The 130,672-nt window shown below is 44.4% G+C and overlaps 6 protein-coding genes across 6 annotated transcripts in view; 3 read left to right on the top strand and 3 right to left on the bottom strand.

Annotated features, from left to right (window-relative positions):
- Positions 1-9,258: 9,258 nt before the first annotated feature.
- On the bottom strand, positions 9,259-40,599 carry ARPC5L (actin related protein 2/3 complex subunit 5 like). The gene is made up of 4 exons (XM_075260218.1): positions 40,253-40,599; positions 16,880-16,952; positions 14,590-14,766; positions 9,259-10,678 (listed from the first exon to the last, which is right to left on the bottom strand). The coding sequence occupies exons 1-4, from the start codon at positions 40,396-40,398 to the stop codon at positions 10,616-10,618; spliced, it is 459 nt and encodes a 152-aa protein (XP_075116319.1). The 5' UTR covers positions 40,399-40,599; the 3' UTR covers positions 9,259-10,615.
- A 14,548-nt stretch (positions 40,600-55,147) lies between these two features.
- On the top strand, positions 55,148-68,696 carry LOC142184695 (ficolin-2-like). Its single transcript, XM_075259746.1, has 8 exons — positions 55,148-55,427; positions 61,264-61,377; positions 61,778-61,828; positions 64,088-64,123; positions 66,668-66,792; positions 66,882-67,011; positions 67,516-67,650; positions 68,452-68,696. The coding sequence occupies exons 1-8, from the start codon at positions 55,148-55,150 to the stop codon at positions 68,694-68,696; spliced, it is 1,116 nt and encodes a 371-aa protein (XP_075115847.1).
- Positions 68,697-77,057: 8,361 nt separating this feature from the next.
- On the bottom strand, positions 77,058-81,570 carry LOC142184693 (uncharacterized; the record flags this gene model as incomplete). Its single annotated transcript, XM_075259745.1, has 3 exons — positions 81,425-81,570; positions 77,826-78,003; positions 77,058-77,465 (listed from the first exon to the last, which is right to left on the bottom strand). Coding segments are annotated over exons 1-3 (732 nt in total), but the record flags the coding sequence as incomplete, so codon positions are not given.
- Positions 81,571-84,493: 2,923 nt separating this feature from the next.
- FBXO4 (F-box protein 4) lies at positions 84,494-98,358 on the bottom strand. The gene is made up of 7 exons (XM_075260203.1): positions 98,135-98,358; positions 94,937-95,172; positions 94,545-94,765; positions 91,471-91,546; positions 89,283-89,458; positions 87,829-88,004; positions 84,494-84,618 (listed from the first exon to the last, which is right to left on the bottom strand). Exons 1-7 carry the CDS (start codon positions 98,309-98,311, stop codon positions 84,535-84,537), a joined length of 1,146 nt encoding a protein of 381 aa, XP_075116304.1. The 5' UTR covers positions 98,312-98,358; the 3' UTR covers positions 84,494-84,534.
- A 16,205-nt stretch (positions 98,359-114,563) lies between these two features.
- ZBTB26 (zinc finger and BTB domain containing 26) lies at positions 114,564-117,444 on the top strand. The gene is made up of 2 exons (XM_075260399.1): positions 114,564-114,627; positions 115,779-117,444. Exon 2 carries the CDS (start codon positions 115,843-115,845, stop codon positions 117,091-117,093), a length of 1,251 nt encoding a protein of 416 aa, XP_075116500.1. The 5' UTR covers positions 114,564-114,627; positions 115,779-115,842; the 3' UTR covers positions 117,094-117,444.
- Positions 117,445-129,225: 11,781 nt separating this feature from the next.
- ZBTB6 (zinc finger and BTB domain containing 6) overlaps positions 129,226-130,672 on the top strand; it is a 5,394-nt gene continuing 3,947 nt past the window's right edge. Inside the window, exon 1 of the mRNA XM_075260840.1 lies at positions 129,226-129,289. Coding sequence (XP_075116941.1) covers positions 129,267-129,289 — 23 coding nt within the window. The 5' untranslated portion in view covers positions 129,226-129,266. The remainder of the gene's footprint in view (positions 129,290-130,672) is intronic.

Here is a 130,672-nt window from a genome sequence, read left to right as displayed (position 1 = left end):
ACTGTAGTGATGTGTGAAATTCAGACGTGATCTTGACACACATTGGATGGAATTGTTCCTAATGGGGACGGAGTGATTTGTCTGGTTGTGACAGCGACAGTCAGGATATCTCGCTGCATGGACGGAAGAGTTTACAAAAACCCTGGACAGATTCATTTACCCAATAGTTAATATCTAGTAAACATGGTGCAGTAATGGACGGAAAAGAAGAGCCCAAAAATACAACTTCCTGTTAGCATTCCATTGTCTGTTTGGTGCTCACCATTATCGGCTGGGATTTTTTTTTAGGCAGATTTTTGGGGTGTGTGGTGTACAGGGAGATCCTGCAAAAAGAGCCTGTAAAGTCTAATTTACCTGTCCACACATAGGGGGAGCCTGTGAGTCCTGCTTCCCCTGCCCACACATACTGTGATTGACAGTGCTAAGTTTTTATACATGATATAAAAACAGTGTGTGCGCAGGGGAAGTAGGACTCTGAGGCTCCCCCTATGTGTGGGCGGGGGAAGTAGGACTCTGAGGCTCCTCCTATGTGTGGGCAGGGGAAGTAGGACTCTGAGGCTCCCCCTATGTGTGGGCAGGGGAAGTAGGACTCTGAGGCTCCTCCTATGTGTGCGCGGGGGAAGTAGGACTCTGAGGCTCCCCCTATGTGTGGGCTGGGGAAGTAGGACTCTGAGGCTCCCCCTATGTGTGGGCGGGGGAAGTAGGACTCTGAGGCTCCCCCTATGTGTGGGCAGGGGAAGTAGGACTCTGAGGCTCCTCCTATGTGTGCGCGGGGGAAGTAGGACTCTGAGGCTCCCCCTATGTGTGGGCGGGGGAAGTAGGACTCTCCGGCGTGCACTGTATAGGTAGGTGTAGCATTAGCAGTACTCACAAGCTTGATCTAAAAAGCTTGGCAACTTCATACATGAAAATACTAAATCAGATGATAGAAAACATTGTATTTCCAGGCTCAGTGTCTCCCCCTATGGTCCATGCTGCCATCAGAACCACTAATATTCTCATTGTGATAACACTAAACTTCTTCGCTTTGCTGATGTACCTACATTGCACCTTACTGGAGAATTATAGAAGGTTTTCCTTCTCGCTGTCACTATGGTTGATGCAAATTTGTACCTAAAAAAAGAAAAAGAGGAAAGTGCTGAAATATAAGACAGTTTACTTATACAGTAGATGTGGTGTAAGGTATTTGTTATGTAATAAGTCTAGAAGATAAAAAAAAAAAAAAAAATACTCCTGCTGGGAACACGGGCCTTGGCTGCGGCCATGGAGCTCTTAAAGGCAACCAACCCTTATTCACAGGATATGGGCCAAGTGTCCGATCACTGGAGGGGTCCAATAAGCCAGGACTGTAATATCTGGCAGTTCTATGGCCGTGAATGAAACATTTGTAACACAAGTGCAATGGGGAGGATTCGGGGGAACTTTGTCTCCCATTCTCTTGATACCCAGGGAGTCCCAGTGATATCTTGTGGATAGGGAATAAGTGTCCTTAAATGCACAACACCTTTAATTGGTCCTCCCCCCCCCCCCTTTTTTTTGTTTTGTTAACCCATTACTCACCTTTCAGTTATTAACGGTCATACTGGAAAATCACAGCACAAACAAGGTGAAGATAGAAGCCGCCATACTGACTGACTCCAGGGTTAATAGGTAGAGATTTTAGGCCGCCACTTGTTACTCAGTGGCACAATTTTAGCTGTAACAGAAAGCAAACTAGATTTATGCACCCGTATTATACTAGACTTTATTTTTGTGTGCCCTGTAAATCTGCATCTGAACATGGCCAAAGTGTCACAGGTGTGTCCTTAGACTGGAAACGCCATTTGTTCCAGGGGGAGTAGTTGTTAGCCTGCTGCAATACTATCTGTATGTGATGTAAGTCCACCGAGGCCTGACATCACATTCATCCTTATTACAGAGGCAACAAAGTCATTATACAGAATAGGAAGATCTGACATAGCATTCAGGCCTCATGCACATGATAGTGACAAGCGGCCAGTTTTGGGACAAATTTTGATATGTGAATAGTCCCACTGAATTATTATTTTTTTTTTTTTTTAATTGACCTTTTTAACAGATCAGCAATAGACTTAAGTCTATGAGGGGATCTGTGAGAGCAGAGACTCCACACTGTTCATGTGTATGAGGCCTTAGAGAGAACAGGTCACATCTCCTGCCGTATCGGTGTAAGTAAATACTTGTATCTTCCCCTATGACAACACTTATGGGGCAGATTCCTAGAATGCTACATTGCAGAGTAACATAGGAAGAATATGCAAATCTGACTTCCATGATGTAATTAGGAAGCCAGTGCCTTGGGCATGCACACCAATAGAGGGCGCTCACTGAGAATGTGCAAGTCTATCTTCCATGATGTAATTAAGAAGACAGAGTCTCAGTCAAGCAAAACCAATAGAGGGCGCTCCCGTTAACATCATGCCGACCTTCTCAGACGCCTTTGTTTGCAATGATGTCCCTCAGGACTACCTGGTATAATCCCAACATCATTGCAAACAAAGGCCTCTGAGAAGGTCGGCATGATGTTAAAGGGAGCGCCCTCTATTGGTTTGCTTGACTGAGACTCTGTCTTCCTAATTACATCATGGAAGATAGACTTGCATATTCTCAGTGAGCGCCCTCTATTGGTGTGCATCCTTGAGGCACTGGCATCCTAATTACATCATGGAAGTCAGATTTGCATATTCTTCCCATGTTCCTTTGCAGTGAAGCGCTCATGGCTTAATAAGACTCCACACACCTAAATGGTGGTCTCTCCCTATGGAGTGACGATATCCGAGTGACACTGACTATAGCTTACACTCACTGTAGGGGGCAGCATATTTAGTAAAGTCAGCAGAAAAGAAATCTCTAAAGCTGCAATGTAACCAGTTTATGAACTCCAGATTATTCAGTATTTAATGGGCCAGTACCAGTGACCAGTTTTGCTTACTGGTGGTGTCAGACATTCATATCTATAGTCAGTGATTCTGACTGCTCCTCCTCCTCTCCCTTACCTTGTATATACTTGTCCTATACTATGGCATTTCTAAACTGTATATATTAAAAAGAAAAAACTGAGGCGGACATGATGCACTATAAATTCTGTACTTTCCTGCATTTTTTTAATGGCCGGTCCCCTCTGTATATAGGCGGTGAATGATGTACATAGTCTATTAGTTGCTTATTTAATTTGCAGTGCAATATTGAATAAAATGATACGACTGCCCATCTGGCTCCAGATGTGTTTATTTGTCATGTGTAACGCTGCAACGCTTCAGATTGTGTCACCAAAGTGGTGTGTGAATGTGGTAATGATGGCTTACTGATTCTGACACCTCCACCCATGAAATGATATGAGTGATCGAGGGTGGGAACAGAAACTGAGCACAAGTAAGTGGTTATACAGCTAAAGCTCTGAGTCACAGCAGGGAGGCGATACTCAGCAGCCTATAAGTTACCCTCCACTCCGTGTCTGTATACTGTGTATACTATTACTGGAGCTCCAGCACTGCTGCCTACAGACCCATGGCAGCCATTCATTTCACTTCATTTAGAGAACATTATATTCTGACTGGTTGTCAGCGACTACTGCTGCACTTCTACATTGGGCTGGATTTGCATGCATCTTTCCCATTATATATTCTTCTTCCACAAAGCAAACCCCTTAATGCTATGTCTGAGGTAGTTTCTGACTGTGCTGTATAGGGTACAGAGGTGGCTGCCAGAACATATCTGGAGTGATGGCCATGTACGGTGCAAAACCAATAAATCAAAGTTTAATGGCCCTGGCACAAGTGTCTAGGAGTTGACCCCCATGGGCTTTCTGTACTGAACACTTTCCAGACCCTCTCCTCTAAAAGATGGCTCTAGCTGTCTCCTTATTGGGCAATGAGCAGTCACTTGGAGCCTCTGCACATGAACATACCAAGGGGGCATTAAATATGGATTCCATGGCCATCACTCCAAGAATGTTTACCCTGATCTCATCCACTATATAATGCTCTTTGTGCCCCAAATATCCAAAGATGTAAGATATGCTTTATGTTGTACTCTTCCTTTATTTATGCTCAGTTGAGTCTCCATGTGCAACATAGCAATGGGGTAGGGGGCACAGTACAGAGCCTTGCAGTGCTTTACTGCTGCCCACAAGGTGTTGCTGGGTACACGTTGTACACATTATAACCATGTCAGATTCATTTCCATTGTCTGGTGAGATAAGTTGAGCTGGTTTTGGAACAGTATAATGGACGGTTCCACCCTGATATGACACGGAAGCCAGCAGATTGCATTATAATTCATGAATTTTATCAGCCACTGTCTGACCCCACCTTGGCTATATAGTCTAGCTCTGCATTACAGGTGTACTGGGTATAAGTAGTAGATTTATCTCGGAGATATGCAGAATAGCTGTAAGAACCTACAAGGTATATACACAGAATGTAAGGACCTGCCAATATGTTTTCACTGCTCACTAAGGTAGAGTTACTTTAAGCTTGAGGCCACACTGTGCAGAAACAATGCATTTTTTGTTGCAGTATTTTGAGCCACAGCCAGGATAGATTTAGCAGAAGGGAGAAGTATAAGGGCTTCTTTTACATTTCCCATTTCTCTTGAGGCCACTCTTGGCTTTGGCTCAAAGAGGAGAAAAAAAAACAAAACCACACAGCTTTTCTGTAACGTGTGGCCTCAGCCTAAAGTGGTTTTCCCATTACCAGTACGTCGCCCATCTACAGGATAAGTGCCTGCTGGGATCAGCAATCCCAAGCAAGGGGTGTAACCAATGGTAGTAGGCAATGCATGACCACCACTCCATTCACTTTCATTAGAGCTCTGTACTTTGTCATGTCACGAGACCTACTGCGCCATTCACTCAAGACACTTAGGGAACCAGTCCCAAACGTCAGACTTGATCACATGACCACGGACTGATTCTTATCCACTGGAACTTAGCAGAATATATGACAGCAAGCAGACATCTAGAAAACTGAGGAACTGATGCAGAAAGTAGATTGGAAAATTGTACAACTTTTCATTAAAAAAAAAAAAAAGTGTTGGGCACTGCCAAAGCCCCTTCATTCTCAGAGTGGGTGGGATTCCCAGTCATTATGAGCTGTGGATATGCTGTTATTTTGAGCTAATATCTCTTTATAGCCCCACCCCCACCAGATACAACTCATGGGCAGGAGTGGCGTTATGGCTTTAATCTTTATTTTTAAGGCCGTTTTCCAAAACCATTGCAACCATTGGCCAGTATCTGTTTGGTTGTAGTGAATCAGTCAAAGCTGCAATACCATGCACAGGCTGTGTACAGACAGGGTGCTGTTTTTGAAAGACTGTAGCCATGTTTTTTGTCACCCTAGACCACCACCTGCATAACACTAAATAATATATTACATATGCAGTAGAAGTATTGGAAATAATTCAAGAGCTTTTCTTACCTGCTGTAAATGTTCCTGGACACGTTGGTTCGCCAGTTTTACTTGGTGACTGTGAAGAGGTTCCTGAAAGGTGAAGTGCACTGTGGATCGACATCACTCCTGGACTTACCTCGAGAAGCTGTAACTATGCCATATTAGTGTCGGTCATGTACCAATATATACATCAGCATCTCCTCATTGCTATAAGCAGGTGACAGATGTCTAAAAAATTAACCCTTACTTTCATACTTGACAGTACCAAAAACAAAATTGATTTCTAGGACCAATGAGCAAAAAAGTTGCAGGTAAAGCTACATTCACAGCTGCTATTTTAGCATCCCGCCTCTCAGTTTGTTCTTGTTCTCCAACAAACTAGAAAAACGTTGAGGCAACTGTAGTGTAAATCTAGCGTAAATACCATAGGGAGACATCAATATATCTATATATAATGCCACTCTTGGTTCACTCTTTGGTGTGGTTAAATTTTACAATAAATCTTAATAGTTTCAGATCCAAATCCATTTTATATCTATAGAGGTAAAAGGAACAAATTGTGGCTGCCTGCAGTCACCACTAGGAGGAGCGCACTGCAGACAGACAAACTTGTCAATTAAATTAGTGAAATGATCTACAGAGAAATAGTGAGAAGGGAAATGTGGCAAGAATTACACTGTGGTGAAAGCAATTCATCTCTAAGAAATATAGTCCAAGATTTTACATTTGGCAAAGAATAGTGAGAAGTATTATAGGGGATGGGCTGTGACTTGTCCCGTATCCCAGCTGAACCGCTGGGGGTCTCACAGCTGGACCCCACTTATCATGAGAATGTGTAAATCACTAAAACAGAAACATTAACAGAGAGTCGGTGACCACATAGAATAATTCTAGTCACTGCAATATATTCCATCTTAAAGTGTATATAAAGTTTTTCAACGCCTCTAAAACAGGGATAGGCAACGTTTGGCACTCCAGCTGTTGTAAAACTACAACTCCCAGCATGCATACTTGCTCTGCTGTTGTTGGAATTCCCATGGAAGTGAATGGAGCATGCTGGGAGTTGTAGTTTCACAGCATTTGGAGTGCAGAAGGTTACTGACCCCTGCTCTAAAATAAGCAACTTTGCAAATATCCTTCATTAAAATCTCCTATGTATACAGTTCTTATACAGACCTATGTGTCTCCATGGTTACAGACTACAAACATTCCATCTGTGGTCTGATCCTAAAGTTGTCTCCTCTTCTTGCTAACCTACAGAGGACTGTAATGGCCGCAGGAACGGACTACACATAGGATGTGTTTGTAACCTGTCGCACTATGAGCTGTATACACAACAGGAAGATACTAATGAAGACAATATGCAATATAGAAATATTTTTTTTTTATTGGAGCAATATTATAAGAATGTAGCCAATAAAAAAAAAATTGCAGCTTTAGATATTTTGTGGGCACATGCTGAAGTCTATGATAAAACAGTACTTATAAGTCTTGGGCTGGAAACACACATGCAATTTTTGATGCAGTTTTCTGAGCCAAACCAGTAGTGGATTCATAAGAAATGTGAAATCTAAAAGTAAGGACTTCTACTTCATGCTGGATGCACTTCTGGTCTTAGCCCAGCAAAACCGATGTAGGTTCTCCATGCTCCCAGGTAGTTAACCCTTTCTATGCCATCTCTGAGCTGAACATCCAGGTCACCGCAGACAGACCTCTTGCTGGGATCTCTATAGAGATATAGCTTTTTTGCAATGTTCCTAGATACTGCAGGGTAGTTCAGCTTAGGGGAGTGATAATCACAACTTAACAGGTGTCCTCTTGCTGGGGACACATGTACTTCCTAATTCCCAGTCTGTCTGATGTTACTTAGATGTTCAGCTCAAAGCAGTACTAAGGCTATGTTCATACTGCAATCAGGTACAGTGTTGGGTATTTAGTTAAAGGGGTTGTCCCATCTCAAGGATCCTATCTATACTGGTAGCATATTTAAACTGAAGCATTTTCCTAAATATATTGTTTTGTTTGCCTGCTATGTGACCTTATTCCGCTCATTGTTTACACAGCGTTGCTATAACTTACTCACTGCTCTTGCTGGCAGGACAATCCATTCAGATAATTGCACTATGCTGATAAAGCCTGGTCTATTATCTCTCTATGAAAACACACAAATAACACGGAGTCCATTCTGTACAAGCATCTGCATATTATCTGAGCTACAGAAGTGTTCTGTGTCTGGTTCAGGAGGGGGGGGAGGGAGAGAAATACAGGAAGTGAGCAGAAGACACTGTAGGCTAAGTGCTGAGATGGGAAAACCCGTTTAAGGGTGCATGCACACTGAGTAACGCCGGGCGTGTATGAGAGCCGTACACGCCGGCATTACAGCAGACTGCCGAACACTTCCCATTCACTTCAATGGGAGCGCTCGTAACAGCGGCGTTTACGAGCGCTCCCATTGAAGTGAATGGGAAGTGTTCGGCAGCCCTGCTGTAACGCCGGCGTGTACGGCTCTCATACACGCCCGGCGTTACGTAGTGTGCATGCACCCTAAGACTATGTTCACATCTGCATTGGGAGATCCGGCGCAGAGTCAGTCTATAGTTAACTATGAAAAAGTCCTGCAAGCATGACTGTCACCTGGCAATGTCAGGAAGATAACAATGGACTCCATTACAGTCAATGCTAGCCCTCAGGATTGTCTATTGAATCAGTTCTTCTGTTCGTACGGATTAAACAATGCAGAACATACATGTAACATGCCCATAGATCTCTATTAGCCTTATGTGTGACAACATATCCTAAGTCCTAATTCACTTTAGCAGGCAGAACACATTGCAGGGAGGATTCTCATCATTGGGTAATAACATATCTGGCATGTAAACAGTAGAGGTGCCAGTCTCCTTATCCCTGCATCAGCAGAGGGTGCACCTCACCTACAGGGAGTCACCGCCTCATAAATCAAGTGCAACCACTGCCAGGCCATACGCCCGCACTGAAATCTGGATTATATAAGCAGTAATCTCACCCACACTAGGAAAGTAACAAGGAGGGCACAGAAGTGGAGAAGTTGCACAAGAGTTTGAGACTTTTTGATGCCTTGTAAACCAATGTTCTATTAGGATCTTAAAGTAATTTATGATCTATCTCCACAGGATAGGTTATCAGTGCCAGATCAGTTGGGCTCAGACACCCAGACCCCAAACTAATCCAGTGTTTTGGCAACCGGAATCCATGTATATAGCTGGAAAAAAACATGGTCCTAATGCAAGTGCAGTTCCAGGGGTCAACCACTACAGTACAGGGGGCACTGTACACTATATACTGTTTCCAGTCCATACAATGTAACTGCATCACCTGGAACTTCAACTTGACTAAGGCTGCTTTTGGCCATATACCCAGGATATGGCTTCTGGCAGCCGAAACACCTGATCAGGACAGGGTCTGGGTTTTCTGACCCCAACCAATCTGATACCAATTAGCTATCAACAGGCTCTCATAAATATCAATTACCTTCAGGTCCTGGACAACCCCTTTAAGAGCCTTTTTATAGGCTGATGATCGGCCATACTGTAGTTCATTCCCGATCATTGCCCCACAATTTGTCGATAATCTATCACGTTTCGGCAGCACAGTCTATATGTAGGAGATGAGGGGCTGGAACGACTGTGTGCAAGAGAGCAATCCTTCAAACCTCTAAAATAAAAGCAAGCCATCACCTGTGGCAATGGGCGCCTGTTCCTGGTAGCTCACCATGGATTATGAGAACATGCATATGCAGATGATAACACTCAGTGATAAAAGATGGCGGCAGATAAGACCTTCATTCTGACCAGAAACCAAACCATTTGCAATCAGTGATCCAAGAGATTTATTGATGTAGCAGGCACTTTACAGATAATCCTTCTCCGGACAACAAACCCACATTCAGTATTGTAGAAAGCAGGTCTGTCCAATGGATGGTGTTGGCCCCAATGCAGCCTGTGGCCCCCAGTAGTCACTGGTGCACACACCACATATTAGACAACACTGCTCTTCAGGAATATCCCAAAGTCTAAACCCCTGCTACTGTAAGAGCAACATTGCATGTTCTATGGGAAGGGTTGTTGGATGTAGGTGAAATGGCTCAGAACAACCTACCAGATGAGCCGCCGCCGCCTCCTCCACCTGTCGCCTCCTTTGCTGGCTCCCAAGCACAGCACATTGACTCCAGCAGGACAATCCTGCCCAGGCCAATGGATGTTATTAGGTAAAACTAAATAAATATTCAGTGTTCAAGGGTGAACCATGCAATGTTGCTACTAAAGGCAAAAAACAAAAAAAATTACAAAGTATCAACCAATTAACACAAAGATAAAACAAAATTATTCCATCACTTCACTCATGGAAGCTGTAAAGTTTAATAAAGTTTACAGGTATCAGTAGAGCAGTGGGCACTGCAGGAGAGTGGTCGTCTTTCTCCAAAACACTCACTGTCGGGACAAAGAATACCAAACCGCCCCCAGCGATACTGCAGGTTTAACTTAGAAACATCACAAACACATATCGTATTTCCCCCAATCACTACAAGGCTCGAACCCTTTCTGTGCCACAGAGGCTGGCACCTCCCATGGAAGAACGACGCCGTGCTGCCGGCCTTTGTGGCAGAGGAAAGGGTTAAAGCCGTTATTTCAAGTAAGACCAAAACTCATGGAACTCCTAAAATCCTGTATGTACAAGTTAACATAAAAAGCCACCAGTCCTGGGCCCCGTCATCGGGGTTGTTCTTGATGCTAATCTTGCTGGCATTTTTTTTGTGTGTGGGCATTCTAGTTGGCATATAGGGCACATAGAAATTTCTACTTTGAGAATTTGGGACCTGGCGCAGCCTCGCTACATCAGCTGCACCTCTTGGCCGGATTGAGAGGTGTTTCTTGGCGTGTTTTAGTCAATTTCGCTGCTTGCCCGTCTTAAAGATTCCTCATCTTTTGTCAGTTTACATTGCTTTTGCCTTGCTAAGGAGGACTGGTGCTTGGAACAAAATATACCCCATTAAACAAACATACATTCATGTCTCGTCCACAGTCAGTAATAAGAAGCATTCCCAATTGAATTTTCCAAAACAGTTTAATATATAGCACTCTGCAGACAGATGGGCCTCTGCTTCCACTCTTCCTTCACTGCGCTGGAGCCCCGGAACATAAACTTCTCCATTCAGCTAATACAGTCTTTTACACAGATTTCCGTGAGGTCAGAACTCGGACTATGGAGCCAAGGCCTCCTATTACTAATGCCTGTGCGGGGAGACAAGAGAGAGACAATGTTAGAATAGTCGCCTGGAGCATAATACCAGTCAGACGCTGATGAACAAGGAGCCGGGTTCTCAACTCAGTGAACAAGGAGCCTTCTTCACTGCAACCTGTTGTGAAACTACAACTCCCAGCATGCCTAACGCCTGTTCTGTTCTCCTACAGAAGTGAATGGAGCATGCTGGGAGTTATAGTTTCACTACAGCAGGAATACCGAATGTTGCTGACTCCTGTGGAACAGCATTGACCCCTGAGCAGAAACAGTATGAGCTGCATGATCCTGTAATGGTTCAGAATAGGTAGTGTTGGAGTATGTTCACATGTGTCAGATTCTATGCAGATTTGAAATGGATTCTCTACCTACGACAGTGTACATGTAGTCGGGCTGTGATTGAAGAGCTCATGAAAGACATCCAAGTGCGGCCTGTTCCTCCGAGGTCCCATTCACTAAGCCCCAAAATGGCCATTTATAGGACTTGCCCTGAGTTCAGCCCCAGACTCTTCTACACATAAAGGTCTGTGATAATACACGGGAGTGCAAATGCCATCATAGGGCTAATGGGGCAGATTTTGCTGCAGTTTTTTTTTTTTTGAGCCAAAGTCAAGAGGATTCACAATGAATGGGAATTATATAGGAAGCTTTTATATGTCTCCCTTCTGCTCAATCCACTCCTCGCTTAGGCTAAAAAAACAAGCTTATCCACAATGTAGCCCTTAGCCTGATGGGGTCTCCCAGCTAAATATATTGATCAGCTACCCTTGGTATAGGTCAGCAATAGCAGATTTGTTGGACACCTGGCACCCCCACTGATCAGCTGTGCATGGAAATCACCAGAACATGCACAGAGAATGGAGCAGCACGCAGATAAATGAAAGCTGATCTTCAGTACCCCATTCTGGCCACAATAGAGAATGGCGCAGGAAGCGGACAGCTCTGTTCTCTATGTATGTTCTGACAGCGGCTGTAAATTGGGTGCCGGTTGTCGGAGGGGACATCATGATCTGCCCATCCTCTGTATACAGAAACACTCACTCTGCTGGCCATTACAGGATCATATGGGTTACAATACTCTGCTACATATGTGGGAAAAAAGGGAAAAGTATACACATCTCATCCCCTAAAATCATACCCAAGGGATGGGGGGTATAATCCCCTTCATCCAAGCAGCATGATGACAAACCCATACAAGAATACATGAAAAGTAGCGCCAAACTTTTCCATGTAATTCTTTTTTTTACGCTCTTGTAGTTACGTCCTATTGCCCTTGCTTCCTAATCAAAAACTATTACAGACAAGGGATGTAAAAAACAAAAGCCGATTAATCCCAGAGCTTTCACTAATGGTAAGCGAGCCTCCGAGCCGCGAGCTAAGCCCCCGTGGTCTGTGATCATACCACAACAAGATAAATGTTACAGGATGGGAGTTCTGCTAGCCAAGACATCATTCACACAAGTGGGGGCAGGGAGAGCGCGGTATATAGAGGTTGTGATCCATGAGATCAGTCTGGAGAACACCTCAATAGGTTATCAGAGTGATGTGTTTGGTGGGGAGCCCCTTTAACCACATTTATATGTCTGATCACCGAGGGTCTGACTAGTGGGATTCCCAGTGATAACATGAATGGGGGGTGACAAGTGTCCTATGTGTACAGAGCAGTGGTGCCATGTTCTAATGCCGCTCCAGTCACATCTATATGGCGGTCAGAGATGGATATCCCAGAGGTCTGACAGCAGTGAATGGAGTAATGGCGGCTCCATGACATGAGTTACTCTAAGGGCAACATGTGAATTTGTGGGCCCTCATTGTCCTGATCGCTAGGAATGTGGCATGTAAGTATATGGGGAAGTGGGAAGAAATATCTGTCAGCTAAGAAGAAGCTTTACAAAGTGAAGTCTTCCAAAATCAAATTCATGAGTGTGAACATACCCTAAGGGCCTGTACAGACAATGGAAAGTGAACAGGAATTTTCCAGTCTTCTTGACGAAATGGGCTTCTGTTTTTCAGCGTCCTGCTGTGATCTTACAGTCCTATGAAAAAGTTTGGGCACCCCTATTAATCTTAATCATTTTTAGTTCTAAATATTTTGGTGTTTATAACAGCCATTTCATTTTGATATATCTAATAACTGATGGACACAGTAATATTTCAGGATTGAAATGAGGTTTATTGTACTAACAGAAAATGTGCAATATGCATTAAACCAAAATTTGACCGATGCAAAAGTATGGGCACCTCAACAGAAAAGTGACATTAATATTTAGTAGATCCTCCTTTTGCAAAGATAACAGCCTCTAGTCGCTTCCTGTAGCTTTTAATCAGTTCCTGGATCCTGGATGAAGGGATTTTGGACAAACAATTCAAGTTCAGTTAAGTTAGATGGTCGCCGAGCATGGACAGCCCGCTTCAAATCATCCCACAGATGTTCAATGATATTCAGGTCTGGGGACTGGGATGGCCATTCCAGAACATTGTAATTGTTCCTCTGCATGAATGCCTGAGGATTTGGAGCGGTGTTTTGGATCATTGTCTTGCTGAAATATCCATCCCCGGCGTAACTTCAACTTCGTCACTGATTCTTGAACATTATTCTCAAGAATCTGCTGATACTGAGTGGAATCCATGCGACCCTCAACTTTAACAAGATTCCCGGTGCCGGCATTGGCCACACAGCCCCAAAGCATGATGGAACCTCCACCAAATTTTACAGTGGGTAGCAAGTGTTTTTCTTGGAATGCTGTTTCTTTTTGGACGCCATGCATAACGCCTTTTTTTTATAACCAAACAACTCAATCTTTGTTTCCAAAATGAAGTTGACTTCTCCAAATGTGCTTTTGCATACCTCAGGCAACTCTATTTGTGGCGTACGTGCAGAAACGGCTTCTTTCTCATCACTCTCCCATACAGCTTCTCCTTGTGCAAAGTGCGCTGTATTGCTGACTGATGCACAGTGACACCATCTGCAGCAAGATGATGCTGCAGCTCTTTGGAGGTGGTCTGTGGATTGTCCTTGACTGTTCTCACCATTCTTCTTCTCTGCCTTTCTGATATTTTTCTTGGCCTGCCACTTCTGGGCTTAACAAGAACTGTCCCTGTGGTCTTCCATTTCCTTACTATGTTCCTCACAGTGGAAACTGACAGGTTAAATCTCTGAGACAACGTTTTGTATCCTTCCCCTGAACAACTATGTTGAACAATCTTTGTTTTCAGATCATTTGAGAGCGGGCTGTCCATGTTCGGCGACCATCTAACTTAACTGAACTTGAATTGTTTTGTAGAAAGAAATGGTCCAAAATACCTTCATCCAGGATCCAGGAACTGATTATAAGCTACAGGAAGCGACTAGAGGCTGTTATCTTTGCAAAAGGAGGATCTACTAAATATTAATGTCACTTTTCTGTTGAGGTGCCCATATTTTTGCACCGGTCAAATTTTGGTTTAATGCATATTGCGCATTTTCTGTTAGTACAATAAACCTCATTTCAATCCTGAAATATTACTGTGTCCATCAGTTATTAGATATATCAAACTGAAATGGCTGTTGCAAACACCAAAATATTTAGAACTAAAAATGATTAAGATTAATAGGGGTGCCCAAACTTTTTCGTAGGACTGTATATCCAGTGTAAAATTTGACACTGATTTTGAAGCAGAATCTGCCACCAAAATCAGCACCAAATTCTGATATTTGAGCCAAAGTCTCAAAACAAGACAACACCTTCTAGGATTTTACCAAGACTATATTTTGTGGCCACTTAGTGATGTCGCACATTACAGTTTCCCAAGTAAAAACACAATTGGACATTGCAGTTTGCAGCACGTGACAGATACACTGGATGGCGCTGTCTGGGATCTGCTATACGCCCTGCATGTAGCTGGTTACGTATTCCTCTCGTACCTTTTCGTGCCACTGTAGCAATATAGCGCTGCTGTTCTCTGTGGGCTTCTCGAACCCCTTGTAGATATATTTCATTAGCAGGTCGATCCCACTTCGATCCAGTGTTTTTACCGCTTGCTCAATCTCGTTGCTTTTAAAACATAAGAGGACCTTCAGTACAATGGCCTGCGTACGTTCCTGTGGTCAGAAGAGAAAGGTAACAGCATTACATCAATGCATTTCTATATGGACAACCTGCACATTTTACCATATACTGCATTGTGCTGTTCCTCTGTTATTCTTCATGGAAATGATTCACCTTCAACCCCTTCCCGCCGATGGCATTTTTTGATTTTCGTTTTTCGTTTTTGACTCCCCTCCTTCTAAACCCCATAACTTTTTTATTTCTCCGCTCCCAGAGCCATATGAGGTCTTAATTTTTGCGGGACAATTTTTTCTTCATGATGCCACCATTAATTATTCTATATAATGTACTGGGAAGCAGGAAAAAAATTCAGAATGGGGTGGATTTGAAGAAAAAATGCATTTCTGCGACTTTCTTACGGGCTTTGGTTTTACGGCGTTCACTGTGCAGCCAAAATGACCTGTCCCCTGTATTCTGTGTTTCGGTACGGTTCCAGGGATACCAAATTTATATGGTTTTATTTACATTTTGACCCCTAAAAAAAATTCCAAAACGGTGTTAAAAATTTTTTTTTCTAAAAGTCGCCATATTCCGACGGCCGTAACTTTTTTATACATAGGTGTACGGGGATGCATAGGGCGTCTTTTTTTGCGGGGCCGGGTGTACTTTTTAGTTCTACCATTTTCGGGAAATGTTATTGCTTTGATCACTTTTTATTCAAATTTTTATCAGAATTAAAACAGTGAAAAAATGGCGGTTTGGTACTTTTGACTATTTTTCCTGCTACGGCGTTTACCGAACAGGAAAAATATTTGTATAGATTTGTAGAGCGGGCGATTCCGGACGCGGGGATACCTAACATGTATATGTTTCACAGTTTTTAACTACTTTTATATTTGTTCTAGGGAAAGGGGGGTGATTTGAACTTTTAATACTTTTTATATTTTTTTATATTTTTTTTTACTTTTTTTTTTGCATTTATTAGACCCCCTAGGGGTGTTGAACCCCAGGGAGTCTGATCACTAATGCAATGCATTACAATGCTAATGCATTGCAATGCATTGCAAAAAATCATCATCTCTTTTGCAGGCTGTATACACCAGCCTGCAAAAGAGAGAATTTGCAGACCGGCTGGGAGCCTTTAACAAGGCTCCCGGCTGTCATGGCAACGGGGGGTCGGCCCTGGAGCATGCTCCAGGAGCCGGCGATCCTTGCCAAAATGGCGGCGCCCATGCGCCGACGGGAAAATGGCGCCTCCGGCGCCTTTGACAGCAGCGCCGGAGGGGTTAATGCCTCCGATCGGTCCGGGGACCGATCGGAGGCATCAGAGCCGGTTGTCTACTGCTTAAAGCAGTAGACACCCGGCGGCTATGAAGGCCGCCCGGCTCCCGGGCGGTCGCCATAGTTACAGACCCGACACGCGCCGTACTATTACGGCGCATGTCGGGAAGGGGTTAAAAGTAAACTATGTTCATACATGCAGAAGTCCAACGCCGCTCAGTCAATGCAGATAGTGACAGACTGTGTAGTCCTGCCTTACTGATAAGGGAATTGTAACATTTCCAGGAGGAATAACTCATAGATCTCTGCTTGCTGTGAACAGAATCCTAGTATTGCAGTTTTTTTTTTTTAAAGGGTTCTGAATGTCCCTTTAATCAGTACTTGTACCATGCGGGGCAGCAGAAATTTACTCCTGTGGTCACAATATAACAAAGCAATGGAGAGATCACCATCTTTTTTATGGATATGCAAATTAGACTGCAATTGCACAAGGGGCGGGGCCTGATTTTCCAAATTTGCCTACAGACACATGCAAGGGCTAAAACTTCCCTTCATTTGCCTGGGAATGACATTTTCAGCCTTTACCTGCATCATGGCTGCCTGCCGTCGAATCAGGCCCCGCCCCTGGTGCACTTGCAGGTCGATTTCCATAAAAAGAGGATTCTCTCTACATTGCTTTATGACTATAAATTTATATTTTGGCTCCATTAAAGGCCCCCATACATGGTAGTATAATTGTTTTTGGGAGGCGTAAAGCAGAGTGACCTCACCCGCCATGGCAATCATAATGGATGCCAGATTTCTCAAATATACTACCACCTAGGTAAACACAAATGAATGTCTGGATCTTGGTTGGAGCTGCAGACATGGGGTGGGGTGACTTACCTTTACTATTTGGTTTTTGGAGTTAACAGGAGAGTTCCGGAAGGCAGCATGGAAGGCTCGGAGCAGGTCCCCTGTACACATGGCTGTTAAGGACAATATAGGGAAGAGACGGAAGCTACTAATGACATGGCAGGGATGACAGCGCACTGCACCCACACAGCGCCCATGGCAGGGACTCCGGACAAGCGGTACTTTGTATTCAGGAATGATTCCGACGTCTACAAAGTCACCTTCTCAGGAGATGAAGGCAAACAGGGCAACGTGTCCTGTATACGTCAATGACATTGCATACTTGTACTCCAGTGCATGGTGTACTCAGAACATCACTTATTTAGATTGAACAATAAGGGAGCATTCACATGGTCAAAAACTGCATTAAAGAGTAACTAAACGTTAAGAGAACTTCTGATTTTCGGCAGTATTTGTGTCAGTAATACATAACGGAATATACTTTATGAAGATATTTGGGCTCCTTTCTGTGAAATCCTGCAGGTCTTTACTCCTTCCCTTTATTCTGTATTGAGACCTATTCCTGCCTGTGTATGGAGTAGGGTCTATGTAATATGCAGAGAAATGAGGGCCCCAAATACATTCACTTGAATGAGAAGCCGACGTGTGACCGCCACGCCATTAAAGTGGAAGGAACTGGGACCACCATTCTCACCATCAGGGTGGTCTCTGCAGTCAGACCCCACTAATACTGTCTGTCAATAGATGGGGACACTTATCAAGTATTTTAGATAACTTTATCAAGGTTTGTTCATCCAACAATGTGTATGACCACCTAGACAATAAAATGATTAATGACATGATACAATTATTAATGCCGGATGTGGTGAGTGATCAGTACGGCACTGCCGAGCACGGGATCCAAGGGCACTACCACCAAACAGGACATTCCTCCCTTATCTATGGCAGCACAAAGGTCAGTACTACAGTATGTGACTCCTGCACCAGCCCCACCAGGTACTACAGGTGACAGATACTGACAATACACAGCTAATGTTAATGTAGATCTCAACCATTAAGGGCAATGCTACTAACAGATCTAAAGATCTATTAAAGGGATCTTCTGCAACTATGATATCAATGACTGATCCTTAGGGAAAGCCATGATTATTAGACTTGTACACTGACACTAAGGGTCCCCACTTCCTCTTTTCAGGCAGTGACATCACCCCCATTGGTTACACAACCATGATACAGCTCAGTCTCATTCCAAGGAATGGGGCTGAACTACAATACCAAGTCAATATACTCTGGACAAACCCTTTTAATCACACAACTACTTAAAGGGGTTGTCCCATCACAAGGATCCTATCTATACTGCTTGTTAATGTCAATGTAAGACTTTTCCTAAATACACTGCTTCAGCAGAACTGCTTTGTTTGTCCACTATCTTACTTTATTCAATTCTTTGTGGCCACAGCCCTGACTTATCTGCTCAAAAGTCAAGTGATGTATCTGCTGCTCTCAGGGGGGAGGGAGGAGGGACTAAGTGCACGGGAGCGAGCCTGTGTATCTAGCTATTCCTGTGTCTACACCACCTGACCTAGCTTCCTTCTATCAGATAGAGGAGAGGAGCTGCTTTCATTTCTTCTGTTCTCCCAGTTATCAGGCTAGCTAATTCAATTGTGTTCATTATGGCAGAGACAGGCAGTCTCTGTATGTAACACAGAATGGAGTTGCTGCTGCCTGTACTTCATAGTCCGATATGGGTGGGCGGAGCTACACACGAATTTGGGGCGGAGCTAAACAGCAGGTTGCATGTGAAACCCCGCCCACCAAATGATGCAAGAAACCAGGAAGAAAGAAGATTTTACAGCAGTAAAGACTGATGAGTATGCGAGGTGGGAATACCCCTTTAAGGAATGGTGATACATATGGCCGTTCTCTCTGCCACTGGGATACACTTCAGTTATATACTGGTGGCGTGCCACTTCATGGAGCCAAGCTGCATTACCAGAATCAGCCCAGAGACAAGAGTGGCGCGGTTTCTATAATCTCATACGACCACTTTTGTGATATTTCTATGACTTATCTAGAGCCCAGTCTTACAGATCAGCGACAGACAGATGTTCCTTATGAAGATACAGAAAGTTCCCTTGTGGCTAAAAATTATCCAGAAAAGGGAAACAATGAGAATGATTTAATGGAAAAAGAAGGAATTTTTGCCTTGGCGCGGTTTCTAATTCTTGCTCTGCCAGTTTCCATGACCAGATATGTCTGCCGAGACGCCAATAGCCACAGCTTGTACGCACTTGCTGAAAATAGACCACAAGCTAAGTGGAAACCAGCGCACGGTCACTGCGGGCGACATATAACCATGTCCAAGGATCAGGCTGGAACCAGCAGAATATACAGAATGGATTAGAGGGAGGATGCTTTATGTAACGGCGTATAATAGGCTTATATCAGGCTGCCAATGTTACTAAATCTTGGACTGAAAACTGCAGGTCTGACCCACAAGATGCAGGTGCTTCATTTCTGGACATTAAAGAGTCCGGTCACTGTAGTAAAACAATCTATACTAGATATGGGGGAATCCTTAAAGGAAACCTGGCAGGTGGTTTGGGACCAATAAAACGCCAGCATACAGTTATGCAGGTGGGTTTTGGGTCCCTCCCCTCAAGGTTATAACACTTCCAGGGGTCTGGACACTGGGGGGAGATTTATCATGTCTTGTACCCAAAGTTTTCTGGTGTATAAGGCATGAAAGAGTTGATTCGCATAAATCTGTTTTTTGCACAATTTGCAACTCTTCATGTTCCATTTTCCTGGAAGGTGGTGATGTGGGCAGGACCACTGGTGCCCGCCAGGGTTATGATCATTTATGCCAATTTGATGTGAATGATCCCTAATATCTATGCCAGATACTAGGCGACATAGATTTCAGTGCAGGCCCATGGCTCTGCGTAGGAAGTACCTGATCTATCATTTATGTACATCTACTCATAAATTAGGCATATTCTCCAACGGGGCACAGGATATGAAGCCTGGCACTGGATACTACATAAATATGACACTCTGTGCCCAGTAAAGATCAGTACTCCTCACTTCCATGTCCTACACAATGGGGATTGAACTAGACAACTGGGCAAACCTTTGCTTTCTCCACAAGCATCATTGCCACTTAGGTGCCCATGACCTAGTCGGCAACATTGCTTGGACCACTTTTGGACTGTACTGACCATACCCCACAAGACCTGTAGTTTTAGAGACTCCCTGACCCAGTCATCTTACAAACATGTCTCGCACTTCTAGGACCTCCCAGGGAATAAACTGACCTGGAAACACATCCTTGGTTGTATCTTCCCCTGGCATGGATACATTGGGAAACTGCCGCTCATATTGGAAGTTCTTATAGAACCGGAATAACTTGTCCATTGTGTTTAAAGCAACATAAACAACCACGCTGCGCCCATGTAAATATACTATAGTATAGTGTCAGAGCAGCATAAGCAGTGTACAATACTGCAACCTATGCCACTATGGCGTGGAGATGCAAAGGGTTCTTCCTTAGGATCAGAAAACAAGAAATAACCCCCTAGCCAAAGGATAGAAGGTAAGTTGCATAGTGGAATACCCCTTTAAGGAAGTCCAAAGTGCAAAATAAAAGAAAAATAGAAATCTGACAGATGTTCCTGAGCGCTACCGCACATGCCCAGGCGCCATTTTCTTCTAAACAATGGAAGAAAGCGCACAAGAAAATGACACCGAAAATGGGCAGAAGGGAGCGTTACTGAGCATGCCGAGCGCAGGGATCGAGGCTACAGAGAATGGAGGCGGTTACACCTACAAAGGAGGAGGAGGAGGACATCTTGGAGAATAAGCAAAGGAGCGGGCGTTACCAAGGTATGACACAGGGGGTACACGATGGCTTGGGGAGCGCCCAGGGTGCATGGAGAGGTTCATTTACATATCGGTTTTACCAATATGTAAAAGAAAAATGGTGGGGTCTTTTCAAAACCTGCTACAGCACCTGAATAGCCTTTTTAACCGCTTCACGACGGCTGACTGTATATAAACGTCAGCGCGGCTTGGGCTCTGTGCCGCGCCGACGTTTATAAACTGACCCTTTTGAAATGGGGATCGGGTCTCCCCGAGGGTCCGGAGCTCCGTGGACCTAGCGCTAATAGCTGCTGGGGTCCACGGAGACATGATCAGGACCTGATAGATTCAGGTCCTGATCATGTAGCAGCCATGTCAGGGAAAGTTTGTTGCAGTAACAAACTTTCCCTGACATGAGATGCCGCCCGCAGGTAAATGGTCCTGCGGGCGGCATCGTGAGCAGGTGTTAGCTATATGTTATAGCTAACACTGTGCCCGATGTACTCCGATTGGAGCTGGTGTCCGATCGGAGTTTAACCCCTTCAGTTCCGTGATCAAACATGATCACGGCACTGAAGCGGTTCTGCGATGTTATCGGCACCCCCCGCAGGGAGATCGGAGGGTGCCGATATGTAAAACATGCACCCTGGGGTCTAACCAGTGACCCCAGAGTGCATGAGCCCCCGTTACCTGGTTGACCCTGCCAGGTACTAAGAAAGCCAAGCGATGCGTCTACATCGCTTGGCTTCCTGTTACAGACTGGAGACACGTGCAGCCTGTGTCTCCAGCCTGATTGATTCAGCAATGAAATCATTGCAGAATCAAGTGTCCTAAAGGAGACACATAAAAAAAAAGTGAAAAAAAAAGTGAAAAATAATAAAGTGTTTGAAAAAAATTTATAAAGTTATAAAGCCCCAAAAATTCATTTTTATTCAATAGAAAATGAATTATATAAAAAACCTAAAAATTAATAAAAACAATGCATATCTGGTACCGCCGCGTCCGTAACAATCTGTACAATAAAACTGAAATAATATTTAATGTACATGGTGAACGGCGGAAAAAAAAAATGGAAAAAACCCGTCGGAAGTAGTGATTTTTCGCCATCTCACCTAAAAAAAAAAATGCTATAAAAATGCTATAAAAAGTGACTTTTCTGGTACCTTACAGGCTCTACAAACATGACATGACGTCCAGATACCAAACATCTGAATCTGTACTCCAAAAGCCGCATCGCGCTCCTTCCCTTCTGAGCCCTGCTGTGTGCCCAAACTGCAGTTTATGCCACATGTATGACACTGGTGTACCCGGGATACCGTACGCAATGCCATATGTGGGTATAAACTGATATAGGGGCACAGCCGGACACAGAAGGGTTGTTTGGTTTTTGGAGCACGGGTGGTTTTGGATGCCACGACACTTTTGCAGAGCTGAAATGCCCGTAAAGTGGAATCCCCTGATATGAGACCTTATTTTGGAAACTACACCCCTGAAGGATTTATCCAGGGGTACAGACAGCATTTTTAACCCCCAAGTATTGCTATAACTTATTATCCATAAATGAATACGAAGCTGATTGTGAAAGGTAAAAATAATTTTTTCCAGGAATACGTCATTTCAGTGCCTAATAATTTGTGCCAGACTTGTATCAGAGATGAACGCTCTAAAAGCTGTTGTGCCCGGGATAAATCCCATCAGTGGGGTAGTGTCCAAAATGCGGTGGCATGTCTGTGGATTCCACTTTATTGGCAATTCAGGGGCTTTGCAAAGGTGGCATGGTGTCCTAAGACCAAACTGTGCTCCAAAAACCAAAATAGCGCTCCTTCCCGGCTGTGCCCAAACAGCCGATTCTACCCACATATGGCATTACGTACGTTATCCGGGGTACACCAGTGTCATACATGTGGGCATAAACCGCCATTTGGGTACACAGCAGGGCACAGATGTGAAGGAGCGATATGTACATTTGGAGTGCAGATTTAGATTGTTGGTGTTTGGACACCATATCGTATTTGCAGAGACCCTAAAAATGCCCTTACAAAATGGGGTCACTTCTTGGGCAATTCCAGTTTACTGTTGCCTCCAGGGCTCTACAAAAACAACATGGCGCCCAGAGGGTTCCTCTAAATCTGCACCCCAAAAGCTAAAAAGCGCAGTGCTCCTTCCCTTCTGAGCCCTGCTCTGTGCCCAAGTAGCAGTTTACACCCACATATATAATTTTTTGCCCCTCAGAATGGCTCCTTAATAGTTTTAGGAGTGCAGGTCTCTGACAACACAAAGTGGGTGCAATGTATTGGGCGCCGAAATGGCTGATTTCTTTAAAAATTTCAATTTTCATTTTGTACATTAATTTTTGGGAAGAATTTTTAGGCTCAAAATGATAATACGCCTTGATACATTCTTTGATGGGTGTAGTTTTTAAAATGGGGTCACTTTTGAGGGGTTTCTATTGTATTGATACTTTAGGGGCTCAGCAAATGCGACATGGCACCTGAAAACTATTCCAGCAAAACCTGCTCTCAAAAACCCAAATAGCACTCTTTCCATTCTGAGCCCCACCATGTACCCATACAGCTGATTATGGCCACATATGGAGTATTGCCGTGTTCAGGAGAAATTGTGTAACAAACTGTGGGGGGCTTTTTCTCTTTTAACCCCTTGTGAAAATAAAAACTTTGGAGATAAAGGGACATTTTAGTCATTTTTAACCTACACATCCCAAGGTTAGTAAAATCTGTGAAACGGCTATAGGGTCAAAATACTCATTGTACCCCTCAATGAATACCTTAAGGGGTCTAGTTTATAAAATGGGGTCATTTATGGGGGGTTTCAATTGTTTTGGTAACTCAAATCTTGTTTGAATGCGCAATGGGCCTGAAATATTTAGAAGCAAAAATTATGTCTTTGAAATCCAGTTGGTGCTCCCTTCTTTTTGGGCCCTAACGTGCGTCCGTACATAGGATTAAGGCCACAAAGTGTACATTTTTGAACACAGGAGAAATGGGGTAATCTATTTTGGGGTGTTTCTATTCATTTTCATGCATTATGGGGAAAAAAACTGCCTTTAAAATGACACTTTTGTGTAAAAAATATGAATTTTTTTTGTTTGACGAAAATTTTTTCAAAACCTATGGAGTCAAAATATTCATTATACCCCTTAATGAATAACTAACGGGGTCTAGTTTCTAAAATGGGGTCACAATTTGGAGGTTTCTACTATTTGGGCACCTTGAGGGCACTGCAAATGGGACATGGTGCTTGATCATGATTCCAGCAAAATCTGGCCTCCAAAACCCAATTAGCGCTCTTTCCGTTCTGAGTGCTGCCATGTGTCCGTATATCAGTATACCAGAACATATGGGGTATTGTTGCATTCAGTAGAAATTGTGTAGCAAAATGTGGGTTGCAATTTCTCCTTTACCCCCTTTTGAAGATGGAAAATTGGGGGCTAAAGTGACATTATATCAGAAAAAAAATAGTTTTAAATTTTCATGTCTCAATGGTAAAAAAAAAATCTGTTAAACACCCATAGGGTCAAAGTGCTCACTATACCCCTGGATACATTTCTTGAGGGGTCTAGTTTTCAAAATGGTGTCATTTTGGGGGGGGTTCCACTGTTCTGGCACTTCAGGGGCTCTGCAAATGCGACATGGTGCCTGAAACAGATTCCAGCAAAATCTGCCCTCCAAAATCCCAATAGCGCTCCTTCTGTTCTGGACCCTACAGTGTGCCCATACATCATTTAACTTTCTCACATGGGACGGTTTCATGCTTGGGGGAAATTGCTTAATAGAATTTAGAATGCGTTTTCTCCTTTAACATGTTGTGAATGTGTAAATTCTAGGGTTAAATGAATATATTAGTGAAAAAAAATTTAAATTGTAAATTTGACCTCTATTTTGTTTTAATTGCCGTGAAATGCTGAAAGGGTTAAGAAACTTCCTAAATGCAGTTATGAATTCTTCCAGGAGTGTAGTTTTTAGAATGGGGTGATTTATGGGGGTTTATATTAGAGAGGCCTTTCAAGACCCCTTCAGAACTGAACTGGTCCCTTGAAAAATGTGTGTTGGAAAGATTCTTACAAATTTGGAAAATTACTGCTTGACTTTTAAGCCTTATAACATCTGAAAAAAATGAAAGGGCAATTAACGTTTGATGCCAATATAAAGCAGAGATATGGTAAATTAAATTTATAAAGTAGTTTGGGTAGTATGACATTCTACATGAAAGGCATGCAATTTCAAAGTTTGAAAACTGCAATTTTTTCAAAATTTTCACCAAATTTCCTATTTTTTCATAATAAAAGACAAAACATATTGACCAAAATGTACCACTGACACGATGTACAATGTGTCACGAGAAAACAATCTCAGAATCACCATGATAAGTTAATGCATCTCAAAGTTATTACCACATAAAGTGACACATGTCAGATTTGAAAAATGAGGCCTGGTCATTTAGGTACTTTTAGGCTCTGTCTTGAAGAGGTTAAAGTACATTCAGGCATATCACTATATAAAACACGATTTCCAAATGATAGCGCCCCTTTAAGTGACTAAAGCTACGCAAAGGACCTTGAAGAATACTGGATTATAATAAGTCCCCCACAATTCCTAACCAGTTGGTTACCATGAACCTTCTCCATGGACGCCTACAGTCTTATTATGTATTGCTTCCAGCAGCTCCATAGTTAATGCTGTGTAGGAAGGAGAAAGAATAAAACTCACAATACTTTCGGTATGGGAAATTTGGGTTGGAGAAGATTCTGCAGCTTTTGATAATAAGAATTAAAAGCAGAACTGCCATTTTTCTGCCGAGAACCCAAAGCTATGTCTGACCTAGTAAAAATATTAAGAGGTTTATGAGATTAGAAGGAAGGAGCTGCTATTCTTCAGACGCAGTGCTACTCCTGGGTATAGGTCGTGTCTGGTACTGCAGCCTTCCAAGTGTATGGGATGGGGGCGCAATACCAGACATTCATCAAATAGATCGGCTACCTGTACTCACCTACAGAATGAATGGAGCAACACTGTGCACACTCAGCCCGTCTCTCCATCAGGGAAGGAGAATGAGACTGCCATTCTCAGGATCACTGGGGCCCGCAGCAATATATCCACCAATCCAGAAGTTATTCCCTTATCCCATCGATAAGGGATAACTTTACATCTTGGTAAACCCCTTTAAGACTGGGCTCCCATGGGACGTGCTCATAGTGGCTGATCTGCTGCCAAGTACAATACCAAAGTGGGTGAAATTTGACCAAATGTCATCCATGCAGAGGCATAAACCCCTAAGGGTAAGACAAAAAGGACAGGAGTACAAGGTGGACTACCACCTCAAATCCCTCGGAAATTTGCGGTTCTTCGGCTTTCCGATGCAGCACTCACTCGCTGATCAGTCTCACATCACCAGAAATCCACGGGACGATCGAGTAGGAAGCTTATTTTTTAATCTCCTATTAAGTGCAATGGGAAAAAGATTCAGGACAGAATTTGGTGCTGATTTTGAAACAGAATCAGTCTCAAAATCAGTGACAAAAGCCTCCTTGTGAAGCCCGATTCACATCTGCGTTTGGCAAATCCCTTCAAAATCAGTATTTGACATTTTCAAAAACTGATTTCAAACTTGTCCGGATTAAAACCTAGTGATTTCAATGGGTTTTAAAAGTAAGCCCTGGTTCACATCTGCGTTCAGTATTACTTTTGGGGAGTCCGCTTGGGGATCCCCCCCCCTCCCCCAAACGGAATACCATACGCATTGACAAGCAATGAAAGCACACGGACCCCATAGACTATAATAGGGACCGTGTGTTTTCTGCACGAGTCATGCGGAGAGGAAGTTTGTTCATGAAGTACTTTTCTCTCTGCTTGACTCGTGCGGGAAACACACGGTCCCCATTATAGTCTATGGGGTGCGTGTACTATCATAAGCTAAATGCTTGTCAATGCGTTTGGTATTCCGTTCCAGGGGTCCCCATGCGGACTCACCAAAAGTAATGCCGAACTCAGATGTGAACCAGGCCGGACACATTTTTAATCTGGACTGTTTGAAATCAGTTTTTGAAGACGTCCCATTCACTAAGATTTGCCAGGACCCACCTGAAGTTCACACAGGATATTTTGTTTGCCTGTCAGCAGAAAATGAAGGTTCTTCCTCCCATTAAAATTAATTGAAAGTGTAACCTTGCAGCAGATTCGGTCACAAAAATGTTGCTATGTGAACTTACAGTCAATCTATGCTGCGGGTCTTCCCCAAGGCTTTCAACCTTAAAGGGGTATTCCCATCTACATAATTATTTTTTTAATTTGTAGATGATTAAAAGTTAAACATTTTTGCAAATGTAAGTAATTAAAAATTCTGCAGAGTTATAAAGATTTTCTCTAAGTTTCTTAGTGGTGACAGTCTGTTGTCTTGATCGGTTGCCAGTGGATACGACCACTAATGTAGAAACTTTCTAAGGCCGGGATATCTTCTGATACATGTAGTGTCCCGGCCTGATAACCCGGCTACAATAAGACAATCATAGCTGGGTTCCTGACAAGTCCCAGACCATAGAAAGTTTCTGCATTAGTGGTCATATCCACTGGCAACCGATCAAGATAAAAGACTGTCACCACTAAGAAACTTAGAGAAAATCTTTAAAACTTTGCAGAATTTTTAATTCCTTATATTTGCAAAAATGTTTGACTTTTAATTATCTACAAATATAGATATGATTATGTACATGGGAATTTAACAAGGCAAATGGTGGAAGCTGTGGGATATCGCAACGATTGTAGAAAGAATTCTGCTGCAACAAACACTCCATATTGGACAAGGTTTTGCAGCAGTGATATTTAGGAGCTGTCCTGTATAAATATGGCCGAGTTACCTACACCACTTCAAATGACATGCAAGTCAGAAATAATAGGCAAATATGCAAGACTGGGTCACATCTGCCTCTGCTTTACCCCTGTTGTTGTGCCTGTAGCCAAACCTCTGAAGTTCGCAGATGCGTCCCTGCTCCCCTTTACTTCAGGTAACACAGAAGTGAGTAGAAGGGTTGCGTCTACGTCCACCAAGGGTTCTTGGGATCAGTGAGGTCTCAGCAGTCAGATCCCCTCTGATCGGCAATTTATCCTCCATCCAATGGGAGAATCTTAAACACCCCATGAACATGACTTTCTTCATCTACTATGTCTTCTGTTCTGCCCCGTTTTTGCGCCATCAGAAGCCACGCCCACTGCGCAGATAGAGAAGCAGGTGACAGGCCACATCTTCCATTGTCCGATGACTAGTCACATGCTCCTCCACCTGCAGATACGGTGGCCGAGAAATGAACTCCACTTCTGAAAATAGTGCAGAACTTAATATACTGCAGAACTTGTGACTAAGTTTATTAAAGTCGCATTTTCAAAGCAAGTCTTAAAATTTTCCTAGAGCCGCCAAAGCCGTCAAGCTCAGCTCATGTGCACAGTTTATGGATTCTGTCACACGGCTGGTTACGTCTCATCTGAACGCGGAGGGATCCCTCGCCTGAGCAATGTGCCATGCTCCAGTGTTAGAGACAAATGCATAGTCACTTTCCAAATAAGATGACAAAACCTCTGACTCCCATTCATGTCACTGTAGAGCGTCTGTAGCAATAATTCCTTAAAGAGGACCTTTCATCAGATCGGGCACAGGTAGTTTTAGCGCTTTACAGTCAGAAGGGCGTTTCTGACACTTAGCCAGAGACGCCCTTCTGCCCAGCAGCGCCTATCGCGCTGTATTGTGGAGCGGGGAGGAACTCCCCCCTCCCCTCCTGATAATACTCGTCTATGGACAAGCACTGTGAGCAGAGGGAGGGGGCGTTCCTCCCCGCTCACACTGTACAGCGCGATAGGCGCTGCTGGGCAGAAGGGCATACCTGGCTAAGTGTCAGAAACGCCCTTCTGACTGTAAAGCGCTACGGTACCGGGACCAATAGCGCTTTACCCGGGGCACAGATCGGGAAAGCCGACACTGCGCTGAATTCAGTGCACTGTCAGCTTTCCAGCAGTATATAAAACTGCATGTGCCCGATCTGATGAAAGGTCCTCTTTAAGACGGAACAGTTTATGGCCTTGTACTCATTATACAGGTCTGCCATGACAGGCTTGATATAGGGATGGGATAAAGTACAAGCCAAACAATTCTGAACTATTTTGTCCTCCTAGACATGGACGTCATTGCACAAATACTATAGTGTATATACATTTTGGGACACGGCATTAATACTGTATAAGGATACACTGGCACATTATATATGCCCTGTATTTACCAGTCAACATAAACCTACAGCTCAGATATATATTTCTATATATGGTGCCTGGCGTCTCTATCACAGTCATATACCGCAAGTAAGACATACAGGAGCCCGTACGCTGCGCCATATACAATATACAGCTATGTAACTGTATACATAATGAAAAGAAAAAAAAGGTGCTACATGAAAACAGCTTCACCATTGTGACGTACAAAGGCGAGGGGGAAATTCCAACCACCGATTAACCACAAGGCTTCATTCACACAAGCCATTCTCTTGCTGAAAGTAAAAATAAGAGCACGCCTGTAGAGAGTTAATACAGAGGCAACGGCTGTTTATAGAAGGTTAGCTGACATAGAAACTCCCCTCTCCACCTTCTGAGCCTCGCTACAGGGGACGATGGCGGCAAAAGTGACCATGTCATATCATAAGATCCGGTCATAAACATATAACACACACTATAGTCACAATGCTAAACCTGCAGTGACTGGAAATGCTGCGCTCCTGGACATAAAAAGTAAACGTATCACTAAATGATCCCCTTCTAAAGCGGGGACGAAATATCCTTAATGCTATAAGACCACTCCAATATCCAGAGGAGCAAAGAGGTTTCAAAAGTTTACAAAAGGAGCCCCTGCAATGGTTAAAACGGCCGCTTAAAAATAAGCTGATAGGGGCCCAAAAGGGGGGGATACTCTCAGTGATGCCTAATACGGCTGTCATGTGTCCATCCAATCGATGAAGGGACAGCTTGTAGGAACCATCAACATTAACAACTAAACTCGGGGGCAGCGAGCCTGCACAGGTTGGCTAATGCTTGGCAGAAAGAGACTGGTATTTTGGCCCGATATCTCCAAAATAGCCATCAGCCCGCCACATATGACCGCAACATCTACAGTACATGCCAGATCACAGGCCATTCATTGATTGAAATGCCCATTTTGGCTGAATAAAATCTAATCTATATGGCCAACTCCAGTGCTCCATTTCTTTGTAGCGCCATCAAAGGGGCATTAAGCATTACACAGTGTCCATTTATACCATTGGTTGTTTGTGTATTACAGGACAGGTCCTCCACAGCTAGAGGCGCTCTTTGTAATGCTCTCCACTCTAGGTCCCGAAAAGAGGACCCCCCCACTCTATTAACTGGTCCGTTGTGGAAATACCTTAAATTTTCATGGAAATTTCACATATATTGTAATAAGTTAAAAATATATATATATATATATATATATATATATATATATATATATGGCACGGAGCTATCTGCACTGTATAATACACAGGTCAGAAGCACAGCCAGCTGTCAGCCGCCCACAGATCAGATATTTGTGGCCTTCTCTTAAAGATAGGCTATAAATATATTAAAATAATAAATAAATAGTCATGGACAACCTCTTTAACACAAATCCTGCACAATTTCACCATGACAACAATACAACTGCAAGAAATCAACACGGTCATGCTGTCCTCAGGATTTGTCAGTAGTGCAGCCTCAGGCTTTAGCGCTTACTCAGCAGTCACTTCTGAGTTATGGCCATTGGTGCAAACAATTCTGTCATCATGTAAACTGGAGCAGAATGTCACGTATGTGCCATGTAAAGCCCAAGAAGCCATTCTCACAAGCTTGCGTCATAAATTCCTGTCACACTTGCTGTAGCAGGATCACACCAATCCCACAAGAATAGGGGCGCGCTGGGGCCACACGGGGGCTCAGTGGTTAGCAATGCAGCCTTGCAGCGCTGTAGTCCTCGGTTCGAATCCTGCCAAGGGCAAAAAAAAAATCTGCAAGGAGTTTGTATGTTCTCCCCGTGTTTGTGTGGATTTCCATCCCATACTCCAAAGACATACTGATAGGGAAAAATGAACATTGTGAGCCCTATGTGGGGTTCACAATCTACATAAAGTAAAAAAAAAAAATATATGAGCGCGCTAACATGATGGGAGCTGAAGTGTGAAGGGGTTAAACATATGCAAAGACCTCCCAGGAAACTGCTAGCCACCCATGTGTGCCACATATAGCAGGCGGCACCCAACACATCAAAAGCAGCTATAGATATATCAAGGCTTAAAAGTGCAACATACTGTATGTCAGATACAATATAACATAACTCCGGGGACATGGACTGATCCATCACCAGAAACCTCAGAACCACAAGGGCCAGATAATGATCTCCTATAAGCAGGACACGTGGTGGATATGGGTTTCACAAGGTGGCCAGATACTTTAGATACTTTTTCAGCCAACAGTCATTCCACCGATCTTCCCCATATAAAAACAAGCTCAGCTGGACCGAGTGTGCATGTGTTATCAATGTGGAGAGGGACATACATTGCAGCCAGACACCTTCAATGTGATCAAAAGGTAAAGACATAATGAAATTCAACATGCCAAACTCTGCCTACCCCAACATCTGCGGCCAGGGAAGTCAGGACACAGCAATACACTTGGACGACCAATCCTACTGAAACCAACCCAACATACATTTAATGTGTACGGCCACGTCTAGGTCTCACCCACACAACCATAATATGAAGGTCTTAACTGGACGACTCCAATTTCATGACACTTGGCCATTATTTTACAATATTCTCCTTCTCCAGCATTACATAAGGGGACAATAACTGTGGCACATGGAGAACCACACAGGTAAGCGGAGAGCCTCCATACTGGACCATACTGCCTAATGTCTCCCTCTGTATACCCTCCAGGCACACGGCCTTCTCATCCAAGCAAAGGAAAACTTCAGGCTGGACCCTCTTCTATTATAATACAGACATATATAAGGCAGCAGGCTCTGTTCACACCTGCATTGCTTATTTTCACCACGTCACTATGTCATAGTAGCAGAAAAGCAAAAATAACAGAAATTCGGCAGCTGACTTGACAGATTTCACCATCACCCAACAACCCATTGACTGTAAGGTGGTCAGTCTGGTTTCTGTCATCGGGTCGAGTATTTTACCAGACAAAACAATAGCCTGCTGTACTTTTCTAGCCGCCATTTTTTATGGTATTTGCAATGGGGGTCCCCAACCACCTTGGTAGCCTATATGAATGTGTTATTTAGAGTCTGACGTCTTGGGTAACCCCTAAAACGCCCTACTGAGTCAGTACCATGGTCGTGGTCCTCTGTTCTGTACCTTTCCTTCTTACCAATCACCTGTAAGGTGATGCCCGCACACTGTGGCAACTAAACATATCTGAAACCCTGCTCCAAGGGTACACAAGTTTGAGCAATACCTCGTTTCACCTACAAATTTGTATGTGGCCCCAGCTATGCCGCAATGTGCAGTTGTACCCTAAATAGGGGCCCCTAACTCTGGAAAGCCCAGGGTATGGGTGTAATACAAAACCCAGGGTATGGGTGTAATACATCACTAGGTTTCATTTTTACCATTCACTTTCCCCATTACTTAAAGCTGATGTTCCCGATAGTGGGGTACGTAAAATAACACATGAATACGGGGTTATAGAAAACACTGCCGGTCCAAGTCTTCAGTCCCCATGTACCTCGGCCTGCATTGCTGGAGCCATCAGAATCTGTAGCATGCTCAGGCTAATACTTCTCCCAGCAATACAGATGTCGCTTCAAACCCAACGCCCAGTCACAATCCTATATTTAGTGCTGAAGCCTGTGCATTTCTAAAATAGGGAATCTGGAACAAAAGTTGGACTTGACAGCGCAGCAGGTATGTATAAACCAGAGGCTGGCGGGAGCGAACGTAATGATTCACTACACAAGCACCTAATAGAAGGAATGAGGGCGAGCCGGACTGTGGGACAGAAGGCAGAGCTATGAAAACTGACAGCGCAAAGTCAACTGTATGTCTAACATCAGACGGCTGTCTACACAGCACATCAGCTCCACTTACTATCACACAGTGATCACACTGCACGCTATATATCCTATCATCTATGGATATGGCAACACTGGCCTCCGGCTACACTCCCAAAAATCACATCAAGTAAATCCCCTACCAAGCTGATTGAGGCCGGTCCTGGTTCAGGAAATGATCACCGTTAGGGAGTGTTCACACGTAGAAATTTGACACAGATTTGGGGAAGGATTTCAGAATCCATCCATATTATGTCTCTCCTAACAGGAGGCAGAGATCGAAGAAGGATACTATAAAAATAAGCGCTCTGCTTGATGTAGTCACGGATCCCGACACTGATTTACATGCGGCGTCCATGGCCCAAGACTCCACACTGGTTAGGGCCATTCATCTAGGCCTAATCAGCAGCTAAGAGGGAGTGACTGGCCCCTTAAAGGGATTTTCCTATCCATAGCATAGGTCATCAATTTAAGATCAGCAGTGGAACCTTGGAGCCTCCATCAATCACTCCCTGGGTGCTACTTCTGCTTAACAGGCGCGTAACGTCACCTATATCAAGTGCATGGCCTGACGTGCCATACCAAGAACAGCCACTATACAAAGGTATGGCACTGTGCTCAGTGAAGAGGCCACACCGCGGACCCAAATGCCATGGGCTCTTCAAACACTATTGGTGGGGTCTTGGTTGTCAGACCCCCACCAATCTTCAATTGATGACCTATATACCCCCAACCTCTAATCCTTGTAAATAAAAGACTGATGAACACACTGGATGTGCAAATAAATCGGCTTCCTGTGTCCAGAGTTTATTTCAGGGCTCCTACTAACCAAGCAGCACAAGTGGGATTTTTTTTGTGCCATTTTCACTACTAGCAGTATGGACCTATATATACTATATACTGCCCTTACATAAAGCTGCATATTTAGCTCACAGATCTCCTTTAAAAAGGACCATTCACCACCTCTTAGCATCCCTTAATAGGTGCAGCTCCACTGATTCCAACACAGTTAGGATTTTTTCTCTAGTCCCCACCACTCCTGAGCAACAAGTGCAGTTAGCTTTGGTGCTTGATGTGCTATTTAAGCTCTGTAATGTCGGCAGGGCGGAGTCAGGCAGGGGGTGTGATTCAGAGCCGCAGAGACAGCCAGTGTCAGAGCTCAGAATCACATCTCATGTCTGCTCCTGCCTGACACCGCCCTCCTGACAGTACAGAATCTAAATAGCATATCAGGCACCAAAACTAATATGACTACGACTAAGGGACGTTGCCCCGAAACGCGTCAGCGGCTCAATATGCTGTGTTAAAAATCTCGTCAAGTCTGCTACGTTTCTGGGACTTTATTTTCATGCTTAATGTCGTGTTGTGAACGGATTTTTATGGACTATATATTTCTGCAATAAAAGTTACGTTTTAGAGATTTTAACTACATCGTGCTGGATACATTTTTTCTATTTGATTCTCTACCAAAACTAATAGTATTGGTTGCTCAGGAACGGTGGGGGCTAGAGAAAAAAAATCCAACTGTGCCAACAGTGAAGCAGTATTTACTAATTGATATAAAGAGCTGGAGCTGGACTTGTTAGAGGTGGTGAAAGGTCATCTTTAAAGTAACACTACCTTTATTTTTCCAATGTAATCCACTGTAGTGTCTTGGACAGGAAAATCCTGCTCCACTTCTCACCACGTGCTGACTGCTACCAATCTAGACAAGAGCTTACGTACACAACGATGTGTGTGAAAAGTGACTGAGCAAAGATACAATGTCATAGGCCACATGCACAAGCTGCTACATGAACAAACACACAGCACAGGGACAATGAAAGCAACAATAAATCTAAAGCACAGACTGCTGGAATATCATGGCTGGCAAAGTCTATGGAGGCAATGACATGAAGTAATGCTCATGGGGGCAGATACTTTCCTATTACTCATCTCATTGGAGAAGTCTGTCATATTCTTTTTGGCTTAAAAAGATCAATGATGATCAAAAGTGCCAAAGTTGTGCGGTCTTATCAGGAGGTAAGGGCAAGTTCACACGGCGGAATTTCTGGAGCAGAAACTGCAGCAAAAATTCCACCTCCTATTCATTTCTAGGGGAGGCAGACACTTCATTATCTGCTAGAAGGAGAAAAAGAAAAAAAAAGAAGCGTCCTCTCCGATCTTTAGGCCTCACATAGGAGGCTGCAGCAAAAAAGTGCTGCGGGAAAAACAGAGGCAATGCGTCGCCGTTTTTCCTGCAGCGCTTTTCACAGAAAGTCTATCTGCGTTGATTATACCTAATGGGAAACTGTCAGCATTTCCGTAGGTATAATGGACATGCTGAAATTTCCAAAATCACAATGGTTTTGGACATCACAGTGTGTCCGCTACGCATATTTTCCCGCACTGTGGGGTTGGGATTCACTAGAATCCCAACCACTGTACAGTAACTGTAAAACACCGTGCAGGATATAGAAGACTTTTTCTGCCCCTGGAACTTGCCCAAAGACCACTCAGGTCAGCGCGGACATGGCCAAAAAGTGATAGTAAAAGGGTTGCAAAATTTTGCTGCTGAAACAGTTGTGATCTGACAAAAACGTGGCCATTTGGCAATCTGAACACAGCAGTAGCCTCATGTCTCTGTGGTTTTTGAGCTAGCAGACAAACAATATGGCTGCAACCACACGGAGAGAAAGAAGAAAAGAAAAGAAAATCACTCAGCTATCATGGTGCTCTGAACGGCACAAATACTCAACTATGCAGCAATATGTGAGCAGAGGATATATCATTATACGGGAAACCCATCTGTATGAACTTACTGGGAACTGTAGGGGTTAATATACACATTGGGGCACATATACAAAGCTAAATGCGCCAGTATTGTGGCTTAAAGGGATTGTCCACTGCGTTTTATATTATCTACTTCCTGGGTTTTTTTCATGCTGGATCTGGAGGTTCTGGGCTGGTTCCAACCCCAGGTCACATGATCAGAACCAGCACAGGGACCCCAGGTTGCTCAGTCTCCTCGCTTCTCTCCCATTTTTTTTCTCCCGTAACCACCTATGGAAATGGAAGAGAAAGTGGGGCAACCCAGAGGTGGGTGCTGGTTCTGATCATATGACCCTGGATCAGAACCAGCCCACAACCTTCAGGACCAGTATGAAAAAACAAACAAACAGGAGGAGGTAAAATAAAACTCCAAGGATGTTATTTACTTTAGTCATTTTTTCGCCCCTTGTCTGACAAGGGGGTGGGGACTAAGTAGAATGGCGTATGGTCTATGATGCGCTCCAAAATCTACACCAAAAAGTGCTACTTTTCTGTTGTGTACGCCCTAAGCCTTAAACGTGCCAATCGGTGGGGGTCCGTCTGTTCGGACCTCCACCTATAAGGAGAATGGGGCTCTGAATGGAGTGGTGGTCATGGTACACTGCTCCATCCAGGACAGGGGACAAATATCAGTGAGTGTGGATTCACATCTGCGCTTTCAGGTTTCCATCTTCTGCCCGAGAAACTGGACAGGAGATGGAAACCGGCATTTGAATGGGTTAGCAAAGTGTCCACCCGTGAGTGTCTTCTGGTCTCGCGATGAAACCGTTTTTTTCTTAACCAGACTCAAAGTCAGACATGCAGGACTTTGTGTCCGGTTAAAAAAAAAAACTGTTTCGTCACGGAGATCTCAAAACGCTCACAGACGCTCACTGTCTGCTGGGTTTCAGTCTCCTGTCAGCAGAAGACAGAAACCCACAAAGCGGAGACTGGGCACAGGTGTGAACCCAGCCTTATATCAGTTGCACTGATCAGTGGCAACATGAGGGCACAGAACCCACCGATCTGCAAGTTACCCCCTATCCAAATGCCCAGATAGATAAACCTCTATAAAACTGTATAACTGTATAAAAATGAAGACCGGATTAGTAAATGCAGCCCATGTTGCAGATTTTGTCTGTGCAGATACCGATTTGTGGTCAGCACATCAATGTACTTCATGGCCTGTATACGGCAATGTGAAGCAGGACTAAGAAATGACTGAATAGAATTCTAGTGAAGACGACATCTCAAGGTCTTCATTTATGATGGCGATGTCTACAAATCATCATTGGAGACTCTCAGTGGGTGTCAGTCATCCTCGGACTGATTCTACTTCACAGGCTATAAAGCTGAGCGACCTGTTTGACTAAGAAGCCATTGGCGGCGTCTCCGCCAGGTTGTGGTGAGGAATGTAGCGCTCATTACTAAACAAGACAGGCTTTTACAACCCATTCAAGGCAAACATAATCAGGGTGTGGTGGGTGAGAGCCCGTCATTACTGAAGTCACTCCCATGCCAGTGGGTTACAAAGACGTCCATTCACTGGCGCAGCCATATAACGCCTGTACCTTTAAGACATGAAGCAGCTTGTTAAAGGTGCAGTACCTGGACACTTTCTCTTATTGTGCTACAAGAGCTGCATCTTGAGATGTGACCGGACTAAAAGTGCATTTACGCTTAACATTACCAGATAATATAACGTCCCTTCATGAGTGTCAGGTCATCAGAAATTCCATTTACAGGGGTTGTTCAGTGTTATGCTTTTTATGGCGTGTCCTCAGAACAGGCCATAAATACCTGATCATGGGGGAAGGGGGGTCGATGGCCGGCCCACATACTGATCAGCTGTAAGGTCAATGGGAGCTCAGCTGCAGTGATGGTGCCCGGCTACTATACAGGGAATGGCACTTTCTGCTCCCAGTCCCATATAAGTCAGGATGTACAGGTAATCGATCAGTGGCGGCGGTCTGCAACCCAGCAATCAAATAGGGGGTTACCTGAGGCCATAAAACCCCTTAACTCCAGACAACCCCTTTAAGGCCCTATGCAAATAACCATAGTGGTGTGGGGAAAGGGGGAGTCTATAGAAAACCAAGCTGCAAAACGCACAAGGATAGGGTCTGCTCCTTATTTTTAATCTTGGTCATGTGTATAAAGTCTTAGGGAAAAGTTGTGGCCAGTAAAGGTGTTATTAGGCTATAGCCACACACATTGTACATAGGGAATTCTTCTGTAAAATCCCTGCAGTAAAAAACACCATAATCAGGCGCTTTTTACTAGGGCTCACCCATAGAGCTCTCTGCAGCCCCTGTGACTTTTAACCTTTGTATAGCTAAGGCAGAAATCCATAGGTAAACCCCGCAGAAATGATTGACATTCTAAAGGTCGTTTTGTTTTTTGTTTTGTTTTTTTATAGCATCGGTAAGGGATTTGTCTATCTGCATGCTAGCCACCAGTGGATTTGCAACAGGCAAAACTGCGGTGATTTGACCAGTATGTCCCCAACATTACTCGACTTTTGCAATCTTCTGTATTGCAAACCTGGCTACTTATACTATAATATAGATGCATGTACCTGAATTATTCTATTACGCTATTCACATCTGTATTGGAGGCTGTTACAGATTGTAACATATTTGCCTGAAAAAAATTATACAGCATGCAGCACTCCATTTTTCTGGTAAAATAATGGCCACTACAATGGAAGCAGCACCTAAAGGCACTGTAGGTGTGCATCACATGACGGATGTCACTTCTTATTTTCTGCTCCTCATCCTTAAGGTGAACACAGCCTAAAGGATCATGTACACATTACCTTGTGCACAAAGCCTGTACAGTAGCACATGGGACTATAGTACGGCATATGCCGCTATATGGGGTCTGTTATGCCCTTTATTTCCCCCTAGAACCACTGATTCTTATTTCCATGGCACAGCATGCCACCATTTTTTGGATTTCTCTATAAAAAGCCTTGCTATGTATAACACTGGACTGGCACTGAACATTTCCCTGCAGGGTAAAAACCTACAGTGCAAAACCTACACTAACAGGTATGTATGTATATATATATATATATATATATATATATATGCAAAGCAGGTTTCATCCTCTACATCAAAAAATGAAAACCTGCAATGTAAACTGAAGAAATTTCACGGCATATCTGCTATGTGTGAACATACCCTTAAACCCAAACAGTGCCAGCAGCCGCATTGTGGTGATACTTGCCAGTCTTTGCGTACTGCATGTGGCTCAGACGTGCTATAACATGCACATATGACCACTGCTGCCTATCCCAGTCCTCACCAGCAATGCTTGGCACATCATCACTGCAGGAAGTAAGCAGAGACCAGAGGTGAGCACTGACGGTAACCAGGGGGGATACAAGAGGGGTACACACATTTATTTTTATCCTATTATCCCATTCCCTACTCATGTATAAAGGTTTGGAAATCCTGGACAACCCCAGAGTCTGGAGCGGAAGCCAGTGTTTCGGAGAAAGCTGGGTGACAACCAATTGTACAGAGGTAATAAACACAATGGTAGGCATCCAAAATAAAAATTAAAAAAAAAAAAATCGCAAAAGCTAAAAGACGAGTTTCTATCTGCTGTTTTCTAATGATTGGGAAATGATTTTATATCAAAATAAACCAATGCAGAAAATATTTACCAACATGTAACAGAAGCGACAACAACCAAACACTACACAATGTATCAGCATACAGCACAGGCATAGAGGAGCCGATGTCGCACCTTGCTGGGATATGTAGTTCCACACCAGGCAACAATCTTGTCAGGGGAGGAAGTGAGTCACAAGAGAATGTCTATGGCAGTGATACAGCAGTACAATCCCCGCCAGATCCTACTGCCATATAATACACTGCTCATGTGTCATACGTGTGTATCTTTATAGATAAGACTGTCGGTGACTGAGCTCATTGGAGCACGAGACCCCCACACACTAAATGGCATTAGCACCAGAACAACGGGGGTCTGTTGTTAACTTTATATGTTAATCAGGCAGCGCCATGTTTTGCAGAAGTGATAGAAAATTGTATTTCCAGTTTTTGACAGCCCCCTCCCTGTCAGACATCTATAGGGCATATTAGGCTTGGCTTCTGATTATAGCCCTATGGGCCTCAGATATAGATATCAGTAGTCACCAGCTTAGGGGTATGTTCACACATACACAGAAAATCTTTTATGCCAGTACTTTACAACATGGTGGATTAGTCACTGACTACTTTGCAATGGAGAACCCACTAGTTGTATATGAAGAGGACATCACCTGTACTGGTGACAAGAGGACACCGGTGACATCCCCAGGCTCTGCGGAGTGGTCACCCCTTTGGCACAGCTTAGAGATTTCCCTTATTATATATGGATGCATTTCCAATACTCTGCCATTCAGATGAATGAACGTTTGCTCAGGATGTTACATCAGGCGCCGGTGACTGAAGTCTCTGAGCAGTGTCCAAGGTGCTGTCATAGAATAACTGGTGGGGGTCAGTAGTGTAACACCCCCATGTACACAAGCCCTGGGTCTGGCCATGCATGGCTGGTGCACCCCGTCTTCTGCCTCCCCCCAATATTGCAGCCCCCACCCCCAAACCTGAGCCGATGAATGGCCGTGCAGAAGGATATTGCCTGATGAGCCCGTCCACCTCGCCCTCGTCCGGCCCTTGGGGCTCCGCCGGCTCTTCTTGCAGTTGATCGTCCACAAACTTATTCTCGTCGTACTCATCGATGTCCACCTTGCGGAAACGCGACGACTGTGTGTTCTTGGCCATGGCGTGGAGCCCGGACACCGAGGGGGTGTGACACAGGACGGGGGTGACAGCGCGGGAGTCCGGGCAGTCTGGGGCGGCCGGGGGGACTGCACACAGTGGTAACGGGGTGGCGGCTCTGCTACTGTCACGGGCTTTCCGTTCCTTTCCGCCCGGCTCCCTCCGCTTCCGGTGGCTCCGGCGGGCGGAGAGTGTAAAGGAACCGGAAACGCATCAGCGACCCCACGGAGGGAGAAGCAACATGGCGCCGGCTTGTTGCTTAGCAACTGCGGCCGGGTAACCAGAGGGGTCAGAGACGCAGGACAGGCGCTTCATGTGTGACAGTATCAGCCATATCGTAAAATAAAGGCCTTAGTTCTGAATGCTGCCTGAAAAATTATTCTTATTTACACGGGAAGGTTTTTTCTTGCAGGTTAAGCCTGTACCTGTAGGCTGAGGCCACACTTTGCAGAAACACTGCGTTTTTTTGTTGTTTTTAGCACCAGTAACGTGATTGAGATTTTGGTTAATCATGTTGCAGAAAAGCTGTGTTTTTGGAAAGTGTAGCATGCCAATCTCATCTGGACATGATGGACCTTCAAAATATGGCTGACGCTTTATCTTTTCCACTCTCCTATATACACTTAGACTGCGTTCACATCTGCACTTGGTGACTGTTCGGCGACGCCATCCCCCATTTCGCTTGAGAAATGCGCACATCTCTGTATGTTCTGGGCAGTAACCTGGCAGGCCCCATGATAGTCTATAGGGGTCTGCGGGTTTCCACAGGTAACTGTTTTTTTAAGCGTATTGCGTTTCCATTTTTTGGTTCCCCTAAAATCCCAACGCAGGTGTGAACCTAGTGTCAAATGTATGGAGGATTTGTGAGGACGGTACCTCTTTGGTGTACAACAGCCATGTGTAATGGATATTTTTCTTGGCCGTTTTGCACCCCGGTTGTGTTACTGTACTTAGCTTTAGGCTGACGTCACACATTGCGGAAATGCATTTTGGTCATTGCAAAAACACAAAATTAAAAAAATCTGCATTTCAGGAGATTTGAGGCAGACTTTCCCCTCGGATTCCTCTCCTCTTTATGGCAGACTGTTAGCTTTCTGCCATGGGTTTTCTTGCAGATTAGTCTCAGACACAACGGGGTTAATCAGCGGAGTTTCTCACACCTCACGAAATCCATGGCACGCCTGAGCAGGACGCTTTTTATCCCCTGTGTCCTGTAAATGGGACAGATGCAGCTGGAATTTGGTGCTGATTTGGAGGCGGAATCCACTGCAGAATAGACTGTGGAATTCAGTTGTGTGAACAAACCCTTAGCGTCAGTTCACACTGAGTTTTCTGGCGAGGATTTTGATGCTGGGGAAGTAGGTTTGGTATCTTGACAGTACAAAGGTTAAAGAGCGCGGTTAAACTCAAAGCAGTAAAAGACATTGTGTGTGTTCAAAGCCTCTAGTGCAAAATATTATGGGGGGGTCTGTAGATCGTATATGGGAATTGTGTAAATCCCACCACAGTGCTATTATACATTACAGCGGGTTAGCCATCTGTGAATCTTCTGTGGCCAAGCCAAACTTGCCACCTGTGTCCTGGCCTTATACTTCAGGAACCACCTAGATCTGAATGTGACCACCATTAAAGGGGTTGTGCCATTATAGAAGCTCATCCCCTATTCACAGGACAAAGGAGAAGTGTCTGAGGGCCTGGGGTCCTGACCATCAGATAATGGCCTATTTAAAAAAAAAATTAAAAAAAAGCAGGGTCCACAAGGCCCCCTAAGATCGCAGGCTCCGTAGCAACCAGTGCGATTGTATGAACCTGGCCTTAACCGCAAGAAGATAAAATAAATGTGAGCTAGCGCTCCATGGTGACTTATCATCGGGAATGGAATGGTGCACAAGGTCACATACCGTAACACAAAATCTCCATCAACTAATAAAAGTTTTATCAAATTTTTGGGGGACACAACTGAAGACATCTGAAATTTTCAGGGATACATTTGGATGGGAATATGAATAATGTGGTCCAGATTTCTCAACTCTAACCACCCCACCATAAATAGATCACACCTGTATACCTCCCAACCGTCCCAATTTCCGCGGGACATGTCACCGGAATTGGTCCCGGTTGGTGGGAGGTATGTCCCGATTTCAACTCAGATCTGCGTCCAGAGGACGCAGATCTGAGTTGAACACATACGCGGCTGAAGCAAGGAGCTGACACAGGTCAGCTCCTTGTTTCGCCGCTGCCGCCGGCTTACTGGCTTGTAGACGCGATGTGATGATGTCAGATCACGTCTACAACTGTGCGCCAGAGAGAGAGAGGCGCGCAGAGAGCTGCGAAGGAGAAGGTAAGTGTAATGTGGAACGTGAATCTGGGGGCAGATGAAGGAGAGGACGGCATGACACTGGGGGCAGAGATGTAGGGGTCATGAATATGGGGGCAGAGATGTGGAGAGATGAATCTGGGGGCAGAGATGGGGGGACATGAATCTGGGGGCAGAGATGGAGAGGACATGAATCTGGGGCAAAGATAGAGGAGACATGAATCTGGGGGCAGAGATGGAGGGGACATGAATCTGGGGGCAGAGATGGAGGGGACATGAATCTGGGGGCAGGGATGGAGGGGACATGAATCTGGGGGCAGAGATGGAGGGGACATGAATCTGGGGGCAGAGATGGAGGGGACATGAATCTGGGGGCAGAGATGGAGGGACATGAATCTGGGGACAGAGATGGAGGGGACATGAATCTGGGGGCAGAGATGGAGGGGACATGAATCTGGGGGCAGAGATGGAGGGGACATGAATCTGGGGGCAGAGATGTACGGGTCATGAATATGGGGGCAGAGATGTGGAGAGATGAATCTGGGGCAGAGATGGGGGGGACATGAATCTGGGGGCAGAGATGGAGGGGACATGGGGGCAGAGATGGAGGGGACATGAATCTGGGGGGCAGAGATGGAGGGGACATAAATCTGGGGGCATAGATGGAGGGGACATGAATCTGGGGGCAGAGATGGAGGGGACATGAATCTGGGGGCAGAGATGGAGGGACATGAATCTGGGGACAGAGATGGAGGGACATGAATCTGGGGACAGAGATGGAGGGGACATGAATCTGGGGGCAGAGATGGAGGGGACATGAATCTGGGGGCAGAGATGGAGGGGACATGAATCTGGGGGCAGAGATGGAGAGGGGACATGAATCTGGGGGCAGAGATGGAGGGGACATGAATCTGGGGGCAGAGATGGAGAGGGGACATGAATCTGGGGGCAGAGATGGAGGGGACATGAATCTGGGGGCAGAGATAGAGGGGACATGAATCTGGGGGCAGAGATGGAGGGAGACATGAATCTGGGGGCAGAGATGGAGGGGACATGAATCTGGGGGCAGAGATGGAGAGGGGACATGAATCTGGGGGCAGAGATGGAGGGGACATGAATCTGGGGGCAGAGATGGAGAGGGGACATGAATCCGGGGGCAGAGATGGAGGGGACATGAATCTGGGGGCAGAGATGGAGAGGGGACATGAATCTGTGGGCAGAGATGGAGGGGACATGAATCTGGGGGCAGAGATGGAGGGACATGAAACTGGGGGCAGAGATGGAGGGGGGGACATGAATCTGGGGGCAGAGATGGAGGGGACATGAATCTGGGGGCAGAGATGGAGGGGACATGAATCTGGGGGCAGAGATGGAGGGGACATGAATCTGGGGGCAGAGATGGAGGGGACATGAATCTGGGGGCAGAGATGGAGGGGACATGAATCTGGCGGCAGAGATGGAGGGGACATGAATCTGGCGGCAGAGATGGAGGGGGGACATGAATCTGGGGGCAGAGATGGAGGGGACATGAATCTGGGGGCAGAGATGGAGAGGGGACATGAATCTGGGGGCAGAGATGTGGGGACATGAATCTGGGGGCAGAGATGCAGGGACATGAAACTGGGGGCAGAGATGGAGGGACATGAATCTGGGGGCAGAGATGGAGGGGGGGACATGAATCTGGGGGGCAGAGATGGAGGGGGACATGAATCTGGGGTCAGAGATGGAGGGGACATGAATCTGGGGGCAGAGATGGAGGGGACATGAATCTGGGGGCAGAGATGGAGGGACATGAAACTGGGGGCAGAGATGGAGGGACATGAAACTGGGGGCAGAGATGGAGGGGACATGAAACTGGGGGCAGAGATGGGGGGACATGAATCTGGGGCAGAGATGGGGGGACAGGAATCTGGGGGCAGAGATGGGAGGGACAAGAAACTGGAGGCAGAGATGGGGGGACAGGAAACTGAGGGCAGAGATGGGGGACATGAATCTGGGGGCAGAGATAGGGGACATGAAACTGGAGGCAGAGATGGAGGGGGGGACATGAAACTGGGGGCAGATGAAGGGTGTATATGAAACTGGGGGAGAGATTTTATCCCTCTTTCTTTAGCCGCACATTTTATCCCTCTTTCGGTTCTTCAAAAGTTGGCACCTGTATACTGAGGAAAATAACAAACACCTTGCCTCCTCTGTCCTGAGCAACTGTGCGGCGTTTGGTGGTCCCTCAGCGCCCTTTTCAGACATCTTCCAGCATTGTGATGTTGACGCACCCCACTTGACCATTGAGGCCCAATCACAGGCCACTGCTGTGAACCCCAGGACATGTGACATCAGTCAGAGACTTGACGAGGACGGCCAGAAACTCATGAGAGGTGAGGCAAAGTGTGTATGAATATTTTGATTTTCCCTCACCTCTTCTAGGCCTCCACCTATTGTACTTTGGAGTCTGTGGCGAACCCCAAAAGTTTTGGGTTCAGGTGAATCTGAAACTTTTGGAAACTTCAGGTATAATCCAGTTCTAAATGAATTGGTTTGCCCATCCCTACTCAAGTTGGGTTCACACCAGCGCTTGAACTCTATTTGGGGTTTCCATCCCCGAACACGCTTTTCGGACAGAATCCCGGTGGACTTCTTTAAGCTGATTATGTTTCTGTTTTGGGGGGTACCCAAATGGACGCCTGAACGGAATTTGAAATGCAGGTGTGAAACTAAGCGTCAGCCAAAAGAGAATTTGTGATATCAGACTGTCCTAGCTTATACCAAAGTCTGTCAAGTTCTCCGGCCAAGTTCCTCCAGCCATGTCTTTATGGCCCCTACTTTGTACATTGGGGTTTGCCATCGTTTTTGTGCCACTGCTAATGCCAGAGGAGGTTTGGACTCTGCAGTTAGTGATTCCAGCGTTAGTTAAGCCCTGAACTCCAGGGTTTATGGTCTAGAAAGTTCATAGAGGGCTTGAGAACTTTTCAGCTTATTTGCTCAAAAGTATGTGAAAAATTTCAACCTTGAGAAGTGGATGGTAAAGTGGGCATGGTGAGCCTGTCTAGTTGTCTGTACATCAGATTTATCAAATGTGACATTTTAAGAAGTTGCAAAAATTGTTGCAATCCCACTCCAGTAAGGAGGTAGAGAAAGTGGAGTAATATCTCAGGACAGAAGAAGCATGTCAGGTAGAGGCGTAGACTTATAGAGTGGCCCCATTGATCAAACAGTGTGGAATATTTTATATATTTGGTGCATATTACACCAATTCAGCCACCCACAAAAACCTCCACTCATGATAAATCTCTCCCTATGCATCTCATTACTTGGCGGCGCTCGCTTACTGTAACTTTACATGTTCTTCCTGCATTTCATGGCTATGGTTCCTAAGAGGTGACCCCTATTACAGGACCATATCAGAGAAGAAGCCTGCAGCATGGATAGGGGCTTGCTTTCATACCCTGGGGGCAATGAGACTAAATGGAATCCAATGATACTGTTGTCCAAGTAGTATATAGTAATAGGGTTCCTATTTTAGGCCATGTACCCCATTCTTAAAATTCTTCTATAAATCTAATATACCTAGCTATCCTATAGATATAGAAGCCACCACTAGAATTATATTTGGGACACAAGCTCCTATATATTTATTGTATTATTATATGTGCTGCTGCCACCTAGTGTCTGAATATGGAAATGCAGGCCAATTTATTTTCTAAACTTCCTCTTTAGGTTGGTGGATGCAAAGAAATGCTGCTGCACACACTTGTCTGGAAGAAGTTCAATAATTTATTAAGGAAAAACACAAAAAAGTGTAACAATTGCTACGCCATGGACATAGGGAAAATTGGTATATGTGAAAAAAACTAGATCAGAGAATAAAGTTTCGGTCATACGACCTTCATCAGAAACGATCTAGTGTAGAGTAAGCCGGTATATGCTGTCCATGCATGTTGTCTGCTTTTTCATTTCTCCACTCTCAGAGCCATATGAGGTCTTAATGTTTGCGGGACAAATTGTTCTTCATAATGCTACCATTATTTATTCTGTACAATGTACAGGGAAGCTGGAAAAAAAAATTAGAATGGGGGGGGGTTGAAGAAAAAGTGCATTTGTGTGATTTTCTTACAGGATTCGTTTTTACGGCGTTCACGGTGAAACCAAAATGACAAGTGACCTGTATTCCATGTTTCGGTACGATTCTGGTGATACCAAATTTCTATGGTTTTATTTACATTTTCACCCCTTAACAAAAATCCAAGACTGTACCAATTATTTTTTTCTAAAAGTCGCCATATTATGACACCCCTAACTTTTTTATACTTCCATGTACTGAGATGTATAGGGTGTATTTTTTTTGCGGGGTCGGGTGTACTTTTTAGTTCTACGATTTTGGGGAATTGGTATTGCTTTGATCATTTTTTATTCAAATTTTTATCAGAGGCAAAACAGTGAAAAAAATGGCGGTTTAGCACTTTTGACTTTTTTTCCCGCTAGGGCGTTTACCGTACAGGAAAAATATTTTTATACATTTGAAGAGCGGGCGATTTCAGACACAGGGATACCTAATGTGTATATGTTTCACAGTATTTAACTACTTTTATATGTATTCTAGGGAAAGGGGGGTGATTTGAACTTTTAATTCTTTTTAAATTTTTAGAGATCCTATCATACAAATCCTTTTTGTTGTAAGTAACACGTCGGAATAGCCTTAAGAAAGGCTATTCTTCTCACAGGCCACGAGAAAATGGCTGCTTACAATACTAATACACATTTTCTCGTGGCCTGTGGGCATGCGCAGTCTGCTCTGCCCGAGGCCCAAGGCCTAGAAGTTACAAGCCACCGCCAGAAGAAGATGCTGAAGAGGACGCTGTCCTCGCTCTATCTGAAACTAAATCTCTCTAAGACTGAACTACTACTGTTTCCACCAACTAATAGATCTGTCCCTGATATATCCATTGCAGTCTCAGGCCTTACTATAACTCCTAGGCAGCAGGCCCACTGCCTCGGGGTTATGTTTGACGCAGACCTTTCCTTCACCCCTCATATTGAATCACTTGCACGTTCATGTCACCTCCACCTCAAAAACATCTCCAGAATACGCCCTTTCCTTACCAGAGATACACTAAAGACACTTATTGTCTCTCTGATTCATTCTCGCCTTGACTACTGTAACTCCTTACTAATCGGTCTTCCCATCACTAAACTCTCCCCTCTACAATCTATTCTGAATGCAGCGGCCAGGCTCATCTACCAGGCTAGACGCTACAGCGATGCCTCCGGTCTGTGCCAGTCATTACATTGGCTGCCTATTCATTATGGAATAAAATATAAAGTTATCACCCTCATCCACAAGGCTCTCCATAATGCCGCACCTCCATACATTTCCTCCCTCATCTCTGTCTATCGCCCAACCCGTGTTCTCTGCTCACTCAATGACCTAACACTTACATCCTCTATTATCAGAACCTCCCACGCTCGTATACAAGACTTCTCCCGAGCTGCACCACTTCTCTGGAATGCTCTACCCCGGACAATCAGATTAACTCCCAATTTCTACAGCTTTAAGCGCAAACTAAAGACACATCTCTTCAGACAGGCCTATCACAATTCCTAATGTCAACCCTTCCGTACTACAATTAGAATCCCTAAATTTTAACCCTCCTCTGTCCCCGCTCCCACATTACCCGACATGATATGATGTCTTTTCAGCCTAACTTATCTGTTCAAGCTCCATCCACATGTTAAAGGTCACCACTAGTGACGGCTCATACAGTATTATTTGTGTAATGACAGTCACCTCTATTACAAAAGTGTCTGACCCCTGTATAAGCAATGCCACCCCTGCTACCTCTTGTGTCACCCCCTCTACCTCATAGATTGTAAGCTTTTGCGAGCAGGGCCCTCAGTCCCATTGTGTGAAATGAAGTTCTTTGTTATGTATCTGTCTGTATCTGAACCCTACAAATTGTACAGCGCTGCGGAATATGTTGACGCTATATAAATAAAATGTATTATTATTATTATTATTCAGATGGAGGCGGCATAGAGCAACCTGCAAAAGAAAAGCACTGCAGACAGGCCGGGGAGCCTTGTACAAGGCTCCCGGCTGTCATGCCAACGGGACGTCGGTCCTGCAGCTTTCTCCAGGCACTGGCGATCACCGGCAAAATGGCGGCACCCATGCCCCGCCGGGAAAATGTTGCCTCGGTCAGCTTTGACCAAGACGCCAGGAGGGTTAATTCCCATGATCACTGTGTTCACTGACTGTGGGCATTACCGCATGTTGTCTGCTGTATGATACAGCAGGCGGCTATGGCGGCTGGGCCAATCCCGTAAGACTCCCGGGCAGCCATCATAGTTAAACACCTGGCGTCCGCCGTACTAGTACAGCAGATGTCGGGAAAAGGTTAATAGATAAGTTCCTAGGAGCAGGGCCAGTTTTAGACAAAGTGTGGCCCTGGGCAAAATAAAAAACGGGGCCCCATATTGTATCATATTCGGTCATTTCAGAAGTCAGGGCTGCACTTCCAGCTGCATTGATATAGTCTCAAAAGATTAGGAATACAAAAATAAAATTGTAAAGCTATATACAGTTGTGAAATGTGTATGTAATTATTACCACTATACAGACAATTACCAAACAATACCCATCATGTATAGACCAAGAATACCTCTATATAAGGCCCAGACAGTACACGACCTCCACACTGTGACTACCGCCATTACATTGTATAGTGAATCAAAGACAATAGCCGAGCACTAGACAGACTTCTAGCCTAATAAACGTCACATCAATTAAAGGGTTTTCAGGCCCCAAAATGATTCTTTTATACTAATAACTTATCCTAGGTCATCGGTATGTCAGTATGTGATCTGTCAGGGTTCCACACCCGAACCCCACACAGATCAGCTGTTCTAGCAGCTTCTGGGTACTGGGGCAGGACAAGAAGCAGCACCACTACTATTCAAGTAATAGGAGCAGCGCTGCAATTACCCAGAACCACCACTATACAGTGGATGGCGTTGCTGTGCCAGTCCTATTACTTGAATAGTAGCGCTGTTACATCCTGTCCACTAGCAGCTTCTAGGTCGGACCCCAACAGATCACATAAAGATGTCCTATCCTGTGGACAAATCATCAGTATCAGAAATCAGTTTTTGTGGCTAGAAAATTTCTTTTAAAATAGTGTGATGTAATAGTGTGATGTAATAATACTCTTTTCTGCGCCTAGTAATAACAACCCCCTTTTTTGCCCAAACACAATACAAATCACCACCTTTTGTATTGCCTTATGAATTATTATAGCGTCCCCAATAGTCCCTGCTTATGAATAATAGTTCCACCTTACTAATAATAGTTTGTTCTTATAAGTAATACTCCCCTCCATCAGGAATCGTTTCCCCCTCTGAGTAAGGGGATGCCGCTTTGCCACGTCACCGTCCGCATCTTCATCCAAAAGCGCCAACTGCACATGTCCGTCGGCCATTTTCCTTTGGCCTCTTATGGCCCTTGCCATTTGACCAGAAATTTCATTTATACCGTGGGAACCAACACCAATACTTGAGCACCTGGACTAATGGTTCTAAGTTTAGCTGTTCTGTTATAAACACGGTTCTGGACCATTTGGACCTGCTCCATATATTCCTTCACAATAGGCATTACTGCTGCAATTCTGTCCTGCATCAGGGTAATATGTTCAATTACACTCCTGTAAGGAGTTTGCTTTAATTCCCAGGTTTCCTTAGCTATGTCTAGGAGACCATGTGGATGTCTACCATACACCAACTCAAATGGGGAAAAACCTGTGGAGGACTGGGGAACCTCCTGGATTGCAAAGATTAAATAGGGCAGTAGGCAATCCCAATCTTTGCCATCCTTGCTAACCACCCTCTTTAACATGTCCTTAAAGCCGGGTTCACACAGAGTTTACGGGTAGCTGCAACTGGATGCTGGTACAGTGCACCGGCATCCAGTCACACACTCCGCTCCGGATTAGGCCCAAATGAATGGGCCTAGTCGATAGTGTCTTCAGGCGGACTCGCGAGGAGAATGAGCATGTCCGTTCTTTTTTCCGGGATCGGCTCCTATTGATTTCAATGGGAGCCGTCTTTTTGGTGAGGATTATGAGGTGGATACGGTCTCAAAATCCTGACCAAAAAACTCTGTGTGAACTCAGCCTTAAGGTTTTATTGAACCTCTCCACTAGGCCATCAGTCTGGTTGTGATATACAGAGGTTCGCAGGTGTTTATTTGTCAAGAGCTTACACATCTATTTCATTACTTTGGACATAAAAGGAGTCCCTTGGTCAGTCAGGATCTGCGTTCTAATCTCTCCTGCAGCTTTCACCCAGGACATAGGAGAGGGAGAAAAATTGGACTGTTCAAATTGGGTTTGCCTGCATATGCAGCACCATATATGGGGGAAGTAGTTCGGTAGCAGCACAGGTGCGGACCTAAACAGTCAAAGATAGGTTTCAGAGCGGTCCTCTCCTGCGCTAATTTAGAAAAAAAAAAAAGTAAAAGAAAAATCTAATTGCTGCGGCTGCCACCCCCTCCAGAGTGCCGCCTGAGGCCACCGCCTCACCTCGCCTCATTAGAGGTTTGGCCCTGAAGCTCAGTGCATAGTAATTTATACAGCCACCATTAGGGGGAGTTCAGTATATAGTAATTTATACAACCACCATTAGGGGGAGCTCAGTGTATAGTAATTTATATAGCCACCATTAGGGGGAGCTCAGTGTATAGTAATTTATACAGCCACCATTAGGGGGAGCTCAGTGTATAGTAATTTATACAGCCACCATTAGGGGGAGCTCAGTGTATAGTAATTTATATAGCCACCATTAGGGGGAGCTCAGTGTATAGTAATTTATACAGCCACCATTAGGGGGAGCTCAGTGTATAGTAATTTATACAGCCACCATTAGGGGGAGCTCAGTGTATAGTAATTTATACAGCCACCATTAGGGGGAGCTCAGTGTATAGTAATTTATATAGCCACCATTAGGGGGAGCTCAGTGTATAGTAATTTATACAGCCACCATTAGGGGGAGCTCAGTGTATAGTAATTTATACAGCCACCATTAGGGGGAGCTCAGTGTATAGTAATTTATACAGCCACCATTAGGGGGAGCTCAGTGTATAGTAATTTATACAGCCACCATTAGGGGGAGCTCAGTGTATAGTAATTTATACAGCCACCATTAGGGGGAGCTCAGTGTATAGTAATTTATACAGCCACCATTAGGGGGAGCTCAGTGTATAGTAATTCATACAGCCACCATTAGGGGGAGCTCAGTGTATAGTAATTTATAGAGTCACCATTAGGGGGAGCTCTGTGTATAGTAATTTATACAATCACCATTAGGGGGAGCTCAGTGTATAGTAATTTATAGAGTCACCATTAGGGGGAGCTCTGTGTATAGTAATTCATACAGCCACCATTAGGGGGAGCTCTGTGTATAGTAATTTATACAATCACCATTAGGGGGAGCTCAGTGTATAGTAATTTATAGAGTCACCATTAGGGGGAGCTCTGTGTATAGTAATTCATACAGCCACCATTAGGGGGAGCTCTGTGTATAGTAATTCATACAGCCACCATTAGGGAGAGCTCAGTGCATAATGATTGCAATGTTTAGTACATTAAAAAGATTGTTTAGTTTAGAAGTTTTTTTTGTTTTTTTGTTTTTTTTTTAAACTAAAACATAACACAACTATTAGATATACAAAACCTTTTTTTCTTATTTAACATATTGAGAAATCTAAAACATGAAAAATCAAATTAATGTGCCAACAGTGCGGTGCTGCTGCAAAAAAGGCTAATAAAATTCTGGGATGTATTAAGACAAGCATTGAATCTAGATCAAGAGAGGTCATTATTCCGCTGTACTCTTCCCTGGTCAGACCACACCTGGAATACTGTGTACAGTTCTGGGCGCCTCAATTCAAGAAAGACATCGATATATTGGAGCAAGTCCAGAGAAGAGCAACCAAAATGGTGGAAGGTCTGCAAACCATGTCCTATGAGGAGCGGCTAAAAGAATTGGGATTGTTTAGTTTGCAGAAGAGAAGGCTGAGGGGAGATTTAATAGCAGTCTACAAATATCTGAAAGGTAGTCACAGTGCAGAGGGATCTACCCTATTCTCATTAGCACAAGGAAGTACAAGAAGCAATGGGATGAAACTAAAGGGAAAGAGATACAGATTAGACATTAGGAAAAACTTTCTGACAGTGAGGGTAGTGAGAGAGTGGAATAGGCTGCCACGGGAGGTGGTGGGCGCTCCATCAATGGAAATCTTCAAGCGGAATCTGGATAAACATATAGCTGGGATGATTTAGGAAAACCTGCACTCGCAGGGGGTTGGACCCGATGGCCCTTGAGGTCCCTTCCAACTCTACCAAAAGTAAAGTAAAGAATTTTTAAATTCATGTAATAGGTACCACTGCATGCAGACATGTCTGAACTATTAAAATATCAAAAGTTTTTTTCATCTGAATAGCAAAAAAAAAAAAAATCACTGTACTAGAAAAGCTGTTTTTGGTTGCCTCACTTTTCTAAAGAATTTAAAAAAATATTCAGAAAGTTGTAGGTACCCCATATTGGTAGCAATAAGCACAGGAGGAGAATAAAGTAATAGGTCTTTTTAATTGTTAAAAGTAGTAAAACATAAGAAAAGTATAGAAATTAGAAATTAGAGATGAGCAAACACTGTTGGATCGAATAGATATTCACTTGAATATCAAGTCGTACGAGATATTCGATTCCAATCGAATACCATGAGGCAAACGCACTAAAAATTTATATTCCCTCCCACCTTCCCTGGCGCGTTTTTTGCACCAATAACTGTGCAGGGGAGGTGGGACAGGAACTACGTCAACGGAGGCATCGAACAAAAATCGGAAAAAGTAATTGGCTGGCTAAATCAGGTGACTTCCAATTTATACGAATGGTGGATTTAACATTCGGTTAATTTTAGACTGTGAACTATGTGACTATGAGACAGGAATAGATGTACAGGCAGGGTTATCTAGGGATTACCTTTATTTAGGTGGGAATGTCACTTGCCCAGCTCTTTGGGGCTCTATCTGGTCGGGATCCCTGTCAGCTTGCGATATGCGCAAGGTGACTTTTTCCCATAGGAATGCATTGGCCAGCGTTGATTGGCCAAATGCCATACAGAGTACAGCATTCGGCCAATCAACGCTGGTTCTGCCGGAGGAGGCGGAGTCTAAGATCAGTCCACAGCAGTTTCCATTGTAGTCCGATCTCAGATGTAGCAGTGCTGACACAGCAGAGCTTAGCACACACTCCAGAAATGCAGCAGAGCTGAGTGTGCGCTGAACCCTGCTGCATCTCAGATGTGGCAGAGCTGAGTGTGCAGCAGGGTTCAGTGCACACTCAGCTCTGCTACATCTCTGATGCAGCACAGCTGAGTATGCAGCAGGGTTCAGCGCACACTCAGCTCTGCTACATCTCTGATGCAGCAGAGCTGAGTGTGCAGCAGGGTTTAGCGCACACTCAGCTCTGCTACATCTCTGATGCAGCAGAGCTGAGTGTGCAGCAGGGTTCAGTACACACTCAGCTTTGCTACATCTCGGGTGTAGCAGAGCTCAGAGCACACTCAGCTCTGCTGCATCTCGGGTGTAGCAGAGCTCAGCGCACACTCAGATCTGCTACATCTCGGGTGTAGCAGAGCTCAGCGCACACTCAGCTCTGCTACATCTCTGATGTAGCCGAGCTGAGTGCACACCCAGCTCTGCTTCATCTCCGGTGTAGCAGTGCTGGCCGTGCGCTGAGTTTGGCTGCATCTCCGGTGTTGCCGAGCTGAGCACATGGCCAGCTCTGCTTCATCTCCGGTGTAGTAGTGCTGGCCATGTGTAGAGCTCGGCATGGCATTCGGCCAATCAACGCTGGTCAATGCATTTCTATGGTAAAAAGTCACCTCCTGCATATCGCAAGCTGACAGGGATCCCGACGTAATACAGTGACTTGGGCATGTTAGATGCCCCCAGGCATGCTTCCCCTGCTGTCCCAGTTGCATTCCAGGGTGTTGTCCTCATTTCCTGGGGTGTCACAGTGGACTTGGTTACTCTCCTGAGTCGAAGAGTGGGATCTCCTGAAACAAGCATTTTTTCCCCATAAACTATAATGGGGTTCGATATTCGTTCGAATAGTCGAATATTGAGGGGCTAAACAAATATTGAATATTTTACTGTTCGCTCATCTCTAATAGAAATCCCACAAAAAAACCCACAAGTGCTATACGGCTAAGTCAAATTAATGCTAAAAAGTTATGGTTCTTACAACGCAGACATAAAAAGGGAAATGATAACTGGCTGGAACAGAAAGGTTTAGTAGATGACATGATGTGTGGTAACTGTGTCTTCTTCTCTCTGCCTTGTTTCTTCCATGTCACAGATGTTTGTACTACTAGGGCTAGAGTACATGAGCTGCGGAGACTTCCACCAACTCCTGCAGCTGAAGGAGTGTTTTGACATCTCCAGCACCAGATTCTACGCTGCCGAGCTCGTCTGTGGCATCCAGTTCCTCCACCAGAACGACGTCAACCACAGAGACCTCAATCCCGAGTACATCTTAGTGGCTGTGTTGGGCCATTTGAAGATCACAGATTTCAGTCTTGCTATCGAGAACATGCTGGAAGACTGCACAGCCACCGAATATGCTGGAACCAAAGGTTTTGTCGCTCCTGAGGTGGATTTATCCAGTGAATATACACACACTATTTACTTAAAATGTATTCCTTCACTTCCAGGGGGAGTAATAGAGGAACAACAAAATGCACAGTTCTAACAAAAAAAAAATACAAGTATTGTATGGGAACAGCTCTTTACTAAACCAAACAGGTCAGGAAAGTCCAATTACATTTATTTATGGTCTGAAATCGGTTTTCTAAATGAAGAAATAAATAAATGCAGGGGCATAGCTATAGGGGTGCATGGGGTAGAAGAGGTTACTATGGGGCCCTAGAGCCTGAGAGGGCCCAAAGGCCTTATTCATACAACAATGCCTTTTTTCATAGCCTAACTTCAATGAAAAATGTCTGTTACTCCATTTAAATGGCTTATCCACATAACATTGAATAATAACCATGCGATCCGTTTTCCATGAATGCATACAGGTCTATTATCATGGCTTCCGAGCATGTCAGTTTTTTGATGCCTGTGAAAAAAGGTCCATCAAATAAAAAATGACATATGAATAGAGCCATAGACAATCGTGATTTTAGGAAATTTTTTCACTGTGGTGCCAATAAGTCCTTATACATAGCACATAGTACATGCGGACTCCATTACAGATCTTGTATTAGGGTCCAGGAACTTATGCATCTAAATCAGGGGTCTCAAACTCGCGGCCCGCGGACCGCATGTGGCCCCCCGAACAATTTTGTGCGGCCCGCACAAGCCTAGGGACGCCGGATCCAAGTTGAATCCGGACGTTTCACCATTTTGCCCACAGGCAGTTTTATATACTGCCGGAAAGCTGACAGTGCGCTGAGTTCAGCACACTGTCGGCTTTCCCGATGTGGGCCCAGTGTGAAGAGCTTACGGTCCGGTACCGTAGCTCTTCTATGGTCAGAAGGGCATTTCTGACACTCAGTCAGAGACGTCCTTCTTCACAGCACAGCCAATCGCGCTGTGCTGTGAGAGCCGGGAGGAACGCCCCCTCCCTCTGCTTGCAGTACTCGTCCATAGACGAACATTATCAGGGAGGGAGGGGGTCGTTCCTCCCGGCTCTCACAGCACAGCGCGATTGGCTGTGCTGTGAAGAAGGACGTCTCTGACTGAGTGTCAGAAACGCCCTTCTGACCATAGCAGAGCTACGGTGCCGGACCGTAAGCTCTTCACACTGGGCCCACATCGGGAAAGCCGACAGTGTGCTGAACTCAGTGCACTGTCAGCTTTCCGGCAGTATATAGAACTGCCTATGGGCAAAATGGTGGAAGGTCCTCTTTAAACATTGAGGTGGAATGAAGGGGCTCATGACACTGGGGGCAGACGAAGGGAGGGGGGAGAACGGCATGACACTGGGGCAGAAATGGAGGGACATGAATCTGGGGGCAGAGATGGGGGGACATGAATCTGGGGCAGAGATGGGGGGACATGAATCTGGGGGCAGAGATGGGGGGACATGAATCTGGGGGCAGAGATGGGGGGACATGAATCTGGGGGCAGAGATGGGGGGACATGAATCTGAGGGAAGAGATGGGGGGACATGAATCTGGGGACAGATGAAGGGTGTATATGTAACTGGGGGAAAGATGGAGGGGGGACATATAGTTTACGGGTGACTGTAGGAGGATTATACAGTGTGGGGGCACATGAAAAATGAATGGCCGGAGTCAACATAAAAGTGGGTGGAGCTAAATTTGCCGCGGTGCGGCCCGCCGACTGGCTGGGATCTTGCTCTGCGGCCCACATGCTGAGTTGAGTTTGAGACCCCTGATCTAAATATATGTGGAGGAGCCACTGTGCAATATTCTGTTGACAGGGGTCGCTATTAGAGATGAGCAAATAGTATTCGAAACTAGAGTTTCGAATACCTCACTCCCAGAGGAATGCATAGGAGCGGGCGTACAGCAAGGAGTTGAGCGACGGCCGGCGGCACCGGCTGCTCCCATGCATTCCTATGGAGAGAGGTATTCGAATCTAGTATTCAAATCATCTCTAGTGGCTATGTGACCTTATACTGTATAGTGGCGCTGCTATGGAACATTATGCTGTGTGCAGGCAGTGCTATGGGACATTATACTGCGTAGAGGGGCCGCTATGTGACATTATACTGTGTGGACTGGCCGCCATGGGACATTATACTGCGTAGAGGGGCCGCTATGTGACATTATATTGTGTGGAGGGGCCACTACAGGACATTATATTGTGTGCAGTGGCCGCATGGGACATTGTACAGTACTGTGTGGAGGGGCTGCTATTTAACATTATACTGTGTGGAGGGGCCACTATGGGACATTATACTGTGTAGTGGGGTTATTATGGGACATTATAGTGTGTGCAGGCACCACTATGGGAAATTATACTGTGTGAAGGGGCCAATATTGGTCATTATACTGTGTAAAGGGGCTGCTATGGGACATTGTAATGTGTAGAGGGGCTGCTATGGCTACTTAAGATCCTCTTAAACAACAAGGTAGGAAAAGGGATTGTTACAGCTGCCAGTGCATGAATCATCTTGAAAACGGATGATCTAAATAATGGTAAGAACATAAATCTTAAAATTAATAAGAATTAATTAAAAACAGAGACAAGGTAACCTCTACTTAGAAGAAACATAGCGCTCGCACAATCACACTGTCGCCAGGCTTCGAACCTGAATAAATAAATGACATACAGTCCTATGAAAAAGTTTGGGCACCCCTATTAATCTTTATCATTTTTAGTTCTAAATATTTTGGTGTTTGCAACAGCCATTTCAGTTTGATATATCTAATAACTGATGGACACAGTAATATTTCAGGATCGAAATGAGGTTTATTGTACTAACAGAAAATGTGCAATATGCATTAAATCAAAATTTGACCGGTGCAAAAGTATGGGCACCTCAACAGAAAAGTGACATTAATATTTAGTAGATCCTCCTTTTGCAAAGATAACAGCCTCTAGTCGCTTCCTGTAGCTTTTAATCAGTTCCCGGATCCTGGATGAAGGGATTTTGGACCATTCCTCTTTACAAAACAATTCAAGTTCAGTTAACTTTGATGGTCGTCGTTCATGGACAGTCCGCTCTCAAATGATCTGTAAACAAAGATTGTTCAACATAGTTGTTCAGGGGAAGGATACGAAAAGTTGTCTCAGAGATTTAACCTGTCAGTTTCCAGTGTGAGGAACATAGTAAGGAAATGGAAGACCACAGAGACAGTTCTTGTTAAGTCCAGAAGTGGCAGGCCAAGAAAAATATCAGCAAGGCAGAGAAGAAGAATGGTGAGAACAGTCAAGGACAATCCACAGACCACCTCCAAAGAGCTGCAGCATCATCTTGCTGCAGATGGTGTCACTGTGCATCGGTCAACAATACAGCGCACTTTGCACAAGGAGAAGCTGTATGGGAGAGTGATGAGAAAGAAGCCGTTTCTGCAAGTACACCACAAACAGAGTTGCCTGAGGTATGGAAAAGCACATTTGGACAAGCCAGCTTCATTCTGGAAGAAGGTCCTGTGGACTGATGAAACAAAGATTGAGTTGTTTGGTCATACAAAAAGGCGTTCCAAGAAAAACACTTGCTACCCACTGTAAAATTTGGTGGAGGTTCCATCATGCTTTGGGGCTGTGTGGCCAATGCCGGCACTGAGAATCTTGTTAAAGTTGAGGGTCGCATGGATTCCACTCAGTATCAGCAGATTCTGGAGAATAATGTTCAAGAATCAGTGACGAAGTTGAAGTTACGCTGGGGATGGATATTTCAGCAAGACAATGATCCAAAACACCGCTCCAATTCGACTCAGGCATTCATGCAGAGGAACAATTACAATGTTCTGGAATGGCCATCCCAGTCCCCAGACCTGAATATCATTGAACATCTGTGGGATGGTATGAAGCGGGCTGTCCATGCTCGGCGACCATCAAACTTAACTGAACTTGAATTGTTTTGTAAAGGGGAATGGTCCAAAATACCTTCATCCAGGATCCAGGAACTGATTAAAAGCTACAGGATGCGACTAGAGGCTGTTATCTATGCAAAAGGAGGATCTACTAAATATTAATGTCACTTTTCTGTTGAGGTGCCCATACTTTTGCACCGGTCAATTTTGGTTTAATACATATTGCACATTTTCTGTTAGTACAATAAACCTCATTTCAATCCTGAAATATTACTGTGTCCATCAGTTATTAGATATATCAAACTGAAATGGCTGCTGCAAACACCAAAATATTTAGAACTAAAAATGATTAAAATTAATAGGGGTGCCCAAACTTTTTCATAGGACTGTATATAAAAGCAGAAGGAGCGTGATTTATGCATAAAATAATAGTCCAAAGGGATATTAAAATTCCCAAATTAGCACACAATGTACAGAGCCTGCTCCACCAGGAATCTGTATAATGATACAAAACTTATTCACCATATCACAGAAAAAATGAAGCTATTATGTTACAGGCAAATAAGGACAGAATCCTATGGATTAGGATGTATTCTCATTGCCAACAGGAAAAAGAGTATTTAATTTGTAAATACAATGCATCTCCCACACCTACCATAGTACTGATCCCCTCACCAACCACACTTCAGACTGTCCATTCTCATCTTTTGAACCTGTTACAGAAGAGGAAGTCTCCCAGCTAATTTCTTCATCTCGCCCTACAACCTGCAGCAGTGACCTCTTCCCCTTGCACCTTCTCCAATCTCTGTTGCCTGCTGTCACGACTTACCTTGCTAAAATATTTAACCTCTCTCTGTCTTCTGGAATCTTCCCATCCTCCTTCAAGCATGCTGTTATAACTCCTCTATTGAAAAAACCCTCCCTGGACCCGTCCTGTGCTGCTAACTATCGACCCGTCTCTAACCTCCCCTTCATCTCTAAACTCTTGGAACGCCTGGTCTATTCTCGTTTAATCCGCTATCTCTCTGCTAACTCTCTGCTTGACCCCTTACAATCTGGTTTCCGCGCTCTGCACTCTACTGAAACGGCTCTCACAAAAGTCTCCAATGATCTCCTAATGGCTAAATGTAATGGTCATTTCTCTCTTCTTATTCTTCTGGACCTCTCTGCAGCTTTTGACACTGTTGACCATCAACTCCTCCTCACTATGCTCCGCTCAGTTGGCCTCAATGACACTGCACTCTCCTCGTTCTCCTCTTATCTCTCAGACCGCACTTTCAGTGTATCATTTGCAGGCTCTGTTTCTTCCCCTCTTTCTCTTGCTGTTGGGGTTCCTCAGGGCTCGGTCCTAGGCCCCCTGCTCTTTTCTCTCTACACAGCCCCCATTGGACAAACCATCGCCAGATTTGGCTTCAGGTACCATCTTTATGCTGATGACACCCAATTATACACATCTTCCTGTGACATCATCCCTGCACTCATACAGAACACCAGTGACTGTCTTTCTGCTGTCTCAAATATCATGTCCTCGCTCTAAGAAGGAACTACTACTGTTTCCACCATCTAATAGATCTGTCCCTGATATATCCATTGTAGTCTCAGGCCTTACTATAACTACTAGGCAGCAGGCCCGCTGCCTCGGGGTCATGTTTGACGCAGACCTTTCCTTCACCCCTCATATTGAATCACTCGAAATAGGGTTACTGTCTGAATCAGTCTTCAAACCCCAAAGGTAAGTTTGTTTCAACGTTTTTTTTGCTTAATATCCAGGTTCATAGGACTCTTCCCGTTTCGGTCCTAATAGAAGTGGACCTTTCTCAGTCTTGATCGGCGGGGGTGCTGGGTGTCAGACATTACCAATCTAATATGAATGCTTTATTCTAAGTATAGGCCATCAAGATCACAGTCCTTGAAAACCTCTTTAGGGGTCATTCATTTTATTAACTAGGATAACACCTCTAATGTTGACCATTTCCATGTTTGCTCACAGAAGTGAAGATTTTAGGAATTGAAGAGTCTGACAAGTTGACAATACTCAGAGGACGTCCGGACTTTCCCGGATCTCCTGGCCAAAATGGAGAACCTGGGTTACCTGGACTGAAAGGTAAATGAGCTGGATAATCTGATATATATATATGGTCAGGTTATAGTAACCTAGTCTATGCTATTCATACACTGAATACAGAATATACTGAACACTGGATAGAAATTTCCCGTCTTTTTTCCATTATATCATATCAGTCAGATGGATAAAAAAAGAAGTTTTAATTTTTTAAAAACACAATGCACATATATGTTTAGCAGAAGTTGTAAAACACCATTATAAAGGCGTCTGTATAACAACCGCAACACCCACAACTCTACAGACCTGGATTACAGTACCATAGGGTTCTACCTTTCGGACACCAGTGTCCTATACATACTATATACTGAAAATGTAGTAAATGTAATCGTTTTCTTGTATGCTATATCTATATATACTGTGTTTTATAACTATTCTGGAGAAATGGGACCCCAGGGCATCGCAGGAAAAACTGGTCCTCAAGGTGTAAGCGGTAAGTGATAAAGGTTACATAGCATCACTATATAAGAGGTTGCGTAAACACTGCAATTTTGCCATGATGTCTCACAATACCTTGCAAAGTCAATGGGATTCTGACTAATCCCGTCCAAACATTGCAGAAAAATATACACAGCGGACATGCTGAGATTTAACTAACTGCAGCATGTCAATTCTACCTATGGAAACACCAGTGTTTTACATATACGTATAACTGAAGAAGAACGTCTGCAGAGGAAATCTTTCGGACTTTCTGTTTCCCCCGTGGTTTCCCTGCAGCGCTTTTTGCCTGCAGCCTGCTAAATGGGATCTTAAACTATGGGATCTTATAGTGTTGGACGTGTTTACGTCCGTGCTAAATATTCTGATACAGGCAGAGGCGTAACTAGGGGTTCAGCACAGGGGGGGCAAACATGTCCAAGTGGGCCCCCAACTTACCGATATTATTATTGCACAGTGACCGTATAGTGGTATATATTGGCTCTACGCAGGGCTCTGCAGACCATTTAGGTGAATACAAGGCAGTAACATTTAGTGACTTACAGCTGACGTCTTGTCTAATCGGTCACATTTCCCGTCTCTTCCATTCCGCCATGACCTCTTCTTTCAATCTCCTAACTTTTCCAGGCACCTGACCTACATGATCCTTACCTGCATACCCATCCTGCTACTACTCCAGTTATAAAATATATATTATAACTCCCCATAATGAAAAATACTCCCAGGTGCATCTTTAAATTTAGTAACTTCCTTGTGCACCCCCTTTAAGTAGTGCCCCTTATTATTAATGCCCCAGGTGTTTCCTAATTAAAAGGTAAAAAAATGTAAACGAATCAGTGGGGTTCCAATACCCGGGGCCCCAAGGATCAGCTTCTTGAATTCTCTGTTTAAATAGTGTAATACATCTCATAACGGCTATGTCATGTAACTACAGCCTAGCCCTATACATGTCTATGTGACAAGGCTGGAATTATATCACATGGTCACTATAAACAGACAGAGTCTGAAATAAATGGGAGCCATGGCCCTGTCATACAGCTGATCAGTAGGGATTCACTTCTGAGGATAGATCATCATTAAAAATAAGCTGGAAAAGTCCTTAAAGGGATTCTACCATTAAAACCCTTTTTTTTGTAGAAAAGACGTTGGAATAGCCTTTAGAAAGGCTATTTGTCTCTTACGTTTAGATGTGATCTCTGCTGCGCCGTTCCTTAGAAATAACGGTTTTTACCAGTATGCAAATTAGTTCTCTCGCAGAGATGGGGGCGGGCCCCAGCGCTGGAAATGCACTAGTAGAGCCGACTGCGCATGCGTGCAATTGCGGCGTCGTAACTATAGCCTTAGTGTCTCACTGGCAGAGCCAACTGTGCAGGTGTTGGAGGTGTCGCCGAAGAAAGAAGGGGAGGATCCAGCAGAAGATAGAGGCGTCTCTGGAGCCTGTTTTCGAGCAGCAGTGGGGACACCATCGCTGCTAGAGAACTAATTTGCATACTGGTAAAAACCAGTATTTCTAAGGAACGGCGCAGCGGAGATCCCATCAAAAGGTAGGAGACGAATAACCTTTCTAAAGGCTATTCTGACGTATTATCTACAAAAAAAAAAGGGTTTTAATGGTAGAATCCCTTTAAGGGCAGGGCACCACGTGGTGTAAACGCCATGGAAAGAAACACGGCAAAAAACAAATCCCATCCACACATTACGAAAAAATATGTGCAACTGTTGCAGATTTGATAATTGCTGCATGTCAATTATAGCTATGGAAACGCTGGCTGTTATACCTATAGGTATGATGTAAGCAGAAAGTCTGCAGAGGAAACCTCTACAAACCTCCTGTGAAAAGCGCTGTAGTAAAAACGGCAATGCCCCCTAATGACCCCTTATATAAATATCCTCCTCCTTATATTCATAATGCCACCTTATATAATTGACCCCCCATCTGCATAATGCCCCCTGATGAATCCTCCCTTATAGTTATAATGCCCCCTCCTAACTATTCTATACTATTAAAATACCTACAATTGTGCTTAAAAAAAAAGTTGCTCACCTATCTGCGATCCTTAGATGAACGGAGCCGCTGCCTCCTCCCTGTCCACACACAGGACATCCGTGTCTCAGCGCAGGAGGCTTAATGCTGTGACATCCTCACCCCGGGCGGGGGTGAACATGGCAACCACTACATTTCAAGTTTTGTGTTGTTGAGTTCTGTATTTTAATATTTGTACGTTTTTAAAAAAATGTTTACCCCTTGAAACAGGTGCTGAGGGTGCCAAAGGTGAAAAGGGAGAAAAAGGTAAATTATTGAGTAATCCCTATATACAGTCCTATGAAAAAGTTTGGGCACCCCTATTAATCTTAATCATTTTTAGTTCTAAATATTTTGGTGTTTGCAACAGCCATTTCAGTTTGATATATCTAATAACTGATGGACACAGTAATATTTCAGGATTGAAATGAGGTTTATTGTACTAACAGAAAATGCGCAATATGCATTAAACCAAAATTTGACCGGTGCAAAAATATGGGCACCTCAACAGAAAAGTGACATTAATATTTAGTAGATCCTCCTTTTGCAAAGATAACAGCCTCTAGTCGCTTCCTGTAGCTTTTAATCAGTTCCTGGATCCTGGATGAAGTGATTTTGGACCATTTCTTTCTACAAAACAATTCAAGTTCAGTTAAGCTTGATGGTCGCCGAACATGGACAGCCCGCTCTCAAATGATCTGAAAACAAAGATTGTTCAACATAGTTGTTCAGGGGAAGGATACAAAACGTTGTCTCAGAGATTTAACCTGTCAGTTTCCACTGTGAGGAACATAGTAAGGAAATGGAAGACCACAGGGACAGTTCTTGTTAAGCCCAGAAGTGGCAGGCCAAGAAAAATATCAGAAAGGCAGAGAAGAAGAATGGTGAGAACAGTCAAGGACAATCCACAGACCACCTCCAAAGAGCTTCAGCATCATCTTGCTGCAGATGGTGTCACTGTGCATCGGTCAACTATACAGCGCACTTTACACAAGGAGAAGCTGTATGGGAGAGTGATCATAAAGAAGCCGTTTCTGCACGTACGCCACAAATAGAGTTGCCTGAGGTATGCAAAAGCACATTTGGAAAAGCCAACTTCATTTTGGAAACAAAGATTGAGTTGTTTGGTTATAAAAAAAAGGCGTTATGCATGGTGTCCAAAAAGAAACAGCATTCCAAGAAAAACACTTGCTACCCACTGTAAAATTTGGTGGAGGTTCCATCATGCTTTGGGGCTGTGTGGCCAATGCCGGCACCGGGAATCTTGTTAAAGTTGAGGGTCGCATGGATTCCACTCAGTATCAGCAGATTCTTGAGAATAATGTTCAAGAATCAGTGACGAAGTTGAAGTTACGCCGGGGATGGATATTTCAGCAAGACAATGATCCAAAACACCGCTCCAAATCCTCAGGCATTCATGCAGAGGAACAATTACAATGTTCTGGAATGGCCATCCCAGTCCCCAGACCTGAATATCATTGAACATCTGTGGGATGATTTGAAGCGGGCTGTCCATGCTCGGCGACCATCTAACTTAACTGAACTTGAATTGTTTGTCCAAAATACCTTTATCCAGGATCCAGGAACTGATTAAAAGCTACAGGAAGCGACTAGAGGCTGTTATCTTTGCAAAAGGAGGATGTACTAAATATTAATGTCACTTTTCTGTTGAGGTGCCCATACTTTTGCACCGGTCAAATTTTGGTTTAATGCATATTGCACATTTTCTGTTAGTACAATAAACCTCATTTCAATCCTGAAATATTACTGTGTCCATCAGTTATTAGATATATCAAACTGAAATGGCTGTTATAAACACCAAAATATTTAGAACTAAAAATGATTAAGATTAATAGGGGTGCCCAAACTTTTTCATAGGACTGTATATAGATAGATTTCTAGGAGCCCTGACAGTGTCATACACTATATTATATAGATAGATTTCTAGGAGCCCTGATAGTATTCTACACTATGTTGTATAGATAGGTTCCTGGGAGCCCTGACAGTGTTATACTCTATATTATATAGATAGGTTCCTAGGAGCCCTGACAGTGTCATACACTATGTTTTATAGATAGGTTCCTAGGAGCCCTGACAGTGTGACAGTGTTATACACTGTGTTTTATAGATAGGTTCCTAGGAGTCCTGACAGTGTCATACACTATGTTATATAGATAGATTTCTAGGAGCCCTGACAGTATTCTACACTATGTTTTATAGATAGGTTCCTAGGAGCCCTGACAGTGTTATACTCTATATTATATAGATAGTTTTCTAGAAGGCCTGACAGTGTTATACACTATGTTATATAGATAGGTTCCTGGAAGCCCTGACAGTATTCTACACTATGTTTTATAGATAGGTTCCTAGGAGCCCTGACAGTGTTATACTCTATATTATATAGATAGTTTTCTAGAAGGCCTGACAGTGTTATACACTATGTTATATAGATAGGTTCCTGGAAGCCCTGACAGTATTCTACACTATGTTGTATAGGTAGGTTCCTAGGAGCCCTAACTATATTCTACACTCTGTTTTAAGCCAATTTAAAGTATGGTTCGCACTTGTTCAACCCAAAACAAATCAAGTACTTGAGCCACCCAAACCCAAAACAAATCCCGAGAGGTTCAACCTTCTCTAATTCTTGATATTAAAGATTTGCACAAGATCAGGATCTCTGGAGGTCCATAGAGCAAGTGTCATGTGCACTACATGTACCATGCACAGTGAATTGTAATGCCATGTTTGCCCTTTATAGCTTCTGAGCTGGGTGTATACACTAAATTTACTTTATCTGTCTATTCTTCTCAGCTGCAAAAAACTGCCAGGACTTACTGAATCAGGGTGACGTCCTAAATGGCTGGTACACAATATACCCAGCAGGGCAGCGTCTGAATGTTCTGTGTGACCAGCAAACTGACGGGGGAGGCTGGATTGTAAGTAGAGCCCCATTGCATTGTAAAAGAGCCCCACAGAAGATTTCACCATTATGTGAGGTGTGTCATATATATCTCTATGGGCTTAGGTTTTCCAGAAGCGCTGCAATGGCTCCGTTGACTTTTTCCGTGACTGGAATTCATACAAAACAGGATTTGGCAATTATCTGAGTGAGTTTTGGCTGGGAAATGAGAATCTTCATATGTTGACATCCTCAGGTAAGTATATACGAGTTCTCACCTTTGGCCACCATTAGCTCGCTATCACTACCATTTTTTTAAATCTAAAAATGTCCAAAATTAAAGTCATAATACATTTATATATCTTCATGAGGATCTTTCTGATACTGAGCTCCAAATCTCCAATAAATGGCAAAATTCAGACTTTTTGCAGTCACCACTAGGAGGCGATAAAAAAGGTTAGCTCTATAGCTAACTGCATACAATTTATACATTGAATGCCATAATGAAACAGTAGACTTCAAGATCCTCAGCTCCCTCTAGTGGCAGTCAGCCAAAAATTAATATTTTAACTTTCTACAGGGGATTTGGATCTTTTTTCTACCACAAGGTAAGTACTGAAAGCAAGGCCCCTTTCCTTCCCTACATGTGAGTTATTTTATGTGTGTGGGCATCTACTGATATATGGCACATTCCCCCACAATGTCTTCTATATGTTCACTAGTATTTGGCACGCTGTTACATCTTCCAATATCTTCACAGGTGAATGGGAAATGCGTATCGATCTTCAAGCTACTGACAACATCAATCATTATGCCAAGTACTCATCTTTCAATATTTTGGGAGAGGATGAAAAATACAAATTGTTACTTGGAGATTTCAAAGAAGGCAATGCAGGTAAGAATCTGTATGGTAAGGTCAAGAATATGGAGCAGGGGTGTAACTTGAAGGGGTACAGAGGGTGAGGTTTAATCCAGGCCCAGGAACCTTGGGGGTCTGTTCTGAATATGAGAAGACCAGCATTATACTGATACAGAAGAGGAATTTCATAGCCAAAAAGGAGACTGAAAGTGAAGGCGTCCTCTCAGATGCCATGATCACATTTAACCATAGCATTTGAGGGGTCCATTATTGGAAACAGCAGAGATACGAGGATATATAGTGTTTAAAAGGCAATACTTGACTATAGGAAGGAATAGACTTGGCCTCTCCTTTCTATTTAAGATAGGGAAATTCAGTGTGTTACAGCAGCATATATAATACAATAATACAATATACAAAAGCTCCATGGTAGAAGCATTACAGTGACAATAGGTACAGATAAAAGATAAAGGTAGAGGTAAAGAAAATAGTAGAAGGGATGGCACAACTTAAGGATCTTTCAGTTCTCTGTATGGAAAGCTCTCCGCTTAGTTTGCTGTTGGTTTTACAACCTAAACACAGCGGGAAGGAAAATTTACAATTATCCTGACGCATTGTATGGATCCACATATCTACCCACATCAACAGCCACATACTAATGGTCTAGAATAGTAGAAGTTGGATGGAAATTTAGACCCATCCTGGTGACCGCACTGAATCACCTGGACAATAAGACCAAGACCCTCATTAAATACAGTATATAGAACTGAAAAGAATAAGAATTACAGGTAGCGTATTCTGAATTCTCAGTCCTTCATTAAGTTGATGTTTTTCCAGGTAATTCTATGGATACTCATGTAGGCATGCCATTCTCTACAAAGGATAAGGATTCAACTGCAGACAAATGTGTCTTCCGATATAATGTAGGCTGGTGGTACAACCAATGCCACTCTGCAAACCTAAATAGAAGCTATATTCGTTGGGCGCATAAATCTGATGCCAATGGAATCAAATGGGTTACTGGAAAGGGTTACGTGTACTCGTATAAAGCAACGGAGATGAAGATGAGACCAGTCCAGTAACATCAACTGTATAAAGTGGGAACAAGGCAAGAAGTAAATCTCCAGCTCACATACTGTGCATTAGTATAATATAGATCTTGTTATTCAGAGAGGAATATAACCAATATTATTATGCCATACTGCAATAACAGATGGATAAATATGCATTGGAAATAAAAATATAACCATAATACATTTTTTTTGTGTACTGACCACTGCTTTGGGTAACAACACTGACTGGACATGAACATGACCAACTAGAGCGCACTAGGACCTATATAGAGGCATCACTTGAAGCTCCTGGGCCCCAATTCTTAATCTGTAATGGGACATTATCTTGTGTCATTCAGAATCATGGTATATTTTATATGGCAGAGGAATATTTGGGTCCCCCTTAGAGTCCAGGGCGCAGTAGCAACCCCTATAGTATACCCCTGGACCCATAGACAAGAAAGCCCATAGACCTGAACACCAGAAGTTAGACAAGGAAGAGATTCCTACAGGTTTCCTTTTCAATCCAGTAATAGACACATTTGCCTGGATGATCAATAAAATTTTCAGACAATCCTGACAAATTATGGACTGTTAAAAGCTTTGGAGGGCACCTAGAATGGTTTGTCAGTCAGAAATGGTATCCGTGTGCAGTGTCTTGAAGGAATGCCCAGTATGAATAGCCCTGATATAACCTCATAACCCAATATAATACTATATGATACATTTATTATTGAAGTTTCCTTTAAGTGTCTAAATAGTAGAATTGTAATAAACGTTGGTTGAAAGAGCATTCCCCAAAAGGAAATACAGAAACAGATACAGCAGTTGAGGTGACAGCGCCGGCAGACTGGCCATCACATTGTAGCACCAACTAGTGCACCCAAATACAGTTGCTCACATTGTAAAGACAGATGGTTCAATCTCTCAAGATTTTCAGGTCCCTGGATCGTTTTGGTACAAACCACACTTTAAAACATAGTGTATAACACTATCATGGCTCCTAGTAACCTACTTATATAACATAGTGTATAACACTGTCAGGGCTACTAGAAACTTATCTATATAACATAGTGTATAACACTGTCAGGGCTCCTAGGAACCTATCTATAAAACATAGTATAGAACATTATCATGGCTCCTAGGAACCTATATATAAAACGGAGTGTATAACACTGTCAGGGCTCCTAGGAATCTATCTATAAAACATAGTGTATGACACTGTCAGGGCTCATAGGAACCTATCTATAAAACATAGTGTATAACACTGTCAGGGCTCCTAGTAACCTATCTATAAAACATAGTGTATGACACTGTCAGGGCTCTTAGTAACCTATCTATAAAACATAGTGTATGACACTGTCAGGGCTCCTAGTAACCTATCTATAAAACATAGTGTATGACACTGTCAGGGCTCCTAGTAACCTATCTATAAAACATAGTGTATGACACTATCAGGGCTCCTAGTAACCTATCTATAAAACATAGTGTATGACACTGTCAGGGTTCCTAGTAACCTATCTATAAAACATAGTGTATGACACTATCAGGGCTCCTAGTAACCTATCTATAAAACATAGTGTATGACACTGTCAGGGCTCCTAGTAACCTATCTATAAAACATAGTGTATGACACTGTCAGGGCTCCTAGTAACCTATCTATAAAACATAGTGTATGACACTGTCAGGGCTCCTAGTAACCTATCTATAAAACATAATGTATAACACTGTCAGGGCTCCTAGTAACCTATCTATAAAACATAGTGTATGACACTGTCAGGACTCCTAGTAACCTATCTATAAAACATAGTGTATGACACTGTCAGGGCTCCTAGGAACCTATCTATAAAACATAGTGTATGACACTGTCAGGGCTCCTAGTAACCTATCTATAAAACATAGTGTATGACACTGTCAGGGCTCCTAGTAACCTATCTATAAAACATAGTGTATGACACTGTCAGGGCTCCTAGTAACCTATCTATAAAACATAGTGTATGACACTGTCAGGGCTCCTAGTAACCTATCTATAAAACATAGTGTAGAACACTGTCAGGGCTCCCAGGAACCAATCTACCCAATTTCACAGCTGCAGTTATGTCAAAATGAAATTTTATTTAAAAAAATTCATACTTACCTTACGTTACCTCTCTTGGGCCTCCTCGCGGCATCTGGCATTTTCCTTGTGCCGTCACTCTTCTGTAACATCAGGGTCAAGGCTGAGGCCTATGATTGTGCCACCAACACTTACATGGGTACGCTGAGTGTCATGACAATCACGTGTTCAGGTCACCTCTGAGGCCCAATCACAGGCCTCAGTGCTGATGACATCACAGAAGAGTGCCAGACGCTGCTAGGAGGCCCAAGAGAAGTAAGGGGAGGAGAGTACGAGTGGGTTTTTTTCTTTATATCTCTTAAGACCCCAGAGTATAATGCAGAACCTTTTTTTTTTCTTTTTATGTGGATTGTGTGCCCCATATAGGGCCCACAATCTACATTTTTTCCCATCAGTATGTCTCTGAAATTTGGGAGGAAATCCACGCAAACATGGGGAGACCATACAAATTCCGTGCAGATGTTGTTTTTGGCAGGATTTGAACCCAGGACTCCAGTGCTACAAGGCTGCAGTCCTAACCACTGAGCAACCATGTTGCCCCAATGCAGAACCCATTTTAGTTCATCCAAGAGGAATCTCCATTTGTTCGCTTTCATAAAAAATCAACAATTTGGAATATTCGGGATAAATCTGGCTTATTACAAACCAATTAGCCCATCTCTAATTGCAAACAATAGGGGTAACACAGTAGTAGCCAGTTCGTGATGACAATGCTTTCTCTTCAGATACACAGATGCCATTCCTTCAGCATTCCTAAATGCAACGTTTCATGAATGTGATGTTCTGCAAATCCAGGTGTATACTTGAAGATTCCTGGAGGGTTGATCTGGAGGACAGGGGATGGTGTGCATGTCTAAGCAAAGAGTTTAGGGTTAATGCAGAGAGAACAAGTATCTATTCTGTAGATGTGGTGAGTAAATAGCGGTTGTAGGGTGAGTGGAAGGTTACAATATCATTACCGAGAACCAACCAATGGTCAGGATTAGTGAAAAACAATAAGAGCGCATTGTGTTCTCAGGATAATTGTGGAGATCTTTGTCCTAGATAATATGTGTTCCCCACATTGCCATATAACCATTTCACTACTTCATCTCAATCATTAGAATTATCGAACCCTCACAGACAACATACTGGATACATTCTGAAGTTATTTGGGTAAACTCTCTTCATCAGACATGTCCATCTACATAAGTGTGTAACTCACAGTATGCCATTCACTGTACTGTCTCTCAAGATCACACGCCTGATGATGGTGTCGGGTGTCAACCTAAAACGTCCTAATAATTTCAATTCTACAAGTATCATATGTGTTGTGACTTTCTGCACATAAAGTACCGTATAACTAAATGCAGACAGTCTATGGAGCGCTGTCCCTAATCTTCTACACTATTTTAGCTGTTAGAAGGTGTTGGGAGCAATGGTTATGTGTGGGCATGCATACATAGCGACCATACTCTGGTCCTCCTATAGAGACCACCATTAAAGACTAGAGATGAGCGAACAGTGAAATGTTCGAAGTTTGAAATTCGTTTCGAGTAGCCGCTCGATACTCGACTGTTCGATCGAATATCGAACCCCATTATAGTCTATGGGGAATAAATACTCGTTTAGGGGGAAACTACTATTCGACTCAGGAGGGTCACCAAGTCCACTATGACACCCCAGGAAATGATGCCAACACCCTGGAATGCAACTGGGACAGCAGGGGAAGCATGTCTGGGGGCATCTAACATGCCCAAGTCACTGTATTACGTCGGGATCCCTGACAGTTTGCGATATGTGGGAGCTGACTTTTTCCCATAGGAATGCATTGACCAGCGTTGATTGGCCGAATGCCATACAGAGTACAGCATATGGCCAATCAACGCTGGTTCTGCCGGAGGCTCGTCTGTGAGGAGGCAGAGTCTAAGATCGGTCCACAGCAGTCTCCATTCTGGTCTGATCTCAGATGTAGCAGCGTTGAGCGCACGCTGAGCTCTGCTACACCGTCAGATGCAGCAGAGCTGACTGTGTGCTGAACCCTGGCTGTGACTGGAGTATAAGACATGATGTAACAGCAGAATAGTGACTGCAGCTCTGGATGTGACTGGAGAATATGATATGATTTAACAGTGGAATAGTGACTGCACCTTTAGATGTAACTGGAGTATAAGACCTGATGTAACAGCAGCTCTGGATGTGACTGGAGTATATGACATGATGTAACAGTGGAATAGTGACTGCAGCTCTAGATGTAACTGGAGTATATGACATGATGTAACATGGTCCCTTGCAAAGTGGAGTGCTAAAGGCTTAAAGAGGACCTTTCATCAGATCGGGCACATGCAGTTTTATATACTGCTGAAAAGCTGACAGTGCGCTGAATTCAGCGCACTATCGGCTTTCCCGATCTGTGCCCGGTGTAAAGTGCTATCGGTCCCGGTACCGTAGCGCTTTACAGTCAGAAGGGCGTTTCTGACACTTAGCCAGGGACACCCTTCTGCCCAGCAGCGCCTATCGCGCTGTGCTCTAAGACTGGGGAGGAACTCCCCCCTCCCTCTCCTGATAATACTCATCTACGGACGAGCACAGTGAGCAGAGGGAGGGGGCGTTCCTCACCGGCGATCACTGGTAAAATGGCGGTGCCCACGTGCCGCCCGGGACCACGCAGGAGTTGACAGATGGCGCCCCAGAAGGACAGATGGAGGCTTGGGGGAGAGCTTTGGGGCAGCCCAGGAGTGGTCTATGCAAGATGGCGCCGGTAGATGGACGTTGGAAAGCAAGTGCACGAAGAGCTCCGTGAGATGCATCCGCTCTCATACACAGCTAGCCACGCCCCCCATCAGTTTTATACTTAACCCCTTCCCAACATCCGCCGTACTAGATGCCGGGTGTTTAAAGATGGCAACCGCTGGGGAGCTGGGTGGCTGCCATAGCCGCCAGGTGTTTGCTATTTTACACAGCAGACACCTAGCGCTAATGCCAGCAATCATCAATGCCTGCACCGATCATGGGCATTAACCCCTCTGGCGCCTTGGTCAAAACTACCGAGGTAATATTTTCCTGGTGGCTCGTGGGCACCGCCATTTTACCAGTGATCGCCGGCACCCGCACTAAGCTCCGAGGCCAGTGTCATGTTGCTATGATAGCCAGGAGTCTTGTGAAGACTCTCCGGTCTGTCATTCAATTTGTTCTATTGCAGGCTTCTCTATGTAGCCTGTAATAGAAGCCCTGGTGTTTTGCAATGCATTAGCACTAGCATCACATTAGTGATCAGACCCCATGGGGTTCAAAATCCCTAGAGGGTTTCTGAGTATTTGCAACGCCACTCCTATTGCTTGAAAAGGTGCGGTGCGACATCCTGTCCACTAGCAGCATCTGGTACCCAGAATTTGCTAGAACAACTGATCTGTGTGGGGTTCAGGTGTGGAACCCTGACAGATCACAAACTGACATACCGATGACCTAGGATAAGATGTCCGACTTCTCAAGCGGACAGAGGAACCCTGCATGCAGGGTTTTTCTGTCCGCTTGAGAAGTTGGACATCTTCACTTGCGGATAGGGAAGGACGGGCACGGAGTGCAAAAGAACGCACCCGATGACCATTGAAATAAATGACAGGTGTCACAGACACAGCTAGTGTCCGCTCCTAGTGTCCGTGATAGATTTTGAGCGGACACTACCTGTCGGACACCGACGGTAGTGTGAACGCCCCCTAAGAGAGAAATGACAGTAAGTACCTCGTTCAGTGTCTGCAGCCATATTTCATGTTACAGGTACAGGAGATATCCAGTCATGGTAGTGAACGTAATATCTCTCCCATCACCCAGGGATGTCTAATATTCACCACTGACCTCACAGAACATCTCCATCTCAGGTATCGGGGACATGTCTCCTCAGGTGATGTCTTGTGAGGCTCCTGAAGTCACCATCAAGGTAGTTGTACATCACTGTGGACGCAAAGAAAACAGTATAAGGCCTGTGTACGTGGTAAGTATAGGGTTAAAGGGGTTGCCCAGGATAAACTGATAATTAACCCCTAAACTAAACTCCCTCCCCCCACCTAACTTCTAATGTACATCAATTAATGTATAATTACCCATTTCCCTGGAGTAGTCATGTGATGGGAGACGGGAAGAGTGGGAGGAGCTAGTAATGGGTGGGATTATTACACTTAGTGAGCTAGTGAGGGTGGGAGGGACTAGTAAATAGGTGGGATCACTAGTGAGAGTGGGAGGGGCTATGCTTAGTGACACAGGCAGGGTGGGAGGGATTAGGTTAGTGAGTCGGAGTGTTTTATAATGGAGTGAGAGGAGGAGGGGGCTGAGTGAGAGGGAGTTAGTGCAGCAGCTACACCGGAAGTTGTACAGCAGGAAGCTAACACCAAGTAAACAAAGGGAGATAATGCAGCAGCTGCCAGAGACACCCAGAAATCACTCCGATAACTGCTAAAGGTATATGGGGGTATTTATTAACCCATCAGTAGCACTAAGCACTAAAATGAAGATTTTTCTGTCTGGAAAACCCCTTTAATGTTAAGAATCCAGACTGATCATCACTACAGATATACATATAGTATTACATTACCTGAAGGTAGACGTGATCCAGCTATTGACATAGCCAAGTAGGTGTCCTAGGTGTCTTTAGCTAGGAGGCCACTTATGTCTTTTGCAGCCACTTTCACTGGGGACTTTAATCTTCCAGCATCGAGGTCGGCCCACATAATAGAAGAAAAAAACCGGTGCTGATGTACATTGTCGTTCACGCCAAGCCTCTGACATTGATCTTTGCACAAAAGTCTCTTTAAAATGTCTGTGCTACGTGGGCCTAGACCTTTGTATGGTGGCTCTTCTTCTAGGGTGGCTCTTTAGGTTTTTTTGAGGTCTTTCCATTTAAATGGGCTAGTTTTTGTCAGCATAATATACAGCGTAACGCCAAATGCAAACCAGTCAGCACCGGCGTTGTAGGGTATACATTGTAATATTTCTGGGGCCATGTAACCTGCTGTGCCACATCCTTTGGTCACATCAACAAATACATTACAAAGTGCAAGTCCAAAGTCAGAAATTTTGATGTTCCCATCTTGGGTCAGGAGGATGTTGCTTGGTTTTATATTACGGTGGACAATCCTCTTTGAATGTAGGAATTGAAGACCGCACACTATTTGGGCAGCCAGGAACTTCATAGCAGAGATCTTATAGTTGGGGGTCTTCCTAATGTATTCAGCAAGGGTTCCACCTCTGGCCAGCTCCATCACATAGAACACCTGGCTGCTTGTGTGGAACACTCCATATCCATGGATGAGGAAGGGGCACTGATTGGACAGTGCTAGGATCTCCGTTTTAGCACAGAGGTGGCATTGAATTGGATGAGACCACCACGGACATTACACTATGGGCCACTGAAGCTGTGAGGAAGCAGGAACTCCTAGCATCATAAACAACTATGCTGCTCGGAGTCCGGGTCCTGGTCTGAGAACCTCAGCTGACAACCAAATGTGTCCATGTGAAGCTGGCCTTAGGGTGCCATTACACATGTGGTCTTTATTCACATTAACATACATGTTGTTGTTTCTACTCTGATCAAAAACATACAGGTGTAATAGCAGCCCTAGGACGGGTTCAGGCTACCCTTGTTAATGTCCGTTGATGGATGACAGCAACGAACATTAACTGCAGCAGAGAAATTGACAGAGACTGATTCTGATTCCATTCCCATTAACACTAATATAAACAACATGATGGACGCTGTCTCCCGTCTTTCCTCTGTCTCCTGTCTTTCCTCTTTCTCCCTTCTTTCCTCTGTCTCCTGTCTTTCCTCTGTCTCCCGTCTTTCCTCTTTCTCCCTTCTTTCCTCTGTCTCCCGTCTTTCCTCTTTCTCCCTTCTTTCCTCTGTCTCCCGTCTTTCCTCTTTCTCCCTTCTTTCCTCGGTCTCCCGTCTTTCCTCTTTCTCCCTTCTTTCCTCGGTCTCCCGTCTTTCCTCTTTCTCCCTTCTTTCCTCTGTCTCCCGTCTTTCCTCTGTCTCCCGTCTTTCCTCTTTCTCCCTTCTTTCCTCTTTCTCCCTTCTTTCCTCTGTCTCCCGTCTTTCCTCTTTCTCCCTTCTTTCCTCTGTCTCCCGTCTTTCCTCTGTCTCCTGTCTTTCCTCTGTCTCCCGTCTTTCCTCTGTCTCCCGTCTTTCCTCTTTCTCCCTTCTTTCCTCTGTCTCCCGTCTTTCCTCTTTCTCCCTTCTTTCCTCTGTCTCCCGTCTTTCCTCTTTCTCCCTTCTTTCCTCGGTCTCCCGTCTTTCCTCTTTCTCCCTTCTTTCCTCTGTCTCCCGTCTTTCCTCTGTCTCCCGTCTTTCCTCTTTCTCCCTTCTTTCCTCTTTCTCCCTTCTTTCCTCTGTCTCCCGTCTTTCCTCTGTCTCCCGTCTTTCCTCTTTCTCCCTTCTTTCCTCTGTCTCCCGTCTTTCCTCTTTCTCCCTTCTTTCCTCTGTCTCCCGTCTTTCCTCTGTCTCCTGTCTTTCCTCTTTCTCCCTTCTTTCCTCTGTCTCCTGTCTTTCCTCTGTCTCCCGTCTTTCCTCTTTCTCCCTTCTTTCCTCTGTCTCCCGTCTTTCCTCTTTCTCCCTTCTTTCCTCTGTCTCCCGTCTTTCCTCTTTCTCCCTTCTTTCCTCGGTCTCCCGTCTTTCCTCTTTCTCCCTTCTTTCCTCTGTCTCCCGTCTTTCCTCTGTCTCCCGTCTTTCCTCTTTCTCCCTTCTTTCCTCTTTCTCCCTTCTTTCCTCTTTCTCCCTTCTTTCCTCTGTCTCCCGTCTTTCCTCTTTCTCCCTTCTTTCCTCGGTCTCCCGTCTTTCCTCTTTCTCCCTTCTTTCCTCTGTCTCCCGTCTTTCCTCTGTCTCCCGTCTTTCCTCTTTCTCCCTTCTTTCCTCTTTCTCCCTTCTTTCCTCTGTCTCCCGTCTTTCCTCTGTCTCCCGTCTTTCCTCTTTCTCCCTTCTTTCCTCTTTCTCCCTTCTTTCCTCTGTCTCCCGTCTTTCCTCTTTCTCCCTTCTTTCCTCTGTCTCCCGTCTTTCCTCTGTCTCCTGTCTTTCCTCTTTCTCCCTTCTTTCCTCTGTCTCCTGTCTTTCCTCTGTCTCCCGTCTTTCCTCTTTCTCCCTTCTTTCCTCTGTCTCCCGTCTTTCCTCTTTCTCCCTTCTTTCCTCTGTCTCCCGTCTTTCCTCTTTCTCCCTTCTTTCCTCGGTCTCCCGTCTTTCCTCTTTCTCCCTTCTTTCCTCTGTCTCCCGTCTTTCCTCTGTCTCCCGTCTTTCCTCTTTCTCCCTTCTTTCCTCTTTCTCCCTTCTTTCCTCTGTCTCCCGTCTTTCCTCTGTCTCCCGTCTTTCCTCTTTCTCCCTTCTTTCCTCTGTCTCCCGTCTTTCCTCTTTCTCCCTTCTTTCCTCGGTCTCCCGTCTTTCCTCTTTCTCCCTTCTTTCCTCTGTCTCCCGTCTTTCCTCTGTCTCCCGTCTTTCCTCTTTCTCCCTTCTTTCCTCTTTCTCCCTTCTTTCCTCTGTCTCCCGTCTTTCCTCTGTCTCCCGTCTTTCCTCTTTCTCCCTTCTTTCCTCTTTCTCCCTTCTTTCCTCTGTCTCCCGTCTTTCCTCTTTCTCCCTTCTTTCCTCTGTCTCCCGTCTTTCCTCTGTCTCCTGTCTTTCCTCTTTCTCCCTTCTTTCCTCTGTCTCCTGTCTTTCCTCTGTCTCCCGTCTTTCCTCTTTCTCCCTTCTTTCCTCTGTCTCCCGTCTTTCCTCTTTCTCCCGTCTTTCCTCTTTCTCCCTTCTTTCCTCGGTCTCCCGTCTTTCCTCTTTCTCCCTTCTTTCCTCTGTCTCCCGTCTTTCCTCTGTCTCCCGTCTTTCCTCTTTCTCCCTTCTTTCCTCTTTCTCCCTTCTTTCCTCTGTCTCCCGTCTTTCCTCTTTCTCCCTTCTTTCCTCGGTCTCCCGTCTTTCCTCTTTCTCCCTTCTTTCCTCTGTCTCCCGTCTTTCCTCTGTCTCCCGTCTTTCCTCTTTCTCCCTTCTTTCCTCTTTCTCCCTTCTTTCCTCTGTCTCCCGTCTTTCCTCTTTCTCCCTTCTTTCCTCTGTCTCCCGTCTTTCCTCTGTCTCCTGTCTTTCCTCTTTCTCCCTTCTTTCCTCTGTCTCCTGTCTTTCCTCTGTCTCCCGTCTTTCCTCTTTCTCCCTTCTTTCCTCTGTCTCCCGTCTTTCCTCTTTCTCCCTTCTTTCCTCTGTCTCCCGTCTTTCCTCTTTCTCCCTTCTTTCCTCGGTCTCCCGTCTTTCCTCTTTCTCCCTTCTTTCCTCTGTCTCCCGTCTTTCCTCTGTCTCCCGTCTTTCCTCTTTCTCCCTTCTTTCCTCTTTCTCCCTTCTTTCCTCTGTCTCCCGTCTTTCCTCTGTCTCCCGTCTTTCCTCTTTCTCCCTTCTTTCCTCTTTCTCCCGTCTTTCCTCGGTCTCCCGTCTTTCCTCGGTCTCCCGTCTTTCCTCGGTCTCCCGTCTTTCCTGTCTCCCTTCTTTCCTCTGTCTCCCGTTTTTCCTCTTTCTCCCTTCTTTCCTCTGTCTCCCATCTTTCCTTGGTCTCCCGTCTTTCCTCTGTCTCCCGTCTTTCATCTGTCTCCCTTCTTTCCTCTGTCTCCCGTCTTTCCTCTGTCTCCCGTCTTTCCTCTTTCTCCCTTCTTTCCTCTTTCTCCCTTCTTTCCTCTTTCTCCCGTCTTTCCTCTGTCTCCCGTCTTTCCTCTTTCTCCCTTCTTTCCTCTTTCTCCCTTCTTTCCTCGGTCTCCCGTCTTTCCTCGGTCTCCCGTCTTTCCTGTCTCCCTTCTTTCCTCTGTCTCCCGTTTTTCCTCTTTCTCCCTTCTTTCCTCTGTCTCCCATCTTTCCTCGGTCTCCCGTCTTTCCTCTTTCTCCCGTCTTTCCTCTGTCTCCCGTCTTTCATCTGTCTCCCTTCTTTCCTCTGTCTCCCTTCTTTCCTCTGTCTCCCTTCTTTCCTCTGTCTCCCTTCTTTCCTCTGTCTCTCGTCTTCCATCATTTTTGTTTAGTTTTCTGACTGAAGATACATTTGTGCATGCAGGACATTTTCCTTCCTTTACAAAAGTAAACAAAAATGATGAAAGAAACACAAAAGACAGAAAAAAGGAGAGAGAAGACAGGAGAGAGCGTCCATAATGTATGCAAGAGGAGGAGGAGGCTCCATCTATGTCTGTTGCTCTCATCCTATGACAGAGGACAGCAATGGATGCACATAACAATAGTGTGAATGTAACCTCACTCCATCATGTTCTAGGTCTTCCACCACAGTATACAGAGATCTTGTTGTGTCTTGATGGGTCAGAGTCACTTTGGTGACACAAGGGGTGGTGGGTGGGATTAAGTTATAGCTAATTGGTGGATTTCTTACTATTAAAGTTATGACACTCAAAAACACTATTTACACTTTTTATTACATTTTATTTTTTGGGCAAAATAAAATAGAAAATATATAAAGTAAAACAACAAAATAACAGCAGAACATGATCAAACTCAGAGGTCACTTTCTAAATAATTGTACCCCTTCCAGACATACACCGTAATAGTACATGCCGGGCCTTTAAAGGGATTCAATCATTAAAATTAAATTTTTTCTCGATAACACGTAGAAATAGCCTTAAGAAAGGCTATTCTTCTCCTACCTTTACGTGTCTTCTCTGTGCCGCCGTTTGGTAGAAATCACGGTTTTCATCGGTATGCAAATGAGTTCAAGAAAATGGCTGCTTACACAGGAAAATTGCCACGGGCTGCTTATCATATCACAAAGGTACCAAGCTTGCTACAGCTCAGCCCCACAGGGCCACAGTTTGCTAAATCCACCAAGCCTCAACCATACCTTGCCATCCCCTAAAGAAACACAGCTCTACATACACCCCACCCTTACCCCCCAATTCATCATGCACCCCACACAGTTCACCATGTACCTCATGCCTTCCCCCACAGTCCATTGTGTACCCACAAGTACCATCGTGTAACCACAGTACACCCTGCATCTCTCCCCCCACCAGTACACCGTGCACCCCACATCTCTCTCCCCGCAGTCCACCTTGTACCCCCATCTCTCCCCCCACCAGTACACCATGCACCCCACATCTCTCTCCTCCCACAGTCCACACTCCACCTGTTCGGAGCAGCGCTCTATTCTCAGAGATTTTCAGCTAGATTGCATATAGCGCACACTATAAGAACAGACTGATCCCAATGAAATGTTATATATGGGGTTTATTGTGGCAGTCATTGGAAAGATTTACAGACGGGTCATACAAGAGTCATCTCTTAATGTTCAAATCTATAAATCTTTTTACATATACTGTGCATGGTAAAAATGTATGGTTATGGTTTTCGGAATGCAGTGACAAACAAAATTCTTTAAAAAATATTTTTATTGCGCAAAAAAAAAAATTACAAAATCTATGCACAAAATTTAAAAAGTGAATAATGGTGAAATTTGCTATTTTTTCTACTCTTGCTCAGAAAGGGTTTCTAAAAGATCATTTATTGGTTACATTTATGGTAAAATAAAAAAATACAACTCATTTCGTCAATTAAAATGTAAAAAAATATATATATTAGCTGTCAGAATGCGGTAATGTAAAAGGAAAACAAATCCTGAGTCCTCGAAGGATACAAACAGGCCTGTTCAGACAAACCGTTACTTACCTTTCCACAGGTCTCTGTTTCCAGCAGTGGCAAGTCACGTTTTCTGTACACAAGTCCCCTGCTGAAGTCACCAGTGACATCTCAAATATACACGGGGACCTCTGCAGCCAATCACAGGCCTCAGCAGTGTCGTCTTCACAAGCCATATATGAAGAGGTGACTGCTGGTATCTGTCATTGGATAGAGGAGGACTTGTATACAGACGAACAGAGCAGCTGCCACTAAATGCCAGCGCCCGGGGTGAGGCGAGTAATGACTTGTTATGTTCACAGCCCCACTAGTAGCACTATTAAATAAAAATACACATATACAGGTAAGTCAGGAACCGCCTTTAAACTAAAGAACAGGTGATATATGGCACAAGCTTGTCCGTGAGTCTTGTCCATCAAGTGTGATGATTTTTATAAAAAAAATAAAATAAAAAAATAGTATCAGCTTAATATCCCATACATTTCCTATATGGGGAGCAAATATGAAACAGATTTTTGGACTAGAGAGATGTAAAAAGAGCTGGCTTTATCCACTCCACACAGGACCGCTGCACCTCTTTCGCTAAGTTCACACTAGCGCTGGATCTCCATTGTTCGGAAAACAGCACCACTCCGGTCCATAGGTCATATCTGGTATTGCATCTGTTTCATTGAAATGAATGAGGTGGAGTTGCAATATCACACACATCCTGTGAACAGGTGTGGTGCTTTTACTGAAAGAAAGTAGCAATGTTTGCCAAATCCTGAACAACCCCTTTAAGCAGTGGCGTAACTAGGAATGGTGGGGCCCCGTGCCGAACTTGGGGGCCCCCCACCCAACCGATGCTGAAGACCTCGACCAACTGACCCCTAACGCCGCCGCCCCCCCTCCCCCCGGACATTTCTGCGCACACTATAATACCCCATATTGGCCCCTGCACACAGTATTATGTCCCCATAGTGGCCCCAGTACACAGTATTATGTCCCCATAGTGGCCCCAGTACACAGTATTATGTCCCATTGTGGACACACATGAACAATTATAATAATAATCAGAGACCCAGAGGGATACAAACATAACAAACTACTGTTACTAACCTATCTCCTGGCTCTGCTGCATTCTCCGTTGCTGTCGGCCATCTTCCGGGACGTCATGTGACCGGGCCCTGATGACCGGGGTCATATGATGTCATGCAAGTAGGCCGAAGCCTGCCCGGAGCCTGGAGAGTTAAGTAACACAGTTTTTTATGCTATCTTACCTCTCCCGGGCCGCCGATCGTTATACTCGGGGGTCCGAAAAGACCCCCGAGTATAATAGTGCTTGTGGGGCTTGCGCCATCACTTACCGATCCCGGCCCCTGCTTGGATCGGTAAGTATATAGGGCCCGTTATGGTAACGGCCTATTAAAAAAAAAAAAAATGCAGCGGTAGCAGCTGTCGCTGGGCCCCTAATGTCCCGGGCCCTGTGGCCTCCGCTGCTTCCCCGGTACTTACGCCCCTGCCTTTAAGGAATTTGCAAATTATAGGTCAGGTAATATTTGCATGTGGCTGTACAGTGGGCCACACGAGTGAATTTTACTAGAGCACCATGAATACCCCAATTCACTGGCCACACACTCCAAAGAAAAGGCAGACTTCTAGTATTTACTGTATTGCACTGTCTAAGGCTGGTTTTACACGACCGTAAGTTTAGTCCACAAATGGTCCGCAATTGTGGGTTCTCAATTGCGGACACGTTATATTCAGTGCGGCCTCTTACACCACCAGATATTTTATCTGTGGTGTGTCGTGCCATGACCGGGGTCCGCACTGAATAGATCCGCAAAGTCACGGACATCACGACACAGCATGGACTGTCCCATAGAACTCTATGAGCGTGTGCCAATGGACATGGACGTTTGCAGAATGACTTTATGAAATGAAATTTAGAGTTGCTAATCAGCAAATTGCGGACCGCAAAACCACTACAGTCGTGTAAGACCAGCCTTACATGGGGCATAACTTTTTAGGAATATGGAAAATGTTATATGTGTTATATAATCTGTATATTTTGGACCAACATGGGACAGATGCACACGAGGGTCCATGCACACGACCGTGTCTGCAATCGAATTTGGGGCCGAATTTATTGCAGAATGTAATCTAATGACATCTTTGAACACTCCATGATAAATTTACATGTATGAGGGCTTCAGGATCCATTTAGTTTTGATAGCATGGATGATTATAGAGCAGATCCTATTCTGCTCCATGTTATCGGAAACTTATGGATCTGGAAGCTCCACAGTCATGAATGCATCACAGAATGGACTTGGAAGACACACGGATGTCACTGCAAGAGTCATCCAACTGCATTCTGTGATAAAGTTGGCCTCCAACCTGGATACACACGGTCATGTGCATGGACTCTAAGGTGTTTTTATTGACCTCCCTTGTCTAGCTGGCAGCACAGCAATTGACAGTTTGTGTATGTAGGTGTAGTGTGATCCAGCCAATAGATGCCACCTGTCACATTTCTTTGTGTTTCTATGTAGGGAACAGACTTTGCTTTTGCCCCTATCTACCTTATGTTATTCAAGGTCCAGGGCCTGGTAGTGACTACTACTGCTGCTGCAACGCCCCCTATGCACAACAATAGTCCTCTGGGTCACAGCAAATGCAAATAGCATGGTGGTGCATGACAATGTCCGATGAACTATTACATGCTTCATAGAAGAGTACTAAACTGAAATCAGAAGTGACATCAATACAAGAACGATCAGAGGCTTCATGGGATAGGTTTCCATGAGTGAGCACCTAAACATAAATCAAAATCATTCCACAGATTGATAATACACTATACATATCATTCTGGAATAGAAAATGTATAAAAGAGCACTACCTAAAATCTCACAATCTATGTATAAAACAATACAGTAAGGCTGGGGTAATGTAGGAGACCACACTGATATTATTAGGGACTTTTTACATTACTCCTTACAACTTTTCATCCCATAGGGACACTCAGAAACATTATATATATATATATATATATATATATATATATATATATATATATATATATATATATATATATATGTATATATTATAATCACATTTCACATTTTAAATACAATTGCAGCTGAAAATTTCAGATCCGTTCATATCTTTTTCCCAAGCTCGGCTAGAATCCATGCAATGCCATCTAATAATCCATATAATGTAGAGGCTTCTGTGTTTTGCACCTGTAGATGATAAATTATTACCATTTAGAAATTCACATACAGAAGATCTATTGCAGCTTTGCTGTGATTTTTAGAAAAACAAATTGTCAAACTGTGAAATGTGGCAGGGAAGTGGGGAGTTGATACTGCAGCTCTGCAGTGGGAGCTGAGCTGCAGGAACAGCACCTGGCCACTATACAGGGCATGGTGATCTCTGCCTCTGGCTCCAGGTATAGTATACAGACTAGATCCTTGATGGCAAACCTATGGCACGGGTGCCAGAGGTGGCATTCAGAGCCCTCTATGTGGGCACCCATCTGTGGAACAGATTATACTGTAAAGGGCCACTGTGGAGCAAACTGTACTGTATGGGGGCCACCGTAGAGCAGATTGTACTGTGTGGGGGCCACCGTGGAGCAGACTGGACTGTGTGAGGGACTCTGTGAAGCAGACTGGACTGTGTGAGGGTCACTGTGGAGCAGATTGGACTGTGTGGGGGCCTCTGTGAAGCAGACTGGACTGTGTGGGGGCTTCTGTGAAGCAGACTGGACTGTGTGGGGGTCACTGTGGAGCAGATTGGACTGAGTGGGGATCTTTCACTATTTATATCACACAGTATCTGTTTTATAGCAGACATAATAACATTGCACGGTCACTATAAAACAGGTCTGTACGATGTAAATAGTGAACATTATTTGGTCAAAATTATACCAAATGCAGTACAAAGTTGTTTGTATTATTGAAAGCTCTGTAAAGCCCCATTCACACAACCGTTCTTTTTGGGTGCCTAATTGTCTGCAATTGTGGATCTGCACAGTATTAAGCTTAAATTGGCGTGTAGGCACTTTGTGATAAATTAGTGGGTTTCGGGTTGCAGTTTGGGCACTTGGTCTCTAAAAGGTTCGCCATCACTGGACTAGATGCATCCTCGCACAGCTGGCCTAGCATGGGGCGGCTGTCTGCCCACCCACCAATTACATAGTTATAGCTTATCCTAAGGACAGGCTACAAAAAAACAAAACATGGAGAACACTTTTGACTGTATACTAGTTGTGTCCTGCTCCTCCTTTAGCAGTTTAGCCTCACCTAGAGACTTAGCAATACAGCAAAACAGGCAAATTGATTTGTTCCCCCTGAGTCCTGGCCACTTCTGAGCCCAAGGCTTCATCGACTCATTAGGTGCAGCACAGAATAAGCCCCCCCTCCTCCTCCACACAGTTGGTATCTTCTGCAGTAAAAAAGAAGAACTCACCAGATTTTGACCTCACTTTCATGAAATGAAAGTAGAATCCGTGTTCTTGTAAGAATGGGAGAAATCAGCCACTTTCTTGATGATATGTATTTGAGAAAAGTCTTAAAATTTCCCCTACTGTCACGTTTTTTCTCAGAAATGATAGACCCCCCTATAATAATGCATCATTGCAGAAAACTACAGGCTGCCCCCTAGAGCAGCTCAACCTTGTAAAGTAAAGTATCCCCTAGTGAGAAAAAGTCCCAACCTGGTACCCCCAACGTAGGGATTAAGAGAGAGAAATTATTATTATGAAATGGTTCCCACTGTGCCCTCACAGGTAACATAATGTCCGCCACAGTGTCTACATATGTAGCATATTGGCCCCACAGTGCCCCCACATGTAACATAATGGCCTCCCAGTGCCCCCACATGTAACATAATGGCCTCACAGTGTCTGCATATGTAACATAATGGCCCCACAGTGCCCCCACATGTAACATAATGGCCTCCCAGTGCCCCCACAAGTAACATAATGGCCTCACAGTGCCCCCACATGTAACATAATGGCCCCACAGTGTCTGCATATGTAACATAATGGCCCCACAGTGCCCCCACATGTAACATAATGGCCTCCCAGTGCCCCCACAAGTAACATAATGGCCTCACAGTGCCCCCACATGTAACATAATGGCCTCACAGTGCCCCCACATGTAACATAATGGCCCCACAGTGCCCCCATATGTAACATAATGGCCCCACAGTGTCTGCATATGTAGCATATTGGCCCCACAGTGCCCCCACATGTAACATAATGGCCTCCCAGTGCCCCCACAAGTAACATAATGGCCTCACAGTGCCCCCACATGTAACATAATGGCCTCACAGTGCCCCCACATGTAACATAATGGCCTCACAGTGCCCCCACATGTAACATAATGGCCTCCCAGTGCCCCCACATGTAACATAATGGCCTCACAGTGCCCCCACATGTAACATAATGGCCTCACAGTGCCCCCACATGTAACGTAATGGCCACCACAGTGTCTGCATATGTAACATAAGGGCCCCACAGTGCCCCCACATGTAACATAATGGCCCCACAGTGTCTGCATATGTAACATAATGGCCCCACAGTGCCCCCACATGTAACATAATGGCCCCACAGTGTCTGCATATGTAGCATATTGGCCCCACAGTGCGCCCACATGTAACATAATGGCCTCCCAGTGCCCCCACAAGTAACATAATGGCCTCACAGTGCCCCCACATGTAACATAATGGCCTCACAGTGCCCCCACATGTAACGTAATGGCCGCCACAGTGTCTGCATATGTAACATAAGGGCCCCACAGTGCCCCCACATGTGACATAATGGCCTCACAGTGCCCCCACATGTGACATAATGGCCTCACAGTGCCCCCACATGTAACATAATGGTCCCCACAGTGCCCCCACATGTAACGTAATGACCTCACCGTGCCCCCACATTTAATATAATGGCCTCACAGTGTCGCACATGTAGCGTAATGACCCCCACATGTAATCCAATAGACCTCACAGTGTCTGCACATGTAAGATAATGGCCCCCACACCCAGAGATGTCTATATTATATATCATATCATATACTGTATATTATAAGCTGCACTGTATGCAGGTCATTTCCAGGACAGAATCCTATGGATCAGTACTGACGGGGATTCATTGCAGCTCATTTCTACGACGCCACTAAATGCAATGAGCGCCATCAGTACTGACAGAGGCATTTATTGCACTTCTATAGTAAGCGGGGACCTGAAGCATGTACTATAGACCAGTGGTTCGCGCCATGTCCCAGGGACTGTGGGGCGTACCTACTGGGTAATGTGTACTGCATGTAGAGAAACACTGATCTAGAGGAACAATCTTTTTATACCAGGGAACCCTGATACCCCTGTTGTCTAATCAGAATGCCCCCATACAAAGCAATGTCTATATCAGCACAAAAAACAATCCTCACCATCCACGGTCGATTTAATTTGTTCAGACACAGCTCATGGGCCAGGTAAACACAAGGGATCCTCTTGTCTCCAGGGTTTGTCACACAAGCCAACACCAACAGAGGTCTCCTCTGTGCACCAAGTAGGGGATTCATCATTGCCTGGATTTGTGCAACCTCCTCTTCACGATTGTGCTCTGCACGAAAAAACATAAAAATGTCACAGCATTGTCTCCACTAACAAAAGCACAATCACACTTTTTAAGTAATCGGACAATCATTTCAGAATGATCCCGTCCTTGCAATCAGATGATCGGTACAGATCCAGTTTCTATGACCACCAGTATGCAGCCATTCATTTTTCCTTCAGTGGCCACTACAGGGTAAAAGAGGCATTACATGGCACCCATTTAAGAAGACTTTTAAGGAGGACCTTTCATGTCCTTGGGCACATGTGGTTTTATATACAGCTAGAAAGCAGACTGTGCATTCGGCGCACTTTCGGCTTTCCTGTTATGTGCCCCAGGGCAAGAGATATTGGTGGCGTTATGAATATCTCCACCATCAGAATGGCGTACTATGGACGAGTACTGTCAGTAAAGGGAAGGGGCTATGGACTAATATAGTAAGGAGGGGTGTACCTCACAGCTCAGCTAAACTGTCAGGAATGCCCTTCTGACAGTGAAGAGATATCGGTAATGGCTCTGATATCTCCAGCCCCAGGGCACATAACGGGAAAGCCGATAGCGCAATGAATTCAGCGCACTGCTGGTTTTCTAGCAGTATATAAAACCACATGTGCCCGATGACATGAAAGGTCCTCTTGAACCATCTCCAACTCCAGCTTTTTGCATCCTTCCAGCACCCCCACTATTCCTAAGCAACCATTTCTGTCAAGTTAGTACCCAATATGCTCTCTACTCTCAGATGAGTGGTCTTTGGCTGGAGCTGATAGTCTGGAACTGCTCACTTGACAATAGAGGCCATATTGGGTTCTGAAACAGATTGCTCAGCAAGAGTGGGAGCTAGAAAACGTCAGAATCCATGGAGCAATGTCTAGAAGGATACAATGGAATGGAGTTGGTAGAGGTGATAAAAGGTCTTCTTTAAAGGGTTTCTCTATGAGGTAGATATCCGTAGGATAGGTCATCATTATCAGATTGGTGGTGGTTCAACATAGCCCCCAGAAGTATCAGTGTATGGAGTAGAAAGCAGATGCCAGGTTTCTGCAGCTCAGCTCCCATAAGGACAGGTCCTATCTAAATGCCAGAAAATAAATATTTAAAGGCTATGGATCATGGAATGTATTTTAGCTTAAAAAAATAATATTTTTAAAAGGTTTTTTTTTTTTATTTCTGCAGCTTGCATCTATTACAATACATAATTCTGTAGATATATCATAGATGCTGCAAAGGGAAAACCGCTTTGAGATCAGAATAACCAAAAATGGCATCTGCAGTGTATGACTTGCTTACGTTTATGTGATTCAGCATTGGCCACATAGATGAAACCATCCACGACTTTGCACACTTCCTTTACTTGAGGTATTAGGCTGTACGCAGTTCCTTGTTCTCCTTGTGCTAAACCCTCGGAGACGAACATCTTGTTGACGGCCGCATTCTGCTCTACACGAGCTCTATCACGTTCGGAACTTTAAAAACAAGATTAAAATATTTAAAGGGATTGTCCTGCATTTTGATCTCTGGGGGTCCAACAGCTAACATCCCCACCAATCAGCATTTCACAGAAGCTACTGGAACTACACAGTGGACAGTGCCAGAAGTGATCGACTCCATCCACTGAGCAGCTGCCATTCAGCTTCAGTAACCTGGCCCAGCCATGAACAATGGACAGAGGCACCTGCTTCTAGCTTTCTCCACTGTGTAGTCACCACGATTGACCTACGGTATCCCTACTGATCTGAAATTGATGACCTAATCTGAGGACATTACCTTTAATATGATAATAATGACATTGACCAAGAGAGTGAAAGTATACATCCACCTAAGCTTTATAAAACAAGTCAGTTACCCTCCCCCTCTTTATGACCAGTAAGATCCGAGATCAAGTCTACTTTATACTCACTAGGCTTTGGTAGTCATATAATATGTACATGAAGTATGGTGATATACAGTGGAGTCATATATTTTTAGCAACTTAACCCCTTATGTGACTTGCATTGTGTGGAACAGAATCTGTAATTCACAGGGTTTTGCTACTTATCACCTGGATGATTTATTAATGACTAATATCCAGTGGCTTGTGACAGTGTTACAAACAAGGTCCAGACAGTGGCCATTTATCAGTCGCACCCCTAGAAATGATTCTGACTTAAATATGAGAATTGCAGATGTTGACAGATTTTCATTTGAAAATCACAGGTACCCCTAGCACTGAATGTGCCCATGTTGTACCACCCTATGGGAGCATTCGAACATAATAGTAGCCACATGTGGCTGAAACTTTGCCCATGAAGACTGTTAATGATCATATAATTATGGAGTATAACGAAATTAATCGCTGGCGCCTGATGTTGGCGCGGTTTTGGACACAACCTTAGGGTAGACATATGCGTTATGGTTTTGTTGATGCTGTTAAAGGGTTTGTCAGGATAAAATGATATATCTACACTAAGCTAAACACCCTTTCTTTGCCTACCTTCTAACTTACTTGTTTTACCAAAAATCTATATTTACCTAGATCGCCAAGGTGGCCATGTGACTGCCCAAGTGACATTCTGTTTCCAGAAGTGGAATGTCACCTATACTACCCCCTTTCCCACCTCATCATATTTTCCTGTCTCCCTGTCCGAAACGTCTGGGCACGGAGATCACTTCTTTCTAGGGGGCCAGAAAATCCTCTACTTGATGTCTGCCTGGCCGATCACGCCTGCGCAATGGAGCTGAAGTGCTGGCTACAGCGCATGCCAGCACTCAGGCTCTATTGCGCAGACGCCAGCAGACATTGAGAAGAGGAGGAGCTGGCCCCACAGAAGGAAGTGATCTTCCATGCCCAGACGATCCGGACAGGTAAGTATTGTGGGGTAGGGGGTGGGTTGAGTTAGTTAGTTGGGAAGGGCTAGTAGTGGGAGGGCTAGCAAGTGAAACAGGGAAGTGGTGTGAGTGAGGGAAGGCGAGGTAGTTTGAGCAAAGCGCAATGCATCATGGTAGTTGTAGGACAGAACAGGAAGCTTTACATGTAAACAAATGCAGAGGATGCCAGGAGCACCCAGAGAAACCCGGAAATCACTCAAAACACTGCTAAAGGTATTTGGTTGCCCTTACTAAGCTATTAATAGCACTAACAGACCTTTTTTGAAAAATGTGTTGCCTGGAAAACCCCTTTAAGGGTGTGATAAAGTATATAGGCAACATAAAGTATACAGGAGAGGTGCTACTTCTTCTTCTTTTTTTTTTTTTTAAACAATTTGTGGTTTTGGCTTCAATAACTGCATAAAAAAGCATAGTATACATACATACCCTCGGAGCTATTTACTGTGATTTTCACAAAAGGAAATGTCATATCTGTGAATTTCTTATTGAATATATTTATTATGCAAAGCTTAGTTTCTGTTTTTTTTGGTCACATTAAGTTGTAATTATTTTTTCAAAGCATTAGGAATAGAAAGGGATTTACTGCACTGGTAAAAGACGTGTTACTTACCGCGTTGTAGAATACAGGGTTAAAATATTAAATTTGTGTTCCCCATTCAGCTGAAATGTGACGCCAGAGCCAACACCTGTGTGTGTGGAAAGAGCAGAAAAATATGTACAAAATGTAAAATATGATCCTCCCCCAAAGACCAACCTTCTTTTTATTTTTTACAGTGATTGGATTTCCTCCCCTTATACACTATTAAAGCTAATTCTAAAAATCGCCAGCAGACCTGCTTTAACCATAGGGAGTTTGTACACTTGCACTGGCCACTAGGGTAGTGGGAGCCTCCTTGGAACGCCAAGACAGTCCACCATTTAGAGCACAGTCCCGTTGTTCCAGGCAGTGGGTCAGGGCCACTGTGGTTGTGGCTACAACTTATCTCTGTCCCCAGGGCACAGATGAGTTGAATACAGTGGTGATACAGGAGCCGCCCACTCCCTGCTTCACCATTTGGGCCCCGCTTATGCTTCCTATGACATCACTTACATTGCGTCTGTTTCTCCCAAAGGCTTCAGGGAACAGGGAAAGGTGAGCAATAGTGTTTTTTTTTTTGTTTGATATATACTGTGTGGCTAATTGAAAGGGGACATGAAACTGTGAGGGGAAACCAGGAAGGGACATGAAACTAAGTTGGAAACCTGGAGGGAGACATTATAGTGTCAGTGCACCAGGGGAAGTACTTTATACTGGGGGGGGGGGGGGAGCAACTGGAGAAGGACATTATTCTGTGGTTTTAACTGGAGGGGAACGTTATAATACTGTATCTGATAAACCGCATAGGTGGAACAGGTTGATGTCTGAGGGGGCATTGGGATGATCATTCATGTCTAAGGGGCCATTTGTGGGGACAGGTTAATGTGTGATGCTACCTCAGGGGCATTATACAGGGTGACGGCCACTAAGGGGCATTATATTATGTGGGGGCAACTGAGTAATGGTGATGGGGTGGCCACTTATGAAACCTACGCACAGGACAGAAATGTGTTTAAACGGCCCTAGTCACCAGCATCACACTGAAGAAGGAAGTCCATGTCATGGTCAATGCAGTCTGCCATTGAAGGGTTCAGCATACATAACAACAGTCCCAGAACAATCGCTACAAAAAGGATGGATTTTATGTATACCCCACACCAAAATGTGCCTTCCTGGAATGTTCCTAGATTAATTTTGGCATATGAAATGTTAGCAAGCATAGTCAAAGTTAGAAGTGAAGGGGAAAATAGAAAGAGAAGTCATGCTGGAGTCTAAGAATGAGAGCCATGGCAAAGAAGAAGCATGGTGGGGACCAGAAATGAGAGTGGAACCATGCTCAGGAACATAATTTAATAGGATACTGTGCTGTGGACCAGGAATGAAAGGGGGAGCCATGCTGGAGGAAAGCTGTGCTGTGGGCCAGGATTTAGAAAGATGAAAACTCTGAAGAATTTATATAGAAAGTATATTGGGAAATTGTCGAAATGTCAATATACAAACAACAACATCTATTTAAAGAAATTGGACATACCCTTTAAGGCCCTATACACCAACTGTTTCAGCACTCAACAGGTGCCAATAAACTTAAAGGGGTACAGGACATTGAAAAATGGCTGCTTTCTTCTTTTTAGGAAATTACATCATGTCTGTTGGCCACATGGCCATGCTACAGTTTAGCCCCATTCATTTTAAAGGGACTGAGCTGTGGCATTGCCTTGTATCCAATGGATGTGAAGTCACTCTCTGAGATGAAAAAAAGCAGCCATGTTTTCGAAGTACTGCACAATCCCTTTAAATACAATTATCAGGACTTATTGGAATGCATATAGGGTGGTTCCAAATAATGTACCTGGATAGCCAATGCCAGTCCTTGGGCCGCTGGTGCGTTCACTTCTCAGTAAGAGAACACTAGTATCAATATATCAATGAGATGCCAACAATCATGAGGCATAAAAGATGTCATCAGCCAACAAACAAGTGTTTGCTCAATTATCTACTGATCTCTTACCTGTATACATGGGGAAAGGATCAGGGATGGAGGCTCGTAAAGAGAGTCTATCATTGAGGATTTCGGGGTTTTTTAAGTACACACACGTTGGAATAGCCTTTAGAAAGGCTATTCTAGTCCTACCTCTCTTTCTCTCCTGCTCGCAGCCATTTTTGAAATATATTGTTTTTGGCAAACATATATATGAAGCTCAGAGAGCACATGCTGTGCTCCAAGCTCCACTGCATTATACCGTTGATGCCGCCTCCGGGGCCATTCCTTCTTGCAGATTAGCTCTTTTGGTTGCATCCTCTTCACTGCCTAGCAGCCGCCTCTGTCTTCAGCGGGATCCCAGTCCCGCACATGTGCTGTTGACTCCTGTATGAAAATAATAAAGATGGCCAGCGGAGCATGCGCTGTGTGCCCAAACCTGTAGTGGCCATGCCTACAGCGCACGCGAGGGATTTGAATCCCGCTGAAGACAGAGACGGCTGATCTGCAAGAAGGAACGGCCCAGGAGGCAGCATCAACGGTATGATTCTGTGGTACTCAGAGAACAGGGGGAGAACTGTGCTCCCTGAGCTTCATTTACATATGTGCAAAAAACTATATATTCAAAAACAGCTGCGAGCAGGAGAGAAAAGGAGGTAGAATTAGAATAGCCTTTCTTAAGGCTATTCTAACGTGTATTTACTTAAAAAACAAAATCCCCAATGATAGACTCCCTTTAAGAAAGCTCATCTGGCTAATCATTGGGTTGTGGGCCTATAGCGGTTACCATCAGTGGTGTAATTAAAGTCTTGTGAGCAATCTTTTGTCCGGTGTCCCCTATCTCATTCCTACAGCGAATTCTTGATAGTGATGGTTACGGGTGCTAAGGAGTTTCATCATCCTCAGTATGGTTAGGGTAATCTGTGGGTCTCCTTGACTTATGGGCCAGGTGGAAGCAATTTCAATACTGATGCCAGTGCTTATGGACCCCCTAAGGCTCCTGCACCCTCTGCACCCCCTCACGTTACACCCCCGCTTACCATATAAGTATAGCATCAATTAATTTCCTTTACTTAAAAAGACTAACACTAGAGAAATGCCTTAAGTACATTATGTCATTTTGTCTTACCATCAATTTGCCTTTGCAGTATGCTGACCACTGGTACAAGCTCTCGAGAGGTCATCATCCGAGTGACCAGAGAATCATCCAGCTGCTCCAGACCAGGACCAAACATAGCAAAGCGGGGCTCCCCCTGCATGACAAGAGACTGCAGGAATGAGGTCACTGCTCCATAGATGGGATTCCTGGACCGCATGGACCTTCTGGTTTTTGGGCAACTTCTTAAGTAGCTATAACCATAAAAAGCACTGCAGTCAGTTAGATTCAACATGCAAAAGAACTTCAGATGACCCCATAACACTGAATGCCATTTGTGGATGATCTGCTTAGGGTCAGTTCACACGGCCGAAAATGAAGAGCTTTTATGTACCCTTTAATGTTTTATTCACCCCTTTACTCACATGGACATATAACTATATTCCTTCCCATCTGGAGATTCACATAGGCAGGAGTTAAGGACGTCTAGATCTGGCAAGCTGTGACAATCGATGGAGGACCATGTTGGAAGATCTCTCAACAGAAAATACTTCCACAATAGACGGTCTTGCACCATTGAATACCAGTATCGATTTGTGATTCCAAGTTTGCACAAGTCTTGAGGAGAAAGGAAGGTCAGGATATACAACTGCATATCAACCTATGGAGAGTGCAGAAACAAAAAGAACATGTATTACAGGGGTTTCCTGGGCATAAAAATATCATTTTTCAAAAAAAAGTAAAAGTTTTTTTAGTGCTATTAACAGCTTAATAAGTTCAACCAAATACCTTTAGCAGTGTTTTGAGTGATTTCTGGGTTTCTGTGAGCTCCTTGCATCTTCTGCATTTGTTTACATGGGTGTCTTCCTGTCTGTGTTTTCCTACAACTACCATGATGTCTTGGGCATCACTCAGACCTGACTCACATCACCTCCATCTCTCCCTCCCTCCCTCTCCCTGTTTCCCCAGCTAGCCCTTCCATTACTTGCCCTACCTAACTAACTGAACCTCCACCAGTACCCCATCATACTTACCTGTCTTCCAATCTGGACCTTTTGGGCCAAAGACTTCACTTCTTCTGGGCAGACACCAAGAAGAGGAGGTGCAGACCATACAGAAGAAGTGACGTCCCATGCCCAGAAGATCTGATCTAGAAGACAGGTACCGTATATACTCGAGTATAAGCCGAGTTTTTCAGCTCAGTTTTTGGGCTGAAAAAGTCTGCCTCGGCTTATATTCGGGTCATTACGGTAATACCGTAGTTACAAACCCGGCATACAGACATGGGGGTTGGTGCCGGGCCGCAGCGTTGCCACGCTCCTGGCAGAAGTACCGGGGCCTTCTAGCAGAAGTACCATAAGTACTTCTGTAGTTTGTGATGAACAGCATCGCCATGGCACCTGCCCCGGGGTCTGGATGCCGGGTCTTTGCTGCGTAGTCTGTAGCTATAATGGCAACCGCTCTGCTCCAGAGCGGTTGCCATTAGAATCGGCACCTCCACTGTAACTCTTACAGTGGTAATGGCGGAGTTACAGTGGAGATGCCGCCATGCCCCTGGAGAGATCGGACGCGACTGCTCTCTCAAATGCGGCCCTGAAGCGCTGGGGTGATCGCCGGCTGCCAGCAGGAGCGCGTACCTCGGCCGCCGGAGCTGAAGGAGAGATTCCCGGCAGGAGCACGTACCTGAAGACCTCGGCATGCAAAAGAAAAGCCGGCCGTCGGCAGAAGCGCTGAGGGGAAATCCAGGCAGCCGAGTCTGCCAGGGATTCCCCTCAGCGCTTTTGCCGGTGGCCGGCCACAGTTCCCCTTCAGGTCCACGCTCCTGCCTGCATCCGGGGATTCCCCTCAGCTCCTCTGTAAAGGCTCCCTGGCTGCAGTGCTTTTCTTTTTCAGGCTGCTCTTTGCAGCCTGCAAAAGAAATTACAATTTTTGCAATGCATTAGCATTGTAATGCATTGCATTAGTGATCAGACCCCCTGGGGTTCAAGACCCCTAGGGGGTCTAATAAATGCAAAAAAAAAAAAAAAAATAAGTAAAAAAATAAATAATAAAGTATAAAAAATTCAAATCACCTCCCCCCCTTCCCTAGAACACATATAAAACTAATACTGTGAAACATATACACATTAGGTAGCCCTGTGTCCGAAAACGCCCGCTCTACCAATCTATAAAAATATTTTTCGTGTACGGTAAACGCTGTAGCTGGAAAACAAAGTTGTCTAACTGCCCCTTCCCTGAGATTGTTTTTTGCCCCCCACTTGGAATTCAGCCTGGCTGAATATAGGGGATCTGCAGTGCTCCTATTCCATCGTGAAGGGGTTAATAGGAGCACTGCAGATCCCCTATATTCAGCCAGGCTGAATTCCAAGTGGGGGGAAAAAACCCAGTCCTCAAGCTGAGGGAAGGGGCAGACAGACAACCAAAACACCCCCTCCCCTTCCCCAGCACCTAACATCTACTGCACCCAAAAACTCCGACCATTTTAATTTTTGAAATTTTCCAGTAGCTGCTGCATTTCTCCCCTAGGCTTATACTCGAGTCAATAAGTTTTCCCAGTTTTTTGTGGTAAAATTAGGGGGGTCGGCTTATATTCGGGTCGGCTTATACTCAAGTATATACGGTAAGTATGATGGGGTGTGAGGGGAGGGTTAGTATACGTGACGTTCTGTTTTTCCCCTTCTGGAAACGAAATGTCACAGGAAAATCTGAAAATGTGCCTCCAGTGATCCAGGTAAATATAGATTTTTGGCAACCTGGGTAATTTAGAAGGTTGATAGAGGGAGGAGGGACTGGAGTGTTTAGCTTCGCTTAGATTAGAAAGATCAATTTATCTCAGACAACTGACTATTAAGGAGAAGAGAAATATTTGATGGTTCCTTCCCACATACAGGAGAGAGAATCACCCAAATGTAGTGAAGACAGCCAGAGCTCTCGTGAAAAGTCCCACATGATCAGGAAGGGATTTCAGCCTCTTAGTGTAGACAACCATGAAAAACACACATTTCAAGTTACATAAGGGTAAGGGGGATTTCTCACTCCCTGGAATAAACAAACAGGAGCAAATTCTCTAAAATAACAAAAAAAACAAACAAACAGTTAAATAAAATCTAACAGCTGTGATTTACAAGTTCTCCTGTAGAGGTGATAACAGGGTTATAAGGACAGATTATAAGGAGTGATAAGAGGTTATAAAGAATTCTAAGAGGTTTAAGGGTCTGAAGTTCCTCTTTGATAAGGAAAGCTTTTAGTTTCTTTATCATCACTGTGATCAGCAAAATGTAACTATTTATGGTGAGAATGTGAACTTAGAGTTAGCTCGCCATTATATAAATGCACATTACGCTCCAGTCACATTGCGGTTTTTTTTTATATTTGTTTAGTAAATCTATTTAACGGTCATCCATTTATATCGAGGTTAATTTAAGAAAACAAAAGAAATCTGTTTCTGTTTTTATGTAGGACACAAAAATCTAGTATACCGTACTGTTCTGTCTGTCCAAAAACCCACAGAAACTGATGCTTTTTTTTTCTTTTCTTGCATTGATTTCTATATAAACATGTGGCCAAGGCTAAAAGGTAATGTGAATGGCGCCTTACATATATTGGGGTACTGCGTCACTTACCGGTAATACGTCCAGGGCGCTGTCACTGTCCCCCTGCTGCAGACTATCACGCTCATCATCCTCTTCATCCCGTATTATGTGCAGGTAGCGATCTCTCAGTTGTCTGAACCCATTTATTACAGCAGCTTCAAACCGGCTCCACTCCCCTGCTGGCACAGTGCTGCCCCCTTCAGCCATTGTGCTCCCCTCTCCTCCAGTGAGCGCAGTGACAGCTCTGTCTCAGACACCAGACCACTTCCTTGTGTGCAGAGACTTCCAGCATCATCACATTGCAGTCACAGCCCTGAAGAGGTTACTTCCTTGTCATGTGATCCGTACTTAGCAACTGGCGTAGTGTACATAGCAACAAAGCGGGAGCTGGTGATCACGTGACCAGAGCAGGAATGCTGTAGCACAGGCTATAGGAGGAAGCAAAGGTTAACCCTTTAGGGACATTGGATAGATTTTCCTTCCAAAATTCAGATCTTTATTTATTTCTCTGCCAACACATTTATATCGGTTTTATTATGTTTTACTATTATGCTATTTTTCAAGCATGAACAATTTTCCGGCGGTCATCGTATTTTAACGCCGGTAACTTTTTTCTTTGGTTGATGGAGAAATGTCAGGGCTCTTTATTTGTGGGGAAAGTTGTACTTTTTATCGGTACCGATTTTTGATAGTGATAACTTTCTGATCACTTTTTATTGCAATTTTTTTGGGGAAAGTGAAGCGACTTAATACATTAAAGGGATTACACTATTAAAAAACTTTTTTCTGTGGCTAACACGTCGGAATAGCCTTTAGAAAGGCTATTCATCTCTTACCTTTTGATGGGATCTCCGCCGCGCCGTTCCTTAGTAATACTGTTTTTTACCGGTATGTAAATTAGTTCTCTGGCAGCGATGGGGGTGGGCCCCAGCGCTGAAAATGCGATGAGGGCGTCCCCACGGCTGCTAGAGAACAGGATCCTGCGCCGCCTCTATCTTCTGCTGGATCCTCCCATTCTTTCTTCAGCAGCGTCACCTCTGTCGGCTCTTACACTAGTAGAGCCGACTGTGCATGCTCGCAATTGCGGCCTCGGAACTAATTTACATACCGGTAAAAAACGGTATTACTAAGGAACGGCGCGGCGGAGATCCCATCTAAAGGTAAGAGACGAATAGCCTTTCTAAAGGCTATTCCGACGTGTTAGCCACAGAAAAAAAGTTTTTTAATGGTAGAATTCCTTTAAGGAAGACAAATTCACAGGAGTTACTATAGCCAGCAAACTTGTGTGGGTTGATGACCTGAATATAAGAAGTCCAGGACCCGAAGCCCAAACTGCAGACTACATGCCCTTTAAGCCCTAAGCAACTAATCTATATATTGTTTCAAACTCATTATTTCTCTCTAATGGAGCCACGGACATCCATAAAAAAGACGTCTTGAGAGACGTGAAGATACTGTGTGTAGCCTAACATGCTATTTTCTGCTACACCACTCCCTTTAAATACTGATACTGTAACGTGCCTATTTGTATAGCCTTCAGTCGGCTTTAGTCAGCTTTAGACTATCATCTATATTGCTGTGCTGAGTTTCTGTTCTTTGGAATGCTCTTAGTTTAAGGTCTCAGCAAATAAATCTGAATATTTATGACATTTTCCCATTGTCTTTGGTAACCAGCGTCCTTGTGGCATTGAGATATTGCACACATTTGTTAAGGTGTTCACCCACTGCTAATATATCATATAAAGTACGATTCTGACTTTCTTGAGGCCCAATTCACATCTGTGTTTGGGAGTCCACTTGGGAACTCCCCCCGAATGGAAACCTATACGCATTAATAAGCAGTTAGCTAAGAAACTTGCAAGTAGCACTTTTCTCTCCGGAAACCTAACAGAAACCACACAGACCCCATTATAGTCTATGGGGTCCATGTAGTTTCTTAGCTATCCACTTTTTAATGTGTATAGGTTTACGTTCGGGGGGTCCCCAAGTGGACTCCCTGAATGGAATACCCAACACCGATGTGAACTGGGCCTGAGACTTGCTATACACATCTTTGTGTCTATGTAGTGTTCTTGTCTCTAGGGTTGAGCGATCAGGATCAAATGGAAAATGATCGGAAATCGGATTTTAAAATTGATCCTGAAATCTCAAGATTGGCTCAACCTTACTTGTCTCCGCTGGCTGGTGACAGCTATTTTCTAAATCAGGAGAATACTCAAGACAACATGAAGGACGACTTCTCACCCAAATTGATCACCATAAATAACACACAATAATAACTACCTAAGATATAAAGTGATGGTGAGAACTTCTTATAACTGGAATACACCTTTATCTCTAGTACTAACCCATCAGTGCCACCTCATCCTAAGTAAATTCCCCTTTACTAATACTAAAGGTGGAGTTCCACTTCAAAGAAAACTATGAGCCCGTATACAGAAAACATTCCTATATCATCTCCTATCTCCGCTGTCTAGAGGTCCATACTACAGTCGTGGCCAAAAGTTTTCAATCTCTTAGTCCGATGTTTGTATCGATACTAAAGTACCATTAAAAGCACTTCATAGGTTTTTACAATTTTATTGACAAATACATCAAGTTTATGCAAAGACTAAATATTTCCAGTGTTTAATCTTATTTTATACTGCTACTGCATTTCCCCTGGCATATAGGATATCAGCTTCTGGGCCAAATCCTGACTGATACCAATCCATTCTTACCTACTCAGTGCTTGGAGTTCAGCACTTCAGTGTTTTTGTTTGTCTACCTGCTTTTTGAGAATTGGCCACAGATACTCAATGGGATTGAGATCTGGGCAGTTTCCTTGACCCAAAATATCAATGTTTTGTTCACCAAAGCATTTACTTATCACTTTTGCCCTGTGCCATGCAGCTCCATCAAGCTGGAAAAACCATTTCTCATCACCAAATTGCTCCTGGATGGTTGGGAGAAGCTATGTAGAGGATGTTTAGATCTCATTTTTCATTCATGGCAGCATTTATGACAGACGGTGGGTTTTGGACTTGTGTGATCTGTCCACTCAAGGACTTTGTCTAAGTAGCCTCCCCGGTATTCACCCTTTAACCAGGGATCTGGTCTTCACTGCAGGTTTCTATCTCTCGTAGTGGTCCCAGTATCGATGGCAACTGGCAAAAGACCAAAGGGACTTGCACCAGGTCAGGCAAAGTGTGGTCAGGTACATGTCGAAGGTCTGTGGCACTCAGCAAGTGACCATAATCGAAAACAAGTCAAAAAGTCCAGGTTCCAAGGGACAGGCAAAGATCATACACAGAAGGTCAGTGGAATAGGATCAGAGTCAGCAGCCGTCAGAAAACAGGCCAAAGTCAATAAAAAGGGAATCAGGCAGAAATGAGGTATCAAGATACCCCCACAAGAACTAGCATGCTAAGATCCTATGTTGCTCTAGTGCCATGCTGAGGCAGAGCAGATGTACATAGGTGAAGACTAGTAATGGTTGAGAAAGGCCCTGGTGACCATGTTAGGTCTTCAAGTTACAGAAACGCTGCCTCCCTTTGGACCAGTTCAGCTGGATCATCAGGAGGATATGGACAGAAGAATGGTAGCAGAGATTGGTGGCTGTGTCTGCTGGGAGAGTATGGTGACTCCATCCCTGCAATAAAAAATACTGAGGTGTAAAATGCGTTAGCTGTGACAGGCGAAACCACCAGACTGCAAAGCTCCTGGAGCTGGGGCAGCGCCACCTACTGTACCAACTCAACACAGGGAGAACCTGCTTTTAACCACTCCATTGTAGCACGAACCCTAACAATAGATGGTATTTTCCAGTGAGCTGAAGGAGTTTTGAGGTCATAAGCTCCTTCAGCAGTGCTAGCTATAGGGAAGACTCTGCATAGTGGTGAGTTGTAGGAAAGCTAGCCACCATTATCCTTACCTGCTCAAATCATCAAATCCTGCCCCTCTATGGGCCAATGGAACCCTTGGTGAGGTGGCCACATGGGACCATGGAATCTGTCATATGATTTGCCCCAGTTAGGGGTGTTTGGTACTTAGGCTTTCTTTTTTAAATTCACAACTAACAAACACTATTAGCGTATAAAAGTTAGCTAAAATAAAATCATGGCCTGTGTCTAAAGCTGATAGCTTATTAAAAGTCTGAAACCACCATGGGCTGTAGTCACACGGTTACTATTGTACTATTGTTGGGTATTGTCAGAATAAAACAACACATTATCATAGGTATCAACATGGGCAAAATTTAGGGTTATTACCAATATCAAATTCAGACATTAAAGGAGATAGTATGTGAGATCTCGTCTAATTTAAGATGGGATGTTCGGATGTGAGAAATATAAGAGAAACGTATGCTGCACATTAAGTAAATTCCACTAAATGAATCCCAAGAAGAATGTATAAGTATATACATGTTGATATATGAACATCTATAGATCACTCTCAACTACAGTTGGGAGCCAAGTGATACACTAATGGACGTCTCAGAAATGTTCTATAGAGAATCATCTATGGATCGATAGATAGATAGATAGATAGATAGATAGATAGATAGATAGATAGATTAGACATATCATTCATTAACAGTTTACATAGACTGCATTTCTACAAGGTTATCGTCGGCATTAACAGATATGAAATCTTATTTAAATCTTAGGAATATTTATGAAAAAATGATCTGGACAAAGTTGGAAACAATTTATTAGTCACTATAGATGACACATGTAATACCATACACTTACCTGTGAATATTGATAAAGTATCCTTCATTTTGTTTGGGAGTTAAATAACATAAGAGGGATATTTCCGTAGCGTTTTATAAATAAATCGCTAAGTGACAGACATATCTCCTTAGGATATCATTCACACAACCCAAGAATGATGCGTTACCGCATCATTAACACATCATCTATCTGTAAGGTAAATTTGGGTCACGGATATATAGACAAACGTGATATCGAGAGGAACCACTCATTCTATATGGCAGTATACTTAATATTAATGTAGTTTATAACACGTCATGTGCCAACATCACATAGTACTAGCCAGAAGGAAACTTGTGTAGACCTGAGGAGATATGATGAGATATATTGGAAATACTAGTCCGGAGAAGTTTAGAGACAACTATATTACTAACATGGATGATTCCTATAAGAATTGTAATGTCCGATTTATACTTACCTGTAATCTTCTCCAATTATTTGTCCGATAGAACGAGTAGCGCTGATACATTGAGGCCCGACGGGGAATAGTAAACATGCCCCCCGGGAAGGGGGGGTTCCCAGCTGAGAGAGGCTTCCGCTTGTTGATTGGTGGATGCTTCCGTGACGAGAGAGGGGGCGTGACTGTCGTGTGCATGAGCTCTATTTAAACCCCAGCGCTCATACAAGTTGGCGTTTGACACTGAGTACTGGCTCCCACCATCCGGGAGTCAGGAAAAGCTGTTTTAACCGCAAAACCACATCTACCTTTAGACACCTTGCTCTTTATCCTCTCCTGATGAGATATTATATCGAAACGCGTTGAGAGATTTAGGCTATACCTTTCCCCATCCCCGTATTTCACAACTGAACCGGGAATGGGTGTGTGGAATAGGAGTTTCAGTACAAGCAGTGGCTATTTGGTGTTAGTAATCCAGCAAAGGGGTGACAAGGCATATAGATTTTGTTGAGCGACTTTTCACTTTGAACAGTAGGAAAATACCTGTTAGTATTCCGGTGCTGTATCTAATCTGCTCTGATACTAGCCCCATGCTCATACGTCCCTATTTAGGGTTGATTTGTATCGGGGTGCACATCTGATACCAGTGAGAGGGATCTCTGGGCGTGTGTTTATCTGGACACCCCGACTATAGCCCATGGTGGTTTCATACCTTTAATAAGCTATCAGCTTTTGACAAAGGCCATGATTTTATTTTAGCTGACTTTAATAAAAGTTATGTTTTATAAGCGAATAGTGTTTGTTAGTTTGAAATGGTAGCATTTAGTACCCGAATGGTGTTCACTGTTTAGCAAAAAGACACAATGCATATATTCTACAGGTCCCACAATCACAGCAATACAAAATTTACATAGGTTTTTGTTTAACTGTAATACAATTCTGGCAGATGTCAAGGACTTAAATATTGTACAGTGGAGACCTCATGACCATGATCAGTGCCTGTACAGTTGGCAGGCATCAGCGGCGTAACTGGAAACGGCGGGGCCCCGTGGCGAACTTTTGACACTGCCAGGATCAGTAAGTAAATAGGGCCCGTTACCATGCCCCCTATTTATCACACATCCTCTCCCCCATTTCAAATAAAAACGTTTAATAATATTTACCTACACTGTGCCCCTGCCGGGTAACACTGTTAGTTTAACCACCTCCCCTGGGCATGTGCTCCTTATACTTTGGGGTCTAAAGAGACCCCAGATTATAAGGGCTAGTTCACACGTAAAAACCTCCTGGCTTATTTTGGTCCTGAAAAAAACCGCTTCCTAATTAGGAAGCTTTTTTTTGACATTGCCAGGCTTTTTTTGGAGCTTTTTTTTTGTAAAAACCGCTTCCAAAAAAAGCCAGGCTGTTTTCCCCTCCCATAGAAGTGAATGGGCTAAAAAAAACCGCTAGCGGTTTTTTCCGCGCGTTTTTTTGCAAAAAACAGCTAGCGGTTTTTTGCAAAAAACCGCGCTGAAAAAAACCTGCGCTGTTTTTGCCTCCCATTCACTTCGGAAAACGCCTGAAGAAAGGTCATGTCGCTTCTTTTTTCTGCTAGCTGAAAAATAACTAGTGGAAAAAAAAGCTAGCGGAAAAAAAAGCTAGCGGAAAAAAAAAGCTAGCTGTTCACATAGGGCTCCATTGTAAAGGGGCTGATTTTGAAGCGAAATCCGCTGTCAAAAAACTCCCCTTTGCCCACGTGTGAACTAGCCCTAATAATACCAGGTCCGTTTTGGATGTGGTTGAAATGAAACTGCTGGGCGAATCTTGCGAGGTTCATTCAACAAATACTCTAGATGCCACAGTCCTGCTTACTGATCCTCAATGCTGCCCGTGGCCGCCGTAGCTTCTCCCTTCAACCTCAAGGTTCCATCCTGACACTGGTCAGCATCCACGACATGATATAGGATGCACGGGGCCCCCTGGAGGGCTGAAGGAGAAGCAGAGCCAGCCTCTGGCAGGTGAGAGTATCAGTAAGCAAATACTGCTTGAGTAATTCAGCAAGTAAAAGCCTATTTGAAAAAAAAAAAGACAGCAAGGGTCCAACCAGGAAAAACTTTAAATAATGTGTGAATACCCTGCCCTATCTGTTATGAAAAATGGTGAAAATTATTCTGGTAGCCTAAACAATAAGAAAGGGCCTATAAACCACCATGTGCAGGTAAATGCTAGAAAAGTGTTTGGCCATTAAAGGGTTAACTTTACATCACTGGTCAGCAGCCAATGGGATTGCAGGACATGAGATTGCAAAAGAAAAAACTGCCAGTTGTCCTCATTCTATTACAGGACGCCGCCGAGAGAAGACGCCGGTAAGATCTGACATCCCATCATGTGATAGGACTAAATTATCTCCCATGAGGCCTCATTCACATTATCAGGAGTTCAGCACTTTCTAATATGGGACATGAGATAAGTCAAATCTTTCAAAATGGCAGTTGCAGCCACCACTAGGGGGAGCTAGATCTAATGTATTTATATAGGTCCCTTTCTATTTCTAATGAACAGGTTTGGATTTAGTGAGCTCCCCTAGTGGCTGCTGCAGGAAACCACAATGTTAACACTTAGTGCTTGTCTGGGAGGCACTGGGGAGCCGGATACTATGTGGGGGTCAGTAAGGGAGCATGGTGCTGGTAAAAGATGAATTTTCATATGTGCTGGGTGGGGATGGTTGGGTGGGAAGCATAGGACAGTGTAGCTTTAAGGACATGTTCACATGGTGCAATGCTACAGTTGAAACAAATAAAGAACTTATAACGTGTAAATTCAAAGTCTGCTCCAATAACTTCACAAAAATGAAATTTTTTTTGGTAAAATAATATTTGGTAGGGTGTCCCGAGAAAAGTTTTATTACAGGGGTGCCCCAAGTCTAAGAAGGTAGGAAAATACTGGTTTAGGGAGCCTGCACACGGAGTTTACCTGGCGGCTGCAGGTAACTAGAGTTTATAGTTTTATTCTGTGGCATTTCAGGGGATTTGGACCTCTGTGTGGGATAAACTGACTGCTATAAAGCTATATTGAGAAATTAAAGAGGTAACACCCCCTAGGATAGTATATCAGTGTTTCATCACAGGGGGCAAAATCTGGCTGTACACCCACTATTAGTACATGGAGAAAACTGAAGTGTTTGAGTCTTTATCACATCTGTGAATCTGTTTTTGGGTTTACAGATTTTGCTACGTATTCTACAGCGATGGACCGCAGATCAATGGAGGTCAGTGTTTCTACATTATAACCTGATCCCTTGTCCTATTGTCCTCTGCTCCATCCCTAATAAGTGACACTTACTGTATTTTCTTCTCCATAGCACATCTACCGCCGCCAGGAGTGCGTGTACGGACTGACACCCTTCTTAAGTGAGTATTTTTAGCCCCATAATCTCATTGATGAATGGGAATATTTTGTTAATTTATATGTTTTTTATTCCCATCCTATACTCCAGCATCTGATAATCTAGCAATTAGTAGGTTACATTAATGGTAGATGGTAGTAACATAAAGGTTACTGTATATCTTATGACTGATCCCATTATCTGGTTTTGTTCTCTCTTCAGCTTATCCAAGCACCGTGGAGGAAAGAAATCTACAACTTCTCATCTACTCCATGAAGTTCCTGCCATCACCTCTCTTCAAGATGGAGGTTAGTGATCATTCTGCCTTCTATGCTATCATTAGATTCACACATGTCCTTACTATAGATGTATAAGAAAGTCTCAATAGACAACTGACTGATTCCTTATGTTTTAGCGACTCATGCCAACGAACCCAGAAGCTCAGAAGAAATACCGGCCCTCTCCACTACATGAGGAAGAACCTGAGGAAGAACCTGAGATTTTCCAAGAGCAGGAAGAGACAGAGAAGATACGAGAAGAGACACAAAGGTTTCAGAGGAAGATGAAGAAGAAGAAGACCATTAAGAAGAAGCCCAGTAAAGATGAAGAAGAGATGAAGAGGAAGAAGAAAATGGAAGATGAAGAGACAAAGAATGAGGGAAGAACCAGCCAGAAACCTCAAGACCAGAGTCAAGAAAGAAGACCAGCGACTCACCTAGATTCCCTCCTCTGCTACATCCACATAAGGCTTGGAGGAATGAAGAACATCCTGTCCAACCTTCTGTTCCATCCCTGGCGCAGGTAAAGTATAGGAGCTCCGAGCTGCAATAACATCAGCAGCACCTATAATAGTATTAATAATAATTATATTAATAGTCATAGAGTAGTGATAGTATTATAATAATAATCTTCAGAAATAGTAATAGTATTATAATCTTCACAAAATAGTAAAAAATAATATTGTTGAGATTAATTAGCTATAATAAGTGATAAACTGTAATAGGAATCAGCAGGTTTGATCCGGGGTCCTCGGACTGATCGCCTTTTCCCGGGGTCAAGAAGGAATTTTCCCCCTGTGACACGAATTGGCTGAATGTGTCCAGGGGTTTTCGCCTTCTTCTGGATCAACAGCTTTAGGGATAGGGATATCATTTATAATTATAGTAACATAGCAATAGAAATAGTAAAAAAAATGTAATAATAGGCAACTAACAATAGAAGAAAAGTAATAAAAGAGTAGTAGTAAACCGAATATAAAGATACAGTAATATTGATAGTGATAATTATACAATATAGAATGTTAATTTCAATAAATATTCTAATATTAGAAGTTTTACATTAATAAACTAAAATAAATATTAGATTGTAATAGGAATCAGCAGGTTTGATCCGGGGTCTTCGGACTGATCGCCTTTTCCCGGGGTCAGGAAGGAATTTTCCCCGTGACACGAATTGGCCGAATGTGTCCAGGGGTTTTCGCCTTCTTCTGGATCAACAGCTTTAGCGACAGGGATCTAATTATACTTATAGCAATGTATCAATAGAATTATTAGTAATAATTAAAATACATAATTTTTATAATAATAACAATAATAATAATCTACATAGAGCTTAATAATAGTAGTAGCAGTTATTAATAATAAAATATTAATAATAATAATAATAATAATAATAGCAATAATTAGGTTACTAGGTAAGATATTTAGCATAACCTTAATAAACTTCAACAGGTTTGATCCGGGGTCTTCGGACTGATCGCCTTTTCCCAGGGTCAAAAAGGAATTTTCCCCCTGTGACACGAATTGGCTGAATGTGTCCAGGGGTTTTCGCCTTCTTCTGGATCAACAGCTATAGGAATAAGGATCTAGTTATAGAAATCTATCAATAGAATTATTAGTTATAATTAAAATACATAATAATAATAATAATAATAATAATCTACATAGAGCTTCATAATATTAGTAGTAGCAGTTATTAATAATAAAATATGAATAATAATAATAATAATAATAATAATAATAATTAGGTTACTAGGTAATATATTTAGCATAATCTTAATAGACTTCAGCAGGTTTGATCCGGGGTCCTCGGACTGATCGCCTTTTCCCGGGGTCAAGAAGGAATTTTCCCCCTGTGACACGAATTGGCTGAGTGTCCAGGGGTTTTCGCCTTCTTCTGGATCAACAGCTATAGGAATAAGGATCTAGTTATAGAAATGTATCAATAGAATTATTAGTTATAATTAAAATACATAATTTTAATAATAATAATCTACATAGAGCTTCATTCTATTAGTAGTAGCAGTTAATAATAAAATATGAATAATAATAATAATAATAATTAGGTTACTAGGTAATATATTTAGCATAATCTTAATAAACTTCAGCAGGTTTGATCCGGGGTCCTTGGACTGATCGCCTTTTCCCGGGGTCAAGAAGGAATTTTCCCCCTGTGACACGAATTGGCTGAGTGTCCAGGGGTTTTCGCCTTCTTCTGGATCAACAGCTATAGGGATAGGGATGTAGTTTAGTGTTATAGTAGAATTAGGAATAGGGATATAGGTTAAAGTTATTTCCAAAATCAATTGTTAGAAATAAATAATTACTTATTATTATAATTATGTCTCGTCTCCATTACTTCTCTAGTAACAACACTTTGACATTCGGATATCCACATATATGTAATAATCCTCATTTTCACAGTCTCTAGGGGCAGCATATTATGGGGGCAAGTCCTTATAGATTATGAGTCTGCTGTATATTTGAGGGGCTCGCTCCTCCCCTCCCTCCTGCAGTGATGGATGGGATGTTGTGTATGTAGATATACGGCCGCCAGCCATCAATCACCCCTAAGAGGGGCAGGAAAGCAGAGAAGGGAGTGTTCTCCTCATGTATATACCAGACTCATACACTAGTAGTACTCGTTCATCACTTCTATGCGTTGACCACCACAATATTTTTGTGACATTTTAGCTAATAGGAGATTGCGTGTTTGGAGAGTTCAGAGCGGAACATAGCCTGGATTAAAATTCATATGGACATTATATGGCGAATTTATCAGGGCACTATATATGGCATATGCAGAGTGCTTAAAGTGGAGAAAAAAAATTAGGGGGAACTCTGGAATATTAGCCAATTACCCCCTGCTACCGCACAACCCCCCCCCCCCCAGGCCATGAACATTCCTGAACACAGTATTATGCCCCATAGTGGCACCTGTATACTCAATTATGCCCCATAGTGGCCCTGCACACAGTATTATTCCCCATAGTGGCCCCTGAACACAGTATTATTCCCCATAGTGGCCCCTGCACAAATCATTATTCCCCCATAGTGGCCCCTGCACAAAGTATTATGCTGCATAATACTTTGTGCAGGGGCCACTATGGGGCATAATACTAATGTATGCATCTAATGTGTATGGGCTGTTGTAGATAAACCAGAGGCAATCTGTCAGCAGCCCATACACATTAGATGCATACATTATTGTTATGCCCCATAGTGGCTGCTGCACAAAGTATTATGCGACCAAATAAAGTACTTTAATTTTATTTATGCCCCATAATGGCCCTTGCACACAGTATCATGAATTTATGCCCCATTGTGGACACCCATGAACAATTATTATACTCTGGGGTCTTTTCAGACCTCATCGGAGACCCAGGACCCGGGGAGGATACAAAAAAAAAAAAGTTACTTACCTCTCCCTGGCTCCGGCGCACTCCACGCAGATCATGTCAGTCATTTTCAATATAGTACAGTGGGACTCTGGACGTCACGTGAGCAGCAGCTTGCGTCATGATGCATAAGGACGCAAGCCCCGGCCAATTATCCATATCCTTATCCAAATATTCAATGTCATCCACAATTCAGACTAAAATATTACATGCAGTGTCCATATATACAGTACAGGAGAAGTGATACTGTGCAGTGTCCATATATACAATACCATACGTCCCAATTTTCAAAGAACAGAAAGAGGGACAAAATGTGTTGACTCCGCCCATTCTCATTCATTTTTCATGTTCCCCACACAGTATAATCCTCCTTCAGTCACTCGTAAATTATATGTCCTCCTCCATCTGCCCCCAGTTTCATGTCCCCCCTCCATCTCTGCCCCAGTTTCATGTCCCCTCTCCATCTCTACGCCAAGTTTTTTGCCTCCTCTCCATCTCTGCCCCAGTTTCATGTCGTTCCCCCCCCCCCCCTTCATCTGCCCCTAGTTTCATGGGCCCTCTTCATTATGTTCCCCCTCAATGTTTAATAGATAAAAAACACTAATGCTCACCAGTATGTATACAGTGTATGGCATTGTGCTTGGTCAGTAGAGAAGAGACCGCAGCAATCAATATCGTAGTCCCAATAATCCCTTTAATTAGTACCTTCAGGTAACTCTAGGCTGAGGCCACACAAAATAGGACTGATCTAAGACACATTCAGCACAGTTTACTGTACAATTGTATAGTGAATGCTGGATCTTACCAGAAAACAGCAGCTTCACTCACACAACTGCTGCCGATGTTACAAGCCGAGGGGCTTCTGAGTAATACAGCAGTTATCTACTATATATAAGCAGTATACAGTACTCATATTATAAGCCTACATTCACACCACACTGAATAATGGTCCTGTCATCACATGGCAGCCTTACATTCAATGAGAGGATTCACATATCCATGTCACGGACTGTCAAACAATACAAGATGTTCTCTTTCCTCACAGATCTCTTCATACACTGACTATATACCTTATATATCTTATACCATCTGACACCTCCTAAGTACAGTATATGGTACATGGAAAAGGTCCTTAGTGAGTACAGCAAATAGCCAGTTCAGTGTGAGTTGGCTATATACTGTCACTGAAAATATATATTGTTAGAATAATAAAGATAAAAGGTGTCTTATTATTATTATCTTATAATTCTAATGATCTTATATCGTCTCTTTAGTATGAGATTTACAAACATTACTGAAGCTGGAGCCCAGTTATTATAAAGGTCCTTACAGAGAGTGGGGTTTAGCCAATTCACTGAGAAGCTGCTAAATACTATAAGACAGTGGCGTAACTACCGCAGAGGCAGCTGCCACAGGGCCCGGGACATTAGGGGGCCCGGTGACAGACGCTACCGCTGCGGATATTTCTTTTTACTTAATAGGCCGTTACCGGCTGGAGTCGGCCCAGCCAGGATCGGTAAGTGACACCGTGGGCCCCGCAAAGACTATTATTATACTCCAGGGTCTTTGCAGACCCCCGAGTATAATGATTAGAGGCCCAGGAGAGGTAAGACACATAAAAAACTGTGTTACTTACCTCTCCAGGTTCTGGGCAGGCTTCGGCCTAGTTGTCTGACATCTCTGACGTCCCATGACCCCGACCTGCTTCCCGGGTCATGTGACGTCCAACGTCATTGAAGAAGGCCGACAGTAGAGTAGTTTTTTATGTTTTATCCCCGCTGGGTCTCCGATCCCATAATATAATAATTGTTTATGGGTGTCCACAGTGGAGCATAATACTGCGTGTAGGGGTGACTATGGGACATAATACTGTGTACTGGGGCCACTGAGGGACATGATACTGTCTGCAGGGACCAGTGAGGGACATAATAGAGCGCGCAGGAATGCGGAGGAGGGTCGGTTGAGGTCTTCGGCGTCGGTCGGGGGAGGGGGGGGCCCTCATGTCAAAAATTCACCACGGGGCCCCGCCATTCCTAGTTACACCACTGCCATAAGAGTTCAGAACCGGACAATAGAGGGCAAAAATGGTCCCTACAAATGATAGGAAATAGATGGCTCACATAGGGTTGGCTAAATACCGTCACTGGTGAAGACCTGGTCCTTCTGGAATACGGGATTCAGCCAATTAACTGTGAGCAGGCTAAATACTACTTCAGTTAGGGACCCGACCACTAGGGGGCAATAGACAGCTCACACAGAGACAGCTAAATACTATAACTGATAAGGACCAGGTCCCTATGAAGTATAGTATTTAGTCAAAACCGATCACCCATGTCCCCCTCTTTCTCACACAGGCTGCTCCACATGTTCCCCTCTTTCTCACACAGCCTGCTCCCCCATGTCCCCCTCTTTCTCACACAGCCTCTCCCCTATGTCCCCCTCTTTCTTGCACAGCCTGATCCCCCATGTCCCCCTCTTTCTCACACAGTCTGCTCCTCCATGTCCCCCTCTTTCTCACACAACCTCTCCTCTATGTCCCCCTCTTTCTTGCACAGCCTGCTCCCCATGTCCCCCTATTTCTCACACAGCCTGCTCCTCCATGTCCCCCTTTCTCACGCAGCCTGCTCCCCCATGTCCCCCTATTTCTCACACAGTCTGCTCCCCCATGTCCCCCTCTTTCTCACACAGGCTGCTCCACATGTTCCCTTCTTTCTCGCACAGCCTGCTCCTCCATGTCCCCCTTTCTCACGCAGCCTGCTCCCCCATGTCCCCCTATTTCTCACACAGTCTGCTCCCCCATGTCCCCCTCTTTCTCACACAGCCTGCTCCCCCATGTCCCCCTCTTTCTCACACAGCCTGCTCCCCCATGTCCCCCTTTCTCACACAGCCTGCTCCCCCATGTCCCCCTTTCTCACACAGCCTGCTCCCCTATATCCCCCTCTCTCTCACACAGCCTGCTCCCCTCTTTTTCACACAGCCTGCTCCCCTATATCCCCCTCTTTCTCACACAACCTGCTCCTCCATGTCGCCTCCTCTTTCTCACATAGCCTGCTCCCCCATGTCCCTCTCATCTCACGCAGCCTGCTCCACATGTTCCCCTCTTTCTCACACAGCCTGCTCCCCCATGTCCCCCTCTTTCTTACACAGCCTGCTCCCCCATGTCCCCCTCTTTCTTGCACAGCCTGCTCCCCATGCCCCCCTATTTCTCACACAGCCTGCTCCTCCAGGTTCCCTTCTTTCTCGCACAGCCTGCTCCCCCATGTCCCCCTCTTTCTCACACAACCTCTCCCCTATGTCCCCCTCTTTCTTGCACAGCCTGCTCCCCATGCCCCCCTATTTCTCACACAGCCTGCTCCTCCAGGTTTCCTTCTTTCTCGCACAGCCTGCTCCTCCATGTCCCCCTTTCTCGCACAGCCTGCTCCCCCATGTCCCCCTCTCTCGCACAGCCTGCTCCCCCATGTCCCCCTCTTTCTCGCACAGCCTGCTCCCCCATGTCCCCCTCTTTCTCGCACAGCCTGCTCCCCCATGTCCCCCTCTTTCTCGCACAGCCTGCTCCCCCATGTCCCCCTTTCTTATACAGCCTGCTCCCCTATATCCCCCTCTCTCACACACAGCCTGCTCCCCTATATTCCCCTCTCTCACACACAGCCTGCTCCCCCATGTCCCTCTCTTTCTCACACAGCCTGCTCCCCCATGTCCCTCTCTTTCTCGCACAGCCTGCTCCCCCATGTCCCCCTCTTTCTCGCACAGCCTGCTCCCCCATGTCCCCCTTTCTTATACAGCCTGCTCCCCTATATCCCCCTCTCTCACACACAGCCTGCTCCCCCCATGTTCCCCTCTTTTTCACACAGCCTGCTCCCCTATATCCCCCTCTCTCACACACAGCCTGCTCCCCCATGTCCCTCTCTTTCTCACACAGCCTGCTCCCCCATGTCCCTCTCTTTCTCGCACAGCCTGCTCCCCCATGTCCCCTCCTCTTTCTCACACAGCCTGCTCCCCCATGTCCCCCTCTCTCTCACACAGCCTCTCCCCCATGTCCCCCTCTCTCTCACACAGCCTGCTCCCCCCTGTCCCCCTCTCTCTCAAACAGCCTGCTCCCTCTCCTCAGCTCCTCCATCACCTTCCACTACTGCAGTCTCTTACTATCTCATCACACTCTCCTGTAAACTCCAGCTTTGCTCCGCCCACAAGATCCTGGTCACGTGCTCATGACGTTGTCGAAGGTCCTTGAACTGAGTAGGAACTCGCAGCTACGTCATGTTGGGCGCGACTTCTCCGTGACCCTATGGAGCCGGGTCGGGGGTGACCAGTGTGTGGGGGCGATTGTTACAGGTAAGCGCGATTACCGGGGCAGACCCTGTGCTGTATATAGTCACAGGCTGAGGGGGGCAGCAGTGAGCAGGGTTCAGTCCTAGTAGTCTCGCCTCACCTGGAGGGAGCGCATCCTGTAAGGACTGGGAAGCTGCAGGGAGGAGGCTCCATATTTGGCAGAGTGGCCCAGCCTGGGGCCTGTTGTCAGTAAGGGATAGCAGATAAGTGACTGCTGGGCCCCAGTGATCATGGGATGAGGGCTCTCAGTACCCCAACTGAATGTGGCTGGGGGTCACACCCGTGTAATATCTGTCTTCCCATCAGTGTTTCTATAGAGATCCAGTGTGCACTTAAGTCAGATGGGGTACAAAGAGCAGCCCTTCTTGTGATGGCCGGGGGTCTCAGTACTCAGTCCCCATTGATTGGACACACGTACAATCCCTTTAAGGGACGGCGTTATTAACAGGTGATGTTTATTTAAAGGGGTTTTCAACTTGTATAAAATAGTATAGCCCTCTGCATGAGTGCGCTGTCGGCGCAAACTGCCATCTGTAAAGTAGCTGACACACGTGCCATAGCGAAGGATCCCATTCTGTATTCAGAGAACTTCCATCAGATCCTGTATACAGTTGCCTTGTATGCAGTATATTGGTGTATGCAGTATATGGTTTGAGAGATCAATTGTTCAAACCCCCTGGGGGGGGGGGCTAAAAATTTATATATATATAAATTGACCATATTAAAAAAATCCTTTTTCATTTTATATATAAAATAAACAGTCAACAACTTGTTACAAAGGGGCGAATACAAAACTTATGAAAAATGGGAAAGAGGAAAAAAATTCAACTCCACCTTACGCTAGGTTCTCTCTAGTGCTGGTTTTCCGTCGTTCAGGTCCCTCTGGAGTCGCGCACGTGACCTGGTGGACCCTTTGACTATGAAGCGGTCGTTCAGGTGTCTGTCATTTTAATACTGAAAGCAACAGAAAATAAAAAAAAGTCCTATGTGCAGGACTTTTTCCAACGGCGATTTACAGCAGACTGCGAAGTAGACTATGGACGGTCCTGTCTTTGTGAACCAGTCCCCAGTAGCACTGCGGTCTGATGGTGTCATAAGGCATTACAGTTATTTTGCAATTGACTACTTTGTTGTGATTTTGGCTTGTTTTTCAGATACCATGCGTTGTTGATGACGTCTAGAATTTCTGTGTAGGAGTCTAAAGCTTAGAACATAAGGATGTGTGAGGGACCTGGGATGCTCCATTTCACATTGGACAACCATGGGGACTCCATGTTGGGCAGGATGAATACGCTGAGAGAACAGAACAAATTCTGTGATGTCACTGTGTACATTGATGAAGTAGAGGTACCCGGGCACAAGGTGGTGTTTGCAGCTGGTTCACCTTATTTACGGGACCAGTTTCTCCTAAGCAATGCCCAGGAAGTGCACATCTCCATTCTACAGAACTCTGAGGCCGGGAAACACCTTCTTCTGTCCTGCTACACTGGTGTTCTTCACTTCCCGGAGATGGAGCTAGTCAACTACCTAACAGCCGCCAGCTTCTTGCAGATGAGTCATGTAGTGGAAAGGTGCACACAGGCCTTGTGGAAGTTCATAAAACCCAGGCAAGCTCCTGAGGGCAAAACTGAAGAAGAAGATGATGAAACCAAAGGAGCTCCAGAGATTGTGGAACCTGAGGAGGAAATGGAGGATACTCTGCAACCAGATTCCCCTGTGGCCACCAACTCTGAAGATAGTTCAGACAACGACGACATCCAGATTGTCAAGGTGGAGTCTATTGGTGACATGTCCAGTGACAAAGCCAAAATAAGCCAAAGCCAGTTCATGTCTTCTGATCAAACGTCTATACACTCACTGGAGCCTCAGCACTCGCTCATAAATTCCACGGTAGAGAATCGAGCCGGTGAGACGGACAACACTCCTATACAAAACTATACAGTGTCTGACAACAGCAGTGACAACATGGGGCCATCCGCTAAAGAACTTTTTGGTCCCAGCAACAGAATTTTAGACAAAACTCTGCAGTGGCATCACCAGTGTCCCAAGTGTACGCGAGTATTTCGCCACTTGGAAAACTACGCCAATCATTTAAAAATGCACAAGCTGTTTATGTGTTTATTATGTGGAAAGACATTTACACAGAAGGGCAACTTGCATAGGCACATGCGGGTACATGCTGGCATCAAACCCTTCCAGTGTAAGATTTGTGGCAAAACTTTCTCTCAGAAATGCTCCTTACAGGACCACCTGAACCTGCACAGTGGAGACAAGCCCCATAAATGCAACTACTGCGATATGGTCTTTGCACATAAACCTGTATTACGGAAACACCTAAAGCAGCTGCACGGTAAAAACAGCTTTGACAATGCCCACGAGAGGAACAGCCAGGATGTCAGTCTGGACTTTGACGCTTTCACTGGTGGCCACGATGGCAGTGAAATAATTAGTCAGAGTCTTCATAAGTAACATGAGGATGTCCTTCACGAATTACTTCATAGACTAAATGCAGAATGTAGACAGTTCAGCTGTGCAGTAAATATAGAGATGGAAGTTGGTCGTGTGTACGGTATCCACAATTTAGGAAAGGACTCATGCCGATCTTTGGAGACTATTTTAACATGAACTGTTTGGTTTTGTTGGTCAAAAGTGGCATTTTATTACCAGAAAACTGAGTACCGTATATACTCGAGTATAAGCTGACCCGAATATAAGCCAAAGCCACTAATTTTACCACAAAAAACTGGGAATACTTATTGACTCGAGTATAAGCCGAGGGGGGAAATGCAGCAGCTACTGGAAAATTTCAAAAATTAAAATGGTCGGAGTTTTTGGGTGCAGTAGATGCTGGGGAAGGGGAGGGGGTGTTTTGGTTGTCAGTCTGCCCCTTCCCTGAGCTTGAGGACTGTTCCCCCCCCCCCCCCCCCCCTTACTTGGAAGTTAGCCTGGCTGAATATAAGGTATCTGCAGTGCTCTTATTAACCCCTTCCCGACGGAACAGGAGCACTGCAGATCCCCTACATTCAGTAGACCGGGCACTTTCAGACACAGGGATACCTAATGTGTACGTGTTTCACAGTCATTTTATGTATTCCAGGGAAAGGAGGGATTTACAACTTTTATTTACTCTATTCTTGTATTATATATTTTTTTTTAAACCTTTTTTTTTTTTTTTTTTTCCACTATTTCATGGGAGATCCTACACATTACTATTGCGGCTGGTCATAGACTACCCCCCCCCCCCCAAATAAATAAATAAATATATATATATATAAATATATATTTATTTTTTTCTTTTTTGCTTGACTCGAATATAAGTCGAGGGGGGCTTTATTAGCACAAAAACTATGCTGAAAAATTTGGTTTATATTTGAGTATATACGGTAACTTCTAGTAACTTCTAGGCAGCTATGCTTTGTACAACTTTGTATTTTATGTGATTTTTGCAGTCAATCGCCTGCATCTTTAGCTCAGTATTGCAGAAGTGTTGGCATCCTGACATGTATATAGTAGCATTTCTACTAATGGTCATAGCCAGGCACTAGCACTAACAGTTGCTCCATATTCATAAGCTATGTTAAATGTTGGGGTATAGAGAGATTTTCTCCCATTTACCCCTTAAAGCACCTTGATGTACATGTTCGTCATGGGTTATCTTTTCTAATGAGACGGCGTTGAATGTGTATGTCATGGGATTGCACAGGTACGGTACTTGTGCGATCATCAGAAGGAGCCTTCCATTGTAACGGCAGGCAGTAGTGACTGCTGCATCTAAGTAGTTTGACAGAATAAAGGGCTCCCTTCGTCAGCCCATAGGCTTCTCTGGACATGATTGTAGCATGCCCAATGGGTTTTAATGTTAATTAGTTAGGACCTGTCAAAGGCCCCCAGGTCCGCCAGAAGTATAGGCCTAATAGATTGTCACTTATACCCTGACTAGCAATAATGCTTTGGGGATATAAAGTATTTCTTCACTCATGAGAATACCATTCCTCTGAACTCGCCTGATCTGTCTATAAACAACCATGACACAGGTAGAGGCTAAAAATGTCACTCATGCCTACAAGAGGTATTGGGTGGTGGTTCGAGAGGACAGCCAAAGCACTTCTGCCTCTGTGTAGGCAAATCAGGCCCCACCCCTGGTGCACTTGCAGGCTAATTTGCATATCCATAAGAAGATATTCATTTCTGCACTTCTTTATCGGGTGAAGTGTAAGTGGGATTTAGTGGCCTGCACCTTATCCCAGATAGGGACTACTATCAGTATAGTTATCTAAGCTGCCAAGAGTCCCAGCAGCATACTGTTCTCTTCTGCTAGTATATCGCTGGGAGGCAGAGAATACTAGTATCATAGCTAACTATACTGCTCCGAGTCCCTCTCCTGGCCTTACCATTCAGTAAATCCGGCCAACACACAGATTGAGTTCCACGGGTGAAACTCGGTCATGTGAGTGATCCAAACCTAGTCCCTGCTCCCAGTCGTCTTTCTCAGACTTCTAGGTTTGAGCTGATTTCATTTTAAAGGAAGTAATGGAGATTTTATAGAAAACCTTAAACGATTTGCTTTGGTTTTTACTTTAGTTCATTGTGAAATGAATGTCAGTTTTGTGTTCTTCTGTAGCATATGGCTGGCATTAGACCAGAGTAATATGGCCGTATTTCAGCACCCTTATTACATCCTCCACCAATGTGGGCAGCCCAGTGCATGGGGTGTACACAGATATTACAGGGCTCCATAGCACAATCTAGTAAGCCCTCCATCCCATGTTGTTTTTTATGAAGTCTCAGAGGTTTTTTTTGTTTTTTAATAAAATAATCCGCACTCCACATTATCAAGGTACTTTATTTAATACAGTGTTCATGAATATGGTGTTCTGAACAGCATGGGGCTGGTTTTATTAAGACTGGCGTATATTATGCCAGTCTTGGAGTAGGTTCACACTACTGTTACTAATGTCTGTTGTTCTCATCCAACAACAGACATTAAGTGGCACCCCTCCCGCTGGTGTCCGTCTGCTTTTGCTCACTTGTTTAAAATATGATGGAAGCTTTATACATGATGTTTTTTTTGCTTTTGACAAGAAAACGCCCTGTAAGGAGGCGTTCACACTACCGTCGGTGTCCAACAGCTAGTGTCCGCCACTAATGTCCGTTCAAAATCTTGTGCGGACATTAGCAGCGGACACTAGCTGTGTCCGTGACATTTTGCATTGATTTAAATGGACATCAGGTGCGTTCTTTTACTGTCCGTGGGTGTCCTTAACTGTCCGTTCCCGAAGATGTCCGACTTTTCAAGCGGACAGCAAAACCCAACATGTAGGTTTTTGCTGTCCGCTTGAAAAGTCGGACATCTTTGGGAACGGACAGTTAAGGAGAGACACGGACAGTAAAAGAACGCACCCAATGTCCATTTAAATCAGGGGTGGGCAATTAATTTTCCCATGGGGCCGTTTAAGAAATTGAAACTATACTAGAGGGCCGTGCCACGACAAATTTAGCTCCACCCACTTCTACGTTGACTCCACCCATTCCCAATCATCTTTGCATGTGCCCCCACACAGTATAATCCTCCTACAGTCACCCGTACATTATATGCCCCCACATTGTAATGTTCCCTTCCAACTGCCCCACAGTATTAAGTCCCTCTCCTGGTGCCTCAGTATAAACTGGTGGAAACTAGAGGGGACATGAAACTGGAGCAGCTGGAGGGGGACATTAAACAGTGGGGGTAGTTGGAGGGCGGCAATAAATTGACAGCTGGAGCGGGACATGAAACTGGGGGCAACTAGGGGGGGACATTAAAATCAGGAAGCAGACATTAAACTGTAGGGGTAGCTGGAGGGTGACAAACTGGGGGCAACTAGAGGCAGACAGGTCCCCCTACAGCTTCCTCCACGGTTTAATGTCCCTCTAGTCTGTGCCCTCTTCATCTATCCCCAGTTTCATGTCCCCCCCCCCCCCCATTTCTCCCTCAGTTTCATATCCCTCTTTATTTTCCCCATTTCATGTCCCCCCCTCCATCTCTCCGCCAGTTTCATGTCCCCCCCCCCCCCCCCTCCATCTGCCATCTCTGCCCTAGTATAACATTCACCTTCCATCTCTGCCCCTAGGTTACTGAGACACACACATACAGATAGACACACATATAGACAGGCACACATATAGATAGACAGGCACACATATAGATAGACACACACACATAGACAGACACACATATAGACAGACACACATATAGACAGACACACACACAGAGACACACATATAGACAGGCACACATATAGATAGACACACACACATAGACAGACACACATATAGACAGGCACACACACACATATAGACAGACACACATATAGACAGGCACACACACATATATATATAGACAGGCACACATGTAGACACACACACATACAGACACATATAGACACAGACACACACACACACAGACACACACACAAACACACTCTCTCTCTCCACCCTGCAGATCACCTTACATCTCTCAGTACTTTATGACACACTCCACATCTCCATCTTCGGCCGGCACTAAGACACCCCCCTAGACACGCCTCCCTAGTCATAGCTGTGCGGGCCGGACTGAATCAGTCTGAGGGCCGGATATGGCCCGGGGGCCGGACTTTGCCCAGGTCTGATTTAAATGAATGCAAAATGTCACGGACACAGCTAGTGTCCGCTGCTAATGTCCGCACAAGATTTTGAACGGACACTAGCTGGCGGACACCGATGGTAGTGTGAACGCTGCCTAAGTCCTTCCATTCCAAAAGTAAACAAGCGTAACAGAAGAAGCTCCCGTCATGTTTTTTTTACACTGGCGTCAATGCGAAAGGGTGCAGACAGGGAGGCTCAGTTTGCATTTGTCACTTCACAATTTTATAGATGAGCCATAAATTGCTACTTTTGGCATACCTTGTATGACTCGGCCCCCATATTTCTCAATGTATTTACACCATACAACTGGCATAAATATAGTGATACATTTCTGCTTGCTTCTTATGGCCACCAGTAGGGGGAGTACAGAGAAAAGGAATTAATACAGCTACCATTGAATCCAATGGAAGCTAATAATCTCATTATGGTATTCTCCCCCTAGTGGTGGTGGCATGAAAACACAGTGAATCTGTGTTAGGAAGCAGGAGAGAAGATCAACATCCTGGTCTCATAAAAACTAACTAGCCTGCCTACTTGTTACGCCTCTGATGTTATTGGACCACAGATTAAACCTTCATATAAATCATTAGTCTCAGTAAATATCCCTGTTGTGATTATATTAGTAAATTATATAAGCCTGATATACTAAGAACGGTATCCCAAACGCTCTATAGCTCCCCCCCCTCCCCCATGGCCAATGACATCGCTCTTATTTGGTCACATTTTGGCTCCTTGCCACAGCATTGGGGACCCTCAGATATACAGAATTGATCATTATTATAATCACTATTTTAGACCAATTTAGTTCTGTAGAAGTTGCGTTTGTTTTGGTGTTACGGTATAAAACCTGGTTAGTAATAAGCTCATGTAGAGGTGTGAAACCATAGTTTGCATTGCAGGGCAGCATTTTCTAGGATCCTATTGTGTACTGCCAGACACAGACGTTACAAGATTAATCTATCTAGAACTTTGTACAATAGTTTTAATAATGACTAGTTCTAATAAAATACAGTTTGGTGACATCACAACATGGCGGTGACATTTTCTCCTCCCTTATTATTCCTTATTTATATAAAGTTTTCTGTATTTGACTTCATGGACACTGCTTTAAGTACTACACATGAAATGAAGGGGGTTGTGCCAGTAAAGATGCGGATCAACAATCCACAGGGCAGGGGATAAGTGACGGATTGCTGCAGTGCCAGTGTATTTTCATGCTGTTGCTTCATTCACATCTATGGCGCCGTCACACAAGTGCACCAGGTAGACTTTAGGGGTACTTTCGGTCCCACGTTCTCTTGATTGCTTGGCGTCCCAATGTTTGGATCTCCAACGGTCTTACACTTGTCATACTTGGCCAAATTTAGGAATTTTCATCACTACGGGACTGTATGTTTCTGGGAGGTAGGGACGCCTAACAGCATAGATAACTATACTGCTAGGAGTCCCCGCTCAGCAGCGCCGCACCTCCCATGAGGCGACCTGAAGCGACCGCTTCAGGCGGCGCTATGCCAGGGCCCCAGGGAGGGCGGCATTTTTGCTTACCTAAGCCAGTCCAGGACAAGCTGTCCTGGACTGGCTTAGAACCGAGCAGTGGATTGGGGAGGCTGCTGCAGCAGCCTCCCCTCATGCTCAGGCAGAGAGCAGGTCCTCTCACTGCCTGCGAACGCTGCTAAGCCCCACCCCTTCACTCCACCCCACCCCCTCCGCTCCACCCACTCCGCTCCACCCACTCCTCCCGGGGGGGGGGGGGGGCTTTCTGTCGTTCGTAGGTTCACCTCTGCCGCTCAGTTGTATGAACCTAGGCTTAGGTTACATTCATATCTCATTATCACCCCATGTTTAACCCCTTCCCGCTGCAAGCATTTTTTTTTTTCTAAAAGTTGCCATATTCTGACACATGTAACTTGTTTATACTTCTGTGTAAAGGGGTGATTAGGGCATCTTTTTTTGCAGGACCAGGTGTACTTTTTAGGTATACCATTTTGGTGAATGTGTATGTTTCCCAATATTTAAGTACTTTTATATGTGTTTTTTGGGGGAGTTTTTTGCATTTATTAGACCCCCCAGGAGTCTTGAACTCCAGGGGGTCTGATTACTAATGCAATGCATTACAATGTTAATGCATTGCCTAAAAACAGCAGTTCTATTGCAGGCTACATAGAGTATCCTGCAATAGAATATAAGGAAGGACAGGCCTGGGTGCCTTCACAAGACTCCTGGCTGTCATGGTAATGGGATCCTGGCCCTGGAGCTTGCTCTGTGTGCCAGCAATCCCTTGCAAAATGGCGGTGCCCACATGCTGCTGGTAAAATGGTGCCAGAGGGGTTAAGACCCGCGATTAGTGCGGACACCGAACATGGGCATTAGGGTCGAGTGTCTGCTGTATAAAACCACAGACAACGGGCGGCTGCTCAGCTCCCGAGCGGCCACCATCTTTAAACACCCGGCATCCACCATACTGGTATGGCAGATGTCAGGAAAGGGTTAACATATACACATGGTGCATATATTTAAACAGATGACATACAGTGGCTTCTGTCACCATAGGTTAACTAGCAGTGATGATGACCACACACAGACCTGGTCCCAAGTACAATGCAGCGACATGCTGTGACTGTATGATTCTCAGCGACACAGATAAAGCTGACACAAGGCACCAGTCACATGATAATATCAGGTACACAGCGCAAGGAACAACCTATTGATTACGGACATACTATAAGATCAGGTGGGCTGTCCAGCACCCCCATATGTGCACCCCATTAGTACCCACATCATGCAAACATAACAGAGCCTGGCTACATCTTGCAAAAAGGTTAAAAAAAAAACATGGGGCATTAGTATTATTTTTCCCAAAAAACGCAAGCTTGCAAACCGTCAAGATTCCTCATGCTATTGCAAGTCCCCAGCTAAATCTCAAAAACATATCACTGAAAAAGGACATTATATACCAATACCAGATGAAACCTGGCTCTGTGCAGGATACAGCATATGATATAAAGAACACAGGTGCACAATGCTAGTAAAGCACCATTCACACCTATCATCCATGAGGGGAATGGATGCACATACATAAAGCGTATACAATAATTAATGTCCTTTTCAGGGTAAGGCTCCGTTTCCACGGAGTAACGCGCCGCTCATTTAGACACGTAAACACGTGTCAGAGCGTGGTGCTTCAAAACAGATCCCATTGACTTCAATGGGTGCCGGCATACGTGCGCTACACATGGAAATCAATGGGAGGCTTTATAACCCATTGATTTCAATGTGTAGCGCGCGTAAGCCGGCACCCATTGAAGTCAATGGGATCTGTTTTGAAGCGCCACGCTCTGACACGTGTTTACGTGTCTAAATGAGTGGTGTGTTACTCCGTGGGAACGGAGCCTAAGACCCCATGGGGTGTCCCGCAGCAAAAAGCGCTGTCGGAAAAACCGCGGCAGCGACTCATCATGGTTCTGCCCACAGAGCTTTAGACTGAAAGTTCACATAGGTTTCCTCTGTGGGCTTTATATTTCAATTATACCTATGGGGAACCGCCGGCGATGACATGCTGCGATTCCCAAAACCGCAGCATGTTCACACCGCAGTTTTTTTCCGCAAAGTGGGCAGGGGATCATGGGATTCCCTATTATCCCATCGGCTTTACCTTGACTGTAAAACGCCAAGATTTTTCTTGCGGCATTTCCACTGTGGGCAAAACGCGTCATTTACATCCCGTGGGGCTCCGACTTTAGCCTGCTGTTACTGTATTTTTTTGTTTTTTTGAGCCAAAGTCAGGAGTAGATTGAGCAGAAGGGAGAAGTATAAGAGGCCATTCACATGAGACCTGTGTGTGGATAACGGTCCATGTGTGGGCACTGAACACGTCGAATAGTCTGAACACTAAAGAGACAGCGACCTGAGAGAGCCCCTATATGACTGTATGCAGATTACAAGCACACCTCTACAACACAGTACACACAGAGCACTGCTCTATGCAAATTACATACACACCGCTACATGACTGGTATACACTACACACAAGTCTACTACATGACTATTATACGCTACAGTACTCACAGCTGTACTACATGACTGTTACACACTAAAGTACACAGCACACACAGATTTACTACATGACTGGTATACACTACACACAACTCTACTACATGACTATTATACGCTACAGTACTCACAGCTGTACTACATGACTGTTACACACTAAAGTACACAGCACACACAGATTTACTACATGACTGGTATACACTACACACAACTCTACTACATGACTATTATACACTACAGTACACACAACTCTACTACATGACTGGTATACACTACACACAACTCTACTACATGACTATTATACACTACACACACAGCTCTACTACATGACTGGTATACACTACACACAACTCTACTACATGACTATTATACACTACAGTACACACAGCTGTACTACATGACTGTTACACACTAAAGTACACAGCACACACAGCTTTACTACATGACTATGACACAACACACACAGATTTACTACATGACTGGTATACACTACACACACAGAGCACTGCTCCATGCAAATTACATTCACACTAATACATGACTGGTATACATTACACACAACTCTACTACATGGCAATTATACACTACAGTGCACATAGCTTTACTGCATGACTATGACACAATACACACAGATTTACTACATGACTGGTATACACTACACACACAGCGCTGCTACATGACTGTGACACACTACAGTACACAGCACTGCTACATGTGACACACTACAGTACACAGCACTGCTACATGTGACACACTACAGTACACAGCACTGCTACATGACTGGTATACACTACACACACAGCACTGCTACATGACTGGTATACACTACACACACAGCACTGCTACATGTGACACTACAGTACACAGCGCTGCTACATGACTGGTATACACTACAGTATACAGCACTGCTACATGACTGGTATACACTACAGTATACAGCACTGCTACATGACTGGTATACACTACAGTACACAGCGCTGCTACATGACTGGTATACACTACACACACAGCACTGCTACATGACTGGTATACACTACACACACAGCACTGCTACATGACTGGTATACACTACACACACAGCACTGCTACATGACTGGTATACACTACACACACAGCACTGCTACATGTGACACTACAGTACACAGCGCTGCTACATGACTGGTATACACTACATACACAGCACTGCTACATGTGACACACTACAGTACACAGCACTGCTACATGACTGGTATACACTACACACACAGCACTGCTACATGACTGGTATACACTACACACACAGCACTGCTACATGTGACACACTACAGTACACAGCACTGCTACATGACTGGTATACACTACACACACAGCACTGCTACATGACTGGTATACACTACACACACAGCACTGCTACATGACTGGTATACACTACACACACAGCACTGCTACATGACTGGTATACACTACACACACAGCACTGCTACATGACTGGTATACACTACACACACAGCACTGCTACATGACTGGTATACACTACACACACAGCACTGCTACATGACTGGTATACACTACACACACAGCACTGCTACATGTGACACACTACAGTACACAGCACTGCTACATGACTGGTATACACTACACACACAGCACTGCTACATGACTGGTATACACTACACACACAGCACTGCTACATGACTGGTATACACTACACACACAGCACTGCTACATGACTGGTATACACTACACACACAGCACTGCTACATGACTGGTATACACTACACACACAGCGCTGCTACATGACTGTGACACACTACAGTACACAGCACTGCTACATGTGACACACTACAGTACACAGCACTGCTACATGTGACACACTACAGTACACAGCGCTGCTACATGACTGGTATACACTACACTACACACACAGCACTGCTACATGTGACACCCTACACACACACAGCACTGCTACATGACTGGTATACACTACACACACAGCACTGCTACATGTGACACTACAGTACACAGCGCTGCTACATGACTGGTATACACTACAGTATACAGCACTGCTACATGACTGGTATACACTACAGTATACAGCACTGCTACATGACTGGTATACACTACACACACAGCGCTGCTACATGACTGGTATACACTACACACACAGCACTGCTACATGTGACACTACAGTACACAGCGCTGCTACATGACTGGTATACACTACACACACAGCACTGCTACATGACTGGTATACACTACACACACAGCACTGCTACATGACTGGTATACACTACACACACAGCACTGCTACATGACTGGTATACACTACACACACAGCACTGCTACATGTGACACTACAGTACACAGCGCTGCTACATGACTGGTATACACTACATACACAGCACTGCTACATGTGACACACTACAGTACACAGCACTGCTACATGACTGGTATACACTACACACACAGCACTGCTACATGACTGGTATACACTACACACACAGCACTGCTACATGTGACACACTACAGTACACAGCACTGCTACATGACTGGTATACACTACACACACAGCACTGCTACATGACTGGTATACACTACACACACAGCACTGCTACATGACTGGTATACACTACACACACAGCACTGCTACATGACTGGTATACACTACACACACAGCACTGCTACATGACTGGTATACACTACACACACAGCACTGCTACATGACTGGTATACACTACACACACAGCACTGCTACATGACTGGTATACACTACACACACAGCACTGCTACATGTGACACACTACAGTACACAGCACTGCTACATGACTGGTATACACTACACACACAGCACTGCTACATGACTGGTATACACTACACACACAGCACTGCTACATGACTGGTATACACTACACACACAGCACTGCTACATGACTGGTATACACTACACACACAGCACTGCTACATGACTGGTATACACTACACACACAGCACTGCTACATGACTGGTATACACTACACACACAGCACTGCTACATGTGACACTACAGTACACAGCGCTGCTACATGATTGGTATACACTACACACACAGCACTGCTACATGACTGGTATACACTACACACACAGCACTGCTACATGTGACACTACAGTACACAGCGCTGCTACATGACTGGTATACACTACACACACAGCACTGCTACATGACTGGTATACACTACACACAAAGCACTGCTACATGACTGGTATACACTACACACAAAGCACTGCTACATGACTGGTATACACTACACACAAAGCACTGCTACATGACTGGTATACACTACACACACAGCACTGCTACATGACTGGTATACACTACACACACAGCACTGCTACATGTGACACTACAGTACACAGCGCTGCTACATGACTGGTATACACTACACACACAGCACTGCTACATGACTGGTATACACTACACACAAAGCACTGCTACATGACTGGTATACACTACACACACAGCACTGCTACATGACTGGTATACACTACACACACAGCACTGCTACATGACTGGTATACACTACACACAAAGCACTGCTACATGACTGGTATACACTACACACACAGCACTGCTACATGACTGGTATACACTACACACACAGCACTGCTACATGTGACACACTACAGTACACAGCGCTGCTACATGACTGGTATACACCACACACACAGCACTGCTACATGTGACACACTACAGTACACAGCACTGGTATACACTACACACAGCACTGCTACATGTGACACACTACACACACAGCGCTACTACACGTATCCAGCCCCTGTAGCTCTGCAGTTAGTACCCGCGCTATCTCCTCCCACGCACGTGACTGGGCCACATAGCCGTGACGTCACCGCAGGTCCTTTGGCTCGCTAGGACTCGGATCTACGTCAGGTGAAGGCGACTGCTGTGCTTGTCTATGGGAGCCGAGACCGAGCTCAGGTGAGCGGGGGGCGCACACTATGGGGGTACCTGGTTGTCCTATGAAACCCTAAACTGTCCCCAGTCCCAGCCGCTGAGTGTGACCAGAGACCATGATCCTGGGCCCCTCTTCATGACTTCAGGGCGTCTTATACCTAGGGCTGAATTCACACGTTGCAGCTATTCCATTCATGAATCTATCATCCATTGCAGCAATGTGTGATTGTACTCTATAAAGGCGCCATCTACAGGGAATGGGACTGTCTTACAATCACCAATGTGCAGTAAACCTGGCAGGTGTGAATACAACCCTAACATTACTGACAGGCCCTTCAGTAGGGGGTCACTGTAGCCTTTATCTGTTTAGCCTGATGTCACAGAGGACATGTGGTATAATATGGCGACCAGTCACATGCATCCAGGTCAGGCATGCCGTATACGGATGGGGGAGAATTGGATCTGTTACATAGAAGATGTCTTCCCGAGCGCCATCTCTGCTTCACAGGCCACGTGTCACATGACCTGACCGAAGCTCAGTCCCATCCCAGTGAATGGCCTGAACTGCAATACCAAGCTCAGCCATTGTAGAAGTGTATGGCGCTGTGCTTGGTAAGTACTGCTGTATTGTCCGGTGGCCTGACACTCAGACCCCTGTTGATCTTTAAGTGATGAGCTGTCTTAAGGATGGGTCACTCATTAGGAAGTCCTGGAATATATCCTGCTATGGCCGCTTCTCCCTATTCACAGGCAACTGCCAAGTGATCAGGAGGACGGGCATCAAATGTTCCCCTAAGGCCTGCTTGTGAATGGAGCGTGTGAATGTGACCCAAGCTCTATTCACTTCTATGGGGCTGCGAGTGCTACCAGAGATTACAGTCCCGGTACACCCATAGAAGCGAATGGAGCACAGGCCACATAAATACACTGACGCTCCATTAACAAGTAGGCTTAGGGGGACTTTCAATGCCCCAGCCTCCTAATCAGTGGGGGGACCCAGTGATTGGCACCTATCGCCTGTCTTATGGATAGGGGATAAGGGTCTATAATACAATGTCCACAAGATAATGCAAATGTCAAAATACACAGATACGGTGGGAAAAAATAAGATGTGACATCAGCAGAAGCTGCAATAAGACTTGTCATAGACGCCTGAAAACAGATATTTATGCATTGAAAACAAGTCTTAAGTGTATTAATATACAGGAGACTATTCTCTAAACTCTGCCCTATTTGTCCACAGCCCCTTTATAGCCTCTCCAGTACTATAACAATGGATGGCTGCACTTTAAGTGTAGTGCTCCCTCTGCTTCTGACCACCAGGTTTCTGTTGTTTCAGACCGAGCTCTAATGCCCTTGCTCACGAGCATTTAGTATATCTGAAACCCCCCAATCCCACCTCTATGT

Source organism: Leptodactylus fuscus, chromosome 11 (assembly GCF_031893055.1).
Source record: "Leptodactylus fuscus isolate aLepFus1 chromosome 11, aLepFus1.hap2, whole genome shotgun sequence".
Taxonomy (NCBI): domain Eukaryota; kingdom Metazoa; phylum Chordata; class Amphibia; order Anura; family Leptodactylidae; genus Leptodactylus; species Leptodactylus fuscus.
This window is presented reverse-complemented; position numbering and strand designations above follow the sequence as displayed.

Excerpts from the sequence above, each read along its gene's own strand:
- ARPC5L (XM_075260218.1), bottom strand. The coding sequence starts at position 40,398 with ATGGCCAAGAACACACAGTCGTCGCGTTTCCGCAAGGTGGACATCGAT. Across the intron at positions 16,953-40,252 it reads GTGGACGGGCTCATCAGGCA|AGGGGACCTGCTCCGAGCCT; the intron begins ATATCCTTCTGC and ends AGCCATGTGTAC. Across the intron at positions 14,767-16,879 it reads CCAAAAACCAAATAGTAAAG|GAACGTACGCAGGCCATTGT; the intron begins GTAAGTCACCCC and ends TTCTGACCACAG.
- LOC142184695 (XM_075259746.1), top strand. The coding sequence starts at position 55,148 with ATGAGCTGCGGAGACTTCCACCAACTCCTGCAGCTGAAGGAGTGTTTT. Across the intron at positions 55,428-61,263 it reads TCCTGAGGTGGATTTATCCA|AAGTGAAGATTTTAGGAATT; the intron begins GTGAATATACAC and ends GTTTGCTCACAG. Across the intron at positions 67,651-68,451 it reads TTTCAAAGAAGGCAATGCAG|GTAATTCTATGGATACTCAT; the intron begins GTAAGAATCTGT and ends ATGTTTTTCCAG.
- FBXO4 (XM_075260203.1), bottom strand. The coding sequence starts at position 98,311 with ATGGCTGAAGGGGGCAGCACTGTGCCAGCAGGGGAGTGGAGCCGGTTT. Across the intron at positions 94,766-94,936 it reads GAATATAGTTATATGTCCAT|CTACTTAAGAAGTTGCCCAA; the intron begins GTGAGTAAAGGG and ends TTATGGTTATAG. Across the intron at positions 91,547-94,544 it reads ACTGCAAAGGCAAATTGATG|GTGTTGGCTCTGGCGTCACA; the intron begins GTAAGACAAAAT and ends CCACACACACAG.
- ZBTB26 (XM_075260399.1), top strand. The coding sequence starts at position 115,843 with ATGTGTGAGGGACCTGGGATGCTCCATTTCACATTGGACAACCATGGG.